At 36.7% G+C, this 144,179-nt stretch overlaps 1 protein-coding gene and 3 pseudogenes across 2 annotated transcripts; 3 read left to right on the top strand and 1 right to left on the bottom strand.

Annotated features, from left to right (window-relative positions):
- The first annotated feature begins 44,301 nt into the window (after positions 1–44,301).
- On the top strand, positions 44,302–45,240 carry LOC149002519 (putative CCR4-associated factor 1 homolog 6 pseudogene; annotated as a pseudogene).
- A 12,743-nt stretch (positions 45,241–57,983) lies between these two features.
- LOC149002518 (putative CCR4-associated factor 1 homolog 7 pseudogene) lies at positions 57,984–60,660 on the top strand (annotated as a pseudogene).
- A 4,720-nt stretch (positions 60,661–65,380) lies between these two features.
- Positions 65,381–71,612, top strand: LOC149002517 (putative CCR4-associated factor 1 homolog 7 pseudogene; annotated as a pseudogene).
- A 2,026-nt stretch (positions 71,613–73,638) lies between these two features.
- On the bottom strand, positions 73,639–128,588 carry LOC149002516 (starch synthase 3, chloroplastic/amyloplastic-like). Of its 2 annotated transcripts, XR_016170114.1 has the most exons (17): positions 128,352–128,588; positions 127,874–127,937; positions 126,330–127,748; positions 125,414–125,628; positions 115,616–115,886; positions 114,884–115,059; positions 93,783–93,890; positions 90,880–90,989; positions 89,441–89,546; positions 88,308–88,478; positions 82,466–82,594; positions 77,350–77,532; positions 76,959–77,090; positions 75,976–76,087; positions 75,349–75,472; positions 74,484–74,687; positions 73,639–74,364 (listed from the first exon to the last, which is right to left on the bottom strand). XR_016170114.1 is itself a non-coding variant. In XM_089136183.1 (16 exons), the coding sequence occupies exons 1-16, from the start codon at positions 128,481–128,483 to the stop codon at positions 74,558–74,560; spliced, it is 3,582 nt and encodes a 1,193-aa protein (XP_088992309.1). In that variant the 5' UTR covers positions 128,484–128,588; the 3' UTR covers positions 73,639–74,557. The 2 variants fall into 2 exon arrangements, 1 of the variants encoding a protein (XP_088992309.1); XM_089136183.1 differs by having other exon boundaries at positions 73,639–74,687.
- Between the last annotated feature and the right edge of the window lie 15,591 nt (positions 128,589–144,179).

Raw genomic sequence — 144,179 nt, 5'->3', positions numbered from 1 at the left:
AATGAGATTAAGCAAATGCAAGATTTGTGGAAATATATTTGCATATTTAGGAAACGCATGCATGATTATTGATTTTGAAATGTGAGATTTGTGGAATACATGATTATTTATTTGGAAATGTGAGATTCTTGAAAATATATTTAGAAATTTACCATTGATTGCTCTTATTAAGGAAATATGTTTTTAGTATCTACTATTAATTGCTCCTATTATGGAAAGCTTTATGGAAATATATTTTTAATATCCACCATTGATTGCACCTATTTAGTATTTACCATTGATGCTCCTATTAAGGAAAGCATTTTGGAAATATATATATTTTTAGTATCTACCATTGATTGCTCCTACTAAGGAAGCATAATTGATTATTGATTTGGTAATGTGAGATTTGTGGAAATATATTTAGATATTTAGGGTTAATGAGATACTGAAATTGTTACTTATCAAAAAAGAAGGGATGTTCGGTTGTAACTTACCGAAACAAGTTATGGAAGAAAATGGGGGTGGTGGTGGGTGGTTTCCGGCAAGCAATGGGAAGGAAGAATATGGGTGAAGGGAGAAGAATCTCTTCACCCACTTAGGGTTGAGTATGAAATGAGAGACAAGGGTAGTTGTTTTCGCGATTTCTATCTAACTCTAGAAGCAGATATTATATGTGGATGGCAAATGGGCTTATAGATCCATTTGTAATTGTTTTCGACATAGGCTTTTAAGCTTCTAGGTACAATGAGACTCAAAAGTTTTTTAATAATTGATTGATAAAATCTGAATTTTTTTTTTAGTATTTATTTATGGCTACTAAGGTAGTTACTTCATCCATGACAGGAGTTACAATAGCAAGATGTGGGGGGTTTGACGACACATACAGGAGGATGGCATTCCAAGGGGTAGAGGCAACACATTTGCCTACATTTTGTTTTGTCGTTCTCTAGGCAACATGTGCATTTCCCACACTTATGTGTTTGCTGCTGTGTTTGTCCATCTTGTCCTTCATTGTAGTAAATCTGGCATTGCATCATTTTAACAGGTACAAACAATTCTCCTTCTGCTAATAAACCTAAATTTAGTAGAATCATGAATTATGAATAGAAGAATATTGAACATAAAAGCGAGCGAGATTGTCTTTGTTACCTGAAGTAGCATTAGTACCATTAGAGGTGTTGACTTCGGCAATCAATAGAATAAGCAAAACTACAATTACTATTCTTGTTGCATCCATTGTTGCAGAAGACTGAATGGATTTGTATGTGATTTTGTGGCCTTCTTGACGGGAGAAGCATTCTTATGGGAGAAGCTCAAGAATGCTTTCGTATTTATAGTAGAGTATATGTATTTGAAATCTAAAAGATCAAACTAATAGTTTTAAATGAAAACTGAAAGCTATTTAATATTCCAAATATGCTTGTTTATGAATCCGGATCCGGCCTTATTTATTCAAGTTTAAGTCTTCTAATTTTTCATTTTACACTTCAGTTTTTTGAGTCACTTTTATGAGGCTTTTAATTCAGTTTTTCTTCCTCATATTTATTCTACTTATTTAACTATTTCTCTTCTTTGACTATAAATTGAAGACTCTTTTATGTACCAAGCATCAAGAGATGAAGTGTAAAGTCTCTCCTTCATCGAGACTTTAAATTGTTAAATTGTTATTAAGTGTAAAGTCTCTTATTTTATATTATATTATATCACTATTCTTATTAATTAGGGAAAACTTAATGTTAAAGTGTTAAATTGTTTTCTTCTCTTTTCAAAATACATAAAAAAGAAAAGAAAAAGAATTGTCTTTTTTTCTTTCTCTTGTAATAAAAATCTTTCTTCATTTTTCTCTTGACTATCAATTTTAAGAAGTTCCTACTTCTGATAACTTCATCTCATTAAAATTTGACTTTTCACAATAAAAATGACAAGAATGCAAAAATAAAATTCGTATTACATTTTCTTTTCTTTTTCTCCCTAAATGATGGTAATATTATTATTCGACTTCCTAATTCTGAAAAGACAAAACAAATATTAAGCATCCAACCCAGTAACAACTTAACACCGTTAACAATGAGAGAGACAATAATAGTTTCATAAAGAATAGGTCTCTTTAGTAATTGAACTATTCATAAGACAATAAGAGACACATATAAGATGATATGTAAAAGAATATTTAAGAATGCATAACATATTCTTATCTATATGGGTAAATATCACTTACCTCCCATCTTAGCTGGACAAATAGCACTTACAACCTCTCTTAGTTAGATAATATCACTTACCTTCCCTCTTACTTAGCGAATATATCAAACACCTCCCATCTGTTAACTTTCTCGGTTAAATTTAACTTTTACCGTTAAATATTTTTCTTAAACTCCAAACTACCCTTGACTAAAATCATTTTTTTATTTTAAACCTTAAATTGCCGTAATCATCCTAGCAGTTAAAATACTAAATTAACCTCAATTAAAATAATTGTTAAAAACCAAAATATTATAATTAAAACCCAAATTATCTTTAATTATTAAAAGCCCAACATACTTTTTTTTTAAATAATTTATCAAACAATTAAAAAAATCCAAAATAGTAGTATGTGTTTAATTTTAACAACATTCCCTTTTTTAGTTAATTGCATTTTTTATTTTACTTGTAGTACGTGTTTTTTAATTGTTTGATCATTTTTTTATTTTTTATTATTTCTTTCTTCAATCAGAACCATTAAATATGGTAACATATAAATATTTAACGCTAGTTCATCCGATGCGTGTAACCTCCTTTTTTTTTCTCCTTTTGTATTTTTTTTTAATGGAAAAAAAGTTCTATTAGAGAATGCAGTAGAGTCTATCTTGGAAATGTATATATGATTCTTCACTACAAAAGTGATTGGCTTACCACATGCATTTAGGGCCTGTTTGGTTACATGAATCTAGAGATTTCAAATCTCTGGATTCATGAATTTGAGAATTTTACCCGTTTGGTTGTAAAAATCTCTAGATTCATGAAATCTAGAGATTCACATTTTTACACTAAAAATGTGAATATGTAGATTTATGGGTAAGGGATGAAATCCAGAGATTTTAAAAAAGCTATACATTTTTACATTCACAAAAATCACGTCGATCAAATAATTTTTTAGGATGAATCCACAAATTTCATTCCACAACCAAACATCTAATTTTATAAATTATAATTCCATAGACTTGAAATCTATAGATTTGAAATCTCCAGACTCATGTAACCAAACAGGCCCTTAAGCTCTTTGCTAAAATTACAAATAATTAAATAAATAAAATAATTATTTTTCAAAACTGAATAGGTTATCGATTTCTAGAAAGTTTCTCACCACATGATGAGACCTATATAAATAGCAAATCTACTAATAGTACCTGCTGATTTAAAAATAAAATATTTGTAAATTATATAAGAATATATTTTTTTTTTCCATGACTATGGTGACTATCAAAATGATTTCCAAGTCCCTTCTTGTCAATTCTGGCAACTTTTTAGTATTGTTTATAAAAATGTGATTTCAATATCAGTGTTAGAAGAAAAACATTAAGTTGAACTCGAAGTCTTTCAAATATTTTATTATTTATTTATGAGTAGTTAGTTAGTTATATTTTACATGATTATATATTTGAGAATGTGAGATTTCTGGAAATATATTTATAAATTTACCATTGATTAGGGAAATATGTTTTTAGTATTTACAATTGAATACTCATATTACGGAAAACCTTTACTGTTTTAATTTTTTCACTGTCTTTGAGAATTTAAAATTTTTCACTGGCTTTGAGACCTAGCCCATCTTGCCTTCACTGTTTCAATATTAACTCTTGAAGTAGATATAATATGTGGACAACAAATGGACCTTTCAAGTAGATCCATCTGTAATAATTTTTGGACATTTTCACTTATACTGTACAATGAGACTCAAAAGTTTATTCTAATTATCTGATAAAATCTGAAAAACATTAATTTGAATTCGAAGTTTTTCAAGTATTTTATTATTTATTTATTATTTATTCATTGGTAGTTAGCTAAATACTTCATGTAGGACAAGATTTACAATTGCAAGATGTGGGCTTAAATTCACATCTTTTTAGGCAAGTGATGGTGTAAATGCAACACGTTTGAACACACGATCTGTTGTTCTTATTGCAACATGTACATTTTGCACACCTCTGTGTTACTGACTGTTGTCCATCTTGGCTTTCATTGAAGAAGATCTCACGTTGCATCGTTTCGACGGGTACAAACAGTTCTCCTTCTGCTAATTAACCCAGATTTAATGGAAACATGAATTATGAATAAAATTGTACAAAGAATATTTAAAAAATGCATTATATATTCTTATATTTTTTTTATACAAGCGAGCGAGATTGTCTTTGTTACCTGAAGTAGCATTAGTACCATTAGCGGGATTGACTTGGGCGACCAATAGAAGAATAAAAGCTATAGTTACTATTCTTGTTGCATCCATTGTTGCAGAGGACTGAATGTTCTTATATGTGATTTGTGGCCTTATTGATGGGAGAAGCTCAAGAATGCTTTCATATTTATAGTAGAGTAGTAGTGTAAAAACTTACACCTAAAAGTAGCAAAGAATGTGATAATGAAATGGAATAACTGAACTAAGTCAGAACACCATTCATTCTAAAACCAATGACTCGAGTACATAAAAACATATCATGGAGCTCTAACAATAATTGGTTTGTTTTTAGTTTTTTTTGTCAGATTTTGTTTCTCTTTTTTATTTATGGATTAAATATTTTTCCTTATTAGTTACACCTAACTAATAAAACAAGAAGTCATAAACTATTAGTTTTTTTTTTAAGATCTGAATCACAAGAAAGAATGTAATTACATGGCAATTTTTTTTTTTTTTTTTTTGTAGACAATAAAACAATCAATTGGCGAAAAGTATGAAAAAGGGATATAGTTCTTTCAAATGGTTGCTAAATCAGTAATAACCAACACCTCTTATTGAAAAATATATATGATAGCATAATTATTACCTTAATTGTTCTGCTTTTTGAAAATTTTAATCTAGTCTTAGACTTTATCTGTAATTATATATTGATGTTCCTACGGTTAAACTCCATTAATTAAATGATAACATGACATCTTTGATTTATTCGAAAACCTCAAATAATCTTGAGGTATTATATTGCTTAGTTATACTTTATATGATGTTACGTTACTATCAATATTAATTAGGGAAAAGCTTAATCTTAAAATGTTAAATTGTTTTCTTCTTTTTTCAAAATTAAAAAAGATAAAGATCAAGAGTTTTCTTCTTTTCTTTATCTTTTTAAAATAAAGGTATTTCTTCATTTTCTTCTTAACTATCAACTTTAGGTAGTTTCTACTTTCGATAAGTTTCAACTCATTAATATTTGACTTTTCGCAATAAAAATGAGAAGAATGCAAAAATAAAATTTGTATTGCATTTTCTTTTCTTTTTCTCCCTAAATGATGATAATATTATTATTCGATTTCCTAATTCTTAAAAGACCAAACAAATATTAAGCATCCGACTCAGTAGCCACTTAACACCGTTAACAATGAGAGAGACAATAATAGTTTCATAAAGAATAGGTCCCGTTAGTAATTGAACTATAGTATACGGAGGCAACAAAAATTTTCCCCAAAAATACATAGTTTCGCATTCAGTGATTTATATAATTTAAATGTATTACTAAATTTTAGGGGGAAAAAAAGAGAGAGAGAAAGAAAGAAAGAAAAAAAAAAACCTTGCATGATCCTTCAATATACAAGAATTTAATTCATGGATTAACAACCGTCCTAGTGTCGGATAAAAAGAAAAATCAACTAGAATCTCAGTTTTATTGAATGGGAGACCAGTTTGATTCTTTGGAGTTGAGAAAGGGCTTCGGCAAGGGGACCCTTTATCTCCTCTTCTTTTTCTTCTTACAGAAGAAGTACTATGCAGGGGCATTCATTCTTTGATAGCTACTGGTAGATTGAGAGCTTTGCCAGGTCTCAGGGGAGTAGAAGTTCCTTCCGTACTGATGTATGCTGATGATATTTTTATTTTTTCAAATGCTTTTTTTATGTTATGTTAAAGCTTTGAAAATTTTCTTATCGAAGTATAAAGAATATTCGGGTCAACATATTAGTTTGGAGAAGGGCAGTGGCGGAGCCACGATGGGACCGGAGGGGGCCATGCCCCCCCCCCCCCGGAATTTTTTAAATTGGAAATATCCTTGTTTTTTTCCTTATTTCTCTATCTTTAAATGTGAAATACCACTATTTGGCCCCCTCCAAAAATTAAAAATAAAAGGGATAATTACTATTGGCCCCCTGTACTTTGATTTTATTACTACTGTATCCCCTGTACTTTTCAAAATTACTAATCCAACCTTCAACTTTGTCTATAATTACTATTGCCCCCCTACAGTTAAATTCCGTTAGTTAACTGATGATGTGGCATCTTTATATTTCTCAAAAATCTCAAAATACCCTTATACTTATCTTTGTACTTATTTACCCTTTTGTCAAGTTACAGTAGTACCCTTAATTAACTGTGGACAAAAAAAAAAAAAAAAACTATAACCTGTTTTATTCTCCAAAAAAAAGAAAAAAAAGAAAAGAAAGAATGATTGAATAAAACTCAAATAGAAACGGAAAAGGAAGGAAAATCGAATTCAACTTAAATTGGAAACTGAATATCACCTAAAATTTTTTCAAAATAAATGAAGTTTAGTGAGAGCGGGAAACCAAATTGGATTTGGATTTTATTCATTTTTTTAATTCAAAATAAATGAAGTTTAGTGAAGGTGGGAAACCAAATCGGATTTGGATTTTGCTCATTTCTTTAATTCAAAATAGATGAAGTTTTGTGAATGTGGGAAACCAAATCGGATTTGGATTTTGCCCATTTCATTAATTCAAAATAAATGAAGTTTAGGGTAAAATTGACATTTAATTTGATTTTATAAATGGGGTAGTATCGTTTTTTGATTTCTTAATTTTAATGAAGGGCAAATTAGACATTACATATTCAAACTTAACGGCAACTTAACACCGTTATAAAGAAGGGGGCAATAGTAATTTCGTAAAGAACAGGGTTTTATTTGTAATAAAATTAAACTACAGGGGGGCAACAGTAATTATCCTAAAATAAAAATTTAAGATAAAGATGATGGGTACAAATTTCATTCATAATCTGTATCTAATGGTTATCATTCAATCCCTAGTTTTAAGGAATAAAAGGTTAAATTCTAATTAAAAACTAACTCACGATCCATGAATTTCTCCTTATACATTCTCTCCTATTTTCATTTCTATTTATTCTCTCATGGATTTCCTCTTTTTTTTTTCCTCACACGTCTCACAAAATATTGAAGTAGTTAGCAAACTTAGGAATTTTCCTAAATCTTCTGCACATCAGGTATTCATTATCTCTTTCTCAAATTATTCATTTCTCTCTCTCACACTCATGAATTTTCTATTAATTTACCTAATTTTTAATGTAGACTCTACATTAAAATATAATAATATATTCTGAGATGGGACCTATAGTGGGTCCCACATTGGCCCACATATATTGGGCCCCCCTCCATGTTCAATCCTGGCTCCGCCCCTGGAGAAGGGTAAGCTTTTTCTTGGACGTGTGCCTCCTAGTCGGAAACAAAAAATTGTGGACATATTAAATATCCCAATTGCTCTCTTTCCTACTCGATATCCGGGGATATATATTTTTAAAGGAAGAGTTACTCGTGTCAGAGTGCTGTCAGTTTTAGACAAGATTAAGAATCGACTACAAGGGTGGTGTGGAAAGTTGTTATCTTTGGCAGGTAGAGTGGAGTTGGTACGTTCAGTTGTTTCTAGCATGCCAATTCATAATTTTTCAGTGTACTGGTGGCCTAGCTCTATTATTTCTCAAGCAGAGGCTTGGATGCGTAACTTCATTTGGACAGGGAGTATAGAGGCTGTGAAGAAGGTTACAGTGTCTTGGGCAAAACTATGTACTTCAAAATGTGACGGTGGTTTGGGTATTCGTAGATTAAGAGATGTCAATTTTGCTTGCTTATGCAAGTTGGCTTGGACAATTAAACATAAACACTCTGGTTTTGCTCATTTTTTAAAGGGGAAGATGGTGGACAAAAGGGGAAATTTAAAGATTTATGGGCAGCAGTCATCTTTGATGTTGGGATTGAAGAAGGTTTGGGGTTTTGTTCAAGCTAATGAACGGTGGTCAGTTGGAGATGGTCAGAATATATATATATACTAAAGGGTTTTCTTATTTTGCAAATTTACAAAAGCAAACCCCTGACTCAACCCATCCTAAACCCCATTTTACAACTATGGTTCGTTGATTCCTAAGTTAACGAGGGACTATGCAAAACCAAATCCTTGAAAGATCCAAGTTAACTTGAAGATGAAATCATAGTTCCACCTTCGAAATCTGAGGGCCGAGGGCTCTTTCGAAGAGGAATGGTGAGACAAACCTAGACATTTGAAGGAGACCTAGGGGGCAAAGACAAGAAGAGTGGTGAGAAGCAGCAAGAAGAAGCATGGAGTCAACCAATTCTGACCAACCCATCCTTCCATCACTCCTGTGTGATGAATTCCTTCCGAAGATGTTCCTGATAGCACCCCTGCGCTCATAGAACCTCAGCAATCTCAAAATTCGAACTTTTACCCTAATAGAAGAAGAAGGAAAAAGAAAATAGAAAGTGGGAAAAGTAAAGACAACAACAAAGAAAAAGGAGAAACTGATAACGATACAGACCTGCAAAAGAGTCCGGCCAACACCACCGAAGACATTGCCAACTACGGTAGTATATGAAAATGACGTGAAGGAGCAAGCAGGTTTTAGAATCATCTTGATTGATGACTCAATCAACTAGGCAGCCAAGAGGATCATTATGAGATCAGGAACGATTCCCAATTCTTTGACAATCTTCGGTAATGCCATTATACCAGCACCAACGATGAGAAATAGGTTAAAAACAACTCTGGAGAAGGATGCTCCTTTGAATCTAACCTTGAATCGTTCGAAACCTTCGTGCTTTTGAGGCGAAAGAGGACTTTTAGGGCTCCGACGGTATTTATATACTTGGCAGGAGCATTATCTCACTCAAACTAGAAAGAAGCTATGGATGAGGAAATGCAAGCTTTGGAAAGAAAAAAAAAAAAACAAAACGTGGGACTTGGTGACTTTGCCATAGGAAAGCAGACTGTTGGGTGCAAATGGGTGTTTGTGATCAAGTACAAGGTAGATGGGACTATTGAAAGGGACAAGGCAAGATTGGTGGCCAAAGGTTTCACTCAAACTTATGGCGTTGACTATCAAGAGACATATGCCCCTGTTACCAAGATGAACACAGTTCGTACTATTATTTCATGTGCAATTAATAACGGGTGGAGTTTACAACAATTAGATGTGAATAATGCATTTTTGCATGGAGAACTCCAAGAAGAGGTATATATGGATATACCACCCGGGTATTCTACTACAGAGACTTATAGGAAAGTTTGCAAGTTAAAGAGGGCTTTATATGGGCTGAAGCAATCTCCAAGAGCGTGGTTTGGAAGGTTCCATAAGGTAATGATATCTAATGGCTATAAGCAGAGCAATGCAGACCACACTTTGTTTATTAAAAGAAATGGTTACCACACTACTATACTTTTAATATATGTAGATGATATTGTGATTACAGGCAATAGTGAGGATGAGATTTCAGCATTAAAGACTTTTTTGGGAACTGAATTTGAGATCAAAGATATGGAAAAACTAAGATATTTCCTAGGTTTAGAGTTGGGATATTCTACTAGCAGTGTATCTCTATCCCAGAGGAAGTATACATTGGATCTTCTTGAGGAAACTAGAATGCTAGGATGTAAGCCTGCTGAGACTCCTATTCAGCTTAACCTACACTTAAAGGCAAGGGAAGGAGAACCAGTTGACAATATAAAGTATCAAAAATTAGTGGGAAAGTTGATCTATCTATCTCACACTAGACCTGACATCACATTTGCAGTTAGTCTTGTTAGCCAATATATGCATGATCCTTATTCCTCACATTTAGATGAAGTATATCGGATCTTGAGATACTTGAAGACTACTCCAAGAAAAGGAATTTTAATTTCAGCTCATGGACATTTGAAGATTGAGGCATATACAGATGTAGATTGGGCAGGATGTCCAAATGATAGGAGGTCTACCTCTGGGTATTGTGTATATGTGGGAGGTAGCCTTGTGACTTGGAGAAGCAAGAAACAAGCTGTAGTTGCGCGGTTCAGTGCCGAGGCCGTGTTTAGGGCGATTGCTCAAGGCATTTGTGAGGTACTATGGCTTAAATGACTGCTTTAAGAGGTTGGGACAGATTTGGAGGTTCCTATACAGTTATATTCAGATGGTAAGTCAGCGATCAACATAGCTCATAACCCAGTTAGCATAATAGGACTAAGCATGTGGAGATTGACAGACATTTCATCAAAGAGAAGCTTGAAGCTGGGCTAATCCATATCACCTTTGTTACTTCAAATGAGCAACGGGCTGACGTGCTCACAAAGAGCTTGAGCATGAAGATATTCAATTACATTATAAGCAAGTTAGGCATGATAAATACCTGTGCCAAAGTGGGGGGGATATCATAAAAACTTCTGCTCCTTTTTTATAATTTTTTTTTTTTTTTTCCTCTTAATTTCCCCCCCCCCCCCCCCCCCCCTTCCCCCCCCCCCCCCCGCGGCCGCCCCCCCCCCCCAACCCCGACCCCGCCCCCCCCAAAACAAAAAAAACATACACCCAAAAGAAGAGCGGAGAAAATCATAATATAAAAAACCCCGCCCCCCCCCCCCCCCAACCCCCCCCGGCGGGAAACATGTCAAGAGAATGAATCGTAAACGAAACGGAATAATAGATATAATCAGAGTGTCAACAGATAAGTAAAGTGAAGCAAAAATCCCACTTTACATCCAGCGGAAAAGTAGCTCGAAAGAATAAACTGGATAAAAGCTAATCCCAGTAGCAAGTACATTGGGTAACTAAATTATTCTCCACTTTGTAGACGACATCCTTGTAGGTGTAGATCTCATAAATAGCACAAGGACGCTTCCACTCAATGGTCGGACTAAGCATCGTACGGAGCATAACCACTGCGGGATCTTCGCAGTAATTGTGGTAACCGCAATCACCTTCCCGGAGATATGTCTCTTCGCCTTGCGCTTCCTCATAGGGACCGTCATAGTATTCCGTACCTGCAGGATAGTCTAACAACATTGTACAATAAAGGAATGAGTTTCAAAGAAACTCAAGAAGGCGCTTAAAATCCATAATAACATAAATGGCCGAATTCCGTAACAAACATAAATGCAATATGATATGAGACAACCAATGAATGTATGAATCTAACTCTAAGTATGCTGGTCTCTATTGGCAGACATGCTTTAAGTCATAGCACCGTACTTCTTTAGGAAAGTCCACTCACATCCTCAACCATTTAAGATATCTTGGATTCCCTCCAACCATTTAAGATATCTCGGGCGACCGATTGGTAATGGGTCCTTCATCCCTCAGACAAACCTTGGCAGGGGGTTAAGTCAACACACTCTCTCACAACCATTTGGTATAAGTACCGGCGCATGTCGTGGTAATACCTAGCCAAATGCAAGTCTTCTACTTGGTTACATCAAGTCGATCCAGATACTTCCATTCCTCGTCCCCCGACGATCCTTTCCGGTATCCTTCACACTAGAGTCCTCATAGTCCCTGACTACGGACTCACCAACCCTATCGATCATCCACATATGGTAAACGGGAAGCTCTCACGTCCTTTCACGGGTTGGTTACCGGTCTTAAGCGCCCGTGAGCCCAAGTCTAACCATATGCAACCCTACCAATAAATGGCCCCCACAATGTGATTCCCGTCCTCTCACGGGTTGGTTACCGGTCTTGAGCGCCCATGAATCCCCATTGCTACCACGGGTCGTTCGGGTCTCAATACCCCTCCGATTAGGGTCCGACATAACAGACATCCTAGCCAAACACTACTAGACAATCCTATATATGTCATCCAACAGTTTAGGAAGGTGTCCAGAGGGCATCTCCGGAAACATCCCATAATATTCCCGTAGTAGTCCAAGGACAGAAGTGTCAAAAGGACACCTCTCCTTTCCAAACCATACGTAAGCATACACATGCATCAATTCATATCATCACATATATGGTAACTCCATATATGGAAAGAAATCAATATTTACAATCATTTGTATAACATTGGTAAGTAAATCATACATGAATCAATTCAATATGAATAAGTAATGCTACCGTAATCAAAGTTATGCAACAGTAGTATATCATTGTAAGAATCTAATTTAAGAAACATATTAATGATATTCAAATATAGAAACTAGATTCATGCTATCTATGTAATTAAGGAAATAACCATCCTTACCTTTTATAACTCGCAAAGAATCCTAAGAAATCAAGTAAGATCTTGGCAAACTTGAGAAGAAGGTCCTAAACAAGTATATACAACATATTAGGAAAGATCCCTAACAGAAAATATAGCAAAACATCCGAAATGCACCAATTCCTGAGTTGCTGTACTCATTGGTCGAGTGGATTGGTCGAATGGTCCAATCGACCAATCAACGACCAATGCAAGATGAGCTTATAAAATCAGAGTTTTGAGATATGAAATCCGAATTTGGTGGTTCAAAAGGGTACTAATCAAGGGGTAGACTACATCAGTAGTATTCTAGCATATAGGGGACCTCAAAACACTAATCAAATCAAGGTATCAAGATCCAAATTAGGAAACAAAAAGTTACCATAAATAAATCAAACATGGATCTTGATGAATTTTGAAATAGAAAACAAGGACAAGAACAATAGGAGGATGGATCATTGCTTTCGGTAATGAAAACATGAAAACATGCATAGGTCTTCATGGAATAAGGCTTAGAAGCATAAATCTAAATAAGGAAATAAAACCTACCATATATGTACTATCATGCATCATGAAGAACACATAGTAAGGTAGAAGAGAACAACTAGAATTCTATGGATTATGGATCATAGAAAGAAAACACAACCATTAACCACTAACATGATCAATGAAAGAAGATCCAAAGAGATCAGAATTCAGATTAGGAAATTAACAGAGATTAAATCATGGTTTGATCATGAATCCTTCAAAAGCTTGCAATGATCATGGTTAAGATCATTGTTCTAGCCTTAAATCCTTAGGATGATCATGAGAACATGTTCGTAGATGTTTGCAACAGAGGATGCAGCATCTCTTCTACCGTCTCAACTCAAAAAGGAAAGAAAAACAAAGATGTAGGAGAAGAAGAGAGAGTAGACATACCTTTTGATGCAAAAAGAAGAGTTCCGACGAAGATCCGCCAAGAAAACTCCAAGGATGCAAGAGAGATGACTTGCAGAGGTCTTTGGTCTGCTCCAGAGGGTTTGGAGGCAGCAAATACGAAGTGGACTCGTGGTTAGACTTAAATAGAGCAAGAATCAACCTAATTGCCAAAGACAAAGCACCCATTGGTCGAGTGGATTGGTCGATCGGCCCAGGCCGACCAATCAATCGACCAATGCAGATAAAGAAGGCCAAAACAGGGAATTGAAGGCCCGGATCAAATCCAAACCTAAAGGGGTTTTGTACACAAGTCAAGTGACTTACCTAGTAGGTAGAAATGCCTTCAAACCAAGATAGAGAGCACTCCAAGTCCATCAACTAATTAGATCTTCATCAGATTCTGTTTCCATAAATAGAACCTCATCATCAACCTTCATGGATTCAAAGCCGGACACCAAGTCCTCTACTGGGATGGCCCAAAGCCGACTTCTTACTTTACTTCGGGTCATCGGACCCTACAAATAACAAGGTTTCCGGGTCAAGGTTAGGGCTGGGGGGTTCCCCCCCCCCGCACTCCCCCCCCCCGGGGGGGGGGCCCGCGGGGGGGGAGGCGGGGGCCCCCCCCCCCTCCTCCCCCCCCCCACCCCCCCCCCCCGGGGGGGGGGCTCCGCCCGCCCCCCCCCCCCCGCGGAGGGGCGCGCGCCGCCCCGCGCCCCCCCTCCCCCCCCTGGCTGCCGGCCGGCCCTCCTCCTCGGCACAGGCCCCCACCCCCGTGTGCGCTGCAAAATGTGTTCCGGATTCTCTATGTATTTTCGAGCATCGAAATATGAAACACATTGTGCACACCAGCAAGAGACGGAGGTAATGCTAATCGATACGCAACAGTCCAACCTTTTCCAAAATCTCGAAAGGTCCAATGTAACGAGGGCTAAGCTTTCCCTTAACATTGAATCTCATCACACCCTTCATTGGTGAGACCTTCAGAAGACTTTCTCTCCAACTTGAAATTCCAAATCGGTCCTTCTCTTATCAAGATAAGATTTCTGCCTTGATCGAGCGACTTAATCCTTTCTCTTATCATATCTACCATAGCACTTGTAGCTTCAATCATCTCAGACCTAAGACTTTTCTTTCACCTGCCTCACCAAAGACAAAGGTGTCCTACAAGTACTACCATACAAAGCCCCGAATGGAGCCACCCCCCTTTTTTGTTTGGGATATTGATGTTAAAGGCAAAACAAACCAAAGGTTGGTGTTCATCCCAATTACCACCCATATCCACCACACAAGATCTGAGCATGTCTTCCAATGTCCGTATTGTCCGCTCGCATTGTCCATCGATCGTGGATGATGAGCTGTACTCAAGTTCAATTGGGTTCCCAAGGCCTTCGCAAACTATTCCAAAACCTTGAGGTGAACCTAGGATCACGATCCGAAACAATACTCAATGGCACACCATGCGACGAACCACATTATCCACATAAAGCCTCGCTAGCTTATCCAGAGTATGAGTGATCTTCATAGGAATGAAATGGGCTGATTTGGTCAACCTATCAACAATCACCCACACAAAGTGTCATTGCCTTTACTTGTCCGAGGCAAGCTAGTCACAAAGTCCATGGAGATATCTTCCCACTTCCAACTAGGAATAGGAAGGGGTTGAAGTAATCCAGATGGAGGTTGCTCGGACGGAGCTTTCACACGTTGGCAAGTCTCACACTTGGCAACAAAATCGTCAACATCCGCCTTTAGACCAATCCACCAAAAATGTTCCTTCAAGTCCTTGTACATCTTGGTGCTTCCCGGTGTACAGGAAAGACCGACATCGGTGCTTCCTTCTCAATATTTCATTCTTAACTTCATCGCCTGTGCACACACGCTTCTTCCTCTAAACAACAAAGCACCATCCATGGATATACCAAAGTCGGGGTCCGACTCAGATTCAAGAAATCTTCTCAACTTTTGTCAAAAACTCTTGATCGTAACTCAGTAGGCAACAATCTTATCTCTAAGACCAGATCTTGCCGTCATGGCGAAAGAATAAAATCAGAATTCTCAGAACGATTTCCAAATCAAAATTCTCAATAAACCTTCGGTAGTAACCCGCCAATCCAAGAAAACTTCTTATTTCCGTTATCGACTTCGGTCTCTCCCAATCAGCCACAGCTTGGACCTTTTCAGATCGACACGAATACCTTCGGCTGAAACTACATGACCAAGGAAAACCACTCTCTTAAGCCGAAATCACACTTGCTAAACTTAGCAAACAACTTCTTTCCCGCAACCTTTGCAAAGTGAAACTTAGATGACTCGCATGCTCTTCTTCGCTCTTCGAATAGATCAAGATGTCATCAATGAAAACAATCACAAACTTATCAAGCACATCATGAAATACTCGGTTCATGAGGTCCATGAACACCGCAGAGCATTGGTCAATCCGAAAGGCATGACTCTAAACTCGTAGTGACCATACCGCGTTCGGAAAGCCGTCTTGAAGATATCACTAGACTTCACTTTCAATTGGTGATATCCGGACCTTAAGTCAATCTTTGAGAACACAACCGCACCCTTCAACTGATCGAAGAGATCATCGATTCTCGCGTGGATATCTATTCTTGATAGTCAACTTATTCAACTCACGGTAGTCGATGCACAAGCGCATACTACCGTCTTTCTTCTTGACGAACAAGACCGGAGCTCCCCAAGGTGACACACTAGGCTGTACGAAACCTCTATCAATGAGCTCATTCAACCGATTTTGCAACTCTTTCAACTCAGTAGGGAGCCATCCTATACGGAGCTTTAGATACAGGAGCGGCACCAGGGACGAGATCAATAGAGAATTCGACATCTCTCGTCCGAGGCACTCCCGATAGATCATCGGGGAAGACATCAACAAAGTCGCAGACAACTCGACTTCGTCGACTCTTTTCTCCACTATACCCTTGCCTTCGATGAAGCATCATCCACTAGGGCATAGACTTGCATCGCAGTGCATATAAAGACCTTCTTACAAACCCTTCTCTTTTCACCTTGAAATTCAAAGACCGGACTTCCACATATATGGAACTGAATCTTCTTTGAGGAACAAAGGAACACAGCTTTATGGGCTGTCAACCAATCAATTCCCAAAATAACATCGAAGTCCTTCATGTCAAGAATCACAAAATTGGCTTCCAAGTTCTTCTCACCAATCAACACAGGACATTTAGATAACCCCTTATCTAGTTTCACAACAGACCAGTAGGTGTACTAATCAATAAACAACTAGACAACTTCTCAGGGATTAGGTTAGTCTTCTTGATGAATGCAGATGACATGAACGAGTGAGATGCACCCGTATCAAATAAGACAAATGCAGAAATAGAAGCGACTAACAATGTACCCGTAATCACATCATGGCTTGGATCCCGCTCAAGATCGGAAATACCGAAAACTCTACCGAGGGAGGAGCAGGAGCACTCTTCACCACCGGGGCAACAGCGGCAAAGCCGCTTCGGACAGCACGAGCAAAATGACCAGCTTGCTTGCATGAGGAAGCAAACAGATTGCCGGATCCAACAGGGGTGGCTGCAACAGAGGACTTCGAACAAAAGGCCTTGCACTCGCACTTGCACTTGCACTTGCATTTGCTGGTGATCGGTTTCCGCCATACCGTTTAAACCGGCGGGCTGCTGAAAACCCGTGTTCCGACCTACACTCTTAGCCCGAAAGGTAGGAGTGGGGTAGGGTGTAGGTCTCACATAACGACGGTCATTGCGATCCACCCGCACTGAATTCCTTGATCGCCAAGGCTTTTGCACACGAGCACTTTCCTTCTCTCGTTTCTTCCAACTTCTTCGAGTTCTGCACCACTTGAGCATAGCTCACTATAGGCTGGACCGTGAGATAAGCTTTAATGGCAGTGGCGAGTCCTTTGAAGAACTTCTTTGCTTTGGCGAGGTCTTCCTTCAAAGAATCTGGAGCAAAGAAATGAAGCTCCTCGAACTTCCGTTGGTACTCCAACACGGACAAAGTTCCTTGAGTCGAATCATAAACTCAGCTTCCTTTGCATCCTTCACCGCCTCGGGAAAGTAGTTCATACAAAAAGCCTCTTTGAATAACTCCCAAGTTACAACTCCCGCATGCAAACCTTCCAAAACAAGACGAGTGGAAATCCACCATGCATCAGCTTCTTGTTGCAACTTCGCTCAAAGAAACAAAATCTTCCGAGCTTCCGAGCATTGCAGATGCCGGAAAGCCTTCTCCAACTCACGAAGCCACTTGTTAGGAAACAAGGGGTCCTTGGTAACACCAAGAAAAGTGGGTACTTGCATCTTCGTAAAACTCTCCATCAAAGTAGTATGAGGAGTTCCAAATTAAACCTCCCGCATTCAGGACTGCGGCATGAGGATTCACATTAGCACCAGCCCGGGTCTCATTATGCAAAGTCATGAAACCCACCAACATCCGGTTGAACCGAGCCGCTTGTCGCTGCATCATATTGCCCATAATATTGGCAATATCTCCGAAACTTCCAACATTCGGGGCACCAGGGATCTCATGAGTACCCCGATCAGCATTTGGTATCTCACCACCTCCATGAGGTACTTCACCACCTCCCCGAGGTATTTCACCACCTCCATGACCACTGGATTCACCACGCCCACTTCTCGTAGTAACCATTCTCGCAAAACCGAGAACATCAAAATACCGAATTTCGAAGATTCAACATAAACCACAAGTCCAAATGATTTGAAAACTTAAATCATGCTCAAATATATCCATATAGTCATCAAACAATATTCCATAAGGCAAAAATCACATTTTCCAAAAATTCCACAGCAAATGAGGTCACTGTGACCATTGGTCGAGTGGTTGGTCGAGTGACCCACCGACCAATCAGCCGACCAATGAAGACAGAATACGAAAATTCGCATTATAAGCCTCATTTCCACATTCCAACCTCATTCTAACTTCTTCCAAAGGTGAGAGAGCTCTAGGGAAAATATCCAAGAGTTCCCACAAGTGTTCTTGAGGTGATTTAGTGCTTCAACAACAACAACACAACACACCATCTTCACAAACAAGGTAAATCTCTCATTCTTTCTTCCATTTTCATCTTCTCATGCTTGCATTTCAATAAAACCATGCTTTACTTGTATCCAATGCTAGAAATCATGCTTAGGAATGCTTAGAAACATATTCCCTAGGTTTTAAACACAATGACATGCATAGACAACAAGTTTTAACACATTTGGTGCTCATCTCGCAAAGTTTTATACCGAAATCGATATCTTTAGAAAAATTTCGTTTTCTCCAAACCGCTTGAAATTTTCGCACGAGATCAAATGCTACATGCTCAAGATGACATTGTAGATAGGTCCATACTATTTGATTTAACCAATTTCAACTTTTCAAAAAATCCAATTTTGACCTAAATTGCAAAATCCCCAAATTTCTTCTTGCTGAATTTTTCGCTTTAATCCAAGTTTTCGATCGATTTTCATCAAAACAACTTCATAGACATGAAATTCCAAGTATTGCGCACATGCTAGTATGTTCAAATCAAATTTCCCCCAAATTTGAAATTTTCCGAAAAATTACGAAAATACCCTTTTGGCTCAAATCTTGAAATAGCACTAATTGGAAATGTCTCTTGTCTCTTCCACAGATACATCATGCAGAGGGGAGGACGAGGAGGAGGTAGAGGTCGAGGTCGCATCGTAGGTGCTCTCGGGGGCGAGGTCGGTTCCTTTCGAGCCCAGAGAGGAGGTTAGGAGACCGGACCTATTTGACACACCTCAGCCGAGTTTCGTACGAGGCCTACTTCAGCTATTGTAACATCGAGATGGGGCGTCTACTTCACTTACGCCAGCTCGTAGCCTTCAGATCCGGCAGAGGTTCGACACTTTACAAGTGGACTCACCTCTTCACCGAGGATTTGCCGGTGATACCCGGAGCTAGTGAGGTTGTTCTTCAAAGAACCTTACTTACACAGAGGGAGGCTCCGGGGCCGTGGACATCCACTCGCACTTGTCCTCAGGAGCAGTGGTCCTTCGTACTCGGATTCGCTTCTCTACCCGGACACCGGCCGAGATCTTGCAGTTCCTTACTACCCACAAAGAATGTGTGGATACCCGCCGGAGCAGCACTGGACAGCCATCCGATGCCGTACGAGCCACGAGATATGCTCTACGCTATGGGATAGCCGCCGATGCTTCACACCGTGGACTAGCGGACGGATGACGGGTTCTCGCACGTATTATCGGTCGCATAGTCGGCCGAAACATCATGCCGAAAGCCGGACATCACCATCGGGTCACGTTGATGGAGGCCTTGGTCATTTACCGCATCTACATGGGCTTCGAGATCGATCTTTCTTACATCATTCAGCAGGTCATGCCGGACTTAGTTCTCGCGGCCTAGCATGCGGAACCTTTGCTATGGGAGGCTTCGACTTTGATCTTCAGCATTTCGGGGTGAGTTTCGAGGATACTCCGATGGACACTAGATCACAGGGATACCCCATTGGGACTCGGACCATTCGACGGATGAGACTACATCGCTAGAGAGATCTCCTGGTCCGGAGGGTGAGGATGATGATGAATCGAGGATGAGGATGAGGGATCGGAGGGTGGAGGAGAGGATATCGGTCCCGATAGTGATGATCAGGCCGGAGATGATACGAGATATGCGCGAGGCCGAGCCCGTGCATCACGAAGTTTCCTTCATCACACTTCGAGGCAGGTGGCCCTTCACATGCGGTTCCGGAGACTTCAGATCTTGGTGCACAGATGAGATCGATGACTTCCATGCTAGAGAGGATGGAGGTCAGACAGGAGCAGATGTACGAGAGGATGGAGTCTCGACAGACAGATAGAGCATCGTGACTCACCTAGCGAGAGGAGTTCAGGAGCATATAGAGATCGAGTAGATCACCTAGATAGACTGCACCTTAGGATTTCCCATTTATGCATTTCAGATGTAATCATTGTAAAACTTTTGAAATTAATGAAGTTCATTTTGTTTCTCTTTAATTATTGTATGTTATGCACTTTTCTTTTCCTTGCATTAGTGTCATTTGTTCAAGTATAATTATGGTACGTTATTCGTAAATGTTCATTATGCCTCAAAGTTCAAGTTTCTAATTCAGTGTTCTATTATTCACTTCTAAGAGTAGAAGAGTCACTTCAGATCAATGACTCAGAATGTTCAGTTGTTGCCTTTTGTGGTTAGGATCTCCTCGAACCTTGGGCTCGATACCAATCAGTCACGCCCTCCCAGCCCGGTACCCTATCCGGCATACCCGAGAGTGTGATCCACAGCCCGAAGATCAGGTATCGAGTGATCAACCTCCCACATAAACAATAACATAATCATGAACAATCATAACAAGAGTGCGGAAGATAAATCATAGATTCAATAAAGAAAGAATGAATCGTAAACGAAACGGAATAATAGATATAATCGAGTGTCAACAGATAAGTAAAGTGAAGCAAAAATCCCACTTTACATCCAAATGAAAAGTAGCTCGAAAGAATAAACTGGATAAAAGCTAATCCCAGTAGCAAGTACATTGGGTAACTAAATTATTCTCCACTTTGTAGACGACATCCTTGTAGGTGTAGATCTCATAAATAGCACAAGGACGCTTCCACTCAATGGTCGGACTAAGCATCGTACGGAGCATAACCACCCGTGGGATCTTCGTAGTAATTGTGGTAACCGCAATCACCTTCCCCGGAGATATGTCTCTTCGCCTTGCGCTTCCTCATAGGGACCGTCATAGTATTCCGTACCTGCAGGATAGTCTAACAACATTGTACAATAAAGGAATGAGTTTCAAAGAAACTCAAGAAGGCGCTTAAAATCCATAATAACATAAATGGCAGAATTCCGAGACAAACATAAATGCAATATGATATGAGACAACCAATGAATGAATGAATCTAACTCTAAGTATGCTGGTCTCTATTGGCAGACATGCTTTAAGTCATAGCACCGTACTTCTTTAGGAAAGTCCACTCACATCCTCAACCATTTAAGATATCTTGGATTCCCTCCAACCATTTAAGATATCTCAAGCACCGATTGGTAATGGGTCCTTCATCCCTCAGACAAACCTTGGCAGGGGGTTAAGTCAACACACTCTCTCACAACCATTTGGTATAAGTACTGGCGCATGTCGTGGTAATACCTAGCCAAATGCAAGTCTTCTACTTGGTTACATCAAGTCGATCCAGATACTTCCATTCCTCGTCCCCGACGATCCTTTCCGGTATCCTTCACACTAGAGTCCTCATAGTCCCTGACTACGGACTCACCAACCCTATCGATCATCCACATATGGTAAACGGGAAGCTCTCACGTCCTTTCACGGGTTGGTTACCGGTCTTAAGCGCCCGTGAGCCCAAGTCTAACCATATGCAACCCTACCAATAAATGGCCCCCACAATGTGATTCCCTGTCCTCTCACGGGTTGGTTACCGGTCTTGAGCGCCCATGAATCCCCATTGCTACCACGGGTCGTTCGGTCTCAATACCCCTCCGATTAGGGTCCGACATAACAGGACATCCTAGCCAAACACTACTAGACAATCCTATATATGTCATCCAACAGTTTAGGAAGGTGTCCAGAGGGCATCTCCGGAAACATCCCATAATATTCCCGTAGTAGTCCAAGGACAGAAAGTGTCAAAAGGACACCTCTCCTTTCCAAACCATACGTAAGCATACACATGCATCAATTCATATCATCACATATATGGTAACTCCATATATGGAAAGAAATCAATATTTACAATCATTTGTATAACATTGGTAAGTAAATCATACATGAATCAATTCAATATGAATAAGTAATGCTACCGTAATCAAAGTTATGCAACAAAGTAGTATATCATTGTAAGAATCTAATTTAAGAAACATATTAATGATATTCAAATATAGAAACTAGATTCATGCTATCTATGTAATTAAGGAAATAACCATCCTTACCTTTTATAACTCGCAAAGAATCCTAAGAAATCAAGTAAGATCTTGGCAAACTTGAGAAGAAGGTCCTAAACAAGTATATACAACATATTAGGAAAGATCCCTAACAGAAAATATAGCAAAACATCCGAAATGGACCAATTCTGAGTTGCCGTACTCATTGGTCGAGTGGATTGGTCGAATGGTCCAGTCGACCAATCAGTCGACCAATGCAGACAGTAGCTTATAAAATCGAGAATTTGGAAAGGAGGGGGCCCAAAAAAAAGGCAAACAAAAGAAAAAAAAAAAAAAATGGTTTGAGATTTTGAATAGAAAACAAGGACAAGAACAATAGGAGGATGGATCATTGCTTTCGGTAATGAAAACATGAAAACATGCATAGGTCTTCATGGAATAAGGCTTAGAAGCATAAATCTAAATAAGGAAATAAAACCTACCATATATGTACTATCATGCATCATGAAGAACACATAGTAAGGTAGAAGAGAACAACTAGAATTCTATGGATTATGGATCATAGAAAGAAAACACAACCATTAACCACTAACATGATCAATGAAAGAAGATCCAAAGAGATCGGAATTCAGATTAGGAAATTAACAGAGATTAAATCATGGTTTGATCATGAATCCTTCAAAAGCTTGCAATGATCATGGTTAAGATCATTGTTCTAGCCTTAAATCCTTAGGATGATCATGAGAACATGTTCAGAGATGTTTGCAACAGAGGATGCAGCATCTCTTCTACTGTCTCAACTCAAAAAGGAAAGAAAAACAAAGATGTAGGAGAAGAAGAGAGAGTAGACATACCTTTTGATGCAAAAAGAAGAGTTCCGACGAAGATCCGCCAAGAAAACTCCAAGGATGCAAGAGAGATGACTTGCAGAGGTCTTTGGTTCGTTCCGCAGGGTTTGGAGGCAGCAAATACGAAGTGGACTCGTGGTTAGACTTAAATAGAGCAAGAATCAACCTAATTGCCAAAGACAAAGACCCATTGGTCGAGTGGATTGGTCGACCGCCCAACGACCAATGCAGACAAGCAAGGCCAAAAACAGGGAATTGAAGGCCCGGATCAAATCCAAACCTAAAGGGGTTTTGTACACAAGTCAAGTGACTTACCTAGTAGGTAGAAATGCCTTCAAACCAAGATAGAGAGCACTCCAAGTCCATCAACTAATTAGATCTTCATCAGGATTCTGTTTCCATAAATAGAACCTCATCATCAACCTTCATGGATTCAAAGCCAGACACCAAGTCCTCTACTGGGATGGCCCAAAGCTGACTTCTTACTTTACTTCGGGTCATCGGACCTACAAATAACAAGGTTTCCGGGTCAAGGTTAGGGCTGGGTTTCACAAGTATAGAGTTTTATTTCTATATTTCTTTTTCCTACATAGTATAGGACTTAACTAGGTTGTAACTATAAATACCCTATTGGGGTCTTGTGAATAAAATATTTTTAGAGGAGCAATTCCTCAAACTACAACATAGAGACAATCCTCACACTCACATTATTTGTTTACAAAGTTCATTTCTTTCTTTGAGTTGTCTAAGTGTTGTGCTCTAGCTTTTGGATCCTTGAAGGGACTAGAAGAACTACCTCATCTTTTAGTTGGAGGTTACTTTATCTTGGAGGTGGTGGTGCGAAGAACCCTTGGTAGTAGGGTGCATCTTACCTTAAAGACAACACTCAAGGTGTGACTCAACCTCATTGATTGGTGGTTCGTTCAATTGCAACATCAAGCTTTCCGGATTGGCTAAGGATCTTCATTTTTCGATTGTATTGCAATTTCATTTTTGTGTTTTGTAGAATTTGTAATACAATTACCCCAACAGAAGAGAATAAATAGGAAGAAAAGAAATATTATTATCATTGAAGTAAGTTGATTATCAAAGAAAGGTCTTTTCAATACCTACGTTTAGGTATATTTACTTCGTCATTTGGATTCTCCTTCATCGATTTTCGGACGCGCCAAAATCACTTTTTAATGCCTTCGTGATTGACCTTCTCTCTCCTCTTAAATTTTAGGAGAGTGGCCAAGTCATCACTAAGGTCATCCACTATCATGGGGTCCATTTCCAAACCTTCGGGCTCGATTCGAATGATCCACAGTTGTCGCTAACTTGAGTTCCAGGTTCGCGGTCTTGAAAACATCTATTAAAGGGTTAGAAATCCGAGGGATTTCATAGAGGGGCCTTGATCCCGAAAGCCCATTGCCGGGTTAAAATGTGGAGATGCCATTAGAAAGTCACCATCCCATAGGGAGGTGACCTAACTAGGGCTGCAACTGGGCCGGGCTTTTGCAATCTCAAGCCCAACCCTATATGTTCTAATCTGAGCCCATACCCGCCCTGACCCTAATTCAGGGCCAAGGATTATTTTTCCTAGCCCTAAGCCCTACAGGGTCAATCCAAGCCCATTCCTGCCTAATTGGGCCGGGTCGGGATGGGTTGGCCCTGATTGGCTCTGTCCTTGGCATTGATTGGCCCTAATTGGCCATGTCCTTGATTGTCCTTGATTGACCCTAATTGTCCTTTACCCTGATTGGCCATGTCCCTGATCTTGGCCCTGACCCTGATTGGCCTTGTCCCTAGCCTTAATTGGTCCTATCTTTGGACCTAAAATATCAAATGTAAATTTATAAAATAACAAAAAAAAAAAAAAAGTATCACAAGTAAAATAAAAATAAAATTCATAAAAATAGAAGATGATTCAAGCTCCTAGAAAATGATAAAATAGTCAATAAGTTGATAGTGTTGCTTTAAACATAAATAAATTTATATTCCAAAATTTTATATTGAGCTCTGGAATTCTCCCATTGCTTTGGTGATGGAAATTGAAAACCTTCCCATTGATATCCTTGTTCAACAAAAAAAGTCCATATTCAAAACCTTGTTAACAAGTCAACGATAATTTAGTATTTATATTTTTTTTTCGTAGTTAAATAAAATGATATTTTAGTTACAAACATAACTATTTGTCCTTAATAAGTTTTTAGCTTCTTTTTTTTTCCCTAAAATATCATATTGGAGGCAAAAGAAAGATGTCAATATTCATAATGAGAAGTTGGGGTGTAAATTTGTTATATATTAATTATCTATATACTAGTTTTTATTATTCATAATAAAATAAAGAGAATACATCAGAGACAAAGAAGAAAACTAGAACAAGATCAATTAGAAGTGATTCATTCAGTTGAGTGCATTACATATTTATAGTAGAAGGAGCATCTACTCTGATATAGAAATACAATATATGATTCTTGCACACAATAAGATATTCTTGATATGGAAAGATAGATTGCCACCCAAGATAGAAGGTGCATAGAATGGAAATATTGACTGCCAACATTGCGTGTTGAGATCACTATAATCTTCAATAAAGATGGGAATGTGAATCACCAAGATTATATGCTGAGGTGGTTAAGATCTTCAATTGGAAGTATTGTCTATTGAGGGGTGATGGATATTCATAATCAATATTATTTATAACACTCCCCTTTGGATGTCCATCAATAGATAATGTACCTCGTTAAAACCTTACTAATAAAAAACCTAGTGGGAAAAAAATCTTAGTGAAGGAAAAAGAGTATACATATCTAAACAATACGTATCACTAGCTGCCTCATTAAAAACCTTACCAGGAAAACCCAGTGGGATAAAACCTTGGTGAAGGGAAAAGAGTGCAACACGTATTTTACTCCCCCTGATGATAAGATCATTGAATATCTTTGAGTCTACGCATCCCAATCTTATGTACCAGCTTTTCAAAACTTGAAGTAGGCAATGCCTTAGTAAATAAATCTGCCAAATTATCACTTGAACAAATTTGTTGAACATCGATTTCACAATTTCGCTGAAGATCATGAGTGAAGAAGAATTTTGGTGAAATATGTTTCGTTCTATCTCCTTTGATATATCCTCCCTTCAATTGAGCTATACATGCAGTATTATCTTCATATAATACTGTTGAAATTCCTTTATCCAATGGAAGACCACATGTTTCCCCCGGATGTGTTGAGTCATAGATCTTAACCAAACACATTCTCGGCTTGCTTTATGAATCGCTATTATCTCTGCATGATTTGAAGAAGTGGCAGCTATAGTTTGTTTTGTTGAACGCCATGAAATAACTGTACTTCCACTTGTGAATAAATAACCTGTTTGAGATCTAGCTTTGTGTGGATCGAGATAAATATCCTGCGATCTGCGGATAACCAAGTAAGTTGATGTCCACATTCATTTGAATAAAATAATCCCAAATCAATAGTTCCTTGAAGGTACCGAAATATATGTTTAATACCATTCCAGTGTCTTCGTGTTGGAGAAGAACTAAATCTTGCTAATAAACTTACAGAAAATGATATATCCGGTCTTGTACTATTAGCAAGATACATTAATGCCCCAATTGCACTAAGATATGATACTTCAGGACCAAGAAGTTCTTCATTATTTTCATGGGGTCGAAATGGATCTTTCTTTATGTCAAGTGATCTTACAACTATTGGGGTACTCAATGGATGTGCTTTATCCATATAAAATCGCTTTAAAATCTTCTGTGTATAAGTTGATTGATGAACAAATATTCCATTTGTCAAATGCTCAATCTGTAAGCCAAGACAATATTTTGTCTCTCCAAGATCTTTCATTTCAAATTCTTTCTTCAAATAGTCAACTGCTTTTGGAAGCTCTTCAAAAGTTCCAATGATATTCAAGTCATCAACATATACACTTATTATAACAAAGTTAGATCCATATCTTTTAACAAAAACACAAGGGCAGATTGGGTCATTTTTGTACCCTTCTTTTAATAAATATTCACTAAGGCGATTATACCACATACGCCCTAATTGCTTTAATCCATATAATGATCTTTGAAGCCTTATTGAACAAATTTCTCGAGAATTTTTATATGTTTCAAGCATTTTGAATCCTTCAGGAATTCTCATATAAATTTCACTATCAAGTTAGCCATATAAATAGGCTGTAACAACATCCATTTTCTTCATTAAAATGAAAAAGTAATACATCAAAAAAATGTAGAAAATCATAAAGAAAGGAATAAAATAAACTGATTGAAAACATATCATAAATTTTATTCGAACTCAAATAAAAAAATAAAAAAAATCATCAAATATTGTCTTCAAAGAAGTCTGCAGCATCTAGATGTGTAATATCAGTGAGACCACCAAAATCTTCTTTATAAGCAAAATTTGCTTCCATATCATTATTTTGGAAAGTCAAATTCGTCTCCACATTATTTTCCTTCTGTTTTATTGAAGCTTTATAAAGCTTAACAAAATATTCTGGAGTACGATAGACACGCATCCAATGGCCTTTCATTCCACATCGGTGACAAATATTATCTTTACTCTTTGAAGAGTTGCTTTGAGAATCCTTGTGTTTCTCTTGCTTATTTCCATCATAAGGACGATAATTATTTTGTCTTTTTCCTCGTCTATGTCCACGTCCACGGCCATGGCCACGATTATAATTTTGTCTTCTTTCATGCTTATAATGAATTGTTGCATTCACTTCAAGGAATGGAGCAAACCAAGTGGGACGAGCTTTATGATTTTTCATTAATAATTCATTATTCTGCTCAGCCACAAGGAGGCATGAGATCAATTCAGAATACTTCTTAAAACCCTTTTCACGATATTGATGTTGTAACAACACATTTGAAGCATGAAAAGTTGAAAAGTTGAAAAGGTTTTTTCTAATAAGTCCTCATCAGTAATAATTTCTCCACATGATTTCAACTGAGAACTAATTTTAAAAACTGCAGAATTGTACTCGCTTACAGTTTTAAAATCTTGCAACCTCAAATGCATCCATTCATAACGAGCTTTAGGTAGGATTACCGTCTTTTGGTGATCGTACCTTTCTTTTAAATTGATCCACAATTCAAGTGGATCTTTCATAGTCAGATATTATGCTTTCAATCCTTCATGGAGATGATGGCGAAGAAAAATCATGGCCTTCGCCTTATCTTGATTGGATGCATCATTTTCTTTCATAATTGCATTTCCAAGACCTTTGGCGTCAAGGTGGATCTCAGCATCAAGGACCCATGACAAGTAATTCTTGTCCGTTATATCGAGGGCCGCAAACTCCAATTTCGTAAGGTTTGACATCATATAAGCTAATATAAAAGATGAATAAAATATCAAATTAAATCTTATGTAAAGATTAAATAATAAGTGCATCTTCTAATATTTGAACATAAAACTAATATAACATTTACCTCAAAACACAATTAATTTGAGTGGAGTCGTACACAATTGCTATGACTGATTTGTGCTCAAAGCGTGACTACTTCGAGCGGAATCGTGCTGATAACGTGTTATAAAATAAAGAGAATATATCAGAGACAAAGAAGAAAACTAGAACAAGATCAATCAGAAGTGATTCATTCAGTTGAGTGCATTACATATTTATAGTAGAAGGAGCATCTACTCTAATATAGAAATACAATATATGATTCTTGCACACAATAAGATATTCTTGATATGGAAAGATAGATTGTAGTCCAAGATAGAAGATGCATAGAATGGAAATATTGACTGCCAACATTGTGTGTTGAGATCACTGTAATCTGCAATAAATATGGGAATGTGAATCACCAAGATTATATGCTGAGGTGGTTAAGATCTTCAATTGGAAGTATTGTCTATTGAGGGGTGATGGATATTCACAATCAATATTATTTATAACAATCTCGCTTTAGTAAAAAAAAAAATCAATGTCTTTTGGGAACTAAAAATGACTTAGTTCGAAAAATAAAAATTAGGGATAATTACTGTTGCCCCATTGTACTCTGATTTTATTACTGATTTGCTTGCTTTTCAGTCGGTATGGTGCACGAGCCATCGGTCAAGGAGTAGATCCGCAAGTATTTGAATCTTATGATCAGGTTGATTCATGCAGCATGAGGCTGGTCCTAGATTAGTTTGGTCACTACGTTATCCCCTCTACTTTTTAAAATTGCTAATCCAACCTTTAACTTTATCTAAAATTACTAATGCCCCCTTCCATTAAGCTCAGTTAGTTTACTAATGATGTGGCATCTATATATTTTTTCAAAAACCCAAAAATAACCCTACAATTATCTCTTTACTTATTTACTCTTTTGCAAGTTATAATACTATCCTTAATTAACTATGGAGAAAAATTAACTTTAAGTTAAATTTTCTTTTCTAAAAAGAAACTACCGAATAAAGAAAAGACTTGAATTTTCTTCTCTAAAAAGAAATCGCCGAATAAAGGAAGTATATGATTAAATAGAAACTAAAACATTAGGAAATATCAAATGTAATTCAAAGTTGAAAATTGAAAATCTCCTAATATATGCTAACCATTGTACAAAGTGTGAGGTCCCACCAAAGCCAAAATTTATTGAAAAATATAAAATTTTAAGGATATAATTGACATTCAATATAGTTTCTAAAAATGGGTAATGTCATATTTTTTAACTTCTTAATTTTAATGAAGGGCAAAACAGATATTATATATTTGATGTTAACAACCACTTAACACCGTTAGAAGTGAGGGGGACAACAGTAATTTCATAAAGAAAGAGGTTTGATTAGTAATAAAACCAAACTACAAGGGGCAATAGTAATTATCCCTAAAAATTACCTTAAAAATAATATATAAAGTGAACTCATAGTCTAATATGATCAAAATGACTGAAGGTCAAAGTCGAGACTTCTAATTATATCAGTGTTAATATAAAGATTTGGGTAAAAATCTAGTACATGATCAGGGTCAAATTGACATTAAGACTAGAGCCAAAATTAGGGTCAGGATCGGGCCAAAATCAGATGGATGCTTACTACATTGGTAATGAGGATATAATTTATTTTTATTAATTTTCTACAAAACATGATCATGTTTTTAAAATATGACACGTGTCAAGTATTCACCCATGTGGATTAGAATTAATTCATCTCCATATGGGTGGAGGGTCCAGACTCAAATCAGGGCCAGGATCAAGGCTAAAATCATGGGCCTAGATTAGGGCTAAAATCAGGGCCAAGATTAGGGCCAGAATCAGGGACGAACTGGGATGGGCTGGGCGGGCCAGAGAGTAATCCCAAGCCCACCTTTGGCTATAATTCAGGGCCAAAATATTTTGGCCCTAACCCACCCTTAGGGCCAATATCTTTAGCCCAAGCCCTATTCGGGCTCAAGGCGGGCTTAGGGTGGGTCAGGGCCGCCAGAGCCAAACTTGCACCCATAGACCTTACCCTTTCGCACACACCTTTTGGAGCTCAATATAAACCCAAAATCGAGCTCCTTTTGTACAATTAATTTTGCCTCCCCTCTCCCTATTGTCTTTCTATTCTAGTTGTGAACACAACCTAATTGCATCTAAAACAACCTTTTTGGAGTGCAACCTTAAAGGTTGAGGCTGATTAAATTTTTTTTTTTTTTGGGGGGGGGGGGGGGGGGTGAAGATGCACTTGGAACCTATATATTGCATAAGTCGGGGCGTTCTAAATACATACATTAAAGAAGTACCACTGGTACGTTTTAGCTCCATTAGGTTCGTGATTACACAGTCAATAAGTAATCTTGTAGAATCTTCTACAACAAGCTCTTAATAGTAGGCCCTGAAACGGACCGGATACACCAGTGTCCGAATCCGAATCCGATTAGCAAATCCGTTATCCGAATCCGGCAAAAATTTAAAGAAGGCATCGAATCCGAATCTGAAACTTTATCGGATATCCGATAATAATCCGATCCGATAAAATATCCGATTATTGATTGATAATTGTCACTTTTTTACATTTTTTATTATAAATTTCTAATTTCCGATTACCGAATACCACTATCCGAATCCGATTACCAATATCCGAATCCGATTATCATCTATTTTTAAAGAAAAAATGTTAAATACTTTACTCTATCCGGATAAAAATTTATCCGAATATTATCCGATCCGATAAGCAATTATCTGAATCCGAATCCGGTTGCTTAACGGACGGATACGGATATTTCCGGTAAGAAAATTTTCGGATACAGATACCCTTAAACGAATACGAATGCGAATTCGGAGGCGGATTTCGGCTATCCATTTATAGGTCTACTTAATAGTACCTTATAATATAAGACAATCTCAAAGGTAGGCCTTCAACATAAAAATAAAATTCATGAGTGAATTGAGCAAAGTTGACCGAGTAATTTTTACCATACTTTGTCTCACAAACATGGTGCAAAAATACATAATCAATAGACCATCCCTTTACCTCCATTATGTCCACAATTAGGTGTAATGATCTCCTAGAAATCATGGTGTAAAAATACTAGTTTTCTTACAATTGAGCGAAGTTGACCGAGTAATTTTTACCATACTTTGTCTCACATACATGGTGCAAAAATACAGAATCAATAGACCATCCATTTACCTCTATTATGTCCACAATTAGGTGTAATGATCTCCTAGAAATCATGGTGTAAAAATACACGTTTTCTTATCTTTGATTTTCATAATTTTGATCAGCCATATGTATTCTTCATTTAAATACTCCACTCAAGCCAGCCTTTTTGTTTGTGTTTATTCCAAAATTTTCTCAAACGTTATTATAACATTGAGAATATTATTCATTAGGTACCATATACCTTTGCACTGTTCCCACTTTGATTACCTTATCATGAGATATTACATTCCTGTGATTGAGATTTGTAAGTTTCAAATCATTGTCACTACCATAAAAATTTACAAACACAAAAAAAAAAAAAAAAAAATATATATACACTAGCCAAGTAAGGCACGTGCAAATGCACGTGGCCATATGAGAGAGAAAAGATATCGAGTCAAAAAAACAGAGAGAAAATTTTTATATTAAGAAAGAAGACAATTGAAATAAATAATCAAGTTTTGTGGTGAGGGAATAATCAGTGAAACTTTTGAGAGGGAGAATAAGTTTATGGAAAATAAGTACTGGAAATAGTATTAAAAAACTTAAAAACAAAAAGAGATAAAGATGATTATTATTAAAACAACTATATCTGAATTTTGCACATAAATAGGAATCAAATTATTGTTTTTATTAGTTTTATGTTTTTTCTTTCCTCTAAACTATGTTATACAGTGAATGCCAATTTCTTTTGATTTAGAATACCTTTAGCATCAATGTTTTATACACAAATATTCATTTCCTTCAATTTTTAATTTAGTTGTTTTATTATTTATGTCCTTATCAATTTTTATTCTTTTATTTTTGGGTCATTATCAACCAATTATAGTGACTTGGGGCCCATAGGTTCTCTCAAGGGGGAAAGGAAGGATGTGGTAGGGACAGAAGTTTGAACTCATGATATTTTAGGACTTTCTATCTCTACAAAGGAGGTTGCAACCATTGTCAAGTTTTATACATGTTAAAAACTCATTTAATTTCTTTTGATGGTTTCTTGTTATTGCTATTTTAGACATTTAATTGACTCTGTGTACAACTTAAATCATTAATTGAAGTGATAATTTTGATAAAGATAATATTAAATTCTTTTCAAATTTGATCTCATAAATAAAATTTCAAAGTATAAAAGAAATAGTCTCTGATTGGTAGGTTAAAATAATCAACAAAATGACAATTGGGTGATAGTAGACAATATAATTGTTTCTTTATTCAATAAGAACGATGAAGGCACAAAAAACAAGAATGAAAATATTGAAACCCAAGTGTTCTACGTGTAGATCTCCATTGAATTTGTTAAGTGTCTAGGAGCTATTCTCCCTTTACCATAGAAAAATGGCTTGCTGAAAGAGTAATTTTCTCCACAGTTGTAATGGTTCTTTACCCTTTAATGAAACATACAACCTTTGCAGAAAACCTCCACTGATCACAATTTACAGTAATGACTGAGGATATGTATAGAAATTTTGAGGAATCATAACATTCTTTTGTTGTTATGGATGCTTTTAGATTCTAAAAACAGAAGGGACTTGACTGGTCACCAGCAATAGCACTATTCTAAAGTTGCAGAGGATATCATACTCTCCATATTTTTTTCCTTTGTTTCCCTCAATATGGAAGATATACTGACACTGCACGGCACAACACATTTTTCCTTAATAGTCATGGTTATTTTACTAACATCTTGTTCATGATTTTTTATTTGAATCAGTAGTTTATGGAATACAAAAAACATAAGCTTCGCTGTTCTTGACAATTATAATTTATACGGGTAAGTGTTCTGGGTGTCCAAATCAGTAAGATACATATTCCATTGGCGAGTGTACCCGTTTCTTCCATTTTGATGTAAAAATCCCATTACTTATAGTGATCAAACTAACACCATCTTCTCAAGCTCGAATTAAACCCATCGAATTATCAAAAGTTCATAATTTCTACAATATTAACCAAGGAACGGATCAAACTCAAGAAGATCAATCAGGATATTCTAAAAAGATATGCATGGACCAAGATGATCAAATCCTTAGAATACATTAGTAAAGAACTTAAAACTGCAAACAACAAATTGCAAATTCAAGAGATAACAAGAATGATTAACAGCTAGCTTACAACTCTATTCTCAGGGGAAGTAGGTGAGTTCCTAGCCATGGCGGAAGATACAAAATTGAAATGATGTTTCTTCTTCATTTCAGTCTCCTCGGCTCCAGGATTCTCCATTAAAATCCTCCGAAACCAACGCCACCCATTAAAGGTGGAACCTTGACGATCTTATGAACCCTAATTTTCTGAGTCACAATCAGAACCCTAGAGTGTTTCAATTCACAGTTAGCTACTTAATCAACAAACCAAAGTCTCCATTAGGGAATCCCTAAGAGAGGAGAAATAATAAAGATAAATAAATAGAAGAGATTGGTTTCCGCCTACCTCTTGTAGATACCAACTGGAATCCCTAAGAAATCGATCAGGGGATATAGGGATATTTCTGCAATGAGAGAACAAATACATAGATTTAGAGAGATCGAGAGGGATTCAGAGCGAGTTCGAGAGGGAGAAGGATATAGAGAGCAAGAGACTGAGATTGATAGAGGTTGTGAGAGATAATGGTGATTTAGAGAGATTTAGAGAGAGATTCAGAGAGAGTTTGAGAGGGAGAGGGATAAAGCGACAGACTGTGAGAGAGATTGAAAGAATTCAAGAGAGAAAATGGGGATTAAAATTAAAGATAAATACATAATAATTCATGACTACAATGTCCAAATTATCCTTGCAAAAATAACTAAAGAAATAACAAATAGTACAACATTATTGGTATTTAGAAGAATTCTAAGAACAAAAAAGGACAAAAAAAGATTTGCGAGAAAGGTAGAGTACATGCTTTTATTATAGTATATAGTATGATATATATATATATATATATATATATATATATATTATCAATGAAGTAAAGATTATCTAAACTTTCTAAAGAGCTAAAATTATGGAACCCTAATTCCCTCTACCAAAATGGAAAATGAAACTCAAATATGTGCCATTTTTTATGTGGAATAAATAAAACTGGATCTGAGATAATCAGGATTTATTTTATCCATTTTATGAGCAGAAAATATTGGAGAGACATTGGATATATAAAGAGAGGTTTCAAGTATACAAAGGACTAATCAAAGTATGGGCATCGGTCAGAATAAATCACACCATAATCAAGTGACTCACCTTTACAGTAAACTATTCTTTTTTTGGGGTGGAGGGGTGGGTTTGCATTGGGGTACATTAATCCTAGTAATGTTAGAAGGTTTTCCATCTATATTTTTAATGATTGATAGTACTCAAATAACTTTTCAAACAAATATTAAAGGAACATATTGATATGATTGCCATTGAAATTAATTATTAGAAAAATCAAAATAATAGTTTTGTAGCATCTAATTGTGGATAAGGATGTCAACTATGGATCGGAACCGTCAAACCGTACCGGACCGCGCCGCCTAATACCGGACCGTACCGGACCGTTTAAAATCCGGTCCGGTACGGACCGAAACCGAATTTGAAAATTCGGTTCGGTTCGGTTCCGGTTTCAGATGCACATACCGATGGTACAGAACCGAACCGGACCGAATTGCTTGTACCGATTCCACACCGAAAATCATGGTTAAATTGTAATTTTACACCAGGATCCAGTTTAGTTTGCCCTAGGGCTAGGCTGCGAATCTGCAATTCTCATTCACGCTTCGCCTCTTCGAGTCTTCGGTGTCTTCACTCATCTCTCATCTCTCAATCTCTGATTCTCTCAATCTCTCATCATCTTTGTCTCACATGACTACATGAGTCTCATCGTGCAGAGCAGAAATCGTGAGCCTGAAAACTGAAGTTAAGGAGGACTTGCTTGGGAAGCTGAAAACAAAAGTCTATCTTCAATGTACGCTTTCTTCTTCCTTTACTATGTTTCTCCTTCTTCTCCTTGTTCGCCTTCTTGAATGATTCATGTTGCTACTGGTTTCAATTTCATTTCTTTCTTCTTCTTTTTTTTTCTCTTGGGGTTACTGACAAGATTTTCAATTGTTCAACCGATCGGTTTTCCTCACATCTTGTTTTAGTTTTTAAGTTTTCAAATTTCTAGGTTTTAGCGATCGGTATTGGTCAATGCCAAACAATTGGGAAATTTAAGTATCACCTGGTAAACATTACGAACCATTCGATTAAACGTTATCCAGTTTTCCTTTCATCAAACTTCTAAGGAGTTGCTTTTGGCTTACAAATTCGAATTATTTCATCTGTCACTCAAAAAAAGATTCTTTTTAAGTTAGGTCAGACAGTTAACTCCATTTGTGTTACTCATGGATTGCCTTTTGATCTTTTGTGTTGTTTTAGTTTTTGTTTTTCTTATGGTAGTAGGTGAGAGGATCCCACTGTAACTTTCTTTTCTCGATCACGAGCAGCACGACCTAACCATCCGTATCTCTCAAGTGAAGACTTTTAATTGAGTAAACAACGGTCTTGGTTGGATGCCCATACCCAGAATTGTAGTGCTTTTAACTTTGGGACACTCCAGTTTTCTAGAATCTCTACAAATTGCAGTAAATAATGGAAGTTACTTGTTGATGCAACATGCTGTTTCAAGACCGAATACTTCTCCCCTTCATGTTCAATACATTTTACAAGTTTAGATGGGTGATGGGATCATTAAATTGTAATTTGTTCTTCTGTCTTTCTTTGATAGTATGAAGAACATGGTGAAGAATTTGTGGACATGGTGAAGAATTTGTGAACATATAGTTTTTATGTTCTTCTATTCAAATTAGACAAAGCATACTGTTAATACAATTTGGCGGGGTTATCTTGATTGGTGCAACAGTGTGTGAACGTGTGAAGCCGATTGTATAATGAAACCGTACTGGACCGCGCTAGAAACCGTATTAAAACCGTTTTTTCATACCGATTTTATACCGAAACCGTACCGGACCGGTTTAGCAAATACCGAAACCGTACCGTACCGTTTAAATTCGGTACGGTACGGTTCTGGTTCTAGGTATTCAAAGTTGGTACCGTACCGAAACCGTACCGATTGACACCCTTAATTGTGGATGTCCAAGGGGTCTTTAGATTTTATCTTAATTTACCCTACAACAAATATGTATCAAATAATGAGAGGAAAACTTACTTGGGATAAATACTTTGGCATCCTTCAATGTTTTGTGTCGAACATCATCTTGTTCAGTTGATTATAAATTTATAATTAAACTAAGAGAAATGTGTATCAAGCATTTAAGTTTATGATATGAACTAGCTATACTAGCTATGTGTTTCTATCTCTTTCTTCTCTTCCTTTTTATTAATGAATCACCTAAGCCTTTTGTTTAGATGGGTACCTTCTATCACATTTACCTAAGAATCATTTGCCTCAGATAAATGTTCAGTTAAATATAATCCGTAACAAAAATAAAAATTCTTGACAAGGAATCCTGTGGTAAACATGAAGTAAATGGCACCAAAAATTCATCAATGTTTCTATCTCAAAATTAATTGCTATCACATTTACTATGGATGACTTGTCATGAAAAACTTATTTCACATGAAGTAATAGTGCCTCTACCCATCATGCTAATTGATCGCACTTGTAGAATAATCAGCATGTATATTGCAATTATATATAGCGCTATCTGGAGAAGAAGAAGAAGAAAAAAAAACCCTTGTAGTACTATTACTTTTAAATGGAAAAGACATATCTACCCATATTGACTATATTTTTTTCCGGTACAAAGACAGGGCCAAGGCCAGGGAAAAAACTACAAAGACATTGGCATCAGATCAACACGAAGGATCTCCCTCAACTCCTCAGGGAATCTAGAAAGAACATCGAGAATTGCTGGGTAGGGAGCCTCATCTTTGACTTCTAGTCAGATGCTTTGTTAGCTTCACAAGCGACATGCTTGAAGTGAACATGCCTACTTAAACCCACCACACTCCGAATATTGTCAACCACCCTCACCGCCATGCCCTAATCTTGTTCCTGAAGCTTGATCTCAATGAATTAGAAACAAGGACAAGAATTGGGTCAATCATGGCCAATGACAAGTATAGGCTCAACCAGGGTCAGGGCCAAGGCTAAGGACAAACATGGCCAAATATAGGGCCAATCAAGGCTAAAGACAGGGCCAAGGCCAGGGCTAGGGACAAACAAGGCCAATCAGGGCCAAGTATAGGGTCAATCAGGGCTAGGGCTAATCATGGCAAGGACAGGGGTAATTAAGGCCAAAGATAGGGCCAATCAGGGCCAAGGCCAGGGACAGGGCCAATCAGGGAGGGAATAGGCTTAGATTAGAATATATAGGGCTAAGCTTGGGATTACAAAAGCTGACCCAGCCCTGTCCTGTTGCAGCCCTACCTACAAAAGCAAGCGTTCCCTTCCCTACCAAAAAAGCAATTGGTAGTTTGCTCAATCCATCTAGCTATTCCATGGGTTCTAAAGAGACGAATCTGGTGTATACCAAACTATTCGATTCAGATTCTGAAACTTCTCCCCAAGAATCAATTAATGCGACAGGTAGTTTGCTCAATCCATGTAGCAATCCCAAGCAGCTTCGTCTATGCCTTTGTTCTCTCTTCTCCAAAGCATTGGATGACTCTACCTGAGATCTTACCATCGGAAACTATGAGTTCAACAATCTATCTGAAGGAAAGTGGCCGCATCGGTATACTGTGAACTGTGAAGGGAATCTTGGGACAAACATGTCACAATTTTCGGAGCATCTAGTAATTTCCAAACCTGGAGGCAGCGAGAATTATCAATTATATAATTTATATCTGCTTACTTGACAGATATGAGTCATTTGGAGAAAAGCCGCAAAGGGAAATGTGGAAACCATTTAAAACAACAGTTACGTAGTGAACAAGCATACAAGTTGAAGATCAAACTAACTTATCGTTCCTTGCTCCTGACTTTCTTCTACCATGAAAGGGGACCATCGATCTATCTCTTTCTCTCTTTCTTTTTTTTTCCAACCTCGGAGTCCACAGTCTTCCCAATTATTTATTTATTTGAATTATCGTTCTGTGTCCGTGTCGGGGCTTTTCAAGTACAAGTCTTGCAAATCACAACTACCACCAGTACTGCAGCCGCCTCTGTATATCACTGAGTGTGAAAAATTAAGAAAGATGATGGGTTTGAAGATCCTGCTTGAAGCCCAGAAAAACTGTTAAGTATAATCAACCTAACTACGCAGCAGAACAGATACAAAGAAACAAGGAAAGAAAGAAAGAAACAAGACACAAGTATTTTTACTTGGTTCGGTCAATTGACCTACGTCCAAAGATGAGTTAACAACTCATCAAATCATGCAATCATCCAATAGGTAGAGAAGGAGGTTACAGCCTAATCAATCTACCCAACAAGAACCCCAAGTATGAACTAATCAAGAAAAAGAAGGCAACTCAGAACATGTGCACCTGATTACACAGCAGCAGCCACTCTTCTCTTCAAGGCTAACGAGCACACCAACAGCAAGGAGAACTCACACCTTCAGAAGCAAGAGAGCTTCAAGCAGTCCAAGCTTCAACAATTCTTGAAGCAGCAGTAGGATCAGGCACCGAATCCCTTCAAGCCCTAGATCAGAACCTCACAAACCATAGCAGAACCGAGAGCAGGGAACAGAGAGGAATAAACTCAAAAATCGCAAATGAGATGAATGAACCGAATGCTACCTCTCTCCTCAACCCCAATTGGTATAACACATGTATCATTGTGTAAAGACCAAGCTGCCCTTAGAAACATTTACATAAGACCTCCCAGTCCTATTCTAAACCAAAAGACAGAAATACTCTTTACAAACAACAAAAACATAAACAGAGATCCACAAATCATCAATAAAGCTACCATGATCAACAATTCATCCTCACCTAACAATTCATCTCCATATTCTCGATCAACTCTTCCTGCCATCACTTTTCTTGACTAATGTTTTCTCTGCAAGCAGCGGATCTTGCCCGGCAAAGACATCTACATGAACTAGTGAGTTGTTTGCAATTGCTTGGATTCTTTCCAATTAAACCTAGACGTTTTGTCAGTAACTGGGTTTGTTTCATTTTTTCTTTAATCTCTCCTTCACATCTTATCCTTAACGTTGTGTCTTCAAGTTCATAAGTTCACATGATGGGTTTATTTCATTATGTAAAATTTCTGTTGCTGGTAGATTAATTAGAACTTCGATCACGCATCTCCTATTCAATTTGTAAGAGCATAAATAAATGTTGGTGGGTTTTCTCTTAGATCATGTTATTGTTCATTTTTCATGATGATCTTATTGGTTTAATTTATATGTCGTTTCTAGAGGAGATCGAGCGTTCTGCAGCGTGGAGGCAGGTGTAGACAGATTTTCATGGATGAAAAGAGTGTTGAAAGGAAGAACTCCTGTTCATCGGCTGCCATGAATATGAATTAAGGTGATACCCACACTGACACATAGCCTACGGCTTCATCTTCTCGTCATTCTCATCGCAGAGGGACAAGGACCAGAACCAAGCAGAGAATCTGAGATTCCAAGAGAGTGAACCACTGCTAGTTGCAGCAGTTAGATTTTCATTTTTCAAGAGGAGAAGCTGAATTACGTTCTTAGCCTCCAAATAGCAGTTGTATCATAAGCGTTTAAGAAACAAACACATGTATTGAAACAATGCACAAATAGCAACAATCTGTGTCCCATGTGTATAATCACTATCCATGTTGGTTCTAAACTTGAAAATCTTAAATAAAAAATAACAACCATTCCAAATTCATACCAAATGATGCAGTTTTAGAAAATAGAAAAAGTAATCATAATCTGTTAATCTGCAAATCTGAATCAAGTACAGCAAGGAAAACAACTAAACCTCTCTAGCATAATTACTAAACTTCTTTGATTTCCTACAATGAAAATGCACCAATCACTAAAATAAAGCAAGTAATAAATTAATTTATTTAAGTTAGACATGCACAAAAAGTAATGATGAATAATGTCTTACCAAAACAAGAACTATGATTATTTGTGCAACCTACACTCCTATTTAAATTGATTAGCTGTTGGTCAATTACAACATAATTAAAAATTAATTTTCAAATCAATTATAGATGCTTAGTTCTTAGCTAAATTATTTATAGGTAAAATAAAACATAATGATTTATCGTTACCTAATACAAGATTCTTGTATGTCCAATAACAATTTTGCTAATAACTCCACTTTTTCTTGCAATGCATCATATTTTTGAGCATTTAATTTACTTTCCTCTTCTCTTTCTTGTTCAACTTGTTGGAGTTTTTGAGTCAACTCTACAAGTTTACCATCCAACTCCTTGTTTTGTTGGATTTTTGTTAGCGCTAAATTCTTTGGACTTACTCCCGCTCCTAACAAAAGTACCTAACTATGGGTATCTGGTCCCAAATGAGTGGTGAAGATACTTTCGAGGACTAAAACATCATTTCGATTCTCTTCAAGCAAATTAGCCAATTCTTCATTTATCACTCTTGTGATCATGAAACATTTCTCAACCAAGTTAGCCCACTAAAGATTCCAATATCATATCATTCATGCAAACATTAATCTTATACATAAATGCATACCATTATTTTAGCTGAAGTAAGTAGGATCAACAGGAGTTTGATCCTTCTTTGTATGTGTTTTGAAAACATCTCTATCCTTGTAGGGTCCAAACCTTCAGGATGCTAATTTTTCTAAAGAAATCCAACAAAAAATAAATAAACAAACAAAGATAAAAATGTTAACTAATAGTTTGCATACATGTTCACAATAATTTAAATAGAGTGACATTTCAGAAACGTGCATTCATGCGAAATCGTTGTGCATAGCTTCTTCGACCGCAAGTATGAGTCATCTTTTGGAACTTTCTGAGGTCAGTATTAACATAACACATCTTCTTCATAATAACAAAAAATTAAAAGATTAACATTATATAACATTGACTCTTACGTATAAAATGTATGTTCACAAATAAATGACTTCTTACCGTGTTCTTTTCACTATTCCATATGTCTATAAATTCTTTCCATTGATCTAATGAAACCACCGCTGGACAATTATTCATTGCCTCTTCGCACACACCTTTTGGAGCTCAATTTAAATCCAAAATCGAGCTCCTTTTGTACAATTAATTTTGCCTCCCCTCTCCTTGTTGTCTTTCTATTCTAGTTGTGAACACAACCTACTTGCATCTAAAACAACCTTTTTGGAGTGCAACCTTAAAGGTTGAGGCTGATTAATTTTTTTTTTTTGGGGGGGGGGGTGAAGATGCACTTGGAATCTATATATTGCATAAGTCGGGGCACTCTAAATACATACATTAAAGAAGTACCACTGGTATGTTTTAGCTCCATTAGGTTCGTGATTACACAGTCAATAAGTAATCTTGTAGAATCTTCTACAACAAACTGTGTTAATAGTACCTTATAATATAAGACAATCCCAAAGGTAGGCCTTCAACATAAAAATGAAATTCATGAGTGAATTGCGTGAAGTTAACTAAGTAATTTGTACCAGTCTTTATCTCACAAACATGGTGTGAAAATACAGAATCAATAGACCATCCCTTTACCTCCATTATGTCCACAATTAGGTTTAATGCCCTTCAAGAAATCATGGTGTAAAAATACACATTTTCTTATCTTTGTTCTTCATAATTTTGATCAGCCATATGTATTGTCCATTTAACTACTCCACTCAAACCAGCTTTTTTGTTTGTGTTTATTCCAAAATTATCTCAATCGTTATTATAATTTAGGATATTATTCATTAGGTACGATATACCTTTGAACTGTTCCCACTTTGATTATTTTATCATGAGATATGACATTCCTGTGATTGAGACTCTATAAGTTTCAAAATGATGCCACTACCATTAAAATTTACAAGCACAAAAAAAATATATTATTATCATTGAAGTATAGATTATCTAAACTTTCTGAAGAGCTAAACTTATGGAACCCTAATTCCCTCAACCAAAATGGAGAATAAAACTCAAATATTTGTCACTTTTTATGTGGGATAAAGAAAACTGGATCTGAGATATTCAGGATTTATTTTTGGATAAAAAAAGACATTGGATATATAAAGAGAGCTCTCAAGTATACAAAGGACTAATCAAAGTACGGACATCAGTTACACAATAAATCACAACATAATCAAGTGACTCACCTTTATAGTAACTATTCTTTTTTCGGAGTGGGTTTGCATTGGGTACATTCATCTTGGTAATGTTAGAAGGTTTTCCATCTATATTTTTAATGATTGATAGTACTCAAATAACTTTTCAAACAAATGTTAAAGAAATATATTGATATGATTGGCATTGAAATTAATTATTAAAAAAATCAAAATAATAGTTTTGTAACACCTAATTATTGATGTCTAAGAGGTCTTTAGATTTTATTTTAATTTTTAAAATATTATCTTCTACGTGATAAGTACCCTACAACAAGTATGTATCAAATAATGAGAGGAAGACTTACTTAGGATAAATTTTGGCATCCTCCAATGTTTTATGTCGAACATCATCCTGTCCAATTGATTATAATTAAACTAAGAGAAATGTGTATCAACCATTTGAGTTTATGATATGAACTAGCTATACCAGCTATGTGTTTCCATCTCTATCTTTTGCCCTAGTGGCCTTAACGTGTTTTATCCCGCTTTGAGCCTAGGGCCAAGTGCGGTTTTTGTGGTCGAAGGCAACAATATGAATGTGTAAATTATTTCATATGTAGTCAATAAGGGTCGTACCCACGACTTCTTCATCACTAACAGGTGTTGGTCTTACAAGCTAATCAACCTTGTATTGGTAGAACTTGAGAGTTTTATGATTGCTTATTTAGTTTTCTAACTAATATGCATCAGATGATTGTAGATCATTATTCTCAGAATCACTATACCATTATTTTTCATTTTCAACTTAATCCATGAAAGTCCTAGGGATTCATTTATTTTAGGCCGATATTTATGTAGAATATTTTTTAATGTTTCAAAGTATATTTTTTATTCATACAAAAAAAAGTAGTTTTTTAATCAATTTTCTTGTGGACTTTCTCGTCTTTTTTTATTTGGAATCGAAGTAAAATAGATTTGACAATCGAATAAAAATAGAAAATTTCTTTGAAATGCAGAAAATTCAGAATACAAATAAGAATAAAATAAAATATTCATTAATTCATATTAATTTTATTTGTATTATCAGTTTAAGACAGGTGAGTCAATAGGAGGATCTGGGAATTAAGAAAGCTAGCCGTTAAGAAGTTTATAACTGCTAGAGTTCGAGTCACACAGAGCTGCGCTGAGTAAGGACATCCATGGTAGATGGGGATGGTTTTCTAGGATTAAATTCCAGTTCAACTCGTACTTGAAATCCAACTTCAACTCGGATTAGGAATTCTACTTCTCATTCAAGACTTCTCAATTGTCATCCAAAAATCTTATAAATTCTGTGGTTCTAAGCTCAAAATTTACATTCAGCTCTCTGATTAATGTTTTGCTTCCTGTTACTCTTCTCACCTGTCAATCGTTTATTTCTTTGCATTGTCACTGACAACGAAACAACTATTCATGGAAATGAATCAAATAATCATACGTGAGGTTTGGCGCTCAAATTTTGAGCAAGAGATGGTTTCCATTATGGGTATAGTCCACGACTATCCATGTATATCGTTCGATTCTGAGTTTCCAGGGTTTCTGCATAATACTCCGAGATATGCAGAGGATACCGATAGATACGAAGATTTGAAGTTCAACGTGAATAGGTTGAAGCCTATACAGTTCGGTTTTGCATTCAGTGATTTTTACGGTAATCTCCCTCCATCAGGTGGTGTCTGGCAGTTTAATTTTTCAGATTTTGATCCCGAGGAAGACCTTCATGTTGCTGCATCCATTGACTTACTCCGCCAGAATGGTATAGATTTGGAGAGAAACAAAAGGGAGGGCATTGAGATGAAAGTATTTTCCAATAGGTTCATGAGTGTCATTAAGTCTCAAGGTGCCAGGATTGAATGGATAACTTTCCATGGCGTCTATGACATCGCTTACCTTTTAAAGGTATTGAGTTATGGAAAACCCATGCCTGAATCACTCCAAGAATTCATGCTTGTTGTAAGGTTAACCTTCCCTACGCTCTACGATTTGAAATTCATGGCAAAATTCTTTCATGAGTTTTACGGCGGAGAGCTGGGTTTGGATCGAATGGCAAAGATTCTTCAGGTAAAAAGAATTGGACAGCACCATCAAGCAGGTTCCGATAGCCTGGTAATACACGGTGTGTTCTCAGCCATGAAGAAGATGTTTTATCTGAATGAATATCGATACCAAGGTTTTCTCTATGGAATCAGTTTTAGAAGCATTACGACTCCAGTTACATTTGTGCCAGTGCTATCTGTCTTCATCCCTATCCCTGTAGTTGTGGCTCCTTATCGTCAATTTGTTACCGTTCCGATCCCCGATATGCGCATGCACTGTAATCTCGATGTGAATCCAACATCCTTTCTTTTGTGAACGATGTAAAATCCTTGAGCTTCTGGTTTTCCCAGCGTTACATAATCAAGGCGAGTTCTTCTAAGCATCATATCGAATTAGCATAGTTCCTTGAGAATATGATAACGGCTAACCTTGATTCCTTGATCGCCTTCTCGAGAGCTTCAGAGATCTCCTCTCCTATTTTAATTTCCTCATCGTCTTTGAACGTTTCAATCCCTCTTTGGAGATCAGGGCTTCGTAAAGGTTCCGTGTGAAGTTGTGGCGAGTGTCCTCGATCACCTCTGAAACTCAAGAACACATCAGGCCGTGGAGAGGCGGAGGATGAGAATGAAGTAGACGGGACATTAGTGGAAGCAGCCATCGAGATTCAAGAGAGCAGATTAGTTGCAGTAGTAATTATTTTGTTCCGATCGAACAAAGTGCAAAGCTGCTATCGACTTGAGAATGAAAGTCCTGCTTCAACGTACCAGGCGTTTTTTCGCTTTTCTCCTCAACTTGACGCGTTATGAGTATTTTGCGTTGGATTTTTTATTTTAATTTCCTAATTATCGTTCTTTATTTCCTCCTTCTTGTTCTTTTTTCTCTCTGTGCTTCCCTGTTGGGTTCTCCCGCGGGTCGGCGCGTGCGAACTCTGAGTGGGTTTGGAAGTTTTTCACGTATTTACCGTTAAATCGTTTGCAAAGAATTCGGTTCATTCATTTCAACCGACATGGTTAAACCAAACCGGATTACTGTTTAAAAAAAGAAAATAGTATTCATAATTTATTGTAGATCATTGTACACATTGTCCTTCAGAATTTTGAAATTTCAATTAATAAGATTTGGAATGGGATAGGTACTTTTCGAATGCACACTCACATGTACAAATACCTTGCATGATATGTTATTTACCAATTTACAAAATTCGGGCTCACATCCCTTGCAATTCCTTGTAATTTCTATCTAGGATTATGACACGTGGTAGTTAATTATCTAAGGGTTAGGATTAGAACCCAATTAAAAATTAAATTTAATAAATTTCTAAATTTTTCTCCAAATTTCATCTCTCTTCTTTTCTTGAGGCTTAATTTTAGGGATTTATTACATTCAATTCTTAATTGGGTTCTAACTTCTAATCTGATTCTTGGATAATTAATTACTACATGTCACAATTCTAGATAGGAATTATGGGGAATTGCTGAGGGTGGGAATTGTAGAGGATGTGAACCCCTTAAATTCACACTTCTGAATTCAGCTTTTTAGGATTGAATGCTAAAATTTATTTTGTAAATTTGATATAGACATGGGCAAATTATTAAGATCTAAACATGGTTTGAATTCTATAAACTAAAAGTTCTTCCATCTTCTCTGCCCCATTCAAAAAACTTCAAACAATTTGATGTCCATCATCGAAGGGTGGCAAATGAAATATTTGGTTTCAAAATTAATTTAAACCTTTATGCTAAATTGATGGTTTTACATTTATGCAATTGGAATCCAACAACATCCAAACCTCCCCTACAAAATCCAATTCTAATTGTGACTCATGTTTTTGTTTGAATTAGAATCCAACAAATAAACTGAAAATTGTTGAATCTAGATACTTAACAGCATGGACATACATCCATTCATTAACTTTATTCAAAACTAAAATGTGACAGTAAACGGTACAAGAAAGATCGAGACTGTTCTTCTGGAAGAAAAAAATATATAATGTCTCTTGCAACTTGAGGATCTAGTTCAGTAGTCTCACATTTTCGAAGGCCCGTCTGAGGACTAGTGGATCATGTAGAGTTAATGGAATTGCCTTTGAGAACCAAAGGGGATTGTACCATTTCGCATCGCACCTGAACGACGGCAATGACCAAGATTGGTGGCTTAAAAGGTGGGGGAAATCGGAATGGTTGAAGGAAATCAAGCATTTGAAGCAAAAAGGAAGTGAGGCCTGAAAAGAGGAACTGTTTTGTCCCCTTGCAACTCGTCTTGAAGTGGTACGATTAGAACCGGTTGCATCGATAAGTATCGGCTTGTATCCGTACAATACTTTTTGATACCGCCAATACCATTGATGTGTATCTGTAATAAATATATTCTTATTAAAAACATGAAATATACTCATCGTTGTATCGTACGGTTTCATGTTGTACCGTCAACGGTTGATATTAATCTAACGGTTGATATTAAATTTCAATTTAACTCAGACTTCCAACCTCAACTCAGCCTAGGAATCCTACTTTCAACTCATTCAAGACTGTCAATTGTCATCGAGAAATCTTATAAATTATGTCGAAGCTCTCAAGACTTCCATTCTCTTTGTCGCACTCTTCTTAGTGTTTAGCTCCCTGTTACTCTTCTCATCTTCAATCGTTCTTTCTTTTCATTGTCATTGATGAAGCAAATATTCATGGGAGTGAATCAAGTGATACGTGAGGTTTGGGGCTCAAACTTTGAGCAAGAGATGGTTTCTATTCTAAGTATGGTCCACGACTATCCATGCATATCCTTTGATTATAATGAAACACCTCACTGAGGAAGATTACTTTTGATTGAAATTAAAATGAACATGAAAGACAAAATCAACGGAAAATAAATCAAATTACTATCATTACAAAAACCCAACCAAAAAAAAAAAAAAAAAACTCTAACCTGTCAAAGAGGGTAAGTTAAAGATCTGGACCATCTGGACCATCTTTTATTTTTCCAATGTATTGCACTATGATTTGATTAGAGAGACTTAATATTATCAATTGTGTATAACAAGCTTTTTTCTAGGTATCATGTAAATCATCACTACAAAAATAAAATTCATATCACGGTTGTTACTTCATTTTAATTTTACCTTCTAGTCATATCGAAAGAATTTACATAGCCACAACACAAGCATGAAGAAAAAATAACAGACAAAAAACAAATATTAATGCAAGTTTTATGATTGAAGGGTTAACTCACTGCATGCCCTGTTCGATTCACTAGAAAGAGATTGTATTTCTTCTTCCTACATAATTCAATATGGATAATAAAATGATAACATTTAAATCCTTCTAATCCAACCATCAGAGGTATTGTCATCTACTATTTGCGCAATTCTGTGGCACTGCATGGCACTGGACAATTCACCTACTCCCCCGTCTAACCGAGGAGAAGAAATCTAATTACTAAATTCAATCCAACTATAATCTCACTTCTTCACTAATCTCACATATAAATTTGCAGATCTCTGTTGCATCTTCACACCTCAACACACATATGATGTAGGGTCATTAGGCCACAATTTAATCTCTAAAGTGTTGTAAAGCCCATGACTGATGGGTTGGAAATCGGTTAATCTATCCTATTCAGTAAAAATAGGGCCGTTCAAGACAATGAGTCAGCTATGCTATTGGTCTCCCTTGTCAGAAAAAGAAAAACTGGAGGAAAGAAAAGAGGCTGCAAAATACTAAATTTTGATCTTTACTTTGGCTATTCATATATCTTATTTATTGCTAGAAGGTTAATTCAGGTGATAGTTGTAGAGGTGTGAATATTCATTTATGCTTCAAGATTTGAAAGACAATCAGTTGTATAAGCTCGTAGTGAGGGATTCTTGCGTGCTTGTGTTGTGATTTTTATTTGTTTAGCTTAGACGAAAGATATTAGGGTCATGCTTTTTACCTTGAGTCAAAGGGCGTGTAACTATCTGTAGAGGTGATGCTTTCCTTTCGACATTGGATTTTCTTTGTGCTTTCCTGAAATAGAATCCTAATGGGATAGTAGGAGAGTGCCAGTTAGAGCACAATTTTCTTTACTGATATTTGTTCCAATTATTGATTGATCTGCTTCCATGAAAGCTCCATCAAATGGTACCCTGCAAATTCTAGAGAAGGTATTTCCTTCCTTGATTATTTGCATCATCCTTCCTTTTAATTGAACCTCCCTGCTTGGTTTGCATTTTTTTTTTTTTTTTTTTACCATATAATATGTTCCTCTACTGAAGGGATTGTTTGCTTGATTGGAAGCCAATTGCTCTCTCTTTGTTTGTAGCTTGAGTCGTTATGTTAAAATACCAGAAGAGGGAAGAATATGAATTGTGGCTTAGTGCATAATAAAGAATAAGTCTGACAAAGAAGGGTGGATGAAATCTTTTCACTCAACCATCAAAAGGGTATAATGGTCTTTACAATTGTACAATCAACCCTTCTAACGAAATAGATCTGTGTGTTTTTAAAACAAAAAGTGGGGTATCAATACTTTTAGGCCTCCATTTTGGGGTGCCCGTGCAATTTGCTATTTATATTATATATGAAATAGCTACCCTCTTGAAGAGTAGTCAAGAGGGCCTAAGTTGGCCCGGAAAAACCTCAATTCTCCAAAAAAAAAAAAAAAAAAAACAATCATTCACGACTTTTACCCTAGTGGCCTTAACGTGTTTTATCCCGCCCGAGCCCTAGGGCCAAGGGCGGTTTTTATGGTCAAGGCAACAATATGAATGTGTAAATTATTTCATATGAAGTGAATAATGGGTTGAACCCATGACTTCTTCATCACTAACAGGTGTTGGTCTTACCAACTGATCGACCTTGCATTGGCAAAACTTGAGAGTTTTATGATTGTTATTTAGTTTAGTAACTAATATGCATGATTGAAGATCATTATTCTTGGAATCACTATACAACTGTTTTTCATTTTCAACTTAATCCATAAAAGTCCTAGGGAATCATTTATTTTAGGCCGATATTTATGTACAATATTTTTTTTAATGTTTCAAAGTATATTTTTTATTCATACAAAAAAAAAAAGTAGTTTTTTAATCAATTTTCTTGTCGACTTTCTTGTCCTTTATTTGGATTCAAACTAAAATAGATTTGACAATCGATAAAAAATAGGAAATTTCTTTAAAATGCAGAAAATTTTGAATACAAATAAGAATAAAATAAAATATTTGCTAATTTATATTATTTTTATTTGTATTATCCGTTTAAGACTAATGAGTCAATATGAGGGTCTAGGAATTAAGAAAGCTAGCCGTTAAGAAGTCTATAACTGCGACACTTTGAGTCACACTTTGTTTTTAATTTGAATTTCTTATATAAATATGATTTTGTTGTTTCTTTTTGTTTGCAAAATAAAATTACATCTAGAATTCAACTCCTTAATGGTAATGCGAGAGTTGAATGATTCAATTTTTGTTAACTAATTAACTAAACTAAACGATCATAATCTATACATCTAATGCAATCAAAGTAAGACGAAAAATAAAGCAAACATAACCAACGCATAAATAAAAGACAGGAAAAAAAATGCGAACAATAAAAATAAAAGGAAAAGGGAAGTGATCCAAGTGTCAGCTCTAGATCGAGGGAGGGGGAGTATAATAATAATGACTTTGACCGTGGACCCTTTGCCGTAGCTTACAGTCCACTGATCGGGGGAAAGGATATTAAAGAGAAAAAGAAAAGAAAAGTGCAGAAAGTACATACAGAAATGTTATAAAATAAAGAGAAAATATAGAATACAAAGAAGAAAGATAAGATGAGTTCAGTCAGAACTAGTCCATTCAGTTGAGTGCATTACATATTTATAGTAAAATGAACATCTACTGCTATGATATGGAAATATCAGAGTCTACAAAGAAATACAATATATGATTCTTACACACAATAAGATATTCTTGATATGGAAAGATAGATTGCCACCCAAGATAGAAGGTGCATAGAATGGAAATATTGACTGCCAACATTGTGTGTTGAGATCACTGTAATCTTCAATTAAGATGGGAATGTGAATCACCAAGATTGTATGCTGAGATGGTTGAGATCTTCAATTGGAAGTATTGTCTATTGGGGGATGATGGATATCCACAATCAATATTATTTATAATAATCCCCCTTGGATGTCAATTAATAGATAATGTACCTCGTTAAAACCTTACTAAGAAAAATTCTATGGGAAAAAATCTTAGTGAAGGAAAAAGAGTATACATATCTAAATAATACATATTAGTAGCTGCCTCATTAAAAACCTTACTAGGAAAACCCAGTGGGACAAAACCTTGGTTAAGGGAAAAAGAGTGCAGCACGTGTTTTACTCCCCCTGATGATAACATCATTGAGTATCTTTGAATACATACATTCTAATATCATATACCAGTTTCTCAAGATTTGAAGTATGCAACTTCTCAATAGATAAATCTGTCAACTTATCACTTGAACGAGTTTGTTGAACATCGATTTCACCATTTCATTAAAGACCATAAATGAAGAAAAATTTTGGTGAAATATGTATCGTTCTATTTCCTTTGATGTATCTTCGCTTCAATTAAGTTATGCATGCAGCATAATCTTCATTATGACAAAATTAGCAAAATACATTATTGCACTATTAGCAAAATACATTAATGCCCCAATTGCACTAAGTATGGTACTTTATGACCAAGAAATTTTCCTCTATTTTCTTGGGGTCGAAATGAATCTTTCTTTATATTGAGCGATCTCACAACCATTGGGGTACTCAATGGATGTATTTTATCTAAATAAAATCTCTTCAAAATATTCTCTATATAAGTTGATTGATGAACGAATATTTAATTCGTCAAATGCTCAATTTACAAGTCAAGACAAAACATTGTCTTTTCAAGATTTTCATTTCAACTTTCTTCAAATAATCTACTGCTTTTGGAAATTCTTCAGGAGTTTCGATGATATTTAAATCATCATTATATATACTTACTAAAATTATATCCATATCCTTTAATAAAGGCACAATAATAAATTGGATCATTTTTATATTTTTCATTTAGTAAATATCCACTAAAGAGATTATACCATATATGCCTTGATAATCTTTGAAGCCTTATTAAACAAACTTCCTAGGAATTTTTATATGCTTTAGTCATTTTGAATCCTTCAGGGATTTTCATATATATTTCACACTCGAGTGAGCCATATAAATAGGCTGTAATAATATCCATTAGATGCATCTAAAAATTTTCATATACTGTCAAATTAATAAGATATCTGAAGGTGATTGCATGCACCACAAGAGAACATGTTTCCATGTAATCAATGCCAGGCATCTGCGAAAATTCTTGTGCCATAATTCATGCTTATATATCACGATTTCATTCTTTTTCTCATTTCACTTTTTGCAGAAAACTCAATTGTACCCCCATTGACTTTATACCTTCAGATGTTGGACTACAGGTCCAAAAACTTTTATTTTCAAGCGAATTCAATTCTGCTTGAATTGCGTCTCTACATTTTGGCCAATCATTTATTGATTTATATTTATCAACAAATTTATGTTCAAGATCCTCGTTTTGTTGTATTATTTCAACAATAACATAATATGCAAAAATGTTGTCGACAACTTTATCTTTTCGGTTCCATCTTTTTCCTGTAATGACATAACTAATCGAGATCTCTTCATTATTTTCAGGTACCTGAACCTCTTCTGGGGTTTCATAGAAAGTTATGTTTTCAGGATTTTCATAATTAATTATCTCCATTTTATGACCATCTTGATCATTTGCTCATTTCTTTTTCTAAGATTTTATCCTTGGAACCGATTGATCTTCCACGTTTTAAACGTGATTCAATTTCATTTGCACTGATAGATTGTCCTGCTGGAACATCAATTCTAATTGGAGCATTTATAGCTAGAATATGAGATTTAGTAACTCTTAGCAGGTCAACAAATCTGGCAGTTGATTTATAATATTTATTGCATTATCCTTTGAACTTCAAGTTCACGATTGCACGGATCTAATGAGATAAGTCACAATCATCTTTTCCAGCTGTTTATTCTCTCCCCCTCATGTTGGAAAAACTAATTCATCAAAATAATAATCAGCAAGTATTGCATTAAATAAATCTCCTATCCTTAGCAATATATTGAATTATATAAGGAGATTCATATCCAACATATATTCCAAACTTTATTTTGGGACTCATCTTTGTGCGCTGTGGTGGAGCAATTAGAACGTAAGCCACATATCCAAAAATTTTAAGATGAGAAATATTTGGCTTATGACCATAAGCCAATTGTAATTGGGAGAATTTATGACAACCTTTTGGCCTGATGCTTACAAATAATGTTTTGTTCTCATAAACAATGGTTTAGCCATTAATTGGAGATAATTAATAAATAATTTTACCAAACCATTTTGTATATAAACATGAGCAACATGCTATTCAACTGTGATCTCAGTTGTTATACAATAATCATAAAGCCTGAGATGTAAATTCATCAACATTATCAAGTCAAGACAAACTGTCTTTATCTTATAATCCATTAATCTCATTATTTGAGCAAACAATCTCGCAAACACCAAATTGCGAGTTCATAATGTACATACATGTGATCATTTTATAGATGCATATATTCAAATCATATATTATTTGAATAGTCCACATGATGGTTGAATGGGCCCATATATTTCACCCTCTATACGTTTCAAAGACGTAGAATGTTCAATCTCAACTTTAGCTGGTGAATATCGAATAATAAATTTTTCTTGAGAACAAGCAACACAAGAAAATTGATTTAATTGAAGAATCTTTTGGTTTTTCAATAGATGACAATTGAATTTTCAATAATTTTTCGCATCATACTTGATCCAAGATGGTCCAACCGGTCATGCCAAATAATAAAATTATTGGAGTCAATGTTCATTTGATTTACCCAAGCATGTGTTTCAACCATGCGATATTCATGTAGTACAAATTAGGAGAAAATATCTAATACCTTTATATAGATATTCACTTTTACCATTATTTGTATTCTCAATCTAATAATCATTTTGGCAAATAACTTGGAAATTCAATAAGTTTCTTTGAGACTTACTACAAATAATGAAGTATTCATAGCAAATTTTATCTCCCAGATAATAATAGATTAGCTCTTCCGGAGCTTCCAATCAATGTTGTACTACCGATTTTTATATGAACATTGGCTTCCACATCATCAAATAAGAGAAATATGTATATTTTTCTCTCAGTATAATATGGGTCACAACATATAAGAGAATATTCACATTCTTCATCAAAATGAAACAAAAAATATTAAAAGATATATAGAAAGTCAATAAAAAAAAATTATAGAAGAAAAATATTAAATTTAAGATAAACAAACATATGAGATGAGATTTGAAGAGAAAAGAATTACAAACTAATATAATATTATTTTATTTATTTGAACTCGACTAACATAATCAAATCTTCAACTATTATCTTCAAAGAAGTTTGCAGCATCTAGATGTGTAGTATCTATGAGGCCATCAAAATCATTCCTTTTATAGGCAAAAATTGCTCAAGTATCATGATTTTATAAAATCCAATTTATCTCCACATTATTTTTATTTCTTTAATTAAGGCTTGATAAAACTTAATTAAATATTGTGGAGTATGACAGATACATGTCTAATAGCTTTCATACCACATCGGTAACAAATATTATCTTCACTTCTTGAATTGTTATATTGAGAATCCTTATTATTCTCTTATTTATTTCTATAATAATGACGGTAATTATTTCGTCTTTTGCATCCTCTTCCACAGTCAATAACCATAATTTTAATTTTGCCTTTTTTCAGGCATATCATGAATTACTGCATTCACTTCAGGGAATGGAACAGAACCAATAAGACGAGCTTCATGACTTTTCATTAATAGTCCATTATTTTACTCAGCCACAAATAGGCATGATATCATTCAGAGTACTTCTTAAAACTCCTTTTACAATATTGTTATTGTAACAACAAATCTAAAACTTGAAAATTTGCTGGCATATTTTCATGAATAATATTTTCTCCTTATAATTTCAATAGAGAAATAATTTAAAAAACTACAGAACTGTATTTATTTACAGTTTCAAATCTTGCAACTTCATGTGCATCTACAGAACTGTATTCATTTACAGTTTCAAATCTTGCAACTTCATGTGCATCTGCAGAACTGTACTCATTTACAGTTTCAAATCTTGCAACTTCATGTGCATTTAATAATATTTGTGGTGCAAAGCTAGCAACCACTATATACAATAAATAAAATCAATTTTTAATTACAAATCACAATTGTTAAGAAAATCTAATATCTTATTATTTGTTTGATTCTTAGATTCAATAAAACACATATCTTTTTATCATGATGCACTTACATTTCAAGATGGACAAGGTAAATTCCATTGTTTACAAAAACGTGCGAGGAGGTCGATCATTCTTTTCACTTTGGAATAAAAAACATAATGATACATAGTCTGCTGTCTTTCTTCTCAAAACGCAATACTTCAAGCGGAGTCGTTCACAATTACTTCAAGCGGAATCGTGCTGATAACGTGTTATAAAATAAAAAGAAAATATAGAATACAAAGAAGAAAGACAAGATGAGTTCAATCAGAACTAGTCCATTCAGTTGAGTGCATTACATATTTATAGTAGAATGAACATCTACTATGATATGGAAATATCAAAGTCTACAAAGAAATACAATATATGATTCTTACACACAAGAAGATATTCTTGATATGGAAAGATAGATTGCCACCCAAGATAGAAGGTGCATAGAATAGAAATATTGACTGCCAACATTGTGTGTTGAGATCACTGTAATCTTCAATTAAGATGGGAATGTGAATCACCAAGACTGTATGCTGAGGTGGTTGAGATCTTCAATTGGAAGTATTGTCTATTGGGGGATGATGGATATCCACAATCAATATTCTCTTTGATCAAGGACCCTAGGGAAAGGGAGAACAGTAAGTAAATGCTGAAATTTAAATCCTAAATTAAGAATATGGAGGGGTAGATAGAAGCGGGAATGGAGGGGGGAGAGAAGATTATTGACGAATCTTACTATTGATACGGAATCTCGCTCGTCCTTTCCTTGTCTCGTTCCTGCAAAATATGTGTTCGACCTTGGGTGGTCAAGGTACGTCTCCGACAAGCAAGTCAGTATCAACAATATGATCTCAATTACTCAATAGAGAATTCAAGCAATTGATCACATAGAATATGAATGCTTACCCCCATTAAGTTTACCTGAGGTGTTTATATAGGGTAAAATAGTAGAGTTATATTCAGAATGTGACTCTAAGATGAGTTGTTCTCGAAAAGTAACTCTATTAAGAGTTCTTTACCTAACTTATCTTTCCATTAAGTTGATAGGTAATAGAAGTTTACTCTGACCGGGCTTTCTTGAGTAAGTGATCGATCCTACCATAGGTAATGTGGTCGGACCATATTCAACGGAACTAGTGGTCGGACCGCTCAAGCCTTGTTTAGACCGGAGTATATATAATGATCATTTTTATCATTAACACTTACTTCCTTGCATCTTCCAAACAAAATTTGAATAAATGACTCGAATCTCAACCAATCCTAACAATCAGATCTAGAATAATCTAAATCTACAATTGCTAGACCTAAAGAGAAAGCGAATCCTCAAACTTGAAACTTGAACTTGAATTTGAAATTGCATTGATAAAACTAAAGGAATTACACTTGCATAAAAGAAAAATTACACAACTTCAATCTTCTTTGCAAAGCATTAAAACCTAAAAACTAGAACCCACAAAGTAATCAAAGAACTAAAGAAAATCTAGAGCAAGCTAAAGAAAATAGAAAGTGCAAGACTAAAGTAAATTAAAGAGAAAATAAAGTGTAAACTAGACCTAAGAGGGGAGATAATATTTATAGAAGAAGGAGAATAATTTACAAACAAGGAAATAAAATAATAATACATAATAAAATAGAGAAAGAAAAACAAATAAAGAGAGAGCAAAATTCGTTAGAAATAAAGAGAGAGAGAGAATGTGTGGAAAAAATAATAAAAAAATAAAAATAGTAACACGTGAAGAGGGAAAGTGGAGAGAAGGTGGAGAAATTAAATTTAAAAAGAAAAAAACTTTGATTTTGAAATTAACGCGGAGATAAAGTGAAAAAAGGAAAGAGAAAGAAAATAAAAAAAGTAATAAATATATTTTGTTAACAAAAATATAAGTGGGTTGGTTATTAAAGAAATAATAAATTAAATAAAATACAAAGTGGGAAGAGAGAAAAAAAAACTAATTAGAGAAGTAAATAAAATTTAAAAAATAGAAAATCATAATCTTTTGACTATTTGTGGGGGCCCCATACATTCATTCAATTACAATAAAAAATAAAATAAATATTCTAATCTAATTTTACAAAATATTTTGGAGTTGGTCCATAATTGTATCTCTAGCTCATTATGCTCCAAATCATGCCCACTTTCGCACTTGAGGATTTGAACAGATTTCTTGACGTGTAAAATCGCATGTTTAATACCCAAAACTCTTGATATTCGCTCAAATTCTAATAATTCATAAAATATGCAAAAATAATATAAAACACAAGGTAGCTCCACTTAAAGTGTGTAAAATGCATGTCTTATGCCCTAAGATTTCACACATAAATGTGCTCATCATTTTTCACTCGTTTGTAATTGAATTGCAAGAAGGACATCAATAGTGGACAGTGATCGTTTTCTAGGATTAAATTCCACTTCAACTCGTACTTGAAATCCAACTTCAACTCAGACTAAGAATCCTACTTTCAACCCACTCAAGACTCATCAATTGTCATCAAGAAATCTTATAAATTCTGTTTGTCGCTCTCTGCTTACTGTTATGCTCCTGTTACTCTTCTCATCTTTGATGATCTTTTCTCTGCTTAGTGTCTCTGCTTCCCCTGTTAATCTTCTCATCATAAATAATATTTTCTCTACTTAGTGTTCTGCTCCTTGTCAATCATTTATTTCTCTGCATTGTCACTGACGAAACAACTATTCATGGAAATGAATCAAGTAATCATACGTGAGGTTTGGCGCTCAAATTTTGAGCAAGAGATGGTTTCCATTCTGGGTATAGTCCACGACTATCCATGTATATCGTTCAATTCTGAGTTTTCAGGATTTCTGCATAATAGTCCAAGATATGCTGAGGAGACCGAGAGATACGAAGATTTGAAGTTCAACGTGAATAGGTTGAAGCCTATACAGTTCGGTTTTGCATTCAGTGATTTTTACGGTAATCTCCCTCCATCAGGTGGTGTCTGGCAGTTTAATTTTTCAGATTTTGATCCCGAGGAAGACCTTCATGTTGCTGCATCCATTGACTTACTCCGCCAGAATGGTATAGATTTGGAGAGAAACAAAAGGGAGGGCATTGAGCTGAAAGTATTTTCCAATATGTTTAAGAGTGTCATTAAGTCTAAAGGTGCCAGGATTAAATGGATAACTTTCCATGGTTTCTATGACATTGCTTACCTTTTAAAGGTATTGAGTTCTGGAAAACCCATGCCTGAATCACTCCAAGAATTCATGCTTGTTGTAAGGTTAACGTTCCCTAGGCTCTACGATTTGAAATTCATGGCTAAATTCTTTCATGGGTCTTACGGTGGAGAGCTGGGTTTGGATCGAATGGCGAAGATTCTTCAAGTAAAAAGAATTGGACAGCATCATCAAGCAGGTTCTGATAGCCTAGTAACACACGGTGTGTTCTCAGCCATGAAGAAGATGTTTTATCTGACTGAAGATCCATTCCAAGGTTTTCTCTATGGGATACGTTTTAGGAGCACTACTATTCGAGTTCCATTTGTGCCAGTGCCATCTGTCTTCATCCCTGTAGTTGTGGGTCCTAGTCGGTCTCCTTATTGTCCATTTGTTCCCCTTCCAATAGTTGTGGGTCCTAGACGGTCTCCTCATCGTCCATTTGTTACCTTTCCACGTTATGCGCATGCAGTCTAACATCCTTTCCTTTGTGAACGGTGTAAAATACCCTCTATACTGTAAAGATTGGGGTTTACTATTATTACTACTTTGTACTGGATTTTTTATTTAAATTTTTTATTTCTTCGTACTTTATTTCCTTCTTCCTGTTCTATTTCACTTCTAATGTAATTGAGCAAATTACACTGACATCCCAAAATGAAGGCTTTAAAACACTGACACCCCACTTTATGTTTTAAAAACACAGACACCCCATTCATTAAACACACTAGTCCATTTTGTTAGTAAAACCATTAACCCACTGTTTATTTTTCATTAATTCCAAAAATACCCTTACCCTATATATTCTCTCCTCACTCAGATCTACTCTGCTTCACCATGTCCGCCATCACCTCTGGTAGCAACAGGGCCGCCGCCCGCCGCCGCCTCCACTAATGCCTCCACCAGCAATTGTTATTTCTAATTCTCTACCACCACTCGGTACCAACAATCCCCTATTATGTACACTGTCTGCGCAAATCAGCAGGAGCGTAAACACAGCTAACTCCTTCCCCTTCATCGATCCGTCTTCGATGGCTTCAACGGTTCAACCAAAACCGGAATCCCACCATCTCTGACAATGCGCATCTTGCCCTCTGGAATAGCAGCCAAACTGCTCAAAACCACCATAGCCTTCTCCGCCAAACCGCTCCCCTGTTCCAAAACCATCCCACCTTGAGTACTTTTTAAAGCTTTGGGTCAGTCAGGCCAAGCTTTTAAAACTCAATCCTGACCCAAGCCTATAGCAATCTTTGTTGGTCGTCACTAGAAAAAAAAATGATCAGCTTGTGAGCATTTGGGACCGTCACAAAGGAACCACAGATTTGGTGCCATATTCACCATGAATGTTGCACCTGCCGTGTTATTCTGACATGTCAATCTGAGAGAAAATTCGCCCTGGCTGGCCATCCAATGTCTCAGACCGGTCAAGTTACATACATGATATATACCCCTCACCTGCTTCATCCAGGAGTCCTGCTAATTGACTTTCATCTAGCTTTTGGCTACTTAGCTTGGAGCTTTAAAAACCCAACTTGAAAGTGTGTTGTAAGAAATGGATCTGATCATTCCTGCGCCCACGGATCACTGCAACGGAGGAGCGGAATCAAGGCCGGAACAGCACCGAATTTACCAATAATTGCTCGATTCTCAGATCTGTTCTTAGCAAGAAGCCGTAGCTTCGCGGCAGCCAAGCATTTGGTTGCAATATAAACCTTCAACGCAAGCCTTCACGGCTGGTTCGAGATTCATGGGTGTAGCACTAGCATCGTCGAGGATTTCCGAAGAGAGACTCTCTTGCTGCATACATCCCAACCATGACTCCAAGAAAGTTCCACTGTTAGAATCTGTTTCCACGGAAGGCAGGCTAATCTCTGCAATTCACCGGAGATGTCACTGCTGCAAATAGAAAACTTAGTGAAAACTTGAGAGAGTTCAAGGAGATTGGATTCAGGAACAGAGGACTTCTCTGGCTTGTTCGTCTCTACAGCGGGCTCTCAGTCTAAAATCGATCACAGATTCCGACAAATTCTCATAAACTACTCCAGAATTACCGTCGGTGGCAAAAGCAAATGAGTTACAAGAATCATCTTGGAAGAAATTGGAACGAATTGTTCACATTAGTGGAGGAGGCGGCGGCAGCGTCGTTGCTGGTGCTACCGGAGGTGAAGGTGGACAGGGTGAAGCAGAGGAGATCTGAGTGAGGAGAGAGAATATATAGGGTAAGGGCATTTTTGGAATTAAAGAAAAATGTACAATGGGTTAATGATTTTACTAACAGAATGGACTAGTGTGTTTAATGAATGGGGTGTCTGTGTTTTTAAAACATAAAGTGGGGTGTCAGTGTTTTAAAGCCTTCATTTTGGGGTGTCAATGCAATTTGCTCAATGTAATTTCACCCCTAGCTGAGTTCAAATCCTCTGCGTCGCACAAAGGAGCGGCCATCCAGCGGGTGCTCTGGAAGTGCACCATGCGTGTAAGAGACACAAATCAAAGTCATTTGAAAGTTTTTCACTTATTTCCGGTTAAACCGTTTGTAAAGGATTCATTCCATTCATCTGAGCCGATATAGTTAAACCAAACCAGATTACTCTTTAAAAAAAAAAAAACCTAGTATTCAGAATTTATTGCAGATCATTGTATACATTGTCCTTCAGAATTTTGAAATTTCAATTAATAAGATTTGGAATGGGACAGTTACTTCTCAAATGCGCATTCACATGTACAAATACTTCGCATGGTAGGTTATTTAATTATCAACTTAAATTCACACTTCTGAGTTCAGCTTTATGGGCTTGAATGCGAAAATTTATTTTGTAAATTTGATACTAGGCAGGGGCAAATTATTAAGATTTAAACATGATTTGAAATATTCTAGAAACTAAAAGTTCTTCCACCTTCTCTTTCTCAGACAACTTCAAACAATTTGATGTCCATCAACGAAGGGTGGCAAATGAAATATTTGATTTCAAAATTAATTTAACCTTAATGTTAAATTGACGGTTTTACATTTATGCAATTAGAATCCGACAAAACATCCGAACCTCCCCTACAAAATCCAATTCTAATTGTGACTCATGTTTTTATTTGAATTAGAATCCAACAAATAAACTGAAATTGTTGAATCTAGATACTTAACAGCATGGACATACATCCATTCATTAACTTTATTCAAAACTAAAATGTGATGGTAAAAGGTACAAGAAGGATCGAGATCGTTCTTCTAGAAGAAAAAATACAAAATGTCTCTTGCAACTTGAGGATCTAGTTGTGTCTTATCCCATGCTCAATCCTCAAGTGGGTGAAGGGATTTCCTTTCACCCACCTCCTTTCCACCCTAGCTGTCGGAAACCACTTGTCTCCGTCAGAAAACACCACACCTCCACCCACTGCTAGCCACCACTGCCCCCACTAGAAGTAATATATTTTAGGGTAATTTTCACTTGGACCCCCTAAGGTTTGTCTTAGGTCAAATTTAGTCCAAAAACCCTCCCTTGTGGTATTCAAAAAGGACAATTAAGGACGGATAATCACTTTTGTGACTTAAATACCCTTACATCATTTAACCGTTAAGATTCACACATGCAACAAAAACCAATGGCTGTGAATGAACACGTGGGGTTAAAGTGCAAATATTAATATTTTAATTTACATCATGAGATCTTCTAATTTTTCAAATTTACGATTTCAAACCCAGAGTCAACCTTTCGTTTTCTCTGTCTCTTTCTTCTGTTTTACTGTTTTTAATTTCTCTCTGCAAAACCCTTATTCTTTTTCTTGTTTCATCTTGAATCTTTTAGTTGTTCAGATCTGAGATTTTCTGTCAAAAGAAAAAAAATTGAGATTTCTCAGCTTTCAGATGCGCAACCTTCGAGCTATTTGCAGTGAATCCTAGGATCTTGTCCCACTTCCTGATTTCCCAAAATTTCTCCTCCATTGCTTTATTTCTTAGATTCCACCCGTTCCTTCTTCTTGAGTTTGAAAAGTAAATTTGAAAAATTAGAAGATCTCGTATTTTCCAATCTAGAACCCATAATCTGATAGCTTGCTGTGAATTTAGAATTCTGAATTCTAGAATTCGATCTCCTTTGCTTTCTTGGAAATCAACTTGTGAACCACTCACCAGATAAAAAGAGAGATAGAGAAAGGGAGACAAGGAAACTGAAATGGGAGGAGTGGTATTGTTTGTGGAGGATCTAATCTTCTTTTCTTCAATTTCTCAGTGTTGAATCTGTCACGATGAAGAAGTCGGGAGCTTTTGTATATGCATTCTCTGTGTGCAAACTGAAAGTAATCAAACCAAACAAACGGTCATGAATTTGAAGAAGAAACAAGAAGCCTTAAAATGAGATAAGAACAAATTCTCCACCGTTACGGTTCCAGAACAAGAAGGAAGCGGGACAAGATCCTACGATTCACTGCAAATAACTCGAAGGTTGCGCATCTGAAAGCGGAGAAATCTCAAATTTTTTTCTTTTGACAGAAAATCTCAGATCTGAAAAACCAAAAGATTCAAAATGAAACATAAAAAAGAATAAGGGTTTTGCAGAGAGACATTAAAAACAGTAAAACAGAAGAAAGAGACAAAAAACGAAAGGCCGACTCTGGGTTTGAAATCGTAAATTTGAAAAATTAGAAGATCTCATGATGTAAATTAAAATATTAATATTTGCACTTTAACCTCATGTGAAAATTACCCTATATTTTATTATTAAGTGTTCTTGTGAATATATTTTTTTTCACTTGAATCAACCAAAAAGCTTAGTATATTGGGCCTAGGATCAGCTTATATGAACTTGGGTTGAGGTTATCATATGAGAATTTGAACTATATAATGTATTTTCTACCCAAAAGAACCTATATAATGAAACATCTTATAGTTTTATGCTCTTAACCGTACTCATTTGGTTATAAGATAGGTTGAAGAACCTAACTTGTTAGCATTATGTGGTGCTTGAATGAGGAAGTGAAGAAACTCTTTACTCTTTATAGAAATTGGAATTCTTTCAAGTCTTCCCTTTGGCACTGTTTGTTTGCAAAGGTGGAGTAGGAAAAATAAACACATAAGACCATACATAATGGGGTTGGAGGGGGAAGGAAAGGAAAATTTTCAAATGTAGGTCCCACATTTATAATTTTTCACACATGAAATGTAGGCCATCCAGCGGGTGCTCTGGAAAATTTTCAAATGTAGGAAAATCTATGCTTTCCTGAAATAGAATCCTAATGGGATAGTAGGAGAGTGCCATTTAGAGCACAATTTTCTTTACTGATTTTTGTTCCAATTATTATCGATCTGCTTCCATGAAAGCTCCATCAAATGGTACCCTGCAAATTCTAGAGAAGGTATTTCCTTCCTTGATTATTTGCGTCATCCTTCCTTTGTGCCTTTAATTGAGCCTCCCTGCTTGGTTTGAATTTTGTTTCTTTTACCATGTATACTTCCCTCTCCTGAAGGGATTGTTTGCTTGATTGGAAGCCGATTGCTCTCTCTTTGTTTGTAGCTTGAGTCGTTACGTTAAAATACTTGAAGAACAAGAGGGAAGAATATGAATTGTGGCAGCCTACCTCAGCTATTGTGTATTTGGTAGTGGAGCTATTCAGGCTATAAAGAAGTGGGAAATAAAGGGATAAGCAGGAAAGTGTGCCTGGAACTCTTCTTTTTGTGCATAATAGAGAATAAGTCTGATAAAGAAGGGTAGATGAAATCAAAAGGGTATAATGGTCTTTACAATTGTACAACTAACCGTTCTAACGAAATAGACCTATGTGTTTTTAAAACAGAAAGTGGGGTGTCGGTACTTTTAGGCCTCCATTTTGGGGTGCCCATGCAATTTGCTCTTTATATCATATATGAAATAGCTACCCTCTTGAAGAGTAGTCAAGAGTGCCGAGTTGGCCTAGACAAACCTCAGTTCTCCAAAAAATAAAAAAAAATTCATATACGTCTTTTCCCTAGTGGCCTTAATGTGTTTTATCCCGCCTTGAGCCCTAGGGCCAAGGGCAGTTTTTGTGGTCAAGGCAACAATATGAACGTTTAAGTTATTTCATATGCAGTGAATAATGAGTCGAACCCATGACTTCTTCATCCCTAATAGGTGTTAGTTTGATCAACCTTGCATTGGCAAAACTTGAGATTTTAATGATTGCTTATTTAGTTTTCTAACTAATATGCATCAAATGATTGTAGATCATTATTCTTAGAATCATTATACCTCTATTTTTCATTTTCAATTTAATCCATAAAAGTCCTAGGGATTCATTTATTTTAGGCCGATATTTATGTACAATTTTTTTTAATCTTTCAAAGTAGATTTTTTATTCATACAAAAAAAGTACTTTTTTAATCAATTTTCTTGTCGACTTTCTTGTCCTTTTTTTATTTGAATCAAAGTAAAATAGATTTGACAATCGAATAAAAATAGGAAATTTCTTTGAAATGTAGAATACAAATAAGAATAAAATAAAATATTCATTAATTTATATTAATTTTATTTGTGAAGTCTATAACTGTGAGAGTTTGAGTCACACTTTGTTTTTAATTTTAACTTCTTATATAAATCTGATTTTGTTGTTTCTTTTCTCGTTTGTAATTGAATTCCGACACTGAGCTGCACTGAGCAAGAAAGACATCCATAGTAGATGTGGATGGTTTTCTAAGATTAAATTCCACTTCAACTTGTACTTGAAATACATCTTCAACTCAGATTAGGAATCCTACTTCTCACTCAAGACTTCTCAATTGTCATCGATAAATCTTATAAATTCTGTGGTTCAAAGCTCAAAACTTACATTCAGCTCTCTGCTTAGTGTTCTGCTCTCTGTTCCTCTTCTCAATTATCTTTTTTCTGCTTAGTGTTCTGCTCCTGTCAATCGTTTATTTCTTTGCATTGTCACTCACGAAACAACTATTCATAGAAATGAATCAAATGATCATACATGAGGTTTGGCGCTCAAATTTTGAGCAAGAGATGGTTTCCATTTTGGGTATAGTCCACGACTATCCATGTATATCGTTCGATTCTGAGTTTCCAGGGTTTCTGCATAATAGTCCAAGATATGCAGAGGAGACCGAGAGATACGAAGATTTGAAGTTCAACGTGAATAGGTTGAAGCCTATACAATTCGGTTTTACATTCAGTGATTTTTACGGCAACCTCCCTCCATCAGGTGGTGTCTGGCAGTTTAATTTTTCAGATTTTGATCCCGAGGAAGACCTTCATGTTGCTGCATCCATTGACTTACTCCGTCAGAATGGTATAGATTTTGAGAAAAACAAAATGGAGGGCATTGAGATGAAAGTATTTTCCAATAGGTTTAAGAGTGTCATTAAATCTCAAGGTGCCAGGATTAAATGGATAACTTTCCATGGTTTCTATGACATCGCTTACCTTTTAAAGGTATTGAGTTATGGAAAACCCATGCCAGAATCACTCCAAGAAGTCATGCTAGTTGTAAGGTTAACGTTCCCTAGGCTCTACGATTTGAAATTCATGGCTAAATTCTTTCATGGGTTTTACGATGGAGAGCTGGGTTTGGATCGAATGGCGAAGATTCTTCAGGTAAAAAGAATTGGACAGCAACATCAAGCAGGTTCTGATAGCCTGGTAACACACGGCGTGTTCTCAGCCATGAAGAAGAAGATGTTTTATCTGACTGAAGATCCATTCCAAGGTTTTCTCTATGGAATTAGTTTTAGGAGCACTGCGATTCGACTTCCATTTGTGCCAGTGCCATCTGTCTCCATCCCTGTAGTTGTGGGTCCTAGTCGGTCTCCTTATTGCCCATTTGTCCTCGCGGTCCCTTCGTCCCCCCCTTGGTCCCTCTCCCCCCCTTCCCCTCCCGCCTCTCCCCCCTTCCCCCTTTCCCCTCTGCCTTCTTTTCCCTTTTCTTTTTTTTTTCTTCTTCTCCCTTTTCTTTTCCTTTTTCCTTCTATTTTCTCTTTCTTTTTTTCTTTTCTTCTTCCTCTCATCACTCCCATCCTCTTTCCCCTTCTCTTCTACCCATCTTTCCACCCCCCCCCCACACCACCACCCCCCCCCACCCACACAACCGATCACCCTACACCAAACCAGAACCACACCTACTCCATATAAAAAAAAAATCAAACTCTTTTAAAAATTTTTTCTTATTTTAATAATAATATTTTTAAAAATAATAATATTATTTTTATTAATAATAATATTATTAATAATAATAATTATTATTAAAATAATAATAATAATAATAATAATAATAATAATAATAATAATAATAATAATAATAATAATAATAATAATAATAATAATAATAATAATAATAATAATAATAATAATAATAATAATAATAATAATAATAATAATAATAATAATAATAATAATAATAATAATAATAATAATAATAATAATAATAATAATAATAATAATAATAATAATAATAATAATAATAATAATAATAATAATAATAATAATAATAATAATAATAATAATAATAATAATAATAATAATAATAATAATAATAATAATAATAATAATAATAATAATAATAATAATAATAATAATAATAATAATAATAATAATAATAATAATAATAATAATAATAATAATAATAATAATAATAATAATAATAATAATAATAATAATAATAATAATAATAATAATAATAATAATAATAATAATAATAATAATAATAATAATAATAATAATAATAATAATAATAATAATAATAATAATAATAATAATAATATAATAATAATAATAATAATAATAATAATAATAATAATAATAATAATAATAATAATAATAATAATAATAATAATAATAATAATAATAATAATAATAATAATAATAATAATAATAATAATAATAATAATAATAATAATAATAATAATAATAATAATAATAATAATAATAATAATAATAATAATAATAATAATAATAATAATAATAATAATAATAATAATAATAATAATAATAATAATAATAATAATAATAATAATAATAATAATAATAATAATAATAATAATAATAATAATAATAATAATAATAATAATAATAATAATAATAATAATAATAATAATAATAATAATAATAATAATAATAATAATAATAATAATAATAATAATAATAATAATAATAATAATAATAATAATAATAATAATAATAATAATAATAATAATAATAATAATAATAATAATAATAATAATAATAATAATAATAATAATAATAATAATAATAATAATAATAATAATAATAATAATAATAATAATAATAATAATAATAATAATAATAATAATAATAATAATAATAATAATAATAATAATAATAATAATAATAATAATAATAATAATAATAATAATAATAATAATAATAATATAATAATAATAATAATAATAATAATAATAATAATAATAATAATAATAATAATAAAAAAATTAATTTTAATTTTTTTGTGGTTTTTGTTTTATTTTGTTTTTTTTTTTATAATTTAAATTTTAATGAGGTGGGGGGGGGGGGGTAGTTTTTTTTTACACCCCCCCCCCGTACACAACACTTCGCGGGGGGGGTTTTTTTTCACCTTAAACCCCCCCTCTGGGTTCAGGTTTTTGGGCTTGAAATGCTAAAATTTATTTTGTAAATTTGATACTAGGCAGGGGCAACTTATTAAGATTTAAACATGGTTTGAATTCTAGAAACTAAAAGTTCTTCCACCTTCTCTGCCCCATTCAGACAACTTCAAACAATTTGATGTCCATCATCGAAGGGTGGCAAATGAAATATTTGATTTCAAAATTAATTTAACCTTTACATTTATGCAATTAGAATCCAACAACATCCGAACCTCCCCTACAAAATCCAATTCTAATTGTGACTCATGTTTTTGTTTGAATTAGAATCTAACAAATAAACTGAAAATTGTTGAATCTAGATACTTAACAGCATGAACACACATCCATTCATTAACTTTATTCAAAACTAAAATGTGACGGTAAAAGGTACAAGAAGGATCGAGATCGTTCTTCTAGTAGAAAAAAATACATAATGTCTCTTGCAACTTGAGGATCTAGTTCAGTAGTCTCACATTTTCGAAGGCCCGTCCGAGGACTGGTGGATCATGTAAAGTTGATGGAATAGCCTTCTCCAGATTGGTTAGAAGGAATTCTAATGGTGGATAGAGAGTTTTGTTTAACTTAAGTTTTCTGTTTGTTCCTTTGGGTTGTTTAGCCCCGTCTTTGTCCCGGAAAAAAAAAATACACATAACTTCAACCCTAAAAAGTTGGTTGCAAATAAAAAAAAAAATTTAGGTAAGAAATGCAAACCTGACTAACTATAGACATTTTATTTATAATATAAAATCAAATAACAAAAATTACAGAAAGAAATAAAGAAACAAAAAATATAGAATTAAATAAAAAATAACAAAAACAAAGAGTAAAAGAGAAATAATAAATAAATTGAAAAAGAGAGAGAACCTAATTGTGGAGAAGATTTTTTCTCAATTTTCCTTAATCCGTTTATAGAATAAATTGAATATTTAATAATATATTTTTTTTCAAAAATTTCTCTTAACCCACGCTTATAGAAGGAGAATAAATAGGAAGAAAAGATGTGAGAGAGAAGAGAGGGGAGAATAAATAGGGATTGATGAGTTATTTTTTAACTAGGAATGATATTTCTACTCATTATTTTACCTTTAAAATTTGTTCTCAAATTTTTTTTTTGGGGGAGGGGGGAAATAGTGATATTTCACATGTGAGAAGATAAAAAATTGACAAAATGAAGGAAATTAATATAAAAAATAAAAAAGTTAAGAAATTATTAAAACAATTTAAAAATCCGGAGGCGGGGGCCATGGCCCCCTGGCCCTGAGTGGGTCCCCTGCGATAATGTGTGTACTGCATATGAGTGAGGACGATGTAACATCCGAGTGCATTCGTGCACATGCATAGGCAGTAGGTTGTTTAGGCGCACACACTTAGCATTTAGTACATTTGCATTGCTTCCAGCAAGATTAGATTTGAATCGTATATTTTGATCTACAGTAGATCAACGGTGATGGAAGCAGATCCATTGAATTCCAAGAAAATCCGACGGTTAGATTTGTCGTTGTAATCTATCCATTATAAAATGATAACCATATTTGTCTCATGGTTCAATTTGAAACCACAAGACCGTGGGACATCCAACAATCTTGTCCCTTCTATCAACCATCATACATATCTTACTCAAATCTAAACATGAGCATTGGTATCCCTACAGAGAGATGCACTTATATGAACAAAGTAATGAACTGTTAACACAGATACCTCGATGCCTCTAAATACACTCTAGCTTTACAACAGTGAGAGATAGAAAAATCCACATGCAATTCCACCATAAGTGCTTGAAGAATGCTCATTTAGTAAACTAGAATGCTCATTTGAAGAAGAATTCATTACTTTGTCAGTTGCTGCTTTGCAAAATCTAGGAAAAACATCTTCAAGTTGAGCTTCTTTGTATCATGGGAGACAATTTGCCGGCATCCTATAGTACATTTTGTGGGGGTGAATTATGTTTTTAAGGATAGTGACTACAGTAATGCACCTAGAAGTTCCTACTTTTTCACATTTTTACATGATTGTTAAAGTTGAAGCAAGATAAGACTTTTGAAAAAGCACCCAACCCCAAAATTCTCTTATATGTAGGTTAGGATATTGAATTGGGGTTCATTTCCCACCAACATTGCCAGCTAGAATAAGGATTTTTGTTTGCGGCGTTGCTGCCAACAACCGACGGTCGACATTTAGCCAATGTATAGATACCAATTCAAACGGTATCTAAGCAAAAGGGCGGGGTTGTATTGCAAATATAATTCTTTTTTTATACTCAAGGGTTTACTTATTTTGCCAATTTACAAAAGCAAACCCCTAGCTCAACCCCATCCTAAACCCCAATTTGCAACTATGGTTCGTTGATTCCTAAGTTAATGAGGGACTATGCCAAACCAAATCCTTGAAAGATCCTAACTTGAAGATGGAATCATAGTTCCAACTTCGAAATCCAGGGGCTGAGGGCTCTTCCGAAGAAGAATGGTGAGACAAACCTAGACGTTTGAAGGAGACCCAGGGGGCGAAGACGAGAAGAGTGGTGAGAAGCAACAAGAAGAAGCATGAAGTCCACTAATTCCTACCAAACCATCCTTCCATCACTCCTGCGTGATGAATTCCTTTTGAAGATGTTCCTGACAGCACATCCCCTATGCTCATAGAACCTCGATAATCTCAAAATTCGAACTTAAACCCTAATAGAAGAAGAAGGAAAAAGAAAATAGAAAGGGGGAAAAGTAAAAACAATAACAAAGAAAAAGGAGAAACTGATAAAGATGCAAACATGCAAAAGAGTCCGGCCAACACCACCAAAGATAGAACTGTTTACGGACTTAACAGGCCAAGAAATTAACTTCGACAAAAGTGGGGCCTTCTTCAGCAGAAGTGTATCAAGGGAAGAAAAAAATAGGATGTTGAACATCCTAAGGGTGAGAGAGATAACCAAGGAAACTTCCTTGTCTAGGAACAACCTTATTGGCAGGACGAGGAAAAACAAGATTTCTTCAATCTATGATAGACTAAATGTAAAAAAAAATGGCATGCTGGAAAGCCAATAATCTATCTTATGCAGGACGAGGAATTTTAATACAATCTGCAATTCAGTCAATGGCACTTTATCAGATGCAATGTATTAGATTCCCAAAAGAAACTTGCACAAAGATTGATAGGTTGTGTCGAAGATTTTGGAATGGGAATCCGGGGAAGCAACGACACTTGAATTTGATTTCTTTGGAAAATCTTGTCAGCCAAAAGAAAATGGTGGAATGGGTTTTAAGAGAATGGATGACTATAACAACGCCTTGTTACTGAAACAAGGCTGGCGAATGATCACTCAACCACAAACGTTATGGGTTAGGATACTGAAAGCCAAATACTTCAAAAATGGCTTGGTTTTTGATCCAAAGGTGGTAAAGAAGAGAGGGTCATGGAATTGGAATGGCATTTCAAGTATACTCCCACAACTTATAACTTTGGTGAACCGGCGGGTTGGGAATGGGGTTCACACCTCGTTCTGGTTTGACCCTTGGTTTCCACAGGAACAAACTATTGCGATCAATGCCCAAGATCTCTCAAGCCGGCAAAGATAGGCAACCGTGGCAAGTTTTTTTAATAACCAACAATGACTACAAAGGGAGTTTTCTTCAAACCAAAACTCTTCTCACCTCACCCTCCTTTCACAATTACCACAAAATCTGTCTGACCAAAGGGATGTTTGGATATCCCAGTTTTCCCCCAATGGGGATTTTTCAGTCAAGTTGGTTCTTCGCACAATTATACAGCTGCGGTCTCCTCCCCACACGGAGCAGGAGACTAAATGGTGGAAGTTCCTATGGAAACTACCACTACACCCTAAATTCCAAATCTTCTTTTGGCGAGCTTTGACTGGTGGATCTTCCAGTTAGAGCCATAATTGCTCAATGGACGGATATCCAACCACATTGTGTGTTGTGTGGTAAGGAAGAAGAAACAATTTGGCATGTATTGATCTCGTGTGATTAGACAAAGAGAATTCATGCAGCCGGACCATCAGGTTTGAGAACGGAGTATTGGAACGACACGACACTGTTAAGTTTGTGTCAAAATATACATCGTCAAATACATAAGCCAACGGCTACATGGATCTTCTCTGTGTTCATTATTACGGGTTATTTTATATGGCATGAAAGGAATGGCAAAGTTTTCTCACAATCAAGGCCTGACCCTAGGCGGATTCTATCTCAAGTGAATAGATGGATTAAAGATCTAAATTAACAACCAAATGAAAATGAGAACCCTGAGAATATCTTAATTGAATCAAACGATGATCAAGTTTTCTCAACAACAATAGAAGCAAATATTTGCTCATTAATACCACATAATTCTAATTTGTGTTAATGTGTGCAGGGATTCTTAACAAGTGGATGAAGAGGGCAGGATGGAGTATTGGGATTGTAGTAGATGGACATATACAATCTGTCAATTTTTGTGTGCTTGAAATCGAAGATTGTTTGGAAGCAACACTAGTAGCTCTACAAGAAGGACTAAATGCTGCCAAGGAAAAAGGACTGGAGGTGGAAGAAATTTGGACTAACTACTCTACACTACCAAATCTCTTTCCTAAACCTGTTAATTGTTTTTGGCCAGTCCATGTAATAGCTAACTTAATGCAACTAGCAAGTATATTGCAAAATATGCGGATGAAAACATTCCCGAACCCGGTAATTCATCGATGGATTACTAATATAGCTTTAAATGCTACTTTTTCTAGGATACAAGCCAATGGCTTCCAAACTGATGGTTGTAAGTGTTTTTAAGTAATATAACTTTCTTTTTCGTATAAAAAAAAAAAAAAAACACCACCAAAGATATTGCTGACTATGGAGGAATACAAAGATGACTCGAAGGAGCAAGCGGGTTTTAGAATCATCTCGATTGATGACTCAATCAACCAGGCAGCTAAGAGGATCATTATGAGACCAGGAACAATTCCCAATTCTTTGACAATCTTCGGTAATGCCATTATACCAACACCAACGATGGTTGGCAATGTGTTAAAAACAGTTCCGGCGCCTTTGAATCTAACCTTGTTGGTTTGAAACCTTCGTGCTTTTGAGGCAAAAAAGGACTTTTAGGGCTTCGACGGTATTTCTTCTCACCACCGGATAAACCCATAATTTCTAACAGCCGGGCCTCTAGGGTGGCAGAGCCATTAATAAAGTAGAGGTGGAGCTGGAGAATAAGGCAACAAATTCGCAGCGTTGGCACGGCGATTACTAGGTGTTGTTTTGGTTTTCAGTTTTGGATTTGTTGATTCCTGGAGTCGGGAAGATTTAGGGATTTAGTTTGCAAATTTACAAAATAATAAACCCCTTTTTTTTAAATAATAAATATTTTAAATGTAAAAAGAAAAAAAAGATTATTTACATTTATACCCTGCTCTTTGATTAAAGAGTGTTGGATGGTTTCTTGTACATGTGACATAATTTCCACCACTGGCTGCTGCAAATAAAAATCCACTAGAAGAATGGTACCAGGGAACCACACAGAGAAAGCTTGTCTCAGGTTTGAGTACATAAGTGCTGACTTTAAATAATTCTTAAGACTATATAAGATTGAACATAGGTTTCAGTAGAAAATCTGTTCACTGGTACGTAGCTTCTTCACTATCAATTCAGTTTTTGGAGACACCCTACTGCTCTTTTGAAGCTCCAAATGTATTTGTTACCTTCTTTAATGGCTTCTCTTCCTCTATAAATTGAGGAAGCTCTCGCCTTTTACAAATCAATTGTAGAATGTAACCTTAATCCAGTTTCTCTCCAGTAAAAGCCTCTTGGATGAATCAAAGTTCCCCTGAAATTTATTAATTCCTCTTAAGGTAAAATCAAGTTCAAGTTTATCAAAGCTCCTAAAAATTAATATGCATTCCCTTCGTGTCACTTGTACGCATATCTTGCGAGTAATAACTATCTTACTTGTTTTCATTGAAATTGAGTGATACTATCATTTAAGTATTCCACAATAGGCTACGCACACCAGAAGGGGAGTAGTGGTTGAGTGCACAATTAGTAGGGGAACCAACGCTCCCTCTTGGAGGCCAATGCCCAATATTTCTGGTTGCACTATAAGCTGCATATACTGTTTAAGAATAGCATCAACCAATTTGCTAATATTATTTTGTTACAAGTCCCAAAAAGAAGCAATGCATGTCATTGCAAGTAATTACAAGAAAGTTCTTACAATAAATATTAATTTCTACACATTTATGTTTGATCCCTCAACATTCCAAGAAAAGGAACTAGCCATGAATATACGATTTCATCCAATACACATGGGTCCCCTGAACTACACTGTTTATTACACCTGCCTTATTCCGAACCACCAGTAAGAATAAATGAAAATCTAGCAATAATGCGACTGCAATTGACTGTTGCAATCTGTACTAAATGATAAATTAAATTGTGTGAATTGTGAAAACGTACCTTCTAGCCTGTACAAACCGATTGAATGAATCGGATCTAGTTCTCCCTGACTCCAAGCACAAATTTGTCCTGCCTCACTTGCGAGCTGCATGATAGAGTTCCATGTAGTCCAGTGCAGGTCGGTTCCAGGACCAGTCTTGCTCCATTACTGTCTTGCATAATGAGTTGAACCAATCTCGACCATCATACCAGGCAGAGATAGCTCTGGAAGATCATTTTTTAGAATAAATTTCATGCTGAGTAAAAGGAATTAACACCATGAAGTAATATAAGTCAATAGTTAGTTACAGTTACACTTATTCTTTTTAATTGCAGAATAGAGGAAGGTCACATTGGTTGCACATAGATACTACTGGGATTAATTTTGCCTCCAACCAACTTTCATACCATATTCCTGGCAGTAGGGATCCATATTTTCTAGACATTGGTTTCATGTTCTACACACAGCAGGACAACTCTCTGATTAGCACAGAAAACCATTGGGTGGATCAGCAAATAATTAATGGGGAAATTTTCAAATTAAGATGGTTTTAACCATCAATTCTCTGGAAGGATTGCAGTTCTGTGAGACATGGACAGAGGGATAAGATAGAACAGAGGATGTAACTGATACATAGAACACCAAAATAAAAAAGGGCATCGGAAACTTCGTCTACAAAGTAAAAAGTACATTCCATCCACCCAAAACATATGAACAGTACGTCCCATCCACCTAAACATACAAATAGGGTTCAGTAGCTACAATTTAGGTGCACTTAACTAATAGTAAAACCTTCCTCCTAGACTCACAGTAGCAGCCAAGACATGCTTATTGCATAATCCGTCAATTTGAGAAGAAGATGGCAATAAATGAAAAATTACTTACCTGTTGAGAGCATAATCTACACCGGCGGCATCTGCTCCATCAAAACTAAATCCATTTGGTTCAAGACACTGTGCATGAGCTCTCTCCTTATCATGGTCAACGTCAAATACGGTATCATAGAGCCCTGTGAGAAGAGTACACTGTAAGAGTTTGCTGCAGCATCCAAGAGGAGATGAATTTCATTCCAAGGAGAATGATGGTAATCGGTGCATTTATGTGGGACAACCGGAGTTCATTCCATAAGTAAAATATCAACCATACTAGCATGCTTATATGTAAATATTTTCCTTAATGTACTAAAACTTATAAATAGGTGCAACTCTTAACTGATTAATATTGACTTTAATTCCCACTCAACTACAAAAGCCCTTCTCCTAAGGCTGTATATACTACCTGTTTTTAGGGGGGTAAGAGAAGACCCAAGCTCAGAGTACAAAAGGAAATTGTCTCAAGTTGGAGTGACTAATTCAAGACTACTGTACTAGGTTTCATTTAATGCACTAACAAGGTTTAAGTCACTATAAGCAGAGGGGAGTAAACAACATAGAAAAACCCAAACATTTCAGATAGAAACTAAACAGGAGATTCACTAGAAATATTCAGGGAAATAAATAAGTATCTACATACCTCCTGTTTTACGAACAATGGGAATTGAACCATATCGCATTGCTGTGAGTTGTGTCAATCCACAAGGCTCAAAAATTGAGGGGACTAAAATGAAATCAGCACCTGCATATATCTGTACAGATAAGCACAAATTAGTATTGTTGGAGTTAATGTAATTAGAGGGAAGTGTGACGCAGAATGGAAGGCATATATAAGAAAGAAAAGCCCAATGGGTCAGGCTTGTCAAAGGCCTAAAGTTATCACCCAAATCAGCCCATGGCTTTCATGGGCTAGGACTGTTTTAGTGGATTAAAGTCAGCCCATATATTTTGATCTTCATGGTCTAGACCCAAGCCGAAGTTTAGTTCTTGAAAAGTTAATAAAAGGGGTCATGCATTGAAAATAAAAAGAACTCATTGTCAAAGGAGTTGTCAGTTGTTAAGAAGTAGGTAGTAGTTGTGTTATTAATAGGTACGTGTTAGCTAATGGTTGGATGTTACAATTAATGTTTTTGTCTCTTTAGAATGCTATATAAAGAGCCTTATGTAAGAGCGTGAAACACAATTCAATACTCAACTTTGAAATCAAATTGCTTGTTAGTTATTTCCTCTTTGAAGAATCCTTGTGTTAGTCAAGGTAGATTGGTGTTCGATCCAATGCATCCACCTTGCGGTGTGAAGCCCAGGTGTACTTTGTTGTTCTTATTTTTTCTCTCAATTCTCTTATATTACTGCTTCCATTTCTTCTTCATAGTTCTGCCCCTGTTTTGAAGACCTATTCAGTCCATGTTGTTGAGCTAATATCCTTGTACTACCACTCCGGTTTTCAGCCTACCTTCATATCTAAATTCTGTTTATCTTAAGTCTATTAAATCTGAATTTATTCCCCGTGAAAGATCCTACTTGGCTACTGTTTTGATCAATCAAATACAATACTACATTAAAGTGACATTCAAGTATTCAAATCCCAAACAAAAAAGATTCTACCTAACCATGAGAGCATACCAAGTGTGAAAGAGGTTCATCATAGGTCAAACAGAGGCGTGCACGATCACCATGTTTAGAGTGTAATTGATTTGCCAAGTTGACAAAATCATTTTGTATGCGAGGGTCTGGAGCTGAACCTAGAAGTACAACCTGCCATTGCAACGTTGTTCCTTATTAGTAGATAAATGCAATAGAATGCACTTTGCAACATCAAACAGGACAACACAACCACAACTGTCAGGGGCTAGCTTGCTGAAAGAAGAGAAACTAAGTGAGTGGTCAGGATAATTAAGCAAAGAAGCTGTGTAGGGAGAAGCCACTAAATATTTTAACTTATGAAGAGAAAAATAGACCAGATATCTGAATGTATTGGTGCTTCTTATCCCTGATAAAATAGAGAGAAAATAACCTGTCCATTACGCTCAAGTGTGCGCCAAATTGCGTGCTTGATAAGATGAATTCCTTTCTGAGCAGTTATCCGAGTGATCATTCCTACTAAAGGAAGCTCTGCTGTCTTCAGACCAAGTCTTTGCTGCAATGCTTCCTTTGCAGCCTTTTTACCTTCCACGACATTTTCTGAAGTGTAAGATATCTGGAATGACATGCATCATCTAGTTGAGTCCAAACAAGAGAAGTTCTGAACAAAAATCATAAATCAAAATACTGTTTACAGTTTCACTTGAAGAAAGATCAACTCTATTCAATAACCCAAGCATGTTATGTTTTGCTTTTGTGAAACAATTACAGTGTTTTTTACCACAAAAAATACCCCAATATTGACAGAACATATTGGTGTTAAAAAAAAGAAATTCTTTTAATCTCAAAGATAATAATGAGATCCTTTTATTCTTAAAAATAATAAAAATGTGTTAGAATTCATGACCAATAAACAGCCCAAGGACTGAGAAAGAAGAGAGAACTTGAGAAGAAGAAAGGAGGAAGAAGGGTTGTTGCAAGCCAGAAGAGAGAGCCTGTGATTAGGTTATTTTTCCTAACCACAGGTTATGTTTTCATATAGATTAAACTCAATTACAATGCCAATTCTGCCCCTGAATGATTAACAGTAGAAATAAAAGGCATAAGAAAATAACATAAGGATCAAACCTAAGAAAACTAAACACAACACTGGGGAAGAATTGCCCCTAGTGTTGCCATTAGAAAGTCAATACTCCCCCTCAAGCTAAAGCGTACAAGTTAAAGGCTCCAACTTGGAATAACAAGAACACGCATAAAAAAATTTCATCAATCTTGACGATACGTAGAAATAGTAGATGTTGATTAATACTGAGAGAGCTTCACCCAGTAAATAATTGACCGCAACTTCAATAAATAATCTTCAAGTCGAATGAACATCTAACAATGAAAACAACAAGCGGTATTAAACATGAACCAAGAGGAAGGTAGTAGGCAGGAATCTCCACAAGTAGATAAAAGTGTAGCTCCAGTGTCCAGTCATAAGCTCTTCGCAAGAAGGCAAGTAGTAGGTAGTTGGTAATAATTTTGCTCAACCAAAACCAGAAATAGAGCCTCAAACAAAGATCTTAACAAGTCAAATACAGATTACTATAAACCATATAGGTAGGTAAAAGGCAGTATAGATTATTGCAAACCAAAGAAGTAGCAGCAGCAATAACAACTACCTACTTGGTCTATAGTAACCCATATTGCCTTTTACCTACCTACTTGGTCCGTAATAACTATACTGCCTATTGGGTTCACAGTACCAATATTTGACTTGTAAGGTCCTTTGTTCAAGGTTCAATTTCTGCCTTTGGTTGAGGAGAATTACTACCTACTAGGCTACTACTTGCCTTTTTGTGAAGAGCTTATATGTAGACATTGGAGTTGAACCTTTTATCTATTTGTGTGGACATTGGAGGCTTGGAGCTGCACTTTTTTTCTACCTGTGGACATTGGAGCTGCACTTTTTTCCTACATGTGTGGATATTGGAATGGCACTTTCATCTACATGTGTGAACATTGGAGCTACACTTATTGTCTGATTATTTGGACATTGGAGCTACACTTTTTGTCTATTTATGTGGACATTGAAACTACACATCTATTGTCTCTAGTGGAGATTCGTGCCTACTGCCTGCCTCTTGTGATGTAGCCATTGGAGATGCTACACTTTTGAGGCGATTATACTTAATACTACTAACATAATTTGGATAGTGCCTTTGATATTATTGTTTCTATTATGCTTGTGGATCTGGTTCATGTTCATTGTCACCTATCGCTCTTATTGTTGGATGGTTCGTTAGTCATGAAAATTATTTAAGTTGCTGTTTATTATCTCTTGGTTGAAGTTCTCTCAGTGTATACGAATGTCTGCTGTTGCTACTTGTGCTTAAGGTTATGAAGTTTTTAATATATGTTTGTGTTATTCCAAACTAGAGCCTTATACATGCATTGTCTAGTTTGGGGGGGAGTGAAAATATGCATGATTTACCACTTCAGTGGTACCACACTATGTGGGTCCAACCCAGCTTGGATAAGTTCTGATTTTATTTTGCCCGGATTTTATTTATTTTTAGCTTCAGTTTTTTAGATTAGAAGATTACTTTCTATTTTGGCTTATGTTTCTATTTTTGTAGCTTGGTTGACAAGCAAACCAAATCTCGTCTAAGTCTCGATTTTAGCCTCGGTTTCTATTCTCTGTCAAATATCTAATTTCTATTTTCATCACCCAAAAAAGAAAAAAAATCTAATTTCTATTTTCTATTTAACTCAATTTAAGAAACAAACCTTAGAATTGGATTAGTTACTATGCTATTAATAAAGTGCTATGTGTGGTGGAGGGTACCATATGCAACCTCTATCCCCCCTTCTCGATTTCTCTCCTCCTTCCTTACTGTTCTCTTTTCTTCTAGCTGCAGTTCTGGTGATCTGAAACTGCAGCAACTGTAACAGAGCACATATAGAAGGCATATTTTTATCTTGAGAAGAACTCCCTTTCAATCATCTAAAACTGTACATAACATTTGTAACAAGAGAAGGATCCATACTATTCAACCACCACACAAGCAAAGTATTATTCTCATGCATCCACTCCTCAAATCTATTGTCAATAGATGGAATGTTTGAAACCAAAAATTTCAATTTTCCTTCATAAACTTCACAACCAGTGCCAGTCGAATGCACCATTGAGCGTAAAAGCAGTAATTTGCACATTCACTTAATCCAGCAAGGATTTTGAATCACCCATTAAATCAGAGAATAAATAACATTAGAACAAATTGATCTCAACAGGAGAACAAAGAGAACAACCAATAAAACATTAGCAAAATCAGCAAAAAATTGAAAAAGGGAGTGGCAGAAAACTGACAAATGAACCACACAACTAACTGCATGTCTAAGGATATCCCCAGGAAGCAAAACTCTTTGCTGTTGATATGACTGGTAAATTGAATAGCAATTGATCAGTACCTCAGATCAGACCCAAACTCAGGTTGAGTGTAGGGTTTAAATACTAGTTTAAATCACCAAAAGCTGAGGGTTGGCTGATGGTTGTATAGGTGAATATAATGGATCAGAAAATAGAAACTTGGACACCTGAATCTGTGACATAAATAGCAACCAACTTACTGATCTGATCACAACCAAACTTGGGTTGATAAATAAGGATAACCCAAAGAGATATTAGGAAACCAATAGTTAGATTTAAAGATTACAAAATCGTTAGTTGCAGCAGAAGGGCATAAAAACATGGTACATCATGAGCTCTTGTTCTCCATGTATGTATCAATCTTCACCATCATAAATCATAAGAAACCTTCGTTTTCTCATGTTCTACACAGTAGCCTTTTGCTTACTGCACTCCACAGAAGCAGAAAAAGCCTCAAATTGGACTCTCAGTTCACGAGGGAAGGAAAAGTGTGGCTGCTGAATGCCAGACAGCCTAGACCTCAATAGTCACAAAACTTTTATGAGAGTTTTCAAATGAATTCCTTCATTTCATAAGTAGACTTGATGAGGACATCAGTGAGCAGTTCCGAGTTTACCGGCGACGCCGACATAGAGATCATCCCACAATAGCATCTATGTGAATGGATGATGAGTTCGAAGATTATCGGATTGCTAGGATCCTATGGTTCAATGACAAACACTGCTCATAGGCAGTTTGTCATGTTATTTTCCTTAGTCTTAGTGGGTTGAGTAGTAGTTTACTATTGAAATATTTTAATTTCATGTTTGAGTCTTTATGGGCTGAGCCTAGAGTCTATTTGGGCCCAATTTTGAATTATTTTGAGTTTGGGTTATATTTACAACTTAAGTTCGGGTTATTTTGGGAATTAAACATGTAGGGTTGTGCGGGATCAATTTCCTTTATTTAAACCTCGTATCAAATTCGTTTTTGGCAATCAATGAATGAAAGAATTTGAAAGCTCATGTTGCTTTTCTCTCTCTCTCTCTCTCTCTTGGCAGAACCAGCACTTCCCCCTCTCTCCAAGTAATCTCTCTCTCCTCCTTTCACCCTTGTTTCCCACTAGAAAATTCCCCTTGCTCTCCTCTACAAAGATCTACTCTCTTTTTTTTCTCAAAAAAGACCTAGTTTCTTTCCTGTAAATCTTCTTCTTCCCCAAACCCCACGGTTCAATTTTTCTTGCAGAAAAAAAAAAAAAAAAAAAAAAACCTTCTTTTCTTTTCTTCCCTTTTTCCCTTATACGGCAGCTAGTTGTCTTTTGTTAGTCTCCCTTCCCTTCTCTTTGTTTCTTTTCTTTCTCTCCCTCTCTCTTATCACCTACTCTCTTTCCTAGGATACGCCATTACTTCAAAATATTATTTTCTCCTTTCCTAGGATTCCCTACTACTTCAAAATATTTTTTTTCTTTCTCTTATTTTTGTTCCTAGATGCTTTCTAACCCCTGTTTTGCAGCCAGGATCAGCAGGTTTTTCCCTCCCAAAATATTTCTCATTTATTCTTTGGCAGTAGTTTTGTTTAAAACAAAAACTTCCCAAGACTCCCTTTACATTGTTTGTTGTTGAATTCCTTATTAGAAATCTGATATTGACTAGGACAGCTCTATTTTTCTTTAAGTTTCTTAATACCCTTGCATTCAATTTAGTGTTATGGTGCCAAGATCCCCATCCCCTTATTTCCCTATTGATTCTTGTTTAGTTGTGCTTACCAGTAAGACTTATTGTGTTTATTTCTCTACTTTAGCTATCTTACATGCATGATTAATCAGATTTCAAGTGCTGCAAATTCCTTTCTTTACTATCTGTCAAGAATAGGTGTTTAATTCTCAGAGTCTAGTAGCCTACTTTGTAGGTCCCCTAGTTTCTAGGGTTTCTCCTACATCAAGACTCGTAGAGGATTTGCAATTTATGGATATGCTGCTCATGTACTTCATCTCACCATGATCTCATTATAGACTTTGTTCTGCTATTCTATTTGCTACTAGACACACAATTTAAACAAATATTGTATGGTTTTATCCAATGCACTATAAAAGATAGAGGGCATTTAGGTTCAGCTGTTTCAGGAATTCATACCAGCACATCTATTCCAAACTACTTACAGGAATAAACTTATCATTGTACGGATCCCAGATATCTGGATCAATTCCATTCAGAATGCCATGGAATTTGTGAAGATGAGGAGCAATCAATGGATTTCCTGAAACCTCTTTTGAATATGTTTGGGATACCTGTAGAGTAGCACAAAAAGATGAGCGCACTATAATGATTACTAAAACAAAAACATCATCATAGAAATCCTCAGTGTGGCGAATGCGACATTGATCACAAAAACCATTTTTTATATCTGAGATTTTAAAAAGACCTTGAATAGGTAAAGGAAAGAAAAGTTCCAAATCTACTTGGACAAAACATCAAGCACACATTGCCAATTGACTCAATGACTAAACTAGGGGAGAAATATTGTCAATAAGTGCCTAGAGCACTTGGTAGAGTGTTGAGTATTAATTCTCATCCTACCAAGAAGTCTTAGGTTCAAGTCTCCTGGTTCGCACTTACCCTCACCCCACAAGGAACAGGATGGAATAGAACCTACCAAAAAATATATGGGGGGAAAGTATCTCCAGAATTACTTAAAACTAAAATAAGGATTAACTTGTATATAGGCATCTTAATGTACAATTTGGCTTGTGTTTAAGCAACTAGAAAAAAATAGATGACATATACTAAATAAATATCCAAACAAGGGGCGGGCCTTGGTGCAATGGTCAGTGATTGTAGCCTGATGTCAAGGCATTGAAATAGTCTCTCAACAAAAATTGTTAGGGTAAGGCTGCATAGGAAATTACCCCCCCCCCCCCCCCAAATGCTTGTCAATAAGCCTTCAGCACCAAGTTCTCTCTTTAATAAACATACAAAAAAACAAGTGAAGATCCATATTTTTTGCTGCCTAATATTTCATGCCTTCACATTCCTAGAACAACAGTCATCTTTTTCTAAATTTTCTCTTCTTTTTTTATTTTTTTTGGAGAGGGGGGGGGGGGGAATGTTTACTGGTAAGTGTTCTTTATTTCACATAATGCCATTTTTGGGGACGCATAAATCTTAAAACGTAAATACAAGAAAATGGCTGCAAGAATCCCTGGTACTTCTGGTTTTTATGCCCTAGATAATCCAAAACTAAAAACCATGGTCATCAGTGGCATATTGTGTTTGCATAATAACCTTTTCATCTGGTTACAAGAATACGTTTAATTGAGTTAACATCATAGACAGCCCAAAGGTTTTGCCACAAGCACAGACACCCCATGAAAATTCAAATATATCACACAGCTCCTATTCCATTAGCAGGCCCCTCCTTTTATTACTCTCCATTTTAATAACTTCTTGTTTTTTTTTTTCACCTTCTCCTCTTCTTGTTCAACGCCCCTAGATCTGAATCCCTGTAGAAATTTTCTTCCTTTTCTTCTCTAAAAAAATAAAGTACGAAAAATGGCATTGATGATAATTGTAGCTTCATTAGTAAATCAGCATTTTATAAATTTCCAAGTCATTTATCGTTCTATCAATGGAACCTCACATATCAGAAAACATAAGGGACAAATCTTCAACTCAAAGATAAAGCCAGATGAAATCAATAAGAAACTAAAAATGACAGAGTAAGGGGGGCGGAGAGAGATGATGATTATCAATGACGAAGAGGGCTCAAAGGATCCATTGCTTTTACGTTCTCTTTAGAAAATAGGTAGTCCCAACATCACGACCTCCTCTTTTACCATCCAATAAAATTAAAAGAGGGGGGGGGGGGGAGAAGGTTCTAATTCACATTGTTACAAGGAAGGTTGTAATCTCGGTTTTGAAGCCGGTTTCGTCCAGCCTAGAAACCAAGATGGTACCAAAATTTCAAAAATTTCGGTCAAGGTTTGGGAATTTTCCCAAGTGGTTTAGAATCTTTAGATGCCTGGTTTTATAGGTTTTTAAATGGTTTCTTTTAATCTGATTTCTTGCATACTACCTATTTAAAGCATACAAAACACAATGGCACATGTATTTTGTTGGAAGAATGGTTGCACAGCTTCTGGTATTGCTTTCTAAGAGGTAAGAACTTTGTTTCTACACTGTCACGAAAGATTCTGGGAGATTTGAATGACCTGTTGTTTAAAGCAATCGCCTCGAGCATGGATTGGTCGGTTCACTTCTATGGTGTTAGATTTTGGACTCACCCGTCATGATAGTGACCATTTAGTATTTTACCATTGCTCAAGTATAGGAAGTTTGTTTCTCATCTATGATCTACCACTAGAGATGATTCTATAGGAATTGGTAAATTGAAGTTATATTTACAACAACAATTTCAGACTAAAGACTTAGGAATTATTGAAACATTTTACTAAATCTCAAGAAAGGGATTTTTTGTCGAACGGAAGTATGTACTTGATTTGTTGATAGAGACCGGGTTGCTTGGGTCTAAACCTCTAGACTCCTATGGATTCTAATGTGAAGCTTATGCCAAAAGATGGAGTTGTTCTAATGATCGAGAAAGGTATCGAAGGCTAGTTGGAAAATTGAATTATCTCACTGCGACTCGACCTGATATTTCCTTTCCAATCAATGTCGTGAGTCAACTTCTGTCTACCCCTAGAACATCCCATTGGGACATAGTTCTCTGAATATTGAGGTACATCAAAAAGGCTCCTGGTCATGGACTACTATACAGAGATAATGGTCATATTAGAGTTGAAGGGTTGTTTAATGCAAATTGGGCTTGATCACCGATTGATAGAAGGTCAACCATAGGCCATTGCACTTTGATTGGTGGTAATCTTGTATCTTCGAAGAGTAAGAAATAGATTGTTGTGGCTATGTCAAGTGCATAGTCTGAATATAGAGCTATGGCATAGGTCACTTGTGAGTTGATATGGACAAAACACATGTTGAAAGAGCTAGTCTTTGGTGATGATTCTGCTTTAATAGTATGGTATGATAATCAGGCCGCTATTCACATTGCTACTAATCCGGTGTTTTATGAACATGCAAAACATATTGAAGTTGACTCTCACTTTGTTCGTGAAACGCTGCAACAAGGATTGATTTCTCCAAAACATGTTCGTATAGGACAGTTGGCGGATTTACTCACAAAGTCCTTAGGGGCTGCTAGGGTTGACTACATTTGTAACAAGCTGGGCATGTTTGATCTCTATGCTCTAGCTTGAGGGGGAGTGTTAGAAGATAATTATTGGAAATAGGTGAAATAGAAAGGACATGAGAATTCCTGCCTTTTTTATTTATGTAGAGCTTAGTTTTCGTTTGTATTTTTGATTTCCTTGCTGGTTGTAATCACTGGAGTATTCTATCAATAAAGACTTCGGCTGAAGGAGGGTTATGTGGTGAGTAAGGCCTCCTAGCCTCTTCTCTGATTTTCTTCTTCTTCCTCTCGCCATTCTGTTTTTCCTCTTGATCTGCTCTCTAACTTACAGGGTTCAATTGCAAATCCCACAGCACATCATTTGCAGGTTGCAAAGAAGACAAACCCAAGAACGAGATTCAGCCATCTATAGGAAATGCTCCCAATAGAAAGTTATTTGATTAGATTCCTCCAATCTTATAGAATTAAAAACCTCACTTCCAGATAGTTCTAAAGGAGAAAATACTGGAAATAAGCTCTATTTACAATGATGACTGAAACCTAGCTATCAATTGTGAAGGAGTAGATGATAAGCTTAGTAACTTTTGAATGTTGATATCTAAGAGCAATAGGGCAATCTCAGAAGGGTCTAACTGTACTTCAAACAAAATTAGAAAGGATGACCTAACAGAAACTACCAACACACTGAACTATGGTGCAATTTCATAAATCAAAGTTGGAGTATCTGTCATCTTTTCATTTTCAATAGGTCTTTGTGCTTTAGAGCAAATTTTCTGGGGTATCTTTGATATTAACTCAGTTTAATCAGCTCCATTAGATTTTCAGGTTCATTTTCATTTCAATTTGTGCAACCATGGTAATAAATTATCCTGGGGCTTTCTAATTAAAGAAATCCCAAGGTAGAAGTCGAATAGGGTAACCAATTTTGTTCAAACATGGGACACAAAATTTTGCTATTTCTTTTTCAACTAATATATGTTGACAGTTTTGAGTCATCATTTCTTTTTCTGTGATGCCTTATATCCATAGCTCCCCAAAGAAGTTAAGTTTCAGGTGCCAAGTTTATTTAGGAATAGTAAACCAAAGATGGAGTTTTACATCATTCTGTCAACAGTAGCATTAAGTTGCCCCTCCCCCCCCCCCCCCCCCCACTCTCCCCCTTTTCTCTATGGAGGTTGGGGTTGAGATACTGAATTATCAAAATCTCTCTTAACTACAGGCTTCCTAGACTGGCAATCAAGCAACAAATTCCCAGCAAGTGACAGCTCAAAACTTTGCCATCTATGCATGCACTCCTACACTTTACTGTTTAAGCATCATTAAGGCTCAGGACATGGTGTTAAACACTGACAAATAAACTTGACATCATTTAATTATTGTCATTTCAACATAACCAAAGGGGGAAAAATTGAAAATTAGTCAATCTGTTAATTTGCTAAACCACTAAGCCTGAACTCTTAAGATAACAAGATCCAACCCCATGGCTGGACCCTCATCTAAATAAATATTTGGGACCAATCCATGGGCATAAAACTAAAGCACTATGCATAGTCAAGAGACTCAAAACCATGTCCAAAACCTGCTTATAATTCGGAAATCCTGTACTGAACCATTAGATCACAAGAACCTTATGCCTAGTAAGATCTAACCCTCCTGGGAGGTGGAATATAAAGGCCACACCTCTTTTTTGAAGCAAAACTGGAAGAGCTTGGGTTTCCATATGCTTCTAAATCAGCCATCTGTAAGGCAGCCATTAGGCAAAAGAAGTGGCTTTCGGGAGGCTAATTTTCCGAAATGAAGAGACAGCAGCCTTTGTAGCTCGTAGGAAATTGAAAGGAGCAGCCTCATTTGTAGTTGTTCATCCAACCAGAACAGAAATTTAGAATTCTTTTAAATTAGGTATTTCTATTACAAACAAATGATCTTTTCTGAAAGATCATTGCTTCTAATTTTTCTATTTAAATCTTATTCAATTTTCAAGCATGACAAAACAAAGCTGTTCACTCCAGAACATTGTGCCGCCAAGCTAAATGGTTATCCCCCCATTTCATCGCTTTTTATACTATTATTCCTTTTATCCTATCACTTCATCGCTTTTTGTACTATTGTTCCTTTACCCTTTCATTTTTTCCCTATGATTGTTCTTCTCTCTTTTCTTCTAACTCTTCAAACTTGAACCCAAACCCTCATTAACATGTATAAAACTAAACCATTTGCGCTGACATTCTACAAGGTCACATGCATGCATACCACAATTCATAACAATTAAAATAAAACTCCAGAACAGAACGGTATGTTACTGCAATTTCTTTTTCTTTACTATCTCTTTTTTTTTTTTTTTTTTTTTTTATCACTAAGTTCAGTGGTTCTCATGTTGCCACGGGTTGCACCTATTAAGCCTGTAAATTGTTGTAACTAGGCTTGGGATTCCATTTTTGTTTTACACCTACCTCATCTATAAAAAGAGGAAGGAAATAAAGAATAATACCACATGAAATCACCAGTCAACAAACACAATTGAAGCACTAGCAACAAAAGAATATGAAAAAGGTAGATCTAATTCCATTCCATAATCCAAAGAGAGTGGACTAGAAAACTAGATGCGAAAGGTGAGAAAAATGACACCACTAGAACTGAAATATAAATTACAAATCAGTATGGAGCTTCAACCCAAAAATAATAATAATAATAATAATAATAATAATAATAATAATAATAATAATTTTAATAGACAAACTAGATTCTAAGCTCTCATCTAAATTATTTTAGGATACTGTAGCTCTGAAAGAGATACTAACAGTGGTAGCCATATCTGAGTACTGCATCGCTTTCCCAATAAAGTGAGCTCCAAACTCAAGGTTATGAATGGTGAAGACAACACGAGCTTTACTGAGACTGTGATGCATATAATAATCCTTAAATAACCATGCAACAGGAGCGCTAGACCAATCATGGCAGTGTAAAATATCCTGCTCCCAATGAAAATATCATTTAAGATACAGAACCTTGTGAAGGACAAAATAACAAACTGAAAGAGTTAAATGATTCATGTGCAACTTATGAACAATCTACATGCTTTAAATTTGAAGGTGCAACAAGTGTAATGAGACCAAGGCTTGTGTTGGATCAACAAACTGTGACATAGTGAAAAATCTGCATGGATATTAACTGCAGATGTATATAGCAAGGTTCATCAGACCCAGTTTGGTTGTGTTGAATTAACGCAGACTCTGTCACCTGGTGACCAAAGCAAGTAGGTAGGTCAAGACCATCCCCCATAGACCAAGAGTGGCCAATAGTCAATAATGAAAGATTTCCTAGGCCAGTTCTAACCCACTGGCTTACAGCAGACTAAGTAAAATGGTCCCACCTCCCACTGCCAAAATGTGTTGATGAAGGCTGGACTGGGTATCAGATGTTGCACACTAACATATTCTTCCACTGCACCTATTCATGCTTAGATGTAAAGTTACACAATATAAAGATACATCTAGGCTTCTCGGATTTCCTGTCCACACCCAACCTACAGGCAAAGACATTCATTGACCAAGTATTCAAACATAAAACAAAGCCTACTGAGGAAATCAATTGGAAACATACAAGTGGTGAAAAAACCAATGCTCAAATCTATATGCCAGGAATCCCTTACTATCAGTAAGCAGAGGAACAAATACCACTGGAAGTCAAACTAACATGACAACAGAAACCAAATTGTATAACGGAAGAATCCATTGATTTTTGAACCACCAGCTTATACCCCACACCCCAAATCAGGCCAACTACTGATAGCCACTGGAACTCAGTAGTTAAACAACTGCATTAATTATCCACGGTTTTATCACCCAATCACCCAACTAGGAAATATCTGACCCAGTTAATAGCTGACTTAGAAACAACACCATGAAAAAATTAATCGAATGATAGAACTTACAGGATTCCATCCACTTTGGTGAAGAAACTCAAGAGCTGCATGGCAAAAAAAACCAAACCTTTCGGCATCATTTTTGCAACCATATACACAACCTGCCCAAAACAGCCTGCACAGAAGAGAAAGGTTAATATCAAAGAGACCTGATCCAAAAGCAGCCCATATCAAAGACAGATTTTTCACTTACAACTGTAATAACTTGTGGAGTACAGCATCAAAATTATTGTCAACTTATAAATTAACAAGCCTAATAAATCTAGGTTATCTGATACATGTTAAGCAATTGGCGTACTATTTATGAGCAAATACGAGATGCATCGAATACATGATGCTAACCATGCAACCCAGGTCTATAGAAGGTCAGGCAATATCTCATTTTTTTCAGAACGTTGGGACGAGATAGAGTGCAAAAATGAGAGAAAAACAGAATTTCGGCCGAGATCTTGGACGAGTTGAGACCTCTGTTAGAAATCTCAGTTTCTTGGTCAAGCATAGCTTATAAAAGTGCCAGAACTTGAATGAGATCAAGTCATCTTTGACTTGTCTCAACCGAAGTTTAAAATCTCTTCTCGTCTCGGTGTTTTGACGGCGCTCGGCCAAAATTTTGGTGAAGCATGGTACACCATTGGTTGAATGTTTTGGTGGGTGTTTGGTGGTTTTTGGGTCTGATTTTTTGTGTACAACCTAACTTGAAGCCAATAACAGTGACAATGTTTATTGAAAACTGAAAATCTCCTCATATAGCTCATAAGTCTAAAGATAAATTCTTCTTTCAAGAGAAGCTTCTTTAAAATCATCCAAAACCCTTAGCAGTAGTCTGGATCAGGACGTTAGCTATAGATCCATACTATTCCACAACTATATATTGAGTGTGGAATTTTCACTTAAGAAATTAACAGATTCAATACAAGAATTAGCTACCTTATAGATATGGGCTGATCTAAATACGTTCTAAGACAAAATATCATGTAAGATTTTTATTTAGCTAATCTAAATACGTTCTAAGACAAAATAAGTAAAGATTTTTACTGACCACAATCAAGTTTTGGATCAAACAAGATGTCTTCAGCCTCATTAAGATGAACGAGAAAATAATAACAGCACATCATGATAAAAGAATGATTGGCACAAAAGCCACCAACACAGAATTTGATTCCACTGAAATTTGACATCAGTTCTTTAACAATTTATCAAATTGACCACCAACTAAACAAGAGAAATACACATGTATACGAATGATGCGACTAATTTAAGGAACAATGCCCTTGAAAGTTCAAACAAGTAGGACAAAACAAAACCAAGCAAAATTTTAAAACTAATCTAGAACAATTACATTTAGATTTTGTTATAAATACATATGTAAGTTTAATAAAGAAGTAAATTAAACATCAGAATATAAAACCAGTAGAACTTCTAATTATGGAACTAGAGTGCAACATTACCCATTCTGAGGCTCCAAAAAGTAGACTGAAAGGCCTTCTACTTTTCCAAACCAAACTTTTATTTCAGTCCCACCCCAATGATAGCTCCGACTATATTGAAACTCCTTCACCTATTCCAGAAGACATAAAAATCAGTAGTTGAATGAACTAAGTTAACTTTTATCAAAGATCCTTTTCTTTATCTCTCTTTCTTTTTTTTTTTTTTTTTTTTTTTTTTGTTGGGTTGGGGGGGGGGGGGGGGGGGAGGATTGAGGATTGGGAGGAATAATGGATATTGAAAAAGCTATATATAGGAATGGAGTATATTGGGAGATGCTAATAAATGTGGAATCATGATCATTATATTTTTCACAAAATAGAAGTTCCTGACATTTAAAAGATAATCAGCTATCCGATAATCGTACGTTACATCCATTGCATTACCCAATCATGTAGACTTTCACAATTCTATTGGTAAGACGAAAACATGAATACAGTGTTTCAAAAAAAGGCCATACCTAGGGCAAATGATTCCTGCATTTAGCGAGTCTTGAAGAAGGTCAAAGGTATGTAGACTTATGTCTGTTTCTAATGAGGACATCAGTGAGCAGTTCCGAGTTTACCGGCGACGCCGACATAGAGATCATCCCACGACAGCATCTATGTGGATCGATGATGAGTTCGGAGGTTATCAGATTGCTAGGATCCTATGGTTCGATGAGAAACACTACCCATAGGCAGTTTGTCCTGTTATTTTCCTTAGCTTTAGTGGGTTGGATAGTAGTTTACTATTGAAATATTTTAATTTCATGTTTGAGTCTTTATGGGCTGGGCCTAAAGTCTATTTTGGCCCAATTTTGAATTATTTTGAGTTTGGATTATATTTACAACTTAAGTTGGGGTTATTTTGGGAATTAAACATGTAGGGTTGTGAGAAATCAATTTTTTTATTTAAAGCTTGTATGGAATTCGTTTTTGGGGAAATCTTTATGTAGAATTTGATCATTGTTACCTTTGAAAGTTTGTCCCTTACCTTCGCAATCTTCTACTTTGGAGATCTAACATTGCTATAGAGCTATCTTTTTGACTGTGCAGAACTTGATCTCTGTTAACCCTGGAGATTTGCCCCTTAACTTGACATATTCCCTTTGGAGATCTAACCTTGCAAAAGATTTGTCGTTTGACCTTTGCAGAACTTGATCTCTATTACCTTTGGAGATTGTCACTTATCTTGACAAATTTTCCTCTACCTTTGGAGATTGTCCCTTGGCAAACTTTCCCTTTAAAGATCTAACATTGCTACAAATCAAAAGTTTCACTTTGGCTGTTTTACCCTAGCAATTGTTACCCCAAAAGTATATTTTCCCTCAGATTTGCGCAAAAATTTAGTCTTCTCAACATTTGATGATTCTACCTTTTTTCTTGGGCGTTCTTCCTTGGAGACATAAAGTTGCAATAAAGATGAGGACAAAGCAAATGGAAGTCTATAAGGCAGACGTAATCTATAAGTTTGAAGATCAAATTGCAGATGTTTACCTGGACAGATGTTTTATACTCTTTTGGTCAAGTTGGGCATGACTAATATCTATGCCTCAACTTGAGGGGGAGTGTTGGATTCTATTAGGAGTCTAATAAGAGTTTGTATAGGAGTTAAATTAGAGTTTCCATTCATGCAAAATTCTATTCCTTGTAATATTCTACTTTCCACTTATTTATAAATAGAGGGCTTGAGATCATGGATCAATAAGCCATTCACTACAATCGTTTATTTCAACATCAATGAATGAAAGAATTTGAAAAAAAGAGCTCACGTTGCTCTCTCTCTCCCTCTCCCTCTCCCTCTCCCTCCCTCCCTCCCTCCTAGCGGAACCAACACTTCCCCCTCTCTCCAGGTAATCTCTCTCTCCTCCTTTCACCCTTGTTTCCCACTAGAAAAATTCCCCTTGCTCTCCTCTACAAAGATCTACTCTCTTTTTTTTCTCAAAAAAGACCTAGTTTCTTTCCTGAAAATCTTCTTCTTCTTCCCCAAACCCCACAGTTCTTTTTTTTTTTTTTTTTTTTTTTTTTGCATTTTTTCTTCTTCCTCTTTCCCTTGTACGGTAGTCTTGTTGTCTTTTGTTAGTCTCCCTTCCCTTCTCTTTGTTTCTTTTCTTTCTCTCCCTCTCTCTTATCACCTACTCTCTTTCCTAGGATACGCCTTTACTTCAAAATATATTTTTTTTCTCCTTTCCTAGGATTCACCACTACTTCAAAATATTTTTTTCTTTCTTTTATTTCTATTCCTAGATGCTTTCTAACCCTTGTTTTGCAGCCAGGATCAGCAGGTAACATTATCTCTCCCAAAATATTTCTCATTTATTCTTTGGCAATAATTTTGTTTAAAACAAAACTTCCCAAGACTCCCTTTACATTGTTAATTGTTGAATTCCTTGTTAGAAATCTAATATTGATTAGGACAGTTCTATTTTTTTTTAAGCTTCTTAATTCCCTTGCATTCAATTTAGTGTTATGGTGCCAAGATCCCCATCCCCTTGTTTCCCTATTGATTCTTGTTTAGTTGTGCTTACCAGTAAGACTTATTGTGTTTATTTCTCTACTTAAGCTGTCTTACATGCATGATTAATTAGATTTCAAGTGCTGCAAATTCCTTTCTTCACTATCTGTCAAGAATAGGTGTTTAATTCTAAGAGTCTAGTAGCCCACTTTGTAGGTCCCCTAGTTTCTAGGGTTTCTCCTACATCAGTTTCCAAAACTCAAAACCGTAATCAAGCATTGCATGTAAGTACTTGACCACCGTGTCAAGCACAGGGAAAACTATGAAAAAATAATAGCACCAATCTGATAATCTCAACAAAAATAAATACACTACCCACATATTTGTTTCACTAACATTCAATACAGGAAATGCAGATTTGAATTCTTACATTGCTAAGGTTCACGCAGTCATACTTTGGAAGAATTACATCAACATTATGGCCTAAATCTTGAACAGCACGAGAAAGGCTTGTGACAACATCCCCAAGACCTCCCACCTGAAACAGCGTTCAACATGAGATATCAATCAATTACATATTAGAAGATAAAAGTAGACCCACTATGCAAAAAATCTGCAAGGGCGAACAGCACAATTTTTATACAGAAATTTGGAATGCTCATTAAAAATATGCCAAATCAATTAATAAAAACACTTAGGCTCTCTTTGGCATAATTTATATTTATGTTTATGACCTATTGACTTATTTATGAACAATTGAATATGATAACAGTTTATGAATTATAAATAGTAATCGTTTGCTTACTAATTGATATAGTAGATTAAATGATAAAAAATATGTATGGTATTTTATATACAGATTTATTATATATTTGTTAATTTAAAAAAGTACCTATGTATTTAAGGAAAGAACTAAAAACCTCAATCTACCCTAATCTCTCTATATGTCTCTCTTCTCGATCTGATCAGTTTCAAGTTTCCACCATCACCCATTGGTGGCTCTCTTCAGTAGATATTCAGTCAATCAAAATCGAGGTACTCTGTTTCTCTTTCTCTCTTTCAAATTTCCCAGATAAAGCGAAGGATCAAGAATAGATAGATAGGGTAGGTAAGTATTGATTGCTCAGTTGTTTGATTGCCGTTACCTCATGAACCAACCTGAACAGCAACTACAACTACATCAGCACCACCACCACCGCAATTTCCATCAATCTTCTCAAGGTCCAACTCTTTCCTTCCCAGCTGCATACACCCAATTCAATCTTTGCTCTCAGTTTTGCTCTCTTCCATGGGCAAGCAAGCTCAACCCCCCACTCCTGACTCAAATTAATTCTAATCCCAACTCCAACCTCCACCCCACCTCATATCATCCGGAAACGCAATACCAAGCCCCCATTCAGAAATAATCGCTGATTTGATCCCGACCCCAAACCCCTTTGGAGTTTGATAAGACCCCGAATTCAGCGGATAAACAATAATAAATTGGCGCACAGAAGTAATAACAATAATGGACTTTTAATCAACCAATCAACTAAAACAGAACACGCTACAGCAGTAGGTGATCCTATGCTACCCGAGAGCAATCGCCTCCTCCCTTATTTCCCTAATAACTCAAAACCCATAATCTCCTATTCTCCCTTCCCCTACTAATAGTAATTACTTTCCTAACATAATCCCTTAACAAAATCACTCCAATCCAATCCTAAAAGGCATCCTATATCTCAACAGAATCACCCCACGTTTATTCCTATAAGACAGTAAATATCTCAAGTATTTCCTTCCATTCCTGGCTGTTGTGCAGCAGATCTTGTATCTTTCTTTCCCTGCCTGCAAGTATAGACTCGTGAGATGAGGGGTCTATCAATACTCCCCTCCAAAAGTTTCACCTTGTCCTCAAGGTGAAAGTCTGAAAAGTTGGACTGCAGCGCATCAAAATCTTCCCACGTATTCTCACAAGAGGGAAGTCCTCTCCACTGAATCAGAACTTCCAATACCCCCTAAACAGAGAAGCGAATGCTGATCAGATGTTTTGGTGTGAGTTGTACCTCGCCGTTCTCTCGCAAACATGAGGGAAGAGGCTGGGGAACCATGTGTTGACCAACTACTGGCTTCAGCTGCAAAACATGAAACATAGGGTGGATGCGAGTCCCCTCTGGTAACTATAACCGATAGGGCAGCTGGTCCCACTTGCTCTATGATTTGGTACAGCCCATAGAAATGATGACTTAGCTTTTCATTTGGGCGTTTGGCAAGTTTCTAAAAACGATAAGGCTAGAGCTTAAGGAAAACCTCATCCCCAACCTAGTAGCGCACTTCCAGGCAATTGGGATCCGCGGAAGCGCACATCCGTTCTTGGGTCACCCGGAAGTTAGATTTGAGATCATCCAGTACTCGATTGCGCTCACAAAGGAACACATCAATATCATCTACCTTGGACCGGCCATCTTCCCAATGCAAAAGCGAAGGCAGATCACGGCCATACACAATTTGGAATGAAGTCATTTTAGTGGCTGAATGAAATGTTGTGTTGTACCAATACTCCACCCAAGGTAACCAATTAATCCAATCCTTCAGTTGGCGAGTGCAGAAACAGCGTAAGTAAACTTCAAGGCTGCAGTTCACCACTTCTGTTTGGCCATCGGTTTGTGGATGATAGGCGTTGCTATACTTCAGGTGGGTACCTACTAGTTTGAATAACTCCATCCAAAAGTGACCAAGGAAAATGCGATCTCGATCAGAAACAATGGATCGCGAAAATCCATGCAAGCGGATAACTTCCTTAGTGAATGAGACAGCCACATCCTTCGCGGAGTAAGGGTGCAAAAGAGAAAGGAAATGGGCATATTTGAAGAGACAATCAACTACCACCAGCATTGTATTCTCGCCTTTAGTCTTGGGTAATCCGCCAATAAAATCCATAGTAATATCCTCCCAAATGCATTCCGGAATTGGCAGCGGTTGAAGGAGACAAGCTGGCTTCATAGCAAGATATTTACTGCGCTGACAAGCATCACAACTGACCACAAAGTCACGAACGGCAGCCTTCATTCCCACCTAGTAGACCACAGCCACCAATCGCTTATAGGTCCGCAGAAAAGCTGAATCCCCACCGAATGGGGTGGAATGATACTCTGACAATAATTTGGGAATGAGAGTGGACCCCTTAAGGATGACCAACCTATTTTTATAAAGTAATGTTCCCTGTTTTAGCTTGTAGCTAGGGTAGTCTTGGGATCCCTTCATCAAGGCTTGAATAATCTTTTGGTAACGTTCTGAGGCATGTACTTCCGCGTCTAAACCCTCACTTTCCTGCTAGGTTGCTGCTGTCATAGAGAGAAGCTGCATATCACCCTCTGACCGTCTCGAGAGAGCGTCGGCGGCTTTGTTCTTGCTGCCCGGACGATACAATATCTCAAAATCAAATCCCAATAGCTTCAAGACCCACTTCTGTTGATCAATAGCCACAATACGTTGTTCCAACAAATATTTCAGACTTTTTTTGTCAGTTCATACTTTGAAATGTCTCCCCATCAAGTAGTGACGCCATTTCTGGAAAGCAAGTACAATTGCCATTAGTTCTTTCTCATATACAGACTTGGTTTGTGCACGAGGTGACAACACCTGGCTCCAGTAAGCAATTGGATGGCCATCTTGCATAAAAACTGCACCTAGCCCAAAACTCCTTCGTGAAATCGGGCATGACCAACATAGGGACGGTCGTCATTGCTGCCTTTAGGGCGTTAAATGCTGTTGTTGCCTCATTACCCCACTGAAATGCGTCTTTCTTCAATAAGTTAGTGAGCGGAGCAACAATCTTACCATAATCTTGGACAAATCTGCGGTAATACCCAGTTAACCCTCGTAGAGCTTTAAGATTTTTGGGTTGGGGCCACTCCACCATACACTTGATCTTTCATGGATCTACCGCTACTCTGTCTTTAGATATGATGTGCCCTAAATACTCCAGTGTAGCAACCCCAAACATGCATTTTTTCGGTTAACGACAAGGTTGTGCTGTGTAAGGAGTGTAAATGTGGTTCGTAAATGACCCACATGTTCCTCCATGGACCTGCTATACACCAAAATATCGTCAAAGAACACCAAAATAAATTTTCGCAAATGTGCTCGAAATACCTCATTCATGAGTGATTGAAATGTGGTTGGAGCATTCGAGAGCCCAAATGGCATCACCAGGAACTCATAATGCCCATTATGGGTACGAAAGGCCGTCTTTTCCTCATTACCTTCCGCCATTTTGATCTGGTGGTAGCTCTTGGTGAACATTGTGGCTCCTCCTAACTTATCCAACAGTTCGTCAATTACAAGAATAGGGAACTTGTCAGGAAATAATCCACGCAGAGCGCCACCTGCCATCCTTCTTTCGGACCAACAATACCAGACTGGAGTAAGGACTCACACTAGGCCGTATCAATCCTATAGTTAACATTTTATGTACTAACCTTTCGACCTCATTCTTTTGAGAGTGTGGGTAACGATAGGGTCGGATATTAGGTCGTGTACTTCTCTCGGCTAGCCTTATCCTGTGGTCTTGTTCCCTCCTGGGCGGAATTCAGTGGGTTCCGCAAAGAGTTGAGCAAAATTGGTTAATAAATTGGATACAGCTGTACTCTCGTGTCCCTCTATAGTTTCACATTCGGGACGCTGAGGCTATAGCCAATATCCATCACCGCCCGCCTGAACGGACTGTAGCACGCTTTTCAATGTCGTTTCCAATCACAGCAAAGTTGGATCACCATTCAGTTTCACGAGTCGTCCATGCCACTCAAAACTCATGGTTCTTAAATGCAAATTGCTTCTGACCTCCCCGAGTGTTTGCAACCATTCTACACCCAAGATTATATCAATGAAACCCAAATTGAAAGGGTAAAATTTCTGTAAGAAAATCTCACCGCCCAAGTGAATCGGAACCTGTCGACAAACTCCAATACCTTTGCTAATCATTCCATCCCCCAAAGCTACCTAAAATTTTGTGTTCTTTACCTCCAATCCCATCGGCTCCACCAATTCTTGAGCGATGAAGTTGTGTGTTGCACCACAATCAACCAAAACGATAACATCGCAACCATAGATCTGCCCCGTTAATTTTAAGGTATGTGGGGAATCAATTCCTACCAGAGAAGTATGCGAGAGTTTCGTTTTGAGCACAAGTTCGATTTTGATTGCACCACGTTCATCATCGAGCACTCCTACTGACGTTGCAACTTCTGATTCATCATTGTCGTGAAGAAGTAGCAACTTTAGTTGCTTCAGGGGGCATCGATGGCCTTTAGTGTATGGAGCGTCACACCGGAAGCATACTCCTCTGTCCATTTTCTCCTTAATTTCTTCCTGAGAAAGCCACCTCAATCGAACTGAGTTTCCTATCGCCACTGAAGTTGCAAAGCAAGGTTGAGAGGAAGAAGACGATGGATCAAACTTCTGGTTTGGTCAAACCGGAGTATTAAGTCCTTGGTTCATTCCGGTTCCATGTGTTGTACCGGTTCCTTTATAAGAGGTGTTGGGTGGGCTTAAGTTGATATAGCGTGGGTTTGAAGTTTGGGCTGTGTGAGTGGACAGGGCCCAAGTGGGTTTCTTAAGTTTCCCAACCCAATTCTTTGCCTCTATTGCTTGGGCTAGATCCATTATTTAGCCCAAATTAGTGGGGCCAAATAGGCGAGCCTCAGCTCTCGCATCTTCATTTTAACTCAGCCAGGAAAACCCCTTTCAACCATTCCTCTTCTACAGCTCTGGCAGCCGCCGTTAGAGACTCATAGTCGTCTCTGTACGCTGCAAACGACCCAACCTGCTTATGGGTGATCAAGGCCTCTTGAGGAGTTTTAAGTTGTGCGGAACTAAAGCGCTAGATCATCACCTCTTTTAATCCCTTCCATGAGAGTAACAGTTGATGCAATTCGCGAAAACATATCCTCCCCAACATTGTTCCTTCAAAACACAAGGTGGTTGTTTGAAGTTTCACTCCATCGCTCAATTTGTAAAGGTCAAAATACCTTTTTGTTCTCGTGATCCACCCTATTGGGTCGTCGCCCAGAAAAATTGGCATCTCAAGTTGCCTAGGAAAAATTTTCCGCGATTTTTATGTTTCACCCATTCGCTCACCGTGAGATTGGGTTCCTTCGATCTCAGTCACCTCAGCTGTGTGAGAATCGAGAGATTTCTCTTTTAATAACATAAATCACAACTCTTCTCTAAATTTGTCATTGGCCTTCTCCCCTTTTTCGATCTGATGCTCTAAAGCCCCTACTTGTCCTTGAATCTCCTTAACAATGACTTCCAATTCTTCTACCCTCTTTTAAAATCTCTACCAATGCTTCATCGCCATGGTTACTATTGCAATACTATCACCCCTTGTCTGGATGGCTTCAAAATTTTTTAGAGCATTCTCTGTGATTTCAGTCTTTGCTGCTTTTATTTGTTCCTTTATTGATGGTTCATACACTATGATGCCATTAACTTGCTCAAACCTGGTATTTTTGCTTCTCCTGCTCCTTCAGTCTCTTGCTTAACATTGAAATCCAATTTCAGGGCATCTTTGAAGGTTGACCAATTGAAGTTTGACCAGTTCTTCTGGTAAAGCCATGCTAACGCCTCTCCTTCTAAATGTTGCAGTGCCACTCCCAATCTATGTTCATCATCAATCTAGTGTTCCCAACAAAATAACAAAACTCAAGAAGCCATTCCTGCACATCCCCTTCCCCGAAAAACATGGATAATCCGGTTTCCATTGCTTCTCGCAAATAAAAAATGTGCTTTGATACCAATTTGATAAGAACCCACGTATCGAATGCAAAACTAATATTATTTAATTGATAGAATAACAAAGAACAATGATAAACTGGTTACAATGGTGCCAGTCACCCCCACAGCACAACATACCTCCTCAGTAGTGAATATTCTGCAATATTCTATCTATCCCCAAATCTCTCTTATTCAGTAAATATTTTACAATATTCTGCAAGTCATTCACAATATTCTGTCTATCCCCAAATCCCTCTGTTCCACTTGGCTTTTTGCCATTCCCCTTAAATCGATTGGCTCTGATACCAAATTGATAAGACCCCAAATTCAACGGATAAACAATAATAAATTGGCACACAGAAGTAATAACAATAATGGACTTTTAATCAAACAATCAACTAAAACAGAACACGCTACAGCAGTAGGTGATCCTATGCTACCCGAGAGCAATCGCCCCCTCCCTTATTTCCCTAATAACACTAAACCCATAATCTCCTATTCTCCCTTCCCCTACTAATTGTAATTACTTTCCTAACATAATCCCTTAACAAAATCACTCCAAATCCAATCCTAAAAGGCATCCTGTATCTCAACAGAATCACCCCACATTTATTCCTATAAGACAGTAAATATTCTCAAGTATTTCCTTCCATTCCTGGCTGTTGTGCAGCAGATCTTGTATCTTTCTTTCCCTACCTGCGAGTATAGAGTCGTGAGATGAGGGGTCTATCAGAGTCCTAAACACAAACCGAAACTCAGGTGCTGCCTGATAATCCTCCCCAGCTTCATCAGAGCTTCACTTCTTAGATAGTAGAAGTTGCTATGCTGGTAGAAGGCACAAGTATTGTTGCTCTGCCACTGAAATCTTCTTCAGCATCTAAGATGCCTTTTTTGCCTAGAAAGATCATAAAGGTGTCCGGGGAATTTTCTGCCAATAACTCTGAAAACAAACCTCCTCAAGCCTTCGATGGAGATAGTCCCAATCAGACTCCAACTAATTCCACCGTCGGTAACAAGTAGAACAATAATAATAGGGTAAGTAAAACCACCAACGTCCCCACCATGGTCTCTTCAATAAGGGAGGAAGGAAGAGATAAAAGGAAGAGATAAGTGAAAGCGAAAGGGAGAAGATTGGGTGATATATATCAAGAGAGCCAGAGAGAGGAGAATTTATGATTTGTGGAGTTGGGAAGAATTAGGAGATAGAACTCTATCTTTACGTGCAAATATAGAGCCATCAATTTGAACAGATGTTATTAAACTATATAAAATACAATTTACGCTTAATTCCGTACAGTTAAAACACATGCTCAATAAACTTGCCCGCATAAATAACATTAAACTCTTATCCTAATAAATCATAAACAGCTCTCCACCTCATTATGGCTATTGTATTATTTTGTATTATGTTAAATAGAAATAAGGATAATAAGCATAATAAACACCCCTATTTATGTTCATATGTCCAATAATCATAAATTTAAGCTATACCAAAGAGAGCCTTAGTAATTCATTGCAAATACTTTTTCCTAAAAGAAGACAAGGAAAATGCAACAAGACTCAAAAGAGGGGAAGCACCCAGGATATTGAAAGAGAAAAGATTAAGAAAATGACAAATTGAACTCACAAAAATATCATAGAAATTATCTACAGTTTCTCTTGATGCTAGCAAGGGGGGAAAGAGTAAGAAGGAACTATAACAGTATCCATTTTATAACTCATTCTCTTTGTCATAAAAAAATAAAAATCTTTCTGTTAATTTTGCATTTTCTGAGACTAAACATCATATTAACATTTCACCTCCATCACACAATTTTTTATTTTTCCAATTGGATTCGTAATTCTGTATATCTATACAACAACAACAACAACAACAAAAAGCCTTGTCCCAACTAAATGGGGTCAGCTACATGAATTTTTGCCTTCCAATCAGAAAATAAATTGTAAACCTGATACAACAGGTTTACAATTTATCATAGAAAATAAATTGTTAACCTGATATATATACAGGGCTACACCCAGCCAAAGGGGGAAACTAAGAACTAACAAACAGCAAAAGCCAAATAGCTGAGAAAAGAAATCAGAGAGATGAGGAGGAAGAAGACTAAAAGAATCTAATTCCTCACTCTATTCTTTTTCTTATTTTTCTTCCTAGAAGAATTAAAATCAACAACGAAATCTTCTCCAAAAATGGTGGCAGCCCTTAGTAGAGGGATTGCTCCTCCTATAGCCATCACAACCGGAATTGGAGGCACCCTCAAAGATGTCAAAAATTTCAGAAACATTGAGGATATCTTCAGCCTCAAGAGGGCAAGGCTCTGCCACCTGCTCAGGAGGGAGCCAAAGGAATCTGAAAGGGAGGGGGGGGGGCTCTGGGATCACAGCCATCAAGGGAGAAGGCATAGGAGGGGGACCTACTCGATGCCAAAGGCAAGAGTATCAGCTGGTTAAAGATTTGAGCATAGAAATGATCCCCAACACAAAATTGGGGGAACCACAACAGCTAGGATAGGAGAAAGCCGAGGTTGGGCCAAGGCCAGCAAGAGCCGAATCACAGTTCGAAAGGGGATGGGCCAATGAAGAAGGACGGGCGAAGAGTCAATATTGAAGTGGCCCAATGGGGGAGTGGGAGTAGGAGAGGATGAGGTGAGCTTGGGCCAGGTTTGAGGGAAATGTGATACTATGGGCTGGGGTTGAGGAGCAGGTCCAAAGAGGGGTAGGGACTAGGGAGGAGGGGCAGTAGACCCAAAGGGTTAAGAGGGAATTAGTGGAGGGGGGTTAAGATTGGAGGGAAAGACGAGTGGGAAGAGAACAAGAGAGGGATCGTACTCCTCTCTGAAGGTAAACCTGGATAAAGAAGGGAAGGTGCCCAAAGGCTAGCAAGGAAATAAGCAATGCATCAGCACAAGAAGCAACAAGCATTAGGGGGGACCAAGGGGATTGGAGGGTAGCAAATGTAGAAGGTGCAACGGATGAAGCAAGCATGGTGGAAGGAAGGGATTGCTCGACAGAGGGGATGACCAATGGGGGATGCAAGAGAACAATCATCAGACAGTGGTGCATCATCAGATTCCAACGCCAGGGCTAGGTATCGATTTTATCCAACATTGGGAAGCCTGCTGGAATCGCCGAAGGAAGTCATGGCCTCAAGAGGACTTTGGCACCTGAAGAGAGGTGTGGATTGCAAGGTTTTCTCAAAAGCTTAGATTTGGTGGGTAACACATGAGATACAAGAACTCCCCAAGGCACAAGGGGATTACCAACGTCACAAGGCTTGTGGCCGAAGCACTTATAAACCAAGCAGAGAGGAGGCTTTCATTCAAATTTTATCTTCTAATTGAAGCAACACTTATATTCCTCCTTGATTGAGATGGAGGAGGGAAGAGGAGCCACAACGGAGAATTCCATGCAAGGATAGTTAATCCGTTTTTAGGGATGAGTGTTTGAAAACAGAGGAGAGCCCAAAGTTGACCCAACAATACTCAAGCCATCTACACACCAAAAGTGAAGAGGAAGGTCAGGTAGTTATACCCAAAGAGGAAGGGAGGACAGATTTTCCCGTGTGATTCCGATGTCATAGTCATAGGAATAAAGGTTTCTTGCCAACCATCCATGGACCTTCATCTAGAACTTGGTCCTTGTCATCTTCCTCAAAAAATCTAAAGAGGAAGACGTTATAGCCGAGTAGGAAGATTTCAAGAGTACCTAAGATCTTCCACTGTTTGGTCAGAGAAGGTTGCACGATGGAGAAGGGTGGTCTTGTAACATCCCCAGCGGGGTTATTCGGATTTACTCGCCAGCACGGGATTCCCATACAGGCCCCCTTAGGATTCGCTGATTCAGTACCATAAATGACACATGTCTATAACGTTTACAGCAGAAATAACCGAATAACAAACATTAATTTAAAGAAGAATTATCAATGATTTCCTTCACTCATGAGGTTCAATATTTATTACATCGACCCAGTTTTAATTCCAAAGATAATAAACGGAAGTCAAATCATGCTGCGTTATGATCTACGTCACGCCTCTCTCAATGAAGCCACCCCCCATCTGTGACTTCATCTAAAAAGGAAGGATTCCCAAAGGGTTGACTTCCACCAAACTCGTGAGGAGGAAACACACACAATCATATGCATGCAATGTTGTCCTACATGCCATCCAATCAATATACAAGATGCAGGTCTCTAACTATAATAACACGCTTTGATAGTAACCAGTCCTCAGGGAGGTCTTTCAGTCCACAAAAAGAAAGTACAAGACCAAGGGTATAGGGTATAGGCCACACCCTGCACCACAACCAAGGTTAAGGGATAGTAGTCCACACCAGGCTCGCACCCACGTCATCCTCACCAACCACTCATAATGACCATTGCCACAGACTGGTGTGTGTCATGACTTACCTAGCCAATACAAAGTCTCTACTCATTGTGTACTCCATGGCTTAGAGATAGACCCTCAAGCAACCCGCTGTCTTGACCTAGCTACCCTAGCCATCCTAAAAATGCATACCTCAAGCCTAGTTATCTTGGATATACACCACAACAACCTTATGCCGCCACCTCAAGTTTCACTATCTTAGTGGCAACATGAATGGTACACTAGGGTACCCAGTGTCCCCTCATGGCTCCCATTCCGTCTGTTGGGCGTCCACTAGTACCACTACTCCATACCATGAGTTGCCAACCTCAATGCCTGTGTTGATAGGGTAGTTGCACTCCGAGATTAAGTCCTAACCTAGTGCAACTATATAGCATGTATTCATATGAAAATATGCATGAGAATTTGAAGGCAATGGCCATAGCCACCATCCCCATCATATCATAAGATGCATTTCTCCATCTTCCTGTGATCTATGTACATTCATAATAAGCATCATGATAATGATAAGGCATCGAAAAATAAATATAGTGTGTCCATGTGTGTAGGTGTGAGACCCACATGTTATATTATGGATGCATGCAACATGTCATTCATAATTACACATTCATATCATAGCATATATAACATTCATGGCATAGTTAAATGTGAAATTGGCATCCTAAGTTTAACATCCAATTCCTCTTCACCTTGTTCGGTTGTTAATTTGATTCAAACACGGTTCTAAGGTGGGTTGTTGAACTCCAAACCAAGGTTGTCAAGGCGGCAAGGCAACCAAAGCGATTAGGGCTCCGCCCAAGCGATTATGCGACAAAGCGTCGCCTAGGCGGCAATAAGGAGACCAAAGCAGTCGGGTAAAAATTTTTCAATACAACTACTTTTTAATACATGTACTTTCTATAATAAGCTAAACAAACATTCAATAGTCACATTCATCCAAAAAAGAAAGCATTCAAGAATGATAATTTTTCAAAAAAAAAGAACAAATAAATAAGTTCAACTCATCAAGCATCATAACAATGACTATGTACTAACAGGGCCAACACGATAAATTAATAGATCTCGTTGTTCCGATTTCCAAGTCATTGTCCATTTAATGATTCATTGATGCTTGATGTTAAGTATGGCTTATGCTTCACATTCTGTTGCCAACGGGCACAGGGGTTCCTTTGCAATCGATTCCAAAATGACTAAGCTATTAAATATATATATATATGGCTTTGTAGAATAAATTTTGATTTTAAAAAAAATAAGCAAAAAAATATTATGTACAAAATGTCAAAAAAGTAGTTGTTTTAGCGTCTAGCGCCAATAAGGTGCACAAGGCAACAAAGCGGTAGCGCTTAGGCAAAAAAACGGCGCGTCAATTAAGCAGTTCAAAACAAGGCCGTTGAAAAACCGCCTTGCCGCCTAGGTGGACGCTTTGACAACAGTACTCCAAATTCAACCAACCTTCACTATAAGGTACACATGTTAGTGGTTATAAGTAAGCATTCATCTCCCAAAATCCTCCCTTCAATTCAATCCTATTTCACCTTAGTCAACCACCGGTCGATGCAGCTAACCTAGCCGGTGGTTACTGTATCGACCAAAGGGTCTCCAGGAGGAATTCCACCCCGAAATTTGGGGTTTCTTCTCCTCTAATTCCAATGAGATTCCCAATGAGTCTCCCCCACCCAATGGTCCTTCTTTTTCCATAGCTAATCTCCTCCTAATACACCTCTCATCTTGGGTTCCACTATCCCCAAATTTGGGATTCCAAACCAAACCCTACTCAATCCCAATTGAAACATTATTGTATTCATTTCAGAATTCTACTCTTAGTCTGTAGAACACATAGAAACCAATAATAGGGAAACCCCTTTGCTTTCCCCATTCCTTTGCACTAGTGCTCCCACCTATTAGCCCACACATAAAAAAATATAGCAAAACTCATATAGATAGGTAGGGAAGAGTGAGATTTACCTTACAATAGTGTTTTCTGAGTAGGTTTTGCAGTAATTAATCCCAAATGGAGCTTGGCAACTCAAGGTTTGGAGCTCCCTTCCTTCTTCTCTCATTAGCCACCTTCCCACTGTGTTTCCCACAAAATGAGAGTCTCCTCTCGCATTAGGATAGTCTATAGGGCAAGGGTCTCATTTTTACTGTTCAACTATACCTTTTCACCATTGACTGGCTCTATCAACCAGCTGGTCATACCACTCCTTAGGTCTCCAGTGGGCTCCACTCTCACTCTTGATCATGTCTAGCACTTCCTCACTCAACTTCTAGGGTTTCCGTCTTCCCTCCACTGGTGTTTAGGTCTAACAACATTCCTGGTATGGTCTCTACACCTAAGGGTCCTTCTTAGCTAGTCAGTCCCTCCAATTCCCGAGTTAACCCATGAACCATAGTTAGGCTAAAATGGGGTGGTACTACTCCGCCCCCCCCCCGGGGCCGCCCCCCCCCCCCCCCCCCCCCCCGGCAACCCCCCCACCCAACACCCCTTTGGGGATGTGCCCACTCTTTGTTTCTTTTTTGAGTCTAATAAGAGTTTGTATAGGAGTTAAGTTAGAGTTTGTATTCATATAGAATTCTATTCCTTGTAATATTCTACTTTCCACTTAATTATAAATAAAGGGCTTGAGATCATGGATCAACAAGCCATTCTACTACAATCGTTTATTTCTACATGGCATCAGAGCCTAATCTCGATTAGGGAATTAAGAAAAAAGAGAAGAGTGTCAACTTACCTCCTCCCCTCTCTTGCTATCTCTGTCGTGAAAGAAACCCATCGTTTTTTAGCGTTCTTCAAACCAATCGATTCTTCAAACCAATTGAGTAACCATCGAAACTCATCGTCCTCTCTGGCTGATATTCGTACCGCGCATTCAAATCGACAACACCAAGCGAAGAAGAAAAAAAAAAAAAGATCCTGCACTCCATCACCATCGCGTTTTTTGGACGATTTCTTTTTTTGTCTTCATCGTCTTCAGCCATCGCTGTCTTCATCGTCTTCACCATCGCTGCCATCATCGTCTTCACCATCGGTCATCAACCAGTCTTATTCACCCACCTCGCCATCGAACCGGGTAACCCCTTCTAAATCCCGTCTCCCTTCTTAAGCTGCCTTTCTAAAACCCATTAAGTGGCCCTTCCAAAACCCATTGCCTGGACCAAACCGGCCATATTTCGAACCATATTTTGTTCCCATAATTAAGCCCACCGAACCAATCCTATTTTTTTTTATATATATATATTTGATGTTTCAAGGGTTCATATTTTTCAGAGTTTATTTGTTTTAGTAGAGAGAGAGAGAGGGGAGATTTGATCATATCATTGTTTGGCTATTGCATTCTCGACGTTTTCGTTTTTTTTTTCACAAAGTGGTGAAGAACTGCAGACAATTTTTTCAACATGGCAACTATCGATGGTACTACTGCTCCCGCCGGCCCTGAACATTACCCAAATTTTCATCCTCTTTCGGTAAGATTTGATGGGACAAATTATTTGATTTGGTCACGATCGCTTACTTAACTATTCTTGAAGAGGACTTGTTGGATACATTACGGGCACCACTATCAAACCTTCTACCACGCGTTTCCCGGAAAAATGGATCTCGAATGACTCTCTTATTATGTCCTTTCTCTTGAATTCCATGATTCCAAATATTGCCCGTGGATATCTATTACTTGATATCTGCTGCCCAAATCTGAAGGCTACTACTGAAACATATGGACAGTTGGGGAATGATGCACGGGTTTATGAGCTACGAAAGAGCTTCATGAGACTACCCAAAAGGACTGATCTGGCCCACTATTATCTTGAGTTGCGATCTCTTTGGCAAGAGTTGGATCATTATGGGGATTATCACCCCACTAATCCGGATGATGTGGCGACTTATAAGAGCACATTGATAGATTCGAGTATATGACTTCTGGCGGGTTTGAACGTGAGTACGATCGGTCGAGTACAAGTCTTAAGTCGTTCTCCCTTTCCTACACTAGACGTCTTATGCTCTTGTTCGGTGTGAGGAAGTCGTCGATTACCTGCTTCATACTCCTATTTTGGAGAAATCGCTTTCGGTCTGTTGCACTAAATCTGATCCGGCTAAGGAGATTGTCAAGTGTGAGCACCGTCACAAACCCTATCATACTAAGGAAAATTGTTGGAAACTCCATGGGAAGCCTGCTGATTTTGAGAAAGAGCACAAAAAAGGAAATCAAGCTCATATCTCCGAGATAGTTTCCACAGACCCTCTGCAGATGTTGGTCTCTCAGGGGGGTTAACTTCTTTGACGTACTCTGCAATCTTCTACTGCCGGTACAACCTCTACCCTTGCTTCCTCTACTAATCAAACCAACTCCTACCTTGCTACTTCGGTAAAACTTTTACAAGCTTCCAAGTTTCTTCGGTTTCTACTCCTTGGATTATTGATACCGGAGCCACGGATCATATGACGGTTTATCCTCTTTTTCTTACAATATTCTCCAACTTCGGAAAGGATAAAGTTCAATTCTGATGGCTCCTATTCTTCCATTCTTGGAAAGGACCATTCAACATTCTCCATCCTGTCTTTGTCTAAAGTTTTACATGTTCCCTCTTTCTCTACTAACTTGCTCTCTATCGCAGTCTTCACTGACTTAAATTGTAAAGTGACATTTTTCCCATCTTATTGTGTCTTTCGGGATCGTACGGGGAGGAGATTGGACGTGGTAAACTAGACAATGGACTTTATTTGCTCGAGCCGATTGAAGGATCTACTTCTGCTCGACTACATCTTCTAATCGGGTCCAGTCGGTAATATCGGACCTTCATCGGTGGCACCGTAGGCTGGTCACCCCCTCTCAGGAACTCTTGAAATATTTCTGATTTAGTTTCTTCTTGTAATGAGGATGATTTTTTTGTGAAGCCTGCATTTTTGCGGCGACTCGTTCTACTTATTTACCTTCTCTTCATAATAGAAAAATATTCCTTTTATGTTAATTCATCGATGTGTGGGTCCCTGCCGACGTGTGTCTATCATCGGCCATGGTCTTTGTTACTTTTATTGATTGTCACTCTCGTTCTACATGGATTTATCTTTTAAAACAAAAAATGAAGTTTTCCGATGTTTTCGTGATTTTCATAATATGATTAAAACTCAGTTCAATGCCCCGTGAAGATCCTTGGTGACAATGACGTATATTGATGGTGAATTTCAAAGATATCTCTCGCTGCTGCATAATACATCGGACTAGTTGCGTTGATCGGCTGCCCAAAATGGGGTGGCGAAGGAAGAATCGGCATCTCTTAGAGATAGCCCGTTCTATTATGATTGCTATGAATGTACGACCGATTGGGTGATGCTATTCTCACTTCTTACCTTATGAATAGGATGCCCGTGGGATACTTGGTTTTAAATGTCCTAATGAGATTCTTCAGGAGCCTCTTCTTTTGTTATTTCCCAAAGGTTTTTGGATCGTGTGTTATGCCGAATCACATCACCGAGTAGTTGCTCCCCGCACCCTACGCTGCATATTTTTGGGGTATTCTGCTACTCGGAAAGGGTACAAATGTTATCATCCTCCCTCGAACCATTGTATCCATGGATGTACTTTTTCATGAGTTTTGCCCTTACTATACACCTCTCCGGGGAGTCCTAGAGAGAGGTGTTCTTTCGACTCTAGATCTTCCTTTCACACACCAACACAACTTAGAGTCCCGGAAGAGTTTCCGACCGGGGAGACTTCGGCGTATCTAGACTCTAATCCTCCCCTTCAATTTCGAACCATGTGAAGAACCTAGCGGGAGACCACTCTTGAGACACCTCTGTTGGGGTCTTTCAAAGCCAGTTGACCAAAATAAAGAGTCGACTTATCGAGGAAAAATACAACCGGCTGCGGTGGAAGGGATACGTTACCACTTCGGTCTCCTGCTCGATCGGATTCTCTGGGTATCTTCTTCGATCTTCCTATTCTTGTTGAAGGGGTCGGATCTTGTACTCAACATCCCATGCTAATATGTTTCTTATAACTCTTTGTCGCTCTACCGTGCTTTTATATCCTCTCCGTCATCCGTATCTGTTCCTAAAAGTTGGCGGGAAGCCTATCTTGATAAGAGATGGAAGGAAGCTATGGTAGAGGAAATGCGAGCAATGAAGAAAAATGACACTTGGGAGCTGGTTACACTTCCTCCGGAAAAAAAACCGGTGGGCTGCAAATGGGTATTTGTGGTTAAACAAAATATGGATGGATCGATCAACAAGTTAAAAGCTAGACTAGCAGTTGCAAAGGGGTTTACCCAGACCTATGGGATTGATTATCGGGAGACCTTTGCCCCGGTTGCGAAACTAAATACCGTCGAGTTACGTTGTGCATGTAGCTGTGAACAAACACTTGGAACTTGCACCAACTAGACGTAAAGAATGCCTTCTTACTGGGGAGTTAGCGAGAAGAGGTCTATATGGAAATCCCACTGGTTTTCCGATGACAATCTGCAGGGAAAGTCCGTCGGTTGAAGAGGTCAATATATGGGTTAAAGCAGTCTCCTAGATCTTGGTTTGGCGCCTTCGAAGGCAATGACTTCTATTGGGTACAAGCAAAGCAATGCGATCATACACTATTTGTCAAGAAGTCAAATACTAACATCACACTTCTCATTGTCTATGTAGACGATATTGTCATCACGGGGAATGATGGTGAAGAAATTCAAAAGTTGAAGAACTATCTTGGCAAAGAGTTTGAAATTAAAGATCTAGGGAAGTTACGGTGTTTCTTAGGGATTGAGGTGGCTCGATCAAATAAAGGTATATTCCTATCCCAAAGAAAGTATGTCCTAGATCTATTATCGAGTGGGAATGTTGGGGTGTAAAGTAGTTGATACCCCTATTGAAGTTGGAGCTAAACTTAAAGAAAAAGAGGGAGAACCAGTGGACAAAGGAAGATACCAAAGGCTGGTAGGGAAGCTTATCTACTTGTCTCACACCAGGCCAGACATTGCTTATGCTGTAGGTATAGTGAGTCAATTCATGCATGATCCATATTTAGCTCATATGAAGGTGTTATCGAGAATACTACGGTATTTGAAGGGAACTCCTGGAAAAGGAATACTTTGTCACCCACTGATAATCTAAAAGTAGAAGCATACACCGATGCGACTGGATCTCCAGGCGAAGTCAATTTCAGGTTCTGTACCTTTATTGGAGGTAATCTAGTCACTTGGAGAAGTAAGAAACAGAATGTGGTAGCTTTATCTAGTCTGAAGCTGAATATAGGGCTATGGTTCGTGGAGTTTGTGAGCTACTATGGTTGAAAGGCTTGCTGCAAGATATTGGAGTCCAAGTTCCAAACCCCATGATGTTATATTGTGACAACAAGGCTGCTATTAGTATTGCTAATAATCCAGTGCAACATGATCGAACTAAGCACATTGAAATTGACAGGTTTTTTGTCAAAGGAAAGTTGGAACAAGGGCTTATCTGCATGCCTTTTGTAAGATCTGAAGACCAATTAGCAGATGTTTTCACTAAGGGATTGAAAGAAAGAGATTTCCTTCCTATTGTAGGCAAGTGAGGCATGAGTAATATCTATGCCTCAACTTGAGGGGGAGTGTTGGATTCTATTAGGAGTCTAATAAGAGTTTGTATAGGAGTTAAGTTAGAGTTTGTATTCATATAGAATTCTATTCCTTGTAATATTCTACTTTCCACTTAATTATAAATAAAGGGCTTGAGATCATGGATCAACAAGCCATTCTACTACAATCGTTTATTTCTACAGCAACAACACAGCCATCTTCAACAGAGGGAGGGATGAAGCACAGGGGGGTCCCAGCTCTGGAGGGGATGGAAGAAGTAGAGAAAAGAGAAGACCATGCGGCAGGAGGGGTAGGGGAAGAAGAAGGGGTGATGGACAGGGAAGGGGAGGAGGAAGGGAGGTATCCACCATTGCTCAGCTACATCTCACGAAGAAGGGAACTTGACTGGATTTTGAGGGAATCTTTGTTCCATTGGTTTAATATCAGAAACCTCCACAGCTATCGTTGAAGTGTATTTCTTTGGACTGATCAGATAATCATGGATGAACTGTAGATTTTGGGTTGTTTGATTGATCTGTAGAAAATGTACTTCCAGGTATGCAACTGGTGAGATCCTCTAATGTATATCAAAATTACCTTGTACGTTTCCCAACATAAAGCCTTTTCATGCTGATTTAGACCTTAAGGATTTAGCTTTGGCCTTGGAAATCATTTACATTGGTATTAATGAAATCCAAATGGTTGTACTGATTGATTTCCATACCTACCATATATATTTTATGCATAAATAAGTTAACACTATGAATACAACTGAAAGAAGTTGTGAATTTCTTATGTTAAAGATTTCTAAAACATGCTCTTACTACAGTGTATTTCTGTACTTTTATTCACATGTCTCAATAACTAGTATTAATTGTTAATTCTACTTTTTTTCCCATAAATTTTGCAAGTCTTTTACAATAACTTTTTATTCCCCAAGTCCATTTTCAGTATCACAGTTTCCATAAGATGTACTCCAGGTACATATCTAATGAAGGAAAGAATTTTCCTTAAACAAATGTTCACTAGAGTGGGAATATTTGCTGCAATCAGTCACAAGATTGAGAAAGATGAGTATTATTCCCATTTCTACACCAACCCTTGTTGTGTTTCTGTTTCCTATCCCATTAAAAGCAGGAAGGACATACAGAACTGATTGTAATGTGAAGCATATTGCCATAACAACAGGGCTTTCTTATTTCAATTTGGATTGAAGTGCTTAAAATTACATTTTTAAAAAAATGGATATATTAGGAAAATTTAAAAAAAAAAAAAAAAAGGGGGGGTGGGGGGAGTGGGCAGGGTTTGGAAGCCCATAAAGACAAAAAGAGCAGCAGCTTAACTGCTTAACACAGGAATGTATAAGACTACATGAGAAATAGCATAATAAACTACAAACAGAAAGAAGAGGAAGACTAGGGATGAGGAGGGTCTACTGAAAAGACAAAAAACTCAGATTTTAGCCCCCTTAACAAGTCAAGAAAACCTAAACCAGAAATTAACTCAAATAATAAGGTCTAAGTCAACCTTTTAACTTCTAGGACTAACACAACCCCAAAGTACAGCAAAGACTCAATGGTAAGATTGAGATCATCAGTCAAAAACGATGGAATCTGAACTAGAAAACCTAGAATATAGGAAATTTAACAGTAAATCAGAGGCTCGAGGCTCTAATCAGTCAGCCTCAAAGCTTGGATGAAGTACACTGCCCTTCAATATCCGCAATGATGAAGGAAATCTAATAGGCAGAACTCTGATTGCAGAAGACCTCGATTTTGGGGGAGCATATATTGGTGGCATCCCAGTGGCTGAAATTCCTGTACTGACAGCTTATGAACACCAATAACAGTAAATCATCCCACCCAACCTCAGATTATATCAAACTTCAGCAAGCACAATGAAAAGTAGATAAAATAGTAGCTACTTGACAAGGTAAACAAAATCTAACCAAACTTACATAGCCAATAGACTACGTGATCAGAATCTCTCAAATCACTTGAGTTTCTCCCTCTTTTCCCCAAGTCTGGCAACAACTTACTTTCCCAAAGGCAAAGGGGTAACAGCCATAAACTTCATCCACCAAATCATTTGACAGCCAAGAACATTTTATTTAGAATAAGAGATTCCCTACCTAGATAAGAACTTGTCTAACCAATTTTGCATGGTCAATACAAAAACAGAAAATAAAGGGCTAAGACTTTAGAAAACAACTGAATTAAAAGACCTCAACAAGTCATAAATTCTCCCCAAGCCCTAAAAGTACAAATCAGTGTTATCCCTTGACTGTTCCGAATACACTCTACAATCGTCTGAACCCCTGGTGAATCCCTTGACTATGCGTGAAGGAAAACCACCTCATATATAAAAGTAGTCAACTAATTACTTAACCCCATATAAGGCCTAAATCTCACACACTTGGGATTATAGAATTGGCTCACTACAATAAAGAACTCAAAAATTCCAAGTCCATGGTCCATATATCATATGACCCATTGGAACTCCAAGACAAGCCTCACTTGTCCCAAGAAAGTGAACAACACCAAAATGACAGGCCCATTTTTTCTTCTTGCTGAAATTCTGCATTAAGAATGTTCTCTTCACCTACATATCTTCTACATACATGACATGATACCTTACCATGTCTCCCTCTCAAGTGTTTGCAGATTTCACCAAGTAATTTCTTGAAGTTCCAAATTATGAAAGAATATGGATTAAATAATAATAATAATAATAATAAATAATAATAATAATAGTAGTAATAATAATAATAATAAATAAATAAACCCTTAATCCTTGGCATCTTATCAAATAAATAGTAAGTTTCAAGCATGATCATCTAAGTGTAGCTGAAACCAACCTTTGCAATGGGTGCCATTTCAACGGACACGTGAACAATATGCATTGGTGGCTCCTTCACTATTCCTCCAAATACAGGTATATGGTAGTCCATCCCATTCTTGTTGTCATAAATGCCACCATCTTCCTTCTCAGAGAAAACAAAATCCATCATGTACGTATCCAGAGGAACCTTAACTGTAAAAAGACAACATTGACACCTTCATGTCTCAACAACTATTAATATTCTAGTATACGAAAAGGTATCCTACCATGCTGGAAATTCAGGGAACAGTCATAAAGTTAATGAATTGTTAATCACTGAATTGTACAAAAAAGCTGCATGGATAATTGGACAGTCACCAGATTATTAGTTGGAAAACAAGCACATGTGCAATTCCCTCAGTTAAATTTCACATTTTCTTCATTGAATATCTAAAATAACTATTTGCAACCATTCAATAAATCTATCAAAAAAAGTAGATCACAACTTATCCATGAAATAAATTTTTCCTATATGTTTAGATAGGTACAAATTCAACAAACAAAAAAATGGACTAGAAGCAAAGTTTGAACATTCTAGCTAGAAGTTTGGAAATTATTTTCCAGAAAAATATTAAAAGATAAAACTTAATTCCACCAGAGAATCCTCTTAGACATCCCCAATAAAGAGATGGTTCAAAAAATACAATTCAGACTGAATTTGTAAATATACTATAGTGCAACAAACAGTCCAACTAAAGGAGAACCTCACCAGTGGTTTTGACATGCAAACCATTATCAGCAGGCAACATTTTTTGAGGTGGTAATGGACCATTACGGTGGGTCCAACGATTGAATGAACCTCTGAACCAGACTTCAGTGTTTCCATTCAGAACTGTGTTTGAAGGATTATAAAAGACTGTCACAGTGCTTCCTGCTTGAACATCAACTGGCTCAGTGTAGACTATATGCTTTTGAGACAACAAAAACATCTTCAAGGTTCTTGCCTTTGTTTCAGATTTCATGCGAGCTGTTTTTTCAGCCTGCCAGAAAGCAAATGCAAAAGAAAACAATGTGAGAGAACAAAAGTGAGTCAATTGAATGGTAACATTTAATAGAAAAGACATCCAAAAAAAAAAAGAAGGAACAAAAACAGAAAAACAATGAGGGTTTTCAAATATTTAACACATCCAAAGATGGAACTTAAAAATGGCAATTTGTACTTCATTTTATTTTCTTTTCTTTTTTTTTTTTTTCTTTTTCTTTTTTTTTTTTTTTTTTTTTTTTTGTTTTTTGGTGAACACAAAAATTCATTACAAGAACCTCAGAGAAGAAGAAAATGAGGAGGGGAATCATAAGAAAGAGAAGAAAAAAAGGAGGGGGAGCGCTACACAAGCCTCAAGGCTTAGTTGCAAAGAGAAGAATCCTAACCCCAAGTAACAACAATGCGTTTGACTCACAATGGAGCTGTATGGAAGCATATGGAGTCCAGAGCTGACATTGAATATGATGGCTTTCCAAATCAAATCAATAGCCAAAAGTTGGATGTCCATCTCCAACGATTCTGCTCCATTCAGCTACCATCTTCATTAACTTCTATCAGTTGATTAACACTCAATTCAGTACTTGAATTCAGATTATTAAGCTTGATGAGGATGGCGAGTACATCTCTGGCGGTTACAGTAATTTTCCTTTTTTTACTAATAAGGGCATCTTACATCAGATTGCTTGTGCAGATACACCCCAACAAAATGGGGTGGCCGAAAGGAAAGATAGGCATCTTCTTGAAGTCACATTAAGCCTTTTGTTTGGTATGCATGTTACTTAAAATCTTCTGACAGATGCTCTTCTTGGCACTATTTACCTAATGAACCACATGCCAATCCAGCTTCATTGCCTCTAAAACTTCTTTGGCCACTCTTTCCCCCTATCTCCTATCTCTTCTATTTCTCCCAAAGTATTTTGGTGTATTTGCTATGTCCATGTTAACAGATCCTCTCAGGCTAAGCTAGATCCCAAGTCCCTTAAGGGTGTCTTCCTTGGCTATTGTTCTTGTTCTAATGGGTACAACTGTTATCATCCCTCCCCATATGGACACTTTCTCTCCAAGGATATTACCTTCTTTGAGTCTGATCAATTCTTTTTATTTTTTTTTTTTTTTTTTCCTTTCTCAACATCCTCTTCAGAGGGAGAATCATCATGAGCGTGAAGAGGCTATTGATACTATCCCTTTCTCACCTTCTTCTACCCCTCCATTTCTGTTTGACATTGAAAAACATAAACAAGGCACAGTTGTTGGTAACTCAGGAGATGACTCTAGTCATGAGAAGGGCTAACATGTAGTCTATCGGAAATTGAATAACCAAGGAACAAAGACCTATCAAGACTCCCTTTTGGGTCTAGAACTCCAGATCCACATCACGTGCCTCCTCTCCTTGAGTCAGGTAACAAAACCCCTTCTTCCTCTGAGTTAGACCTCCTGTTGCCATTTGAATTGGCAAGAGTTATACTAATCCTTATCCAAATTTGTTTCCTAGATGCTATATCTCCTACAGGTGTAGCATTTTCTACTGCCATTCTATTCATCCTGTAGTGTAAAAACTCTTGGTGAAGCTATATCTAACCCAAAGTGGAAGGAGGCAATATCTGAAGAAATGAGAGCACTTGAGAAGAATGGGGAACAGGAACTTGTCGATCTTCCTACAGGAAGGATTCCAGTTGGATGAAAATGGGTGTACACAATCAAGTACTAATCAGATGGTACTATTGAAAGATACAAAGCCATGCTAGTAGTTATAACCAAGACTACAGGATGACTCCTAAGAGACTTTTGCTGCTATAGCCAAGCACCACTCAACCAGGGTCCTTCTATCTGTGGCTACCAATAGAGATTGGCCCTTGTACCCAACTTGATGTTAAGAATGCTTTCCTTTATGCTGACTTGGAAGAGGAAGTCTACATGCAGCCCTCCCCCCAGGTTTCCTTCTGCTGATCGGAAAGTTTGCCTCTTAAAAAGGGCATTATTCTGGTGAAGGATCTCGCAATGCTTTTTTGAAAGGTTTAGGCAGGCCACTTTAAGTAATGGATATTCTCAGAGTCAAGCTGATCAAACATTGTTTATCTGGAGTAGCAACTCTAACACAGCACTCATTGTTTATATGGATGCCATTGTGGTTACTGGGAATGATATAGCTGAGATTAATAGGTTGAAAGCATATCTAACCCAATAAATTGAAATTAAGGATCTGTCTCTTAAAGTACTTCCTTGGGATTGAGGTGTCTAGATTATAGAAGGGAAATTTGTATTCAATCTGTTGAAAGAAGAAGAATGTTGGATGCAAACCAATAAACTCTCCAACTGACCAAAACCACAAGCTTGGTGAAGATTGTGAGTCTCCACCCCCTGATGTGGCTTAGTACCAAAGGATGGTTCACAAGTTGATTTACCCATCATTGACTAGACCAGACATATCTTATACTATTAGGGTTGTCAGTCAGTTTCTGCATGCTCCAAAAAACTGGTCACTTGGATGCTGTTTCTGAATCATAAGAGACATCAAATCCTCTCCAAGAAAGGACTTCCCTTTTGTGAGGCACCATTTGAAGATAGAAGGTTCTACAGATGCTGACTGTGCTCGTTCCATCTCTTACAGCAGACCCATATCAGGTTTTTGTACCTTTATGGGAAAACTTGTTAGTGGAGGAGCAAGAAACAACCCCTTGCAGCCAAATCAAGTGTAGAAGCAGAGTTTGAGCCATGGCCTATGGGGTTGGTGAACTTATCTGGTAAAAGAGGTTATGAGACTCTATTGTGACAACAAGGCTGCCATAAGCACTGCCCACAATCCAGTCCATCATGACCAAACAAAACATATTGAAGTGGATAGGCATTTCATCAAAGAAAATAATGACTCCAGATGTGTCTGTACACCCTTTGTGGCTGAAATCTTCACCAAAAGGCCTCTTCCTAACTAGTTCAATACCTTAAATGGCAAGGTGAGAATGCTAGAAGTCTATTCTCAAGCTTGAGAGGGAATATTGGAGTGTAATAAGGGTACTTTATTCTCTTTTGCCTCCCTATAGAGATGGTTGTGATTCCTAACATATTTCTAGTAATGCATACAGGCAAGAGAGTTTCCATCTCTGGCCCACAATTGGGCACTCTTCTAACTTCTCTCTTCTTCTTCCTCTTCAACTTCTCTCAACTCTTCAATTCTTCTCCCTTGTTTATAGTGATCCTAATAATTTCAAACTGTAAGAGGATTGAGCGGCAACTTTAATCAATACAAGTCTTCTTGCATAGGAAAGGAGTTAACCCTTCCAAAGCTGGATCTTTTTATGGACAAGATTCAACATGAGTATACAATGATGACCAGTCAGCCTACTTAGGATAAGGGGAAAGCCAACATAGTTTACAATAAGGGAACCAAAAGAAAACTCAATTAGGTGAAGTAGGGATGAATTTTATTAGAGTCAAAGATTCATAGAAGAAAGACTTTTTATGTCAAAAGATTGATATGAAGACCTGAGAGGGATTCAATGAGCTGAAAGGGAAGACATTATGGCACTGAAACGTTGGTGCTTTTTTTTTGTGGGGTGGGGGGTCTCTTTGGAGTAGATCATGAAATCATCTGTGCAAAGGCAAGGTGCATAAGGTTGAGACTCTTACACTTGGATAAGGGGGAAATGAGGCCTTGACCGGTCACGGCCTGAATTGATGCAGCCCAACCAGAAGTTACTGTTCACACTGCAGTAATGTGAACAATAACTTAGAAGATAATTTTTCATATTTAGTGGGTCCAAAGTCCAGCTTGCAAGGATATAAATACAAATCTGATGGCCCCAAGTCCAGCTTGCAAGGAAATAAAATAGGAACTGTTTTCATAGGAGTTTTAGGGATAATTTAGGATTTTGTTATTTATTGCTTTGGACAATTAGTAATTAGATTTTTAATTCAGTAGCATATCTAGGATCAGTTTTAGTTTTTTTTTTGGATGAATAAATAATTAAATAAACGAAACGAAACAACTGACTACAAGAAGATCCAACCAAGAAGGATCAAGGAGAAGAATGGAATTGGGAGATGAGACCCCAGGCAACAACAATGAGCCTATTCCTTGGGGAATCAACAACCGAGGGATGGGGAATAGATATAATCCTAGAGGATACATCAAAGTGAATAGCGTTCCAAATCGAATCAAGAGAACAGGATTTGGAGGTCCAATGCCTAAGATTACGCTTCCACCACAGATGGTGGACCATAGCACCAAAAACAAGCCTACCAATCCGATCACATATAGAGGTACTTGAATAATTACTCAACACCCAAGACCAATCATGATCAAACCCAAAGGAGCGACGAGAGCGAGGCAAATGAAGGCAAGGGCTTTTCTCCAAAGAGAACTAGAGAAAAGGAAAGAAAATAACAAATGTTCAATGTCCTTAGTACCATTCCAACTAAGGATACAGTTGGGGTTTACAGGGATTTATGGGGAGATAAGGAAAGACTGGGTTGGGAGAGCGAGATTTAGGGCTCTTCAAAGGGTGAGGGAGTGACAGGAGATGTGACCTTTGAACCAAACCAGGGGAGCCAAGGGGGAGAGGGGGAAGGAGAGCAAAACAGGTTCCAAGCAATGGATGTGGTGAAGGTTTTAGTTATGGAAGGAAGCCAAACAAGTTTATCATTAGGGGATGGATAAATGGGGGGAGGGAGTTCCAAATTTGCATGAGACTATGGTGGGGGAGAGGGATCTAGGAGCCATTGGAAATGAAAGCCGAGAGAGGGGTGGATTTGGGAATGCGGGTTTCATAGATAGTGCGGGGGGGAGAAGGGTAGAGAGAATTCCCATCGGATGCCACGGATCTAGCCAGAAGGAAGAAGAGGAGCTGGAGGAGATAAGGGTGGTAATGGCAGGGAGGGCTCGTGGTCTGAGGAGGAGAAGCTTCCTCCAAGTCCAGGAAGAGTTTGAAGGGATGGGAACAGTCCAGAGAGAGTCAGATTTGAGAAGATAAGAGTGGACCCAATTAACCCAAATAGAATATTGTTTGGAAACAATTTTCCAGATGAGTTTGAGCAGAGCTGCAGAGCTAACCTCTTGGATCCGGTGGATTCCAAGGCCCCCTTCAGATTTAGGCCGACAAATGTTTGACCAACTAATGGGTTGAAGGAATCGCAAGGATTCCTGGCCCTTCCAAAGAAAAGCACAGAAGAGAGACTCCATTGCCGACGAAATAGACTTAGGAATCGGGAAAATGCCATACCAATAGAGGTAGGAGGATTGGAGGATAGACCGGATGAACTCCACCCTACCAGCACTCTGGTAGGATCAGTTTTAGTTAGTTTTTTAATTCCTAAGAGTCCTAATACAATCAACTTTTTGTCAGTTTTAAATTACCTAGAGTCCTACTATAGTTGTTTCCGTATTGAAGAATGTCTCTTTCATTATTTAAACACTTGTAATCAACTTATTGAGCATGGAATAAAAAAAATGAATTAAAGTTTTAACTTTAAGACTTTGCACCCCCCCCCCCAATTCTCTTCTTCTCTTATGAGTGTTATTCTCCTTCTTCCCCTTGTTCAAGTCTGATTCTTCTCAGATTTCTCCTTCTTCCCTCTTTCTTCTCTTTCTCCCCCCCGATCATTTGGCATTAGAACCCAAACCTGGGTAAATCTCTTCTCTATCTAGTGGACTCTTCAACCTTCTTTTCTTTCTTCCAGGTTCTCTTCTCCTCCCTGGGATCTTCCCATCTCTTATATCCCTTCCTCCTTTTTTTGTTTCCCCTAATTTCTTTTCTCAGTAATTGTGAACAATGTTGCAGCCATGGTAGAAGATCTCGCTCTCGAGAGAGATCTCGACCATCTCGGTGAGATCTCGGTCGAGATATACAATTTTTTGGCATCAACTCGGTGGCCCATCTCGGTGGGTTTTAGGGTCCCAATTGGGTTGAAACTTGGTATTTAGCTTATTTAAGGCCTTTTGAACGAGTTGGTGGCCTTGGATTTGTCAGAAACAACCCTATGTATGATTTCTAAGTCTACCCATAGTGTGAAAGCGAAATGTAGTAGGATTAGGGAATGCAATGTTATACAACATGTAATATAGAACCTTTAAAGCATATAAATGAAAAGCAAGTATATCAAATGCATCAACTAACTTAAATGTTATCAAAATTCCATCCATATGAGTATCACAATCTCAATTTTCAAGAATAAAATAATTATACAACCATTAGAAGTTCTATATAAATCATTAAATCATAAGTTCATAAGACAAGTAGAGAATGATTGATCTTCCTTGTTGTAGATGTGCAAAGAGTAGTTGTAAGTGAAAATTCAGCCAAAATCTACAAAAAAAAAAAGGCAAAAATTGAGAGTTCCATCAAGATCCAGGGCAAGATATGGCAAGATATAGCGAAATATGGTGAGATATGGCGAGATCTCGAGCGAGATATCCCAACTCGTAAATCTCGACCTCCATCTCGTCTCGCCAAGGTGAAAAAACGAGATATCTCTCGAGATCTCGCGAGATCTCCCACCATGGTTGCAGCAACACATCAAAGCCTGTTTTTGTGGACGCAAATCGAGTAAGGCAGATTTTCTTTTAGTGAAACTTGAGGACAAGTTTTCTTCTTTTTTTTTTCTGAAATTGATGCAGCATAACCAAAAGTTACTATTCACACTACAGTAGCATGAACAGCTACCTGGAAGATAATTTTTCAGAAGTCCAATTTGCGAGGGAATAAATTCAAATCCGGTGGCCCCCCAAGTCCAGCTTGCAAGGAGATAAAATAGGAATTGTTTCCATGGGAGCTTTAGAAATAATTTAGGATTTTTTTGTTTATTTGTTGGGATTATTATGTAATTAGATTTTTAATTTGGATAGGATATCTAGGATCAATTTTAGTTAGTTTTAAATTCCTATGAGTCCTAGTGCGATCAGTTTTTTGTTAGTTTTAAATTACCAAGAGTCCTACTATAGTTGTTATCGTATTGAAGATTGTCTCTTTTATTATTTAAACATTTGTAATCAACTTATTGAGCATGGAATAGAAAAAAATAAATTGAAGTTTTAGCTTTGTGTGAATTGCATCTTCTCTCTCCCCTCTTCTCTTCTTCTTCTTATGAGCGTTCTTCTCCTTCTTCCCCTTCTTCAAGTCTGATTATTCTAAGATTCTCCTCCATCACTTTTATTCTTTATCCTTCTTTCTCTATTCTGTCCCCCATTAATGCTTCTAAAGAGGACTTCAAGGGCACAAAAAAGAGGAAAGGAGAGTGGAGGCAGCATTGGGGGATTCTAACTTTTGAAGGAAAGTAATTTGCAGGAAAGACATTAACAATGATAGAGAAAGAGGGAAGGAGATGCAAAAACAGATCCAATGGACAAAAGTAAAAGGAAAGACATTTAGGGCCAAGACATTGCAATGAAATCCCATTGCAAGGAGTCAAAAGCTTTTCGGATGTCAGTTTAAGATAGCAGTGATTATGATACATAGAGGAGGATGTTTATCAGCAATGTATCTGCTAGAAATGTAGGTAGATTGGAAAGGACTGACCGATGAAGGAACAAACAGTTGGAGCTGGGCCAAAGTTTGGGAACAAATTTGTAGAGAAGTTAATAGAGGAGATTGGTCTAAATTAGGAAGGAAGAGGCTCCATCTTTATTGAGGATGAGGTAGAAGAAAGTTTGATTCATGAGTTGGAGCTGACTGAGATTAAAGAAGAAGCTATCAATAACTTTAATAAAGTCATCTTTGCACTTTGTGCTTGGTACCAAGCCCTGTGGGCGTTTATCATGGAAATAATTTTAAGTAGAAAAAGATGTCTCATGTAGTAACACTTTAACATTAGCTTTTCAATAAAAGATTTGCCTTTTGCTTTTCTTTCTTTTTGAAGCTTTGGGTCACTTAGAATAGAAATATTCTCAAGCCTTTTGCCATAGAATTTATCAACCAATGTAGTCCCTTTATACCACATAGGTATCAAATCAGATTCTTCCGTAGGCTCCATTTATTGAATGGGAAATATTTTATAGGATCTACTTGACTTAAAAAGGAAATTATGTTGTTAAAAAGCTATAAACCATTTTACTTAGATAAAGCACAAATTTTCAGAAAGAATTCCAACTAAAGTTAGGAGGGTTTTCCAAAAGAGGTGATGGCATCTGGGTCCACGACATTAACCACCCATAAAGGAGACCAAACCTGTAAAATATTTTCCAATGCTTCTCATCATATACAGATATACAGTCATAAAGAAAATGGAAAGATACAGTAAAATGAAAGTTGATTTTCCCAAAAAGAATAACAAAAACATAACGAATCAAGCCTTGAATAAAAAATAAAAAAATGGTTAGCAAGGTCGCCAATAATTTTGTTCCCCCCCCCCCCACAAAAAAAAAAAAAAGAAGGTTGTCAATAATTATAATGACAAATGCCAATGTCAGGAAAACTATAAGAAAGATGCTAATTATCAAGAATATTAGTCAAACAAAGTTGAAACCACAGTCTATCAAGATGCTGGATTTAAGATACCATTTGGCTACCAATTTTACAGGAGCAATTAGACGGCAATGGGTCACTTCAACCATTGGTTGATAGAGTTCTTTAGGTACTCTTAAGTCTTAACACTGATGATGTTAATATTCAACTGAGAGCACACGAAATTAATATAGATCTAGAACACATAGATACACTAAAAATGTAGCACTTACTTCATTTAATTTTTTTAGTACATCACTCTCAAATTTTGACAAGGTTTCAAAGATTATAGTCCAGAATTTGGCGTTCCTAACATCAAGTTTAAGTCATAGAAAGATGGATCATTAAAGATTTTTGGTTGATTAGAGTATCCAAGGACATTTAGGTTATTAAAAGAATATCTATATTCAAAGTAATTTATATCATCTTCTTGCCAAGATCATTTAGGTTGGATAATAGTTGCTTATATAATTCATGTTCTTAGGCGTCATTTATGGGAAAACCTGGCACCTAAGCTAGTAGATGTAAGTCCTTTTGCTAAAGAAATACTCTAAGAGCTACCTCATTGAAATGTTTTTGTGAGAATGAACTTATATTTTGACTATGGCTACTTTAAGGCTCTCCTGTCTTTCTTGGTTAGGAGACCACAGATTCAGCATGAAAAGAGCATTAAATGCTCAGTAAAAGATGTACACAAGATGTACAAAATATATCAAAGTTAAATCATAAAATAAAGATTTTCTTTACACTTCCAACCATTCATGTTGCTCAGATAATCACCTCAAAAGTGTGTGTCTTTCCATCCAGTGTACATGTGAGGCAGGTGATGGGAGAATACTACCACCTCAGTTACCCCTTAGGTTAATCCCACCTCAGTAACTCCTTAGGTTTCTGTCCCCTGAAATGTCTATGAGCTCCTCCACCCAGTAGTTCAAGCTTTTGAGATGGATACTTACAACAAGAAGTTACTCAGGAAATAGGATAAACGTAACTGTTACCCCTCATGTAAGAGGAGTGTTTGGTTTTCACCTTCAAAGTCAATTCTACAGCATATTATAACTACTGTATCAATTTTTATCCAAGTTAGACTAACCTTAGCACGTATTGCCTCTTCTTTTAATCTTCTCTCCTCCTGAAGTTTGTTGTATATCCGGTCCTCTTCTTCTACCCAATATAGTTCATCAGGCATGCACATTGGAACAATAGCATGGAAATCTTGAAAGTTGTTGTTATCATAAAGGTTGGCATTCTTGGGAGGTCCATCAGCAAAAACCCAATCCAAAATAAGCGCTTGATCAGGTACAACAACTATCAGGGAGAAAAAATACAACAACCAATCAGTCACAGAGAGAGGTGAACCCAAAGCATCAGTGAGATGCATCAGCAGAAAGCTGTTGCTACAAGCTCCATCTAAGATATCAGCCTAAAAACGGAAGGTTCAAATGCATGATTCTGTAATCATTTGATCATCCATGGTGAAATGGTCAGATGGCATTTGAACTTTTAACTGAAATCAATTGTTTGCAACTCAGATTAATATTAAGAAGTAACAAAAAGAAAAACAGAATCTATGTATCAAGTTGAATTGGCTTGAAAATCTGTATAACAAAACTCTGTTGAAGGCCATACATACACTCTTGAAAGGAAGACATATTGCACTATTTTAAAGAACATGAACTAGGTGCAATGGTTCAGGACACACCATTCCCTCAATCCACAATTCAAGAGAACCTATGGTGAATTAGCACACTGTGATATGAAGAGATTTTTTTTCTTCAGATTTTTCCCAACCCAAGTAGATAATAGAGGATAGCTACATTAAGCTCCAATATAGCTCACCCTGGGTGGTTGGACCCTCCAAAACAATAGGTTTGTCCTTTTGCACACACTTTGTACCATAGTGTCATTCAAAAAATTCAAAGTGCTTAACCAAGTAGAAATGGATTACAAAAGAAGACAAACTATCTTCACCACACAAGAAATATATGATAGTCCATGGTCATACGTACCATCAACGTACCACCAGTCGGCATCCTTTCTCTTAGACTGGAAAAGTCTTCCAATGATAGACACCCCTTCATTCCAATTATTGTGCCCCCCATGGATCCAAAGTTCGTTAGCATGAGCAAGAGGACCTGAGCTCCTGTTGTAATAAAATCTGACTGGGTCCCCGCCTTTAAATTCATTAGGCTCTATATGCCAAACATTATCCATGAACTTTACAGCTTTCTTCATTAACTGGAGATTAGCCTCCTTTCTCTTTTCAACCTCCAACCTAGCTTGTGCTCTATCAGCTTCTCTTGCAGCTTTTTCTGCTTCTTTACGCCGCTCCTCTTCTGCTTGTTTTTCTCTTTCACGTTGCTCTGCAGCTAGTCTTTCAAGTTCTCTACTTTTCTCTTCAAGCAAGAAATTCTCAAAAGCCAACACATCCATTCCACCTTCAACATCTATAAAAAAATCTTTTCTATCGTTATTATCGTAAACATCTGCCCCATTGAAGAACACAAAATCGATCTTGTATGCTTCATTAGGAATATAAAGCTCGCAAGACCACCAATCTCCATTAAGATGAGTTTTATTCAATTTTACCATGAAATGTTTCCATCTCCAGTCATTAAAGGCACCCATGACCAAAACATCTGGTTCACCTTTCAAAGTGGAGAGACTTCGATTTAGGTACAACTCCAAATATTGACCAGCCTTAACTACCTGAGGATAGACAAACACTCTATTTCCTATTGAAAAGTTTTCCTGAGCTAGGTTATCAAGCACCTGTCTGCGCCTATCAGCATCCAGCTCCGACTTTTTAACCGGCAGCTCTTCCATCTCTGGGTCATGATCCAATGAAGTTTCACCAAGATCGGGTGACTCAAGTTTTGTCAATTCAGATTCAGTTTTATCCTCATCAGTTTCAGCATTAGTTCCACCATCTTCACTGTCACTCTTAAATACACCCAAAGGCTTTCTTGTTAACAACGTACCCTCAGCTTCATTTACGATGTCACCTCTAACCGCATCCAAGTGCTTGCTTCTAAATGGTGTTCTTCCTCCCTCACCCCCTTCACTCTCAGAAAGTATTTCTGGAGTTGGTGTCTCCACTGCATCATCGTCTGTTACAGTAATTCTTCCATTTTCCTCTGTTTCATCCTTCCTAACCGCACCTAACTGTTGACTTGTCAATGTAATTCTGTCAGATTCATTTTCATTTTCTGTATCTTCATCAGATTCAGCTTTCTCTTCTGACAGTTTTTTGTTGGGTCCAGCATTCCTTCCAGATATGTCAGTGCTCGAACCATCTTCCTCTGCACGATCACTCTTTTCTCTCTTTTGCGTGCTCATCTGAACTCGTGATTTGGGCACAAAACCCTTTGGAGCAGCACCTTTTGGCCTTGGAATCGGGCCTTTCCTTGGTCTCCTCCTTGAGAAATCTACAATTCACAAAGATGACAAACAGGGTAAGGAAAATAAAAAGAAAGTCAGTAAAAATGTAAAATGAACCTCAATGTGCATCAGAACAGTAGTCCATTCAAGAATATATCAATCGCACACTGACCTGCACTTGCGATGACACGATGCGAAACCCCGATTCCTACAGAATTCTTTCGCCATTGGGACAACTGAAAGGTATAAACGGATAATTAAAGAGTAATTCGACCATGAACCACATATAATAGTTTTTAGTGCGACATAATCAATATATATATATATATATGACACCTTTACTGCAACAATCGTCCTACGAACCGCTCGAACTACAAGCTTAGAAGGAATAAAATACAATAACTCTCATTCTTTCAAAACTAAATCAAGAAGAAATACAGCAAAAATTAAGTGAAGTCCAAGGAATTCTATATGAAACACCCGCCCCCACCACCTCAAAATCTTCATCTAAGTAAATACGAGAACACAGTTTATGATGAGCACATATCCAAATAGATACTGTCAATCACCAAATCAAAAATTTACGAAATTTTCAACTAACATGTATCAAAAGTTCAAAACATAAAGAAACAGCAAAAAACAAAGATTACTAGTGAAGAAGAGTCTGCTCTGCCAATGGGGAATAGTTCAACCGAAGTTCTAGCTTCTAAGCGGCTTCTTCTTTCACAGAAATGTTTTGCTCCGTAACAAACGGGTCTCTGTACGTTCAAAGCTGCCTCCATCTGTAATCTGCAACTCTATGCTTAACCGTCTTACGTTTTCACTGCAAAGAAACCCATAGAACCTTTGCCAGAAGAGGCGAGAGCAAGAACACTGATCTATCGATCTCTGTCTCTGAACAGAAATATTAAAATAAATCAAAATAAAACCAATGATAGAAACATTAATTAATTAAAATTTAAAAATAAACAATTTTTTTTTTTGGTAAGTAAAAATAAACAATCATCATCCGTTGATAAACATTTGCGGAGTGAGCCATAAACGTATAATCTATACTGTGGCCATCCTACCAAAATGTAATGAATTGATTCTAATCTGACGTTCAAGAAAGGAACTCAATCTATCAACAGTCAAGATCTATTACTAGTCTGCTGCGGAAGAACCGTTGGATTAGAACTTATATGCATTATTAGAGATTGAGTATCGTGAGAGCAGCTCGAGTTATCCAGTGATCAGTTTCTCTAGATGTTGGTTAGCATTGGAGGGCAATTATGTAAATTAAAAAACAACTCTACAGAACCATGCCACGTATGGCTGTCATTTGCTTTGGCAAATATCTAATTTTCAGGGACCAGACAACCGCAAGGGCTGAAAGTGTAAGGCTTATTGCCACGTGGTAATTTGAAAAAGCCCGAATAAAGAATATAGCCGAATCTGTTGTCCCGGGCTAATTAGGCTTTTTCCTGAATCAAGTGGGCTTTACCTATAACACGACACGTGAGTGTGACTAGATAAAAATCAGAAATAGGAGACAATAATTTCTAGAATATATTCACCAAAAAAAGCGGAAAAAGCTTGGTCATGCACATGAAGTGAAGTCAAAATTTTGATCATTAGATCCGAAATTTCGACCGAATTCCGAACCAATAGCCTAAAATATGTGGCTTGATGGTCCTGCGCATTAAACAAGACCCCAAAAAAATTGCTAGAATATTCTTGGGCTGGGGGGTTGTTAGAGATGCTACTAGAAGATTGGTGATAGGCAGTTATAATTTTGAAGCTAGAAATCGTACCTCTTAGCGAAAAGATTGTGGCTTCAACCTTTGCAGACGGCATGTATAATATATTAATCCCTTAGATTTAAAGTGTATGTTCAAAAAAATAATAATTGAGAAATTCATTCCAGCTCAGCCCAATGTTTAGCTCCCCTCCTTAGAGGAAATCTTTCAAGTGCCCAACAAGTTGCTGGATTCAACCATTTAAAGATACTAATCCTTTTACCCTGACTAAAATCATTTGACAAGGTCTTACCTAAAATGCGGGCGGGGGAAAAGGTAATTGGCTTAATTGGCAAAGACTAATGTTTTAAATTATCAATAGTCTAAATCTCCTTTGGCCCAAAGGCGAATCGGCCATTTATATATAATATTTATCGCCTTCAAAAAAAAAACACACACACACACTCCCTTCATAACACTTCACTCAAAATTCATTCGAAAATGAATATTACAATTCCATCTAACCCATTCATATCTTCATTATCATTGAAATTTCATCTACCAAGAAGGCACATCTAGTGACCCATTTTGGGCTTGACCCAACCTTTATCTTTGATTACCTTGTCTATTGCATGTACGACAGTTTGGTCATTTTTCACTCCTTGGTTCGGTTTGAACCTTGTGTACTCATGCAGTTGTGTCTGTATTTTTTTAATTTCTCTGAATAAAGCACTGTTTACCCAAAAAAAAAAAAGGCACGTCTAGGGTGTCCAAATTCTAAATCTTGAGATAACAAACTTCAGACTTGTACCTTAGTGGGATTCTTAAGAGAACATTTATTTGATGGCATAAAATTGAACTGAAATTCTGAAATTTAAGTTTATTTGACGATGAGCAGTCAAGTTTTTCTAAATTTAGAAAAGTTTCTGCGTTGATATTGCACCTTCACGCCCCATGCACTTAAAAAAATTCACCATTTAAGTGGAATTTTGTGGAACTTTTCCTTTTTCTGGTTTTCTGTGCCCTCGTGTCATTTTTTATTGGTCTCATGCATTTAATTATCCTAAGTATTTTTCTCCTGCAAACCCAGTCTCTGTAAAAGAAGTTTGTCTGTGTTGTCGGATTCTATTCTTGAGCAGTGGTTATACTATACAGTTATACCTTCCCAACAGTTCAGGGAAACAAAGGGCATGTCTGAAAACATTTCTATTTTCTGGCCACGTTTTTATTAAACTTACGTTTTGTATTTCTATTACGTATTTCATGACTAAATTTCTAGGCAAACAACAAAAAGCTACACAGGAGAACTACATCAGGGCCGGAAGGAGCCTTGACCCTCTCATTTTCTGAAAATTTTGATTAGTTTTTTTTTCTACTTGTAAAATATCACTATTTAGCCCTAAATTTTTTAGAATAATTTTTAAAAATAAAATAATGAATATAAATATCATTCATAATTAGAAACTAACTCATCCATCTCTATTTATTCTGTTATCTTTCCTTTCTTTTCTTGTCTCTTTATTTTTTTCTTTTTTGTTTCAAAAAATTTTGGAAGAATCTTCTTCACAATTAGGTATTCAAATGTCATTCTTAACTAGAAACTAATTCTTCAATCCTTATTTATTCTCTCCCCTATTTTCTTCCATTTTATTCTCTTCTCTTCCTACAAAATGTGGGTGTTTAAGGAAAAATTTAGAAAAAATCTTCTTCACAATTAAATATATTTTTACTTTTTCATTATTTCTTCTACAACTTTTGTTATTTGATTTATATTGTAAATAAAATATCTATAGTTTGTAAGATAATTAATTACCATTGCTTTGCTTGGTCGAAAAAAAATCATCTATTGTGCGCATCAGTGCACCACTAAAAGGTGACACATGGATTATGCCTAGTAAATGGTTGAGATCAAACCTGTAATTTTAAGTGATTTAAACCCAATTACAACACCTATTTTAGCTGTACCCGCCCATTTCAGAACCTGATTAATGAAGAAGTCATCATCTCCGACGACTTCTCCCTCTTTCTCTAAGAATAGGTTTATCTTCCATCTCTTGTTTTTCCATCTGATCTCTGTGGAGAAGACGGTGGTGGTCTTCTCCTTTTTCTTTGAGTCGTAGCCTATTCTAAATCCATCAACCAAACTCCATTGTTGTTGCCTTGATTGTAACTTGCATCAATCAGACAAAACGTTTTCTCCCCTCCCACTCATCTCTACGTTCACACCTGTAGAGGGTGATGATGTCATTTGGTTTCAATTCTTTCTCCTTGACAAAACGATTCCAACCACTGGTAAACACAATGCTCCGGCTACTCTTCCAATAGCCTGAACTCTGTAAAAGAATTGTTGAATGATGTTTTTGAAGTGTGCAGAACTTGTGGTTCTTTGGTTACTTTGAAAGTGTTTAAAATTATTCAATTGAGGATGAAAAAAGGGAAGGAAGAGAAATAGTCTCAGTGAAAAGACGAAGAAGTCGTGGAGATGATGACTTTTTCATTCATCGGGTTCTGAAATGGGCGGTATAGCTAAAATAAGTATTATAACTGGGTTTAAATCACTTAAAAATTACAGGTTTGATCTCAACCATTTATCAGGCATATTTCATGTGTCACCTTCTAGTGGTGCACTACTATGCACAGCAGGCAATTTTTTTTCATGCTTTGCCTCTTTTATAAAAAAAAAATAAAATGGTTTGCATCTCCTTAAAAAGAAAAAATTTGGTTTGTATCTAACTTTTTATGGTTAAAATCATAAATTTTTTTTGTATTGTTGCTTTAATTTACCTATATTTTGTCAGGAAAAAAAATATTATTATCAATAATTTATCTTTTTTTTAAAATATGTGTAGGCCCCACAAAATATATGTACGCCTACGTCTTAATATGATAAAATAATTCAAAGGTGAGACCAAGTGAGTCTTACATGAACCCACACAATAAGTATGATGAAAAAACATTAGTGCTTCCCCAACCGGAAGATAATTGGAACTCTCATTCTTCGGCCCATCCAATGTTGAATCATGGTTCCGCCCCTGGGTAAATGGTGACACATAATAAACATTTGTTTTGTGTTTCCTCTAATATTCATTTTGCCCCACGTTTTGATCTAACTGTGTTTTATCCCAACTTGATCAAACATTTTGATATTAATTTTTGGTTGCAATTTTTTCCTTAGCTTTAAACCTATTTTGATGCTAACTAGATCCAATCAATAGGGTGTGTAAGTCTCTCTATAAGCAAAGAATATTCATACATACTTGTAAGAATTTCAATCAAGAATTTTCTTTGGAAAAAACATTATAAAGACTATAAAAGAGTACCAAAGGAGTTTGTAACATTAATGCCATAGAGTGTGAGGTCAATAATTCAAATCTTCTTGGGTTTAAAGGGGTTTTGTAGAAAATTTCTTCTTGCTCTTACTTTTTGAAATCTTTGGACATAAATCTTTTTGGCCCTTTTTGTCATGTGTGAAATAATTTGCCTTCCCATTTTTTCAATTGAAGGAAAATTTTAACGGTAGAAAAGGTCATTGTGTTTTTGTAGGTTTTTGTTTGTTCTTGTTTTTGTTAAGAAACTAATACTAATTATTTTTAAAATATTAGTAGTAGAAATTTTGTAATTATTATTCGGCCCTTTCCAATGTCAAGTTCGGGCTCCACCCCTAGCCTCATGTATATATCCCCTCCCCCCAACATATATATAAAGCTACGTATATTTTGCCTTCGCCTTCTGTGCTTGTAAACTGTTATTTTTAAACTCTTTAAAATCTTTTCTACCCCAAATATCCCTCAATTGAATCTTCTTATGACTAAGGCAAATATTAAAAAAATCTACAAACCAGCAACGCACAAAATTTTCTAACTTCTTGTGAATGGTTTTTTTTTTCTTTTTTTTTTCCAAGTATATGAAGATAATACGGGAATCCGAACATATGGTGGATGGCGTTAAATCATTATCTAACCTCATTATTTTAATAGTACAGGTATGGTTGATATATAACTTGAAAAATAAAATTATGGGGGATTCTAAATATAATAGGTTATTTGATATCTTATATATGAAAATTATTTGGGTTTTCTTCTAAGGGCCTTAACTAGACTATTTAAGTAGATATATCATATGTATGAATGGATATGCTATGAACAATGTAGTTTGATATGTGTTGTTCCAAAATCTGACTGTGAGTTGTTTGGTTCACTGTCGGTCCAAGCTTGATTCTTGAAGATCAAAGAAAGTGAGTGTGGGCCGCCTCTAAAGACGGGAAGCCACCTCCAATGATTAAGTCGGATTCAAGAAAACACAAACCCCCGTATGGAGGAGTAAATGATCAAAGAAAGAATGTTTTCTTTGGAACTTGTAGGAGAATAAATGCTAGAGTTATTGTAACTCTGGGCTTACCCTGTTTTGTGCCAAGTATGGTACTTATATACCAGATTCATACCTTTGAGGTGGCAAAGATGCATCCTAACCCTCCAAATTGTCAGCTCAAGATGAAGGGTTCAAATTACACACGATGGTTTACTTAATCCCCAAATTAAGAGTTCAATCTTAGGGGCCATGGCCCCCCCCCGATTTTTTAAAATTTTATGCATATTCCCCTAATTCCTTTAATTTTTCAACGATTTTTTCTCCCCACATGTGAAATGTCACTATTTGGCCCCCCCCCCCAATATTGTGAACAAGTTTAAAGGTAAAATGATGGGTATAAATGTCGTTCCTAATAAAAAACTAATTCATCAATCCCTATTTATTCTCCCCTCTCTTCTCTCTCATATTTTCTTCCTATTTATTCTCTTCTGTTTCTATAAACGTGGGTTAAAGGGAAATTTTGGAAAAAAAAATCTTATTAGGTATTCAAAAATCAAAATGTTATTTGCAATTAAAAACTAACTCTTCAATCCCTATTTATTCTCTTATCTCCTCTCCTCTATCCTCTTTTTTTCCTATTTATTCTCTTCCCTTTCTATAAGCGTGGCTTAAGAAAATTTGGAAAAAAAATCTACTACAAAATTAAGTCTCTTTCTCTTTCTCAATTTATTTATTGTTTCTTTTTTTTTTTCTCTTTTCTTTTGTTATTCTTTTTAATTTGATTTTATATTCTATGTTTCTTTATTTCTTCTGTAATTTTTGTTATTTGATTTTGTATTGTGAATAAAATGTCTATAATTAGTAGGTAACTAACTACCATTGATTTGCATCTCTTACCTAAAAATTTTTTTGGTTTGGATTTAACTTTTTAGGGTTTAAGTCATGTGTATATATTTTTTTATATTATTGCTTTAATTTTACCTATATTATTTCGGAAAAAAAAAATCATTATCAATAATTTATCATTTTTTTTCAAATATGTGTGGGCCCCACAAAATATATGTGGGTCTATTCTTTAATTTAATAAAATAATTTAGCGGTGGGACCCCAAATAGGAAGGTTACTGGCTTTCATTCTTCGGCCCCCCCCACTATTGCATCCTGGGTCCGCCACTGATTACACACGATGGTTTACTTAATCCCCAAATTAAGAGTTCAATCTTATTGGAGAAGCTTTATGCCAACTGCTCCTTATACAAAACTGATCACACATGCAGAATCACATGGTTTCAGATGTGAAACTAAACCCTTAATTTGGCAGACAAAACGTAAGGAAAAAATACTCGAGGAAGCTCAAACGAATGAGAAGTCTCTTGGTAAACGTTGAGCATTAAATGCTGAATTTAATGCCTTGATTGACGTTTGGATAAAGGTACATTGAATCCCCTTACAGCATTACTTTTGCCGAGCTATAGCTTCACGGGCACTTGACAAGGGAATATCTGAGAAGTCTAGTGCGCCAAGTGGCAATCACAGAGACGTGTCATTTTAAGCCAACAATCTCCTGAGAAGCAATCCTCTGAGAAGTGTGTACCAGGAAGTGGTACATGTAGATGGACCCAACGAATTGAATCTGAACTAAATGAGTGGGCTTGCATGGTTCGCCCTAATTCGATGGGTTGGATTGTTATATCTATAACACTAGCCCCCTAATCTTTATATCAAAGCTTAATGCAAAGAGTTAGCTTTCTAGAGCAATTTGAAGAAGAGCAGGAGCTTGCCAAGAAGTGTTATCGTTTTTGAGAGGTAAGGGAGTCTTGATAAACATGCGTCTAGAGCATTAATGGCTCTGACAAAACAGTCAATTAATTGTGTATCCCACAATGATGTGCACGATGCTCAAAGCACCCATGATGTTGCCACGTTTCTAGAGTAATGTAACGTTGTTGAAGTGCAAATGTTGTGCATTGATGACCATTGATTCAAAGAGATCCAAGCTGTTCATTTCAAAATTGCATTGCCTAAAAATTGAACAACTTCGTGTATATTTCTTTCTTTGCTTAATGCAACAACTAATTCTAAATTTCCTTGCTTGATTAAGTTCTGTGTGAAGTCTTCTTCCTTCTTCAAACCTAGTAAGTTTACTTCTGAACTGAAACCATGGGATAAAAGTTGGTGAAGAACTGCGACTCTTATGGAAACCCAAACCCTAGAGTTCCTGCAGAGCCTTGGAAGGATGTAGGGATTATAGGATATCCTTTTGAAGGTAGGTTCTCACCATCTTCCCCTGATTTACCCTCTGGTTCAAGTAGTGAACAGAGAGAACCTTTGTGTGAAGGCGTAACCTCTAGAAATGCTGCTGAAGGAGATACAATCTTCGTAGCAAATTTCGAAACACCTTTAGATAGTAGGCATTCGTCTTTATCTGTCAAGTCTAGCCCCCTCTTCTTCTCCTGTTTGTTTTGTCCCCAACACTTGCAACTGATGAGGTCAGCCTTTAGAATCCCTGCTAACTTCAAACTTAGGCTTCAAATTGGTCGACTGCGCACCCTAAGGTTGCGACCAAGTTTGGTCGATTTCAAACTCTTCTCAAAATCAATTCACTTGGGGGTTTTTGGGACTTCAATGAGACACTAGTATTTTCTGAAAAACACGTTCTAATCATCCCAACAAGTCCCAAAACAAAAAGCCTCAATTTTCTCTCAGAGAGTCGCCTGCAGGCATCTTTGAGAGGTCTAATCGGTCTCCAATGCAAAAAGGGCACATGAGCCAACATTCAAAGGGTTACTACTCAACATCAACAACCACCACAACATTCTATTCAATCTCCATAAATACCTTCAAAAGTAGTTGGAAAAGGGGTTTTCATGAGTATCTTACCTTTACATGTGTTTACCACGATAAATCACACTTCGACACTTCTCCACATGCAAGAATCCCACCAAACTTCAAGGTCTTCACCACTCCCAAGCACTTAGCCTCCCTTTAACATAAAAATGTGTTTATAAGGTAGGAGAAACATAAAATCGGGTTTTAAACTCGAAAGCTCGAAATTGCCCCAAAACTAGGTATGGGCGGTCGATCCAGTCATGCAATCAGCTCCAATCAACTAGCCCTCTATCTCCTTCATGCAAAGGTCAATTTTGACGGGCTTCGGACGGTAAAAAGCTCTATTAAATGCCTAATCATTGGTATAGTTTACTTTGACATTTAAGTCCTCGATAATCAATTTTCGGGCATGCCAAAACCTTCTTTTAATGCCTTCTAGACTAACTTTCTCTCTCCTCTTAAACTCCATTAGAGTGGCCAGGTCTTCATTGCGGTCATCCACTTCCATAGGTTAGATTTTCAAACCTCCGGGCTCAACTCGGATGGTCCAAAGTTGTCGTCTACTCAAGCACTAGGTTTGCGGACCTGAAACAATGGGTGAATGGGTTAGGATTCTAGGGGATTTCACATAGGGAAAGCTAATATGATTCTTGGGATCAAGATCATAAAGCAAGGAAATAATATTTTGTTATCCCAAGCCCGTTATGTTGAAAGCATACTTAAAAAGTATTGGTACCATGAACTTTTAATGGTCAAAACACCTTTGGAGGTGGGATATCATTTGAATAGAAACTTGGGTGAACCAATGAACCAGAAAAGGCTTGCACAAATTATTGGTTTGGTCTCATATCTTATGAATTATATACGTCTAGATGTTGCCCTTGCGGTAAAAAAGTTGAGTTAACATACTCAAAATCCAAGGAGCATTAAAGTGCAATTGATAGATTACTAATGTACCTAAAAGACTATTGTAGACTATAGTGGTAAACCAATGTCCTAAAACGGTATTGTGATACTAATTGGATTTTGAATACAAACGAATCCTTAGCTACTAGTGGGTATATATTTATACTAGTAGACTGTGCAATCTTGTGGAAGGCCACTAAGCAATCCTGTGAAACGGGCTTTACTATGGAAGTTGAGTTCATAACGGTAGAGAAGGCAGGAACAGAAGCCGAATGGTTTAGAAATCTAATGGTAGATATACCATTGTGGGAAAAACTAACACCATTAGTATCATTAATTACATTGTGATAACGTGTAACTATTCACTTAGCCAAACATAAGGTGTATAATGGTAAAAGAAGGCACATACGCCTTAGGCACAAACTTGTGTGATAGTACAAAGATGAATGAATGATAGCTATCGATTATGTAAAGTAAAAAAGAATCAAGATAACAAGTTCGCAAATGCTATATCTGTCAAAAATTTGTGTATTGCATATATAGGAGTAGGGTTAATGCCTTATCCTCGGGTAACATGACAAATACCTTACCTATGTGAAGAGACTAAATACCTAAATTAAGTTTAAGAGGGTACAAACGAAGTCATGGGATAATTGGTTCAGTTCTATTATTTGTAACTATTCCATTCCAAGGTGTAAATGAATGTACAAGTATTACCACAAGGATAAGGTTGAGTGAAGCCTTAATCCCAAGAAATGTGGGGATGCGTTAGTTGTGGTGTACATCAAAGACTAATCTAAGTGAATGTAGGGAGTTTTGCCACTGCTAATGAAAACTCATAGGCAAGTTCTCTAAACATTTATTAATCCAAGATAAGGGATATGACCAATTCAAATTCCAAAGGGTATATAAAGGGTACCTCCAAAAGTCGACTTATAGAACATTAATGATGGGTCAGTCAGCTACACTAAAGAGGAAGGTTCAAGGAATTTGACTCTACCCATACTCTATAGCATGACTTATTATACTTAGTGTAGGTTCATGTCCAAAAGACACATACACCGATATATCCTTTAGTGTCTAATATAGTCACAACACATGTCGGGTTTTTTTTTTCTTTCCAATTTTGAAACTTGTAGGGGATTGTTAGAAATTTTTTTTTATTAAAATCTATTTTATATTAAGTTTCAAAATTAAATTTTACATTTTTTTAATTTAATTAATCTGTTAGTATGTAGGACCCATGAGTTAAGGACAGTAGTGAGGCACCCATGAGTTAAGAAGGCCCTTCATGATCTTGATTACGAGGTCATTCATGACATTGATTATGGGGTGTGAAGTGGGTATAAATATCAATTGTAATTGATATTGGTGTCTCAGAGACCTTGATCATGGGTGATGAGGTAGGCATCTTTATTGAGTGTAATTTACTCAAATTCAAGCTATTAACCTTAAATTGTTATTGCACCTTCACAACCATTACAATGAGTGGGATTAAGGCTATTGTATGAATTAAATTCAATTTATGGCAATGAGATAAATGTAAGAATTGATTTTCCATTTAATGGGGAGATAAGGTCAAAATGATTTATTCCCATTAGTGGAGAAGAGATGAGGTCATTGAGGGGTTGTATGACAATGATTCTGTGCGAATTTGCCCAATTCTACAAAAAAAAAATGAACTTTTTATGTTTCTGTGCCAAATTGGGCAAATTGGACACAAAATGGGTACTAAAATCTTATATGGTTGGACACAAATGACACGTTTCTTTGGCAAAATGGGCATATAATCTTATATGGTATATACAGAATGGACACTTTTTTTAATAAAATATTAAATTAAAAAAAAAAGTTAAATACAAGTACTTAATACATAGTTGCTCACATAAATCAAGGGGTATAATACTTCGAGTGATTAGTGGCAATCTTGTTGTTGTTGTCAATTGATTTGCAATCGCCTTCTTTTGCTCCTTATTTGCCTTGCTTCATTTTGGGTATTTTCAGGGGGAACATAAGGATCCAATATGACTTCTTCAGATATCCAATTTGGATCTCCATACTCTTGAAATATTTTGTCAGCAAATTGTTTGTTGCGGATGTAGTTATGAATAACACTACAAAAAATGAAAATTTTGGCTTAAGTACATAATGTAAATCTCATGACGCATTTTAAACAAAATTGAAAACCTGCTCTTTAGGCACCCAAAACACCTTCTATAACATTCCTTACTGAAGAATGCTTATTGTTGAAAAGTTTAACTACAATCCTTGGCCCTCGACCTCTCTCCCTGAAATCTTGCAAATGATACTTAGAACCCTTGGATGGTGTCATGAATTCAGTCATAGTCAAGTACCGGAGTTTAACCATATAATACTTCCGATGATGATATAAAATAATACAAGTCAATCCCATCAGTTTAGATCTGATGAAAGGTTAAAAAAAATTCGAAATAAACCGGTTGTAATAAATTTACCAAGAGGAGGATGAGGAAAATTTAAACCTGAGTCTATAATTGCTTGTCTAAAAACTCTGCAATCATTTGTAGAACTCTCCTAGCTAATATAGACAAACATGAATTTCATGTCGAAAGAATACATACACATGGCCGAGGAGGGCCATGGCCCCCCCCCCCCACCCCAATTTTTTAAAATTTGATACACTCCTATTTTTTTCCTTATTTTTCTCATTTCACATGTGAAATACCTGGTCCCCTCCCAAATTAAAATAAAAGTTTAAGAGAAAAATGATGGGTATGGATGTCATTCTTAATCATTATCTAATGGTTATCATTAAACCCCTAGTTTTAAGTAATAAAAATATTAAATTCTAATTAAAAACTAACTCATGAATCCATGAATTTCTCCCTATTTAATCTCTCATATTTTCATTCCTATTTATTCTCTTATGAATCTATTTTTTTATTCCCTACTTTTTCTCTTTTTTTTTTTCTCTCACACATCTCAAAAAATATTAGGTATTCATTTTATCTTTCTCAAATTATTCCTCTCTCTCTTACCCACGATTTTGCTAGTAAGCATAAGACAAACTATTTTTTTTTTTAATTCATTGTTATTTATTTCTCCTGAAATTCCGATTATATTAATAGCGATTTAAATCCCGTTAAAATTTATCCATTGATTTATTGGATCATAATCTTTGATCCTATTCATAGAAATTTAAATACTGTTTAAAATTTCAACCATCAATTTTATTAGATCTAATCGTAATCATTTATTTTATTCTTAAATCCCTAAACTTTCTATTCAAGTTTCGATTCTTCCTAATAACAATTTAAATTTTAAATTTTATTAGTTGGATGTTTAGAATTTCAGCCATTAATATTATTAGATTTAATTATAATCATTGATTTTTTTTTACTTAATTTTCTCCACATTTAGTTAATAGACTTCAAATCTATCTTTTTTCCTGTAATTTCTCTCAAATTTTATTTTCCACCTTTTTCTTTAATGATTTCTTAAAGTTTTTTTCCTACAATTTTATAATTAACTTATAATTGTGTTATCTATATTTTAGTCCTCCTATTAATTTACCTAAACTTTTAATGTGAATATCACATAATAAAACAATTCAAAGGTGGGACCCACAGTGGGCCCCACATTGGCCCACATAATATGGATGGTGAAAAGACATTATTGATCCTCCAACAGAGAGGTGAACCAGACTCATTATTCGGCCCCCCACTATTCAATCCTGGCTCCGCCCCTGACTAATACAATCCTAGTACAATGAATATTTTCAAAATCATTAATAGATCTTGATAACAAACATAAAATATAAATGCTTATTATCGTATTCAAATAATGGAAGCATGTATCATACCTTGAAGTAAGGAAAGTGTTTGAATTTATTAAAATCTCTGTTGGAATTGCAACAAGGTTAGGAGGCCTTATGTTTTATCTGCTTAACATCAAGAAAGCATCTAACACCCTGTTAAATACTTTTGTGATTGTTTCCAGTGAACACGTTGAAAATCTTCCGCGATATCCTTATATTTAAAGTCATGGCCAAGTAAACATAAAAAGATTCCGAGCTGTTCATCTACTCGAATGTACCCAATATCATCTAACCACCCTTGATGTCGCATTTTGGACTCTAGGTTGTAGAACACGTGTCGCTCCATCATGAATCTCTCGTAGATGTGATCTACGTGTTAATCTAAGATTTCTCTAAGATGTTTCAGTCTTATGGATTTGCTATCTTGTATTGGCTTAGGGACACGAGTCATTGTGGTTGACCCATCAGCATCTCCAAATCCAAATACTCTACGAAAATCTCTTCTTCTGAATCACTAGATGTAATCCATATTATGACTCTAATCCCTAAAAAATATACATACCATATTCAAATAAATAAACAAATAAAAGAGATAATATTCATCTCCAATCCATAACAAAAAATTTATAATCCATACCCTATTAAAAAGCATATATAATCCATACAACCAAAAAAAAAAAAAAAAAATCCATCCATGACTCCACCAACTGTTAATATTATCCCCCAAAGAAAATAAAATCCATTTGGAAAAAAAAAAAAGGGGCCATTATCAACAAAATGTTCAAGTCTAATAACAGTTACTGGGGTGGTTGGGTAGATGCAAACATTGTATGTAAAACAAAAATCAACTTGACCTAGTGTTGGGGGGGGGGGGGTATCAACACCTCTCTAAATGTTGGGTCCGACTTAACATATAAGATTGCTTTGCTTAACGTGGGGTATTTAAATTCATTGTCACAAGGACATTTATGCATTTAGCAATGTTGAAGTCATTATTGCCACTTGAATCAACAGTATCCTTTAAATATTTGTTCCGCTTTGCCAAGTGCACTTCTGAGAAGAATTGAATTGCACTTGAATTGGTGAATTATGGGCCCGTGCTCTATCTCTTCCTTCTCTTTGCATTTAGAGTCTTGTCATGCCTTTTAGTAGGAGGGACAGGTCCATTGAATGTGTGGACCTGAGTGGTAGGTGATACCTCAGGATCCACATTAGAAATGATATTAATGTCACCTCCATCTGAGCTAGCATCGCCCACAGACTTGTCATTATCCCTGCTCAAGTCCCTTGTAGGCTACAATGTAATATCAGGAGTTATCGCTTCTTCACCTGTAGCATATGTACCTCCAAAAATTCTACATAAGTCTTCCTACTTAGCAAGGCCATGCCTCCTAAACTTAGCCCAACCTGGATTAGCATGTCTTAAACATTGCACAAATGAGTATATAATTCTATAATCCATGTTGTATTGTTTCAAATAAAGCACTAATACCACTAAAATAAATAAATAAATAAAATAAAAACATAGCTAAAATTACTAACATGAATTTTCTATAATGACTCATCGTCAACAGTGGCAATTTTGGTGATAGGGTTCCACCCAAATCCCGTAGTTTTTAGTAATTTTTTAAACTGACATACTATTGCCTTAACTTGTTGAACTTGTTTGTCAGTTACTTATCTTTGACCTGGTTCTAAATTTTTTGAAAACCTTATTGAATGTAGACATTGTTTTGTTTAAAGCCTTAGCGTCTTCAACCATTATTTTTACAAAAAGTTTGGTATTCTCTTGGCTCCTGACAGTTTGAGTGTGTGACGATGACATTTTCGAGAAACTACTAATTCATATAAATGATGATGATATGTCAGTTACTAACAATATAATAATCAAAATGCAACTACTAAAGGTGTTGACAAATAATTAAAATATTCAAATTAACCCAATAAGAATAGAACTACACCATATAATACAAATGCTTTGATCACTATATATTTAATTAACGCTACATTCTTCACTATGTTTTCCATACGTTTCATTTCCATTTTTTGGGTCTTCAATAGTTCCTAACTAGTGGGTCATCTCGCCTTAGTCAAGAAAAAAAAAAAAATCAATGATTTTTGGGAACTAAAAATGACTTAGTTCGAAAAATATAAATTATCTTAAAAATAATATAAAAAGTGAACTCATAGTTTAATATGATCAAAATGACTGAAGGTCAAAGTTGAGACTTATAGTTATATCAATGTTAATATGAAGATTAGGGTAAAAATTTAGTACATGATCCATGTCAAATTAACATTAAGACTAGAGCAAAAATTAGAGTAAGGATCCAGCTAAAATCAAATGGATGCTTACTACATTGGTAATGATTATATAATTTATTTTTACCAACGCAGGGCTGTTCTAATGGTGAAACCACCTCCTCTTAGTGAAGAGGTCGTGGTTTGACTATTGCTTAGCATATTAATATCCCAATCCCCTGGCTTAATAAAGCCCTTTGTACAAAAAAAAAAAAATGATGATATAATTTATTTTTATTAATTTTTTACAAAATATGATCATGTTTTTAAATTTTGACACGTGTCAAGTATTCACCCATGTGGATTAGAATTAATTCCACTCCATATGGGTGAAGGGTCCAGATTCAAATCAGGGCCAAAATCATGAGTCTAGATCAAGGCCAAGATTAGGCCAGAATCAGGGCAAGATCATAGTCAAAATCAGGGTTAGAATCAAGACCAAAATCAGGGTCAAAATTAGAGTCAAAATCAAGGCCAAAATCGGGGTCGGAATTAGGGCCAAAATCGGGGGGAATCGGGGTCGAATCGGGGCCAAAATCGGGGCCAAAATCGAGGCAAAATCAAGGCCAAAATCGGGACCAAAATCGTGGCGGGCGGGGCGCTGGGAGCAAAGAGTTAATC

The sequence above is a fragment of the Hakea prostrata genome, chromosome 10 (assembly GCF_041222555.1).
Source record: "Hakea prostrata isolate BN-2017 chromosome 10, UWA_Hpros_2, whole genome shotgun sequence".
Lineage (NCBI taxonomy): Eukaryota > Viridiplantae > Streptophyta > Magnoliopsida > Proteales > Proteaceae > Hakea > Hakea prostrata.
The sequence above is the reverse complement of the archived record's forward strand: the minus strand, read 5'-3'. Positions and strand labels throughout refer to the sequence as shown.

Bases quoted from the DNA above. Each gene is read 5' to 3' on its own strand.
- LOC149002516 (XM_089136183.1), bottom strand. From the start codon at position 128,483: ATGGAGGCAGCTTTGAACGTACAGAGACCCGTTTGTTACGGAGCAAAA. The intron at 125,629-126,329 runs GTACGTATGACC...TCTCCCTGATAG, and splicing joins CGACTGGTGGTACGTTGATG to TTGTTGTACCTGATCAAGCG. The intron at 82,595-88,307 runs GTTAGTATCTCT...GCTACTCTACAG, and splicing joins ACTCAGATATGGCTACCACT to GTATCCCAAACATATTCAAA.